We start from the raw sequence: 144179 nt of genomic DNA on the forward strand, positions 1-144179 counted from the left end.
CCCACAACTTAGATCTTTATACACACTGAAACACGTATGTAACATAGCAGCGATGGCGAGGCATTGTAGCATCTGTGACCAGAGAGTATGCGCTTGACCGCGCGAGTGTTGCGAGCGGTTCTCAGTCTGTCAGTCAGTCGTTGCGAGTCTGTCGAGTCTGTCGTTGCGAGTCTGTAGCTCGGTTTAGTTGCAGAGCAGTACGCTAGTAGTCGTCATGCAGAGCGGTCGGTCAGTAGTAGCAGCCCAGTGCGGTTGTGTGATGTAGGCGGTCGGCAACACTGGTCAAGATGCTGAATGAGGTATACTGTTAATTAATATAATCATTAGATAATGTAAAAATTTGTTTATTGTAATTATTCTCCAATAAGTGCCCCAATAATAATTTTTAATTTCAAAAGCATTTTTTCAAAATTTTATTTTTTATTGAACTAAAGATTTCGTTGCACTTCCCATTTCATTCCACTTCTTTTAAAGAAAATTTTCAGTAAAATTACAGAAAAAAGGAATATTATTATTTGCAATGCAGTTCCTCCAAGCCGTGCGCAAAGATAAGAGCAGAAATTTGACATCCAGTTATTCTGAGGTAAGACTTTAATTCTGATTGATTTACACAGAGCCAAAGACCGATGTTTCGGTTTAATTGAATTTTCTTATCACTGAATAGACTTTAATTTTTTGTGAAGAATTTATATTTGAGTCAGATTGCGATTATCAGTTTTATTGTCATCAAATTTAAATGCAGGGAGGTTACGTTTGGACGTTTGGCTCCTATTCATTTAATATTTCTGTCTTTAAAATTTTTGTGGGGAGGTTACACTTGGCGACACCCAGTCCAGGATCGTATTTCGTTGAGAGTCTTTTGAGCGACAGTCAGATATCTGCTCTTATTTGCTTAGATAATTAGGATTTGGCGCAACGCTTTTAATAATATTGTGACTTTCTTTCTACAGGTCAACGGCAGTTTGCTGCTTTGTTGTATTTGTGTGTTGCTTTTGCATTGTGCTTATTTATTTTGTGAATAATTTTGACTATTGTTAAAATGCCGCGAAAGACTGTGAATAGTGTATCGCGAGGTATTATGAATGAAATTACCGACCCAAACAACTTTGCCGATAGGACATGCGACACGCAGTGTAATGATGACAATCCTGCGTTCACTGACAATCAATGCATTCCAACCACTAGTGATGACTTTTACCCTGATAATGAACAAACAAACTCAATTGTCTCGTCTGTTAATTTGACGACAATTGATGACGCAGAACGCTCTATTGTAATGAGCGCTGCCCAGCTTAACACACCCGATTCGGAAAACTCAAGTAATGTACAGACAAATCTGTCTAATGAAAATGAACAGATCACACAAAGTAAGACAGATGTATTTAATTCCGAAACAATGACTGATAGTATACATTTGACTGACAAACCTTTTTGTAAATTTCAAAATGACCAAATGGTTACAGAAAGTGAAACAATTCCAGATCCACTACTGAACAGTACAGATAATAGAAATGGTAATTTTGGCTCGGATCCAATTATGGCAATACTGCTACAACTTAGGGAAGATAATAAACAACAGAATAAAAAATTAGACAAACAGAGTGAAGATTTCAGACAACTTAGGGAAGATAACAAACAACAGAATGAAAACCTCAAGCAACTTAGTGAACAGGTCAGACAACAAAATGAAAAATTTGACGACAATTCGAGGCAGCTTAGTGAACAAATTAGTGCGGTTGCCGCGCAGTGCCATGACACTAAGGAACAGTTGCGCGCGGAAATTGAGGCGTGTTCACAAAAAAACAGCGAAGAAATTAAATCTGTTGCGCAAGAATTAAGAGAAATGCAAACAGTCGCAACAGAAACACTCAGAGACGAAATTAGCGGAGTCGCTAAACAATGCTCTGAAAAAGCTGCACAATTACGGGACGAGTTTAAAGCAATGACGGTAGAACTTTCGCGCACTATGGACGCAAAGATAGACGCGAAATTCGAACAGCAGAACACTCAGATTAACGAGCGCTTTAGTCAGCACATACAGAACAGTGATACGCGTTTCCGCAGATTTATTCAAGATCAAAACAAAGTAAAACGACAAGTCATGGAAACAATCACTGCACAAAGACAAGAGGACAAACGTAAAATGTTCGCGAAAGCAAAAACGTGTGTAGACAATAATATTACTACAGTGTCCGACAAAATTAATACCATAGAACAATTGAACGCGGAATTAAGGGATGAAATTTCTGATCTTAAATCAAAAACAGATACACACACAGTAAATATTCAAACAGTGACAGATAGATTCGAACAATTAGATCTAACACAGGATTGCGATGTCATCAAAGCTGATGTTAAAAAAATGAGCGAAACTACGCGCAAGTTGCAAAAACAGATTAATGCGTCCGATTCTAAAACCGATGATCAGGTTAAAATACTGACTGAAAGATGTGATGAATTGGCCAGTCGTATTGATGTTATCGAAAATGCTAATGACAATAAATCAGACGATACTGCACCGGTTTCATTTATCCAAACACCTGAATTTCAAAATTTACAGCAGACAATTAATGAGATCGATTCATCTCACAATACGTTACGTAAGAAGTTGTCAAATTTACAACAAGAAGTAACAGAGATGAAAAACGTTTCAGTTAATAACATACCGCAACAGACGCCACTTTATGAACATGTGTCAGACTCACGCAGCGCGTATAATTTGGGTAATCTACAGAGAGTACGGGACTTAGATTCTGATCAACCACAGTTCAATAGATTCTCTTACGATCCTGAACCTGTTCCATCACACAGAGATGATAATTTCGACTACAAACATTTTCTGTCAGTGAGAAAGTTTAAAGTTTTTAAAAACGATAGAACGCAGATTCACCGACTGGATTGGATTCAACAATTTAGCTTTGCTCTTCCACCGAATTGGCCTGTAACACACAAACTTGAATTTATTTGCAGTTTTTTGGAAGGCGAACCGGCAACTCGCATGAGACCGATCGCAAGGCAATGCTATTCAGTAGAGGAATTTCAGAATGCTTTTCTGTCAGCGTACTGGTCGAAGACGACACAGCGCGGAATTAAAGACCAACTAATTAGTTTGCCAAACTATGAAAACTCAAATTTTCCCAGTGTAACGCAATTTTTTGAGCACATGGTACAACAAAACCAGTACCTAAGTGAACCGTACAGTGAATCCGCACTTATACAACTATGCATCTCTAAATTACCACGGTCATTACGAGTGTCACTTCTAACGGGCCAGCAAAAAGAAAACATTTCAGCATTCAGAGATCTTTTACAGCTCTTGGAAGTACAGCAATCCGATTATTCTTTTGTAAACAAAAACTTTTCGAGTAACAACCAAGGTCAACAACAGTACTGCAATTATGATCAGGGACGTAATTTCAATCGGAAAGATAACAGACGCTTTAGGAACGACAACTACCAAAACTTTAATAACAGGCAAAATTCTAATTATCAATACCGTCAAAATTTTCAGCAACAGGAACAACACTTTAGTAACAATAGAGGTGTTTCACAACAACAACATCAAAACCAGCCGGTTAGCATACCTAACCAACAATGGAATACACAAGGTCAACCAGGCTTTAATGTTTCGCCGCGTGGACGCATAGTCCCTGGTCCAACAAATAGTAACGCACGGGAGCAGAGAAACAACTATGTACAAAGAAGACAGTATTTCAATTCCCATCGCAATACACCGTATAGGAATGACTATTACGACAGACGTAAGAACGACGAGCACAATTATCAGCGTACATATAATAACAGTCGGTCTCACCAACAGCAAAATTATTCACAAGAACATATTCTCATGAATGAACCCGACAGTAGATACCATCCAGAGCGTAACACGTCTGGAAGAAGTGATAGGACAGTTCAAATAGTCGAAATGCCACAGAATCCTCCTAATAATAATAACACGTCAGATAGAATCTGACTAGATAATGTACAGGACGCATCTTCCAATAATACAAGCACTACCTTAGACACGCAAAATGTTGTTCACGAAAATGTAATTACTTTTGACGACATCAGAGACACTCTTTTACAGGAAAGACCAGTTATTCAGAAAACCATTTCACATCCTGTTATCGAAATTAAAATTGGTTCATCGAAATTCTCAGCAGTAATTGATTCCGGCTGACCTATATCAGTAATAAACGAGGAGACTTTTAATGAGTGCAACAAAGAGAATACCTATCCGACACTACCTTTAGGCAAAACAAAAGTGAAAGGAGCAGTATCGAGTAAAGGTGTAGACGTTAAATTACAGACGCATTTATCATTTTGTATTGGAGGTCATACTTTCCACTCTAATTTTTGGATTGTTCCTTTATTGACAACAGACATTATTTTAGGCACGAATTTTCTGGTACAACACGACGCAGTTATCGACTTTCAGAATTCTTATTTAATGTTAAAGGATGAAAATGTACAATTGGCTTTAGAATTTCAGCACTCTTTATCTGCGGAAGAACAAACAATTAACCGCACAGAGGTCATTTCCGCAACACGTAACATAGACTGTAATCCCACATTGTTCACGGATACGTACGTACATAACTATAATACTCCAGACGAAGCTGACTACGACGTTATGCAGTTAATTTCTGATAAGGTTAAAGAGAGCAATGCAACTACAGACGACGAACGAACGCAATTACACAAAATTCTTTTACAGCAAGCTCCAGTTTTTGACAACATTCCTGGTACTATGTCCGGCTTTATGTATGAATTTCAAGTCAAACCGCACGACACATTTAAAGCAAAGCATTATCCCATTCCATATATTCACAGAGAACAAGTTAAAAAAGAATTGCAGGATATGCTCGACCAAGGAATTATTGAACCGGCAGTTAGTCCGTACATAAACCCGCTACATATTGTTAAGAAAAAAGATGGCTCACTTCGCCTTGTACTTGATTCACGTCACATTAATGACATTATTATTAATGAAACAGACCGACCACAGACATTAGAGGAACTTTTACAGAAATTTCACGGCACTGCTATTTATTCCACATTAGATTTGAAATCGGGATTTTGGCAAATTCAACTTCATCCGAATTGTAGAAAATATACAGCTTTTCTCTGTTTCGGCGACTGTTATCAATTTTGCAAACTACCGTTCGGCTTAACTATTTCTTCTGCAGCTTTTATTCGCGGTTTGAACACAATACTTCCGACAGAACTTAAGGACAGAATTACGACGTACGTAGACGATATTCTTATCGCAGAAGCTAACTGGTCTGAACACAATCTGATTCTTGAACAACTGTTACAAACTTTTCGTGCACAAGGACTTACAGTTAACCTCAGTAAATCGCACTTTGGTAAAACTTCTATAAAATTTCTTGGACACGTAATTTCAGCAGAAGGCATTGCACCTGATCCGGAAAAACTTCAAGCTCTACGTGACATTACTGTTCCTACAACAAAAAAGCAATTACGCAGTTTTTTGGGCTTAATTAACTTTTTTCGCAAATTTATTCATCACTCCGCTTTAGACACGCCTAGATTATGTCAATTAACAGGTAAAAACACTATTTGGTCTTGGGATAAGCAAGCACACTCTGAATTCATGAACCTGAAACATGCTTTGTTGAATGCACCACTATTATCGCACCCAGATCTTACTAGAAATTTTTCCATTGCCACCGACAGTTCCAACACCGCCTTAGGCGTACATATTTTCCAGGAAATTGAAGAAGATGGTTCAATAGTAATCAAAAACATCGCATTTGCAAGTCGCATTTTGTCACCTGCTGAGCGAAATTATTCTGTTACAGAACTTGAAACATTATGTGTTGTATGGGCTTTTATGAGATTTAGGCACTTTCTTTATGGCAGACATACCACAGTTTACACAGATCACAGAGCGATACAATTTTTACTTTCGGCCAAATTCACGCACGACAGATTAAGCAGATGGAAACTATATTTACAGGAATTTAATTTTACAATAGTTCACATTCCCGGTACACAAAATGTTATAGCAGACGCACTATCGCGTTCTCTCGGCAACAATCAGCAAGACGTAGCAACCAACTTCTGTAAAACAAATTTCAGTGTCATGTACATTCAGCAAGTTGCATTTGAAAATTTTATTTCATCGTCATTACAGGACATAGCACAAGAACAAAACAAAGTCAATGTCTGGAAAGAAATTAAACACCTTTGGCTAGATAAGAATAATGTTACGATTAGAAACCATTACACTGTACGCAATGACATTCTGTTTCGCCGCTCTCATCCTGACAGCAACAATTGGTTATTATGCATTCCTGACGAACTGGTCAACAAATTAATTTGGTACACTCATTTAAGCTACGCACATTACGGAGCACGAAAATGTTTTCTTATACTGAGACAGAACTGTTATTTTACTAACATGGAAAAACGTATACGACGAGTTTTAGCGTCTTGTAAAATTTGCCAGAAAGCTAAATCAGACACCACTTCACATATTCCTCCTTTATATCCCATTATACCTGTTAAATTAAGACATATGGCCGCTGTAGATATTTTTGGTCCGATTCCGAGAACTAACAGAGGTTTTTGCTACATTTTTGTCGCTGTTGAGCTCACTTCAAAATTTGTTACTTTCACTCCATTACGCAAAGCTACTGCTAAAACTGTTTCGAAAGCATTTGTAAAACATTTTCTATCTCATGTAGGGCATGTAATGAAAGTAATTTCTGACAATGGATCTCAATTTCGTAGTAGCGTATGGACACGCATGTTACGAGCCAGAAACATTTCTCCGATCTATATATCCAAGTACCACGCTTCTTCGAACCCTTGTGAAAGATTAATGAAAGAAATTGGTAAACTGTGCCGAATATACTGCCACAAAAGACATATTGATTGGGACACACACATATTCTCATTCCAAGATGTAATTAATTCCATTCCAAATGAATCCACTATGCTATCTCCGTCTGTTATACTGAAAAATACTGAACCACCTAACAAAATTAAAGAATTAATAACATTTCCTACATCTCGTCGATTACGACACCACGAAATAATTGACATTGCGCTGAACAACATCAAACGTGCCGCAGAGCGCCGGAGAAGACAGCAAAAACAGGTTTGTACACGCCGCGTCTTTCACGTTGGACAGAAGATACTAGTACGTACACACTATTTATCCAGCAAATTAAAAGGTAACTGCAGTAAATTTGAACTTCTATACGCAGGTCCATATCGGATTCGCAGCATCCCTCACCCCAATGTTGTACATGTCGAAACTTTGAGAACTAGAAAATCGAAAGGCAATCACCATATCTCAAACATTAAACCGTTTATTGAGTGAAACCACTGTATGATTCAACACACTATGATGTCATTTACTAATGCAATTAATTCACCTGACTAATTACTGATGATTATCGTATTTTTTCTTGGCAAGTGCCCGGCAAGGTAAGGTTAGCAGGTCGCTTTTCTTGTCGTTACACATCAGACCGTGCACATTTTCCACTTTTATGTGTATGTGATTGTACTCCAGTTTTGTTTGTATGTATTGTGAAATAGTTAAGTTATAACACACACCAGTCGACGTTGACATTTTTTTTGCCCTATGACATCTCAACATCGTGACTGTTTTACATTTTTTTTTTTTTGCTACTGCATTGTATTATTCTGTGTACATTTTTGCATCTGAACACTGTCAACGTCTTTAACATATTACGTTTTCTGTCATGTTATGCTGTATGGTTAATTGTGTCACCATAAACCAGTCATTATTTAGTGGGTATATGATTTAAATGCAAGACATTAATCTCTGTTCATCAATTTCAGAAAGAAATGATGCGTGTAAGAAATAAATTCAACAGAAATGGGAATTTCACCTACGGGATAAACGAAAGGAGATGCAATAACTTTATGAGGAAGAGTAAATGGATCAGGATTAACAAGCATTAACAAGACTATACTATACTCATCACAGAATAGCAGTCTTAACTAATTTTTTCTTTCAGAATACAAGGTGATTGATGCAGGCTGTCAGACTGAACTACACATCTTAGTTTTAGTGATGAAATATGCTAGAGATAAGGAATAGTTGTATAATGAGTAATGAAGTGATTTTTTTGCAGATGATAATGAATACTGATGAATAATGATGAAGGATATGGTATTATGAATAATGAAGTTTTTCTTTACAGGTGATGATAATAATGAAGTTATGATAATGTGGATAATGAAGTGATTGATAATGAAGTTTTTTCTTTACAGATGAGGATAATGTTGAAATTATGTATTTATGCTACGTAATTATTTAAGTATTTGTTGCAGTTTGTTTTGACAGCAGGTGTTATATTGCATAGTAGGATGACAGAAAGTTTTGGAAAGGACAGCTATGAAACACATTTTATACACATTTCACTACCTGTTAATTCGAAGTTCACTACTTTTCAGCATAGTGTGCGTTTCTTCTTTCAGGTTAATAATCCATTTTGTAATTTTTCCAGGAGAAGTTTTTCATGATACTTACTAAACCTGTTACTTATTATACCTGTTCTAGTACTTGCATTTTTTTTGTATTTTACCCATTTGTGTTTATCATTTATAAATGTGATCACATGTACTGCCTTGTTACATAACCTTGCTACAGCTGACTCATGACGAATGACGTTACTATCCTCATTTGCTGCAATAGGTCAAAAGCAAATAGTGTTATGCCTCACCAGTTAATTATCGATCCCAACGCAATGCATTGCTAACAAAAAAAAAAAATGTATTAACAGTCCCAAATAGTGATACCAGTTTGAGAAAATTCTGAATAATACTGATTAGCTCTGAATAGTATGTCGCTTGAGTAATGACTTCTTAATGAGACAAAAAAAAGTATATATTTAAAATAATGCTTTGTCACTAGCTAATAACTGCCACTGTTTATTGTAATGAGACTACTTATAATGCCTGTGATTATTAATGATTTGACTGTAATTAACTGATTTTAATAATGACTTTGTAATGATCTGAATACTACTGAAGGAGGAACACTGTTTATTGTAATGAGACTATTTATAATGCCCATGATTATTAATGCTATGACTGTAATTAACTGATATTTAATAATGACTTCATAATGATGTGAATAATACTGAATGATGAACTATGTTTTATTCTATTCAATACTTGCTGGCCACTGAGTGCCAATAATTAATGTCGCTCGATGAATTGTTATTAATTATGCCATTAATTAACTCTTGTTTTCAATGTTCATACTTTGTAGTTGGAAATGAATGTGACTGTTTAATAATGCTTTGTAATTAGGAGAAGACTAATGATTCTTACTATATTAGATTGACAAATGATTAATTAACGACAAATGATTAATTAACTGTAATTAGACAAATGATTAATTAACGACAAATGATTAATTAACTGTAATTAGACAAATGGTTAATTAACTATAATTAGACAAATGATTAATTAACGACAAATGATTAATCAACTGTAATTAGGAAAAGGCTAATGATTATTATTGGAATGACAAATGATTAATTAACTGTAATTAGGAGAAGGTTAATGATTCTTAATTATACTCTGTAACTGAAAAGAATGCGATTATTTCATAATATTTTGTAACCAGGAAAGAAGGCTACTGATCCTATGTAAAACAATTAATGAACATTTTTCTGTAATACTACATACTTGGTACAGAAATGTTCAATGACTGGGCTATGAATGCCACAAACTATTAATTAAGTCTGTAATTGTCAATATTATGTGACTTGATGTCCTTCACCTCATAAGCTGACTACCCTAAATTACTGCAATGTCCATTTGTCCTGTTTATCCTAGTGATCATGGAGCACTATATTTGGTTTTTGCACTAATTCTACGTTAGTGTGCCTTGTAAGAGCGTGGTGTTGACACGACATGCTGTCCACCACCGTGAGCAATGAAGACGTTATTATGGTCCCACTGTTTGGTGTACCTAATGTACTGCCAAAATGAAAACATGGAACATTACTACGACAGTTCAGTGTCTTGGCTACACTGATAAATTCTGATGGGAAAAGAACTTCAAGTTGTGTCACTTGGTGTTGTACTTCTGTGGAAAGATATGGACTTTCAGAGCAGCTGTGTGCAATCTAAAGTGCTACAACCATGATGCAATCCTTCCCTTTCCTATCCTGATTCTTGTCACAGAAAGAAAATCATTTTTTTGGTAACATCATTTATGTTCATAGGTTATACATTTTTTCGATTTGTTGAACTCCAGTGCGAGTACACTTATGGCACTGGTCGACATGATTTTTTTTTTGCCATTATGTTTATTTGTTGTGAAAATGCTAAAGACATTTCTTCAGTGCGTGTGCACTTTGGACATGATTTTTTGCTATTATGTTTATTTATTACCAAAATGCTAAAGACATTTTTTTTGATTTGTTCTGAAGTACAGTATATGTGCACTTTTGTCTTTTATATTGTATATACATTTTTTATTTTCTGAACTACAGTGCATGAGCACTTCTGTTAGGTGTTAATATGTTTTTTACTGAACTTCAGTGCCTGTGCATTTTTCTCATTTTTCAATATGATTTGTATAACTTTTATGATTTCCTGATATGTTCATTAAGTACACTCATGTCACTTGTCAACATAATATTTTTTGCCAGTCTGTTTATTTGTTCTGAATATGCTAAAGAATTTTTTTTTCAGTGCCTGTGCACTTTGTTATCTGTCAAATAATTTGTATATACATTTTTCTGATTTGCTACTACGTTTTGTACTCACATTTTGTCCTTGTCTGATATATTTTGTACTTAGTGCGTGTGCACAACATTTAAATATTCTGTAAGTTGTAGAATTTTGTTAATTAAAGAAAAATTTTGCCGCGCTTGGCAAGTCCAAATGACTCACCATCGCTGCCAAATTTTTGCCCCCCCAGTGGAGGGTTATGAAACACGTATGTAACATAGCAGCGATGGCGAGGCATTGTAGCATATGTGACCAGAGAGTATGCGCTTGACCGCGCGAGTGTTGCGAGCGGTTCTCAGTCTGTCAGTCAGTCGTTGCGAGTCTGTCGAGTCTGTCGTTGCGAGTCTGTAGCTCGGTTTAGTTGCAGAGCAGTACGCTAGTAGTCGTCATGCAGAGCGGTCGGTCAGTAGTAGCAGCCCAGTGCGGTTGTGTGATGTAGGCGGTCGGCAACACTGGTCAAGATGCTGAATGAGGTATACTGTTAATTAATATAATCATTAGATAATGTAAAAATTTGTTTATTGTAATTATTCTCCAATAAGTGCCCCAATAATAATTTTTAATTTCAAAAGCATTTTTTCAAAATTTTATTTTTTATTGAACTAAAGATTTCGTTGCACTTCCCATTTCATTCCACTTCTTTTAAAGAAAATTTTCAGTAAAATTACAGAAAAAAGGAATATTATTATTTGCAATGCAGTTCCTCCAAGCCGTGCGCAAAGATAAGAGCAGAAATTTGACATCCAGTTATTCTGAGGTAAGACTTTAATTCTGATTGATTTACACAGGGCCAAAGACCGATGTTTCGGTTTAATTGAATTTTCTTATCACTGAATAGACTTTAATTTTTTGTGAAGAATTTATATTTGAGTCAGATTGCGATTATCAGTTTTATTGTCATTAAATTTAATTGCAGGGAGGTTACGTTTGGACGTTTGGCTCCTATTCATTTAATATTTCTGTCTTTAAAATTTTTGTGGGGAGGTTACAACGTTGACTGTGAATATTGTATCACAGTCCATTTGATTATTCAGATATGTCACTAAACCCGCCCCACGATGTAAACAACCAAGCACGAGCAGATCCTCTTAGACGGAGGGGGTCCGACAGCCGATCAGTTCCAGTCATTCCACCAGGAAGGAAATACACTGCTCGTGTGGTCTGTAGTTCAACCGTGCCTAGACGGTCAATACAGCGGTTCGATCGCGTCCGCATTGTTACTTTGTGCCAGGAAGGGCTCTCAACAAGAGAAGTGTCCAGGCGTCTCGGGGTGAACAAAGCGATGTTGTTCGGACATGGAGGAGATACAGAGAGACAAGAACAGTCGAAAACATGCCTCGCTCAGGCCATCCAAGGGCTGCTACTGCAGTGGATGTCCGCTACCTACGGATTATGACTCGTAGGAACCCTGACAGCAACGCCACCTCTTGAATAATGCTTTTAGAGCAGCCACAAGACGTCGTGTTACGACTCAAACTGTGCGCAATAGGCTGCATGATACGCAACTTCACTCCCAACGTCCATGGCAAGGTCCATCTTTGCAACCACCACACCATGCAGAGCGGTACAGATGGGCCCAACAACATGCCGAATTGGCCGCTCAGGATTGGCATCTCGTTCTCTTCACCGATGAGTGTCGCATATGCCTTCAACTAGACAATCGTCGGAGACGTGTTTGGAGGCAACCCGGTCAGGCTGAAAGCCTTAGATACACTATCCAGCGATTGCAGCAAGGTGGAGATTCCCTGATGTTTTGAGGTGGCATAATGTGGGGTTGACGTACGCCGCTGGTGGTCATGGAAGGCGACGTAAGGGCTGTACGATATGTGATTGCCATCCTCTGACCGATAGTGCAACCATATCGGCAGCATATTGGTGAGGCATTTGTCTTCATGGACAACATTTCAAGCCCGAATCGTGCACGTCTTGTGAATGACTTCCTTCAGGATAATGACATCGCTCGACTAGAATGGCTAGCAAGTTTTCCAGACCTGAACCCTATCGAACATCCCTGGAATAGCTTGAATAGGGCCGTTTATGGACGACGTGACCCACCAAAAACTCTGAGGGATCTACGCCGTATCGCCGTTGGGGAGTGAGACAATCTGGACCAAGAGTGGCTTGGTGAACTTGTGGATAGTACGCCACGACGAATACAGGCATGCATCTATTCAAGAGGACATGGTACTGGGTATTAGACGTACCGGTGTGTTCGGCAATCTGGACCAGATGACGTGATACTCGGTATTAGAGGTACCGGTGTGTACCCCAATGTGGAGCACCAACTCTGAAGGTCTCGCTGTATGGTGGTACAACATGCTATGTATGGTTTTCATGAGCAATAAAAAGGGTAGTGTAATTAGGCTGTTTAGGTTCTTATATTGGTAACGCCACCGCCACGTAGCGCTCTGTATGAAAATCACTGGATGTGCTGTGTGCAGTCTGTGGCTGGGTGGCATTGTTGAAATTTGCTGTTGTAGTGTTGGGCAGTTGGCTGTTAACAGCGCGCAGCGTTGCGCAGTTGGAGGTGAGCCGCCAGCAGTGGTGGATGAGGGGAGACAGATGGCGGAGTTTTGAGAGCAAATGATCTGGACGTGTGTCCGTCACAGACAGTAAATTTGTAAGAATGGATGTCATGAACTGATACATATATATATATATATATATATATATATATATATATATATATATATATAATGACTTTTGAACACTATTAAGGTAATCGAAATCATTCATTTGCTAACTATGCCTATCAGTAGTTAGCGCCTTCAGTTGTTAGAATCTTTTATTTAGCTGGCAGTATTGGCGCTCACTGTATTGCAGTGGTTCAAGTAACGAAGATATTTGTGAGGTAAGTGATTCATGAAAGGTATAGGTTATTGTTAGTCAGGGCCATTCTTTTGTAGAGATTATTGAAAGACAGATTGCGCTGCGCCAAAAATATTGTGTATCAGCTGAAGCACAGTCATTTATAATTTTTCTAAGGGGACGTTTCATACATGCAATGTATGGTTTTCATGAGCGATGAAAAGGGTGGAAATGAGGTTTATGTTGATCTCTAGTCCAACTTTCTGTACAAGTTCAGAACTCTCGGAACCGAGTTGACTACTAAGCTTCCTTGATTGTGTGAAACCTTCTTAGTCTCCGGTTCTAGTTTTTCATTCGACTCAGAAGCACGGGGCTACTTCCAGTTGTCTGGACAATACGGCAAATTATGAGTTTTGTCGAAATTCCGTGAGAAAGTTTGGCCTTCTCAGCTTTCTCGGCAAATCGCTGGTATGGCCCAAGTATGACCTCCAAGTCCAGACGACAGGCACCCTTCATTCCAATGTAGATCAACGTCTGTTTGTGGCTACACTTCGACCCCTCAATTGCTGTAGGATCAGTCTCTTTAAAATGTTGAAGGATGATTCACGGCATTACAGACCGCGTGTACATGGTATAATTCCCAGCCCGTGCTGCGATTATTCACCGGACCTTTGAACTGCCAATGATAAAACACACCTGTTCCTCTGCGTTTGCCTCCCTCTGATATGGAACTCAGAACGGTTCATAAGAAGTGAGGTGTGTCTCTCTCTCTGACCTAGTTTCAGCTACAGGACTTGTTGACTATGGTGATGGGAGTCACACTATTGTGACGGACATTACCTCTCACAGCGTAATGTCATGCATTCACAAGGAAAAATTGTTATATGAGGCCAAATGTAACGTATGTTACAATTTTTTCCTTCCTGGGAAGAATGGTGTAAAGTGGACAGGGGAACAGAAGCACTGAGGCACTGGAAGCATTTGTTTTCTTTCTTATTTATTTTTAGTTCACAGACGAACAGAACGAAGAAGTTGAAGCGTACCATGGAAACATTGTTGAAATAAATCACCTAATTTTAAGAAGAAAGCCGAGATATGAAATTGTCAACGGAGAAGAGAAGGAGCAAGAAATAATATGCAAATGAGAAGGCCCAGGAACCTTAGATGCAAGAAGAAGATCTACACACAAAGACAAGAGGAGAATGAAAGCAAAATCAAGACGTCGGAAGGATCAGAAATGTACGTAGCCTTCATCATTAAACGTGAGTGTTTGGTGCTTTAGAGGAGATTTTGGCCGGCCGGTGTGGCCGAGCGGTTCTAGGCGCTACAGTTTGGAACCGCGCGACCGCTACGGTTGCAGGTTCGAATCCTGCCTCGGGCATGGATGTGTGTGACGTGCTTAGGTTAGTTAGGTTTAAATAGTTCTAAGTTCTAAGGGACTGATGACCTCAGATGTTAAGTCCCATAGTGCTCAGAGCCATTTGAACCATTTTTGAAAGAGATTTTGTATGAAGCAGATTAAAATTCGAAGTGAAAGGATATCAGTGTTAAGATTCGCCGATGGCATTGTTATCCTCAGGGAAAAAGAAGAGGATTTACAGACTCTAATGAATGGAATGAGCAGTCTAATGAGTAAAGTTTATGGACTGAGAGTAAATCGAAGAGAGACGCAAGTAATGAGAAGTAGCCGACATGAGAGCAGCGAGAAATTTAACACCATAACTGGTGATCAGGAAGTATATGAAGTTAAAGAGTTCTGCTACCTAAGCAGCAAAATGAACCATGACGGACGAGCAAGTAGGACATACAAAGCAGACTAGCACTGGCAAAAAGGACATTCTTGTCCACTATTATCAAACATGGGTCTTAATTTGAGGAAGGAGAAATATCTGAGAATGTACATTTTGAGCACAGCGTGAGACGTGGACTGAAACAGAACAGAGGAAAAGCATCTGAGATATGGTGCTACACAAGACTTGAAAATTAGGTTGAGTGATAAGGTAAGGAATCAGGAGGATCTCCACAGGATCGACGGGGAAAGGAATATATGGTAAACACTGACAGGAAGAAGAGACAGCATGATTGGATATATGTTGAGACATCAGGAAACAACCTCCATAGCACTAGAGGGAGCTGTAGATGGTAAAAACTGTAGAGGAAGGCGGAGATTTCAATGCATGCAGCAGATAATTGAGTACGTAGGTTTGTAATTGATTGATACGAAGAGGTTGACGCAGGAATGGAATTCGTGGCAGACAGCATAAGATCTGTCAAAAGACTGATGACTAAAGTAGAGGTGTGGTCTAGGTAAGTGAAGGTGTCTGTTTACCCCCTTTCGAGTTATGAGGAACTGGGCTGTAAACAAATTATCTGCTGTTGAATAATTTATTCTGAGAATCAAATCACACATTATTAATAGAGTAATAGTTGAAAAACAAATTTGGCCAGCAACAGCTAGATGCTTTATTGTAGAGGCGTGCACCATTGTACTTAAAACTGCGTTCGTGTATCTGACCACTAAATCGCATCCGAAGATACCTTTAAAGGAATTTAACGAAGTTTTGTCGACGGAACACTGAAAAGAAGCAGAGGTTTGAATTATTAGGATTCTAACAATAATAAAGTCGTTTACGAAATTGGCCATGGTCCTCTTACCAGCTTCCCACTAAATCGAAATCATTTGCCGAGGTGGAAGTGCTGGAGATTTGCCATCATCTGCAGTCAACGTCACTTCAGTCACAGGTGAGAAACAAACAGGAGCTCATACTTCTTCGGAGGCCGCCATTTTTTCCAGATGTCAGCAAATGTTAGCACCAGAATTTAACAACACAATATGGTAATTATTTAAACATGGATCACAGCAAAATATATTCAGACAGTGTCAGCTATTCCTAATTCTAATGAAACAAAATATATTCTATGCAGCAATGAAGATCAGACGGTTTTTCGCAATGGGTGTTTTTTGCAGTTCTCAAGTAGAAAAACCATGTCGTTTTGAAAGAGAAGTGTCAAATCAGTAATTATTGATTCCTGGGTGCTTGATTAAAAACAGACAGGAAACTGTGACAGAATATTAAACGTAGAAGACAGTGAACACGTATGTCTACAGAAACAACGATAATAATCTCGCAACAGCTGTATTACATGTACCGTCTGGTTAGATGTTATTACGCCCTGTTTGCTTAATGAAGTTGACAATATATACGCCAAAGGCAAGTATTCACAATTTCACGTATCGAGAATTCACGCTAGCTGTATTAATACGCAGTGTAACTGGGGATAACCTCTTTCGATGCTAGTCAGTTGTCAGGATGAGCATTAGTGCAAAAGGCATTTGATTCTAAAGCATTATTTCATGGTGAAAAACACTAAATAAATTACTTTTTCTTTCTTAACAACATGTGGGCAGATGAGTTCTTCCTTGGCTCAGGTATGAGGTAGAATGAAACAGCATTTTTACATAAGATAACTTTTATTGAAAGTTTTGGACAATGGTTTCCTTACTGGATTGTTCTGGCTGGGAGAGTGGCAGCTATGTCGTTTGCCAAGCCTTGCTGTGTGAGCGGCGGCGTCTGAATACGCCTGGCGGTGCGTATCTCGTGTCGCTGTTTCACCCAGTTGACTGGAGACGCGCATCGCGAGGTAGCCCGTTTAATTATTGAGAACGAAGCCATGAATCGGATGGTGACACCTTGGATGTGGCGTCCCAGTGTTTCTCTTCTCTATGCAGCCACGGGTGTTGTGCGTCGGCCAGCGGAGCAGTGCGCCGGGGGAAGGCCAGTGTCCCGGACTCGAACAACGGACTCCAGCTTGCCAGTCTTCGGCTGTCGGATCTTCATCACCAGCTCACAGGTGACTGCTGATGTGAGGCCGTCTCCTTCCCGTCCTCACAAGTCACCTGAGTGCGTAAAAATCAGTCTTGGAATACCTTCCAACTTCTGGCGGCGAGGCTGCTGCTTGCTATTCCATCACAGCGGCGGACTTGGTGCTTCTGTGTACGGTATAGTCTCTTCCTGCATGACGGTCTTCAGTACCGACTGAACCGTACTGGAACTGAACTGAAAACTACTGTCGGACCCACTGCGTCTCGCGTATTTATTTACTTCAGTTCACTGGAGGTGAACGACTTCACAGTCATTGCCTCTTTGTCACGTTGAAAAGCTTCTCGAAGAATTTTCTAAACGTCGGTCATTGGCTCTTGGAACGTAGGCGAGGGCCTTTGATCACATGTGACAATTGAGAAACACGTGAGCTGGTCGGGCGATGCCCCGACGGCTGAATCGACAGCGTCCGCTTATGTGGGGAGGGCGATTGCTTCTCCTGAATGTGCTAACTTCACGGTCATTGCCTCTTCTGCTCTGCCCACTGTTTGCCAGTGTGTAACTCTTCTAAACTAAACTAAGTTTTTCATTCATTTTCTAATTCCTACTTCACTTCACATTGATTTCACTAATTTATCTTATGTACCATTCAACAGCAGCATCGCGGTCTAAATAATAAAAAACTTATCTATGCATTTTTATATTATAACTTCATGTTTAGATCTGCTTGCTTTGGTGTGTCTGCTTGTGTGTGTATGGATGTAGGTCTATGTGTTATCTGTTAGGGCAGCAGTGGGATATAGGCCTCTACAAGTTCAGCGAAGGCATTTGTCCAGATCTGATTTATTTCAATAAAACAGTATCAGGTGTTGAGGTAGTAAGTCGAGTGTTGGATACTGACGGAGACAATTAGCAATCACTCATTCCCTCATACCGATATCAAAGGATGAAAAGTGTTCAAGCGTACTGGAGGGTACCCCAGTGTCATTGAGTCATAGAGGCGAAATACGACTGCTATTCATGAGTTCTCCACAGTTCCTGCGTCCTCTGTAGTAGTCCCCTACCCCACTCTCAGTTCAATGGACAAGTGGTGATAAATTCTGTACTTCATATGGAGAAGGTAGTATGCACAGGATAGCCTTTGACGTACCTTTAGCATCTGGCACGAGTCTCTCTGGAGCCTACCCAGTTCACTCATTCCCAGTAGCTTCCAATCCCTTGACTGCAGTCAGGATGGTTCCCGGTTGATTGCAAGCTGCACATAACTCTTTCTGTATGTGAAAGTGGCACTCACGCTGGGGCTGCGTTGAGTCCGGTGCATGATTTTTTTTTTTTGTTATCAGTCTTCTGACTGGTTTGATGCTGCCCGCCACGAATTCCTCTCCTGTGCTAACAGGAAACAAATAATTTGAAATTAAGCTTGCTGGTTTTCTTTTAATTTCTGTATCTGTAATGTAACAAGAATTACTACACTCCTGGAAATGGAAAAATGAACACATTGACACCGGTGTGTCAGACCCACCATACTTGCTCCGGACACTGCGAGAGGGCTGTTCAAGCAATGATCACACGCACGGCACAGCGGACACACCAGGAACCGCGGTGTTGGCCGTCGAATGGCGCTATCTGCGCAGCATTTGTGCACCGCCGCCGTCAGTGTCAGCCAGTTTGCCGTGGCATACGGAGCTCCATCGCAGTCTTTAACACTGGTAGCATGCCGCGACAGCGTGGACGTGAACCGTATGTGCAGTTGACGGACTTTGAGCGAGGGCGTATAGTGGGCATGCGGGAGGCCGGGTGGACGTACCGCCGAATTGCTCAACACGTGGGGCGTGAGGTCTCCACAGTACATCGATGAGGTCGCCAGTGGTCGGCGGAAGGTGCACGTGCCCGTCGACCTGGGACCGGACCGCAGCGACGCACGGATGCACGCCAAGACCGTAGGATCCTACGCAGTGCCGTAGGGGACCGCACCGCCACTTCCCAGCAAATTAGGGACACTGTTGCTCCTGGGGTATCGGCGAGGACCATTCGCAACCGTCTCCATGAAGCTGGGCTACGGTCCCGCACACCGTTAGGCCGTCTTCCGCTCACGCCCCAACATCGTGCAGCCCGTCTCCGGTGGTGTCGCGACAGGCGTGAATGGAGGGACGAATGGAGACGTGTCGTCTTCAGCGATGAGAGTCGCTTCTGCCTTGGTGCCAATGATGGTCGTATGCGTGTTTGGCGCCGTGCAGGTGAGCGCCACAATCAGGACTGCATACGACCGAGGCACACAGGGCCAACACCCGGCATCATGGTGTGGGGAGCGATCTCCTATACTGGCCGTACACCACTGGTGATCGTCGAGGGGACACTGAATAGTGCACGGTACATCCAAACCGTCATCGAACCCATCGTTCTACCATTCCTAGACCGGCAAGGGAACTTGCTGTTCCAACAGGACAATGCACGTCCGCATGTATCCCGTGCCACCCAACGTGCTCTAGAAGGTGTAAGTCAACTACCCTGGCCAACAAGATCTCCGGATCTGTCCCCCATTGAGCATGTTTGGGACTGGATGAAGCGTCGTCTCACGCGGTCTGCACGTCCAGCACGAACGCTGGTCCAACTGAGGCGCCAGGTGGAAATGGCATGGCAAGCCGTTCCACAGGACTACATCCAGCATCTCTACGATCGTCTCCATGGGAGAATAGCAGCCTGCATTGCTGCGAAAGGTGGATATACACTGTACTAGTGCCGACATTGTGCATGCTCTGTTGCCTTGTCTATGTGCCTGTGGTTCTGTCAGTGTGATCATGTGATGTATCTGACCCCAGGAATGTGTCAATAAAGTTTCCCCTTCCTGGGACAATGAATTCACGGTGTTCTTATTTCAATTTCCAGGAGTGTAGTTCACTTTAAGAACTGAACCGATTAATGCACGATAAAGCAATTTTTATTACGACAAGAGAAGGTACTTGGAAAAACTTAGGTGATTTTCTGAGGCTGCATTGACCCTTTGTCCTCGAACTTTTGCTTTTTCGAGATTGAGGTCATCAACAAATTTATGTAACAACCTCAGACACTGCTGTTGAAAGGGGAAAGTAAGAGCAACACGATATGACAGTCGTAGTAGACACAAAAATATAATATCAAAGTGAATCATTCTACTTTAAAAAATCATAACTTTTACTTTATTTGGGATAGTGCGTGAATAACCTATTGATGGAAAGAGCAAACTCTTGAGTTTTACTTGGTACGTCAAAAAAGAATCATTCGATTTAAAAAATCATAAGTATTACGCTAGCTCAGATAATGTATATGCCGAGAGCGCTTTTACAGGAGGCATATATCTCGATATACTTGAGAATTTTCTTTTCCCAAAGCTGGAGACTGATTTGAAAGACTTCATTTACCAACGGGATGGGACACCGCCACACTGGCATCCGGAAGTGCGGGATTTTTAATTCAAGCGGTTACTCAACGGTGGATCGGCCGCACAGGACAAAATCATTCAGCCTTACGTTACTGGCCTCCCAGGTTACCGGACCTGACTGTATATGATTATTTCTTGTGGTGGTTTATAAAAGGCTCTGCATATGCGCCTCCGTCACCAACAACTATGGATGGACTCATACATCGCACAACAGCAGCTGTGGAAGCTGTAACTGAAGACATGCTCGCTGCAATGTGAGAACAACTTGAATACCGTATTGACAGAAGCCGTGCACCTCAAGAGGGTACGTGCCAAATCGGATGCTTCTTTTATTACATCCTATATTATGCCACTGCCATCGACTTCGTAAGAGCTGTGTGAACGCCACAATATTTTACTTTCAAATACGTCCTTACAACAAACAGGTTAAGCAGTAGAAAAGGAGTTGGAAACGTTTTACTGATTATACAATTAGCTATACGGCAGTCCAGGAGAAACGATTTTCCAAAACCACTTATCGTTTCGATTGTACCAAAAATTGGCATTCATTCTTCAACATATAACCAGAAATTAGGGTAAAATTTTATGAAGCCAAATGTAGATTATAACTAATAATTTACTAGGAAATATGTTCTTTGGAGCACTCAACGCTGGAAAAACACGGGGTGCACTTAGCCTCCTGATGCCAACGAGGAGCTACTTGACTGAGGGGTAGTGGCTGTAAGGTTAAGGAAGCCGATAACGGCCGAGGAGCGGTAAGCTTACCCTTCAACACAACAAAACTGTGCCTAACAATTATTTTGCGTTGTTGATTCTGTAACAATAATGTAACTGTGACGTAATTTCTGTCATATGAACCTTTTACTATTTTATTGTTGTCATCTAATAAAATGCCAAAGAATTAATTCAAACAAACTAACTAAAAGAGAGTATTGTAATTAAGTTGCAGTAGAAACACTGGTCTACTCAGGGACATTTGCTATTGTATAGGGCCAAAGAATATGCAAGGAACACTATCGCTGAGCTTATTTAATTTCGGTAACTAAGATAGAGGAGTCAAATTAACAAAACTAAAAACTATACACAACTGTCATTTAACATAAGTGAACTTCATTGCTTTTTAGAACAATTAGTTAAGGAATAATGCCTAAAGCATAATTTGAATAAATATTGACTAAATATTACTTCACAATAATAGATTTCATATGTTTTGTGTGCGTTGTGAACTCTGCTCAGTTTTGAAAAACACGTAACAGTGTATTATGACACTACTCATTCTTCGCTAAACGAAACATCATGAACTTTCCAGAAATTATTTGCTGTAACAGGAAATTAGTATTTATGAAACTGCGCATTTATAAAATCAGTAACAGTTAACATTACAGTGAGTAACGCAAAGCTGTTCTTTAAGAGAGCTGTTTTGCAAACAATTAACTTTCACGTGCATGTGTTCAATACAAATTATTGTGCTGGTTCTATGATTAATTTTAATTCACGGTGAAAACTGTGTTTGTAAGTCTGAGCTCGAGTCAGTGCCTTTGATTCCGTTCTCGCCTGATTACAGTTCAATAAATAGTTTGTAATCACGGTTTATAAACAATTAATAATCATACAATTCTTTTTGCTCACACGGTGAGCTGACGACGGTTCTTAAGTAATTAGCAATCTAAATTTGTAACAGATTCGATTTATTTATTAAAAATTTTACTAACTATTTCTTAGTTTTACCTGTTTCCAAAATTTGTTTGAATCGTTATGGTGCGAAAGTTGTCGCTCGATAAAGATTCGGTTATGACTGTATCTGCACTTATTCCCATATTCCCCAAAAAAACGAATATTAGGCGCATATGTCGTTTAAAAACCCTAATTATCTGGAAATGTAGGTCTCCACGCCCCTCCATACCACATCCGATGACGCCACTGACAGAGGATGACACGGCGGTCGGTCAGTCCCAATGGATCCAACAGATGCAGAACGTGAAGCTTTGCTGTTTTGTTTTTATGACTCAAATTTAATCTAATTTTAACTTACTGCTGATGGCCGATGACTTGAATGATACAGTATACGTAGATGACAATCGGAATCCCTCACAAATTGAGTTTTGTATAAGTGAAAACTACAGTTACAGTATATTGATTGAACTAGTTCGCAATACATACAGAAACAAAAGTAACTAGCACAATACCAAAATCAAAATGAAACGAAATGTTACTGGGACGCATTTCGAACAATTCCATGTGGTCACAGGATTACGAAATTGAAACTGGATTTTATCCAACCAAGTGTTATGAATTTTCTCTATTGTTGTTTCAATTACTTAATAATTAATAAAATGTCCGTGTAAAAGAATCGAGCAATTATGACACTGTGCTTACCTTAGATTGAAACACATTACGGCCTTCCGGTAAAGTGTCAATGTAACATGAGCAGTGCTCCCATCGAGCTTTGCTGTATTAGTTCATAGAAGTGATCTCCCACAAAAACTATTATGACAAAATGAATAAGATAGGATTCTGACATCTAATTCGTATTGGTAGAGCTTGAAAGACTGTAAGTACTTTGGGATCACCTTTCTTGAACTTATTCAGTTCATAAAGACATATGCAATTAGGGTACTCCTGTGGAGTTATGGAAAGGGTACCCGTGGTCTAGGGGTAGCGTCTTTGATTCATAATCAAAAACGTTTTCGGTCCCGCGTTGGATCCCCGCCACTGCCAAAATTTTGGTAAATAATCAACATTGGCGGCTGAAGACTTCCAGCATAAGAAGTCAGCCTCATTCTGCCAACGGCATTGTCAAAGAGGGCGGAGGAGCGGATAGAGGTTCAGGTCACTCTCTTGTCCTAGGGGTGGGAAATTGCCCCTAACGGTGGAAGAATCAGCAATGATCAACGACATGAGGATGCAGAAAGCAATGGAAACCACTGCATTAAAGACACGTAACGTGTATCCACAGGACATGTGGCCTGTAATTGAAGAAGTGTCATGATGATCTCTCCATTGGCAAAAGATTCCGGAATAGTCCTCCATTCGGATCTCCGGGAGGGGACTGCCAAGGGGGAGGTTACCATGAGATGAAGATTGAATAATCAACGAAAGGATAACGTTCTACGAGTCGGGGCGTGGAATGTCAGAAGCTTGAACGTTGTAGGGAATCTAGAAAATCTGAAAAGGGAAATGCAAAGGCTCAATCTAGATATAGTAGGGGTCAGTGAATTGAAGTGGAAGGAAGACAAGGATTTCTGGTCAGATGAGTATCGGGTAATATCAACAGCAGCAGAAAATGGTATAACAGGTGTAGGATTCGTTATGAATAGGAAGGTAGGGCAGAGGGTGTGTTACTGTGAACAGTTCAGTGACCGGGTTGTTCTAATCAGAATCGACGGCAGACCAACACCGACAACGATAGTTCAGGTATACATGCCGACGTCGCAAGCTGAAGATGAACAGATAGAGAAAGTGTATGAGGATATTGAAAGCGTAATGCAGTATGTAAAGAGGGACGATAATCTAATAGTCATGGGCGACTGGAATGCAGTTGTAGGAGAAGGAGTAGAAGAAATGTTTGCAGGAGAATATGGGCTTGGGACAAGTAATGAAAGACGAGAAAGACTAATTGGGCTCTGTAACAAGTTTCAGCCAGTATTAGCGAATACCCTGTTCAAGAATCACAAGAGGAGGAGGTATACTTGGAAAAGGCCGGGAGATACGGGACGATTTCAATTAGATTACATCATGGTCAGACAGAGATTCCGAAATCAAATACTGGATTGTAAGGCATACCCAGGAGCAGATATAGACTCAGATCACAATATAGTAGTGGTGAAGAGTAGGCTGAAGTTCAAGACATTAGTCAGGAAGAATCAATACGCAAAGATGTGGGATACGGAAGGACTAAGGAATGACGAGATACGTCTGAAGTTCTCTAACGCTATAGATACAGCAATAAGGAATAGCGCAGTAGGCAGTACAGTTGAAGAGGAATGGACATCTCTAAAAAAGGCCATCATAGAAGTTGGGAAGGAAAACATAGGTACAAAGAAGGTAGCTGCGAAGAAACCATGGGTAACAGAAGAAATACTTCAGTTGTTTGATGAATGGAGGAAGTACAAACATGTTCCGGGAAAATCAGGAATACAGAAATACAAGTCACTGAGGAATGAAATAAATAGGAAGTGCAGGGAAGCTAAGACGAAATGGCTGCAGGAGAAATGTGAAGACATCGAAAAAGATATGATTGTCGGAAGGACAGACTCAGCATACAGGAAAGTCAAAACAACCTTTGGTGACATTAAAAGCAACGGTGGTAACATTAAGAGTGCAACGGGAATTCCACTGTTAAATGCAGAGGAGAGTGCAGATAGGTGGAAAGAATGCATTGAAAGCTTCTATGAGGGTGAAGATTTGTCTGATGTGATAGAAGAAGAAACACGAGTCGATTTAGAAGAGATAGGGGATCCAGTATTAGAATCGGAATTTAAAAGAGCTTTGGAGGACTTACGGTCAAATAAGGCAGAAGGGATAGATAACATTCCATCAGAGATTTCTAAAATTATTGGGGGAAGTGGCAACAAAACGACTATTCACGTTGGTGTGTAGAATATATGAGTCTGGCGATATACCATCGGACTTTCGGAAAAGCATCATCCACACAATTCCGAAGACGGCAAGAGCTGACAAGTGCGAGAATTATCGCACAATCAGCTTAACAGTTCATGCATCGAAGCTGCTTACAAGAATAATATACAGAAGAACGGAAAAGAAAATTGAGAATGCGCTAGGTGACGATCAGTTTGGCTTCAGGAAAAGTAGAGAGAGGCAATTCTGACGTTACGGCTAATAATGGAAGCAAGGCTAAAGAAAAATCAAGACACTTTCATAGGATTTGTCGACCTGGAAAAAGCGTTCGACAATAGAAAATGGTGCAAGCTGTTCGAGATTCTGAAAAAAGTAGGGGTAAGCCATAGGGAGAGACGGGTCAAATACAATATGTACAACAACCAAGAGGGAATAATAAGAGTGGACGATCTAGAACGATGTGCTCGTATTAAGAAGGGTGTAAGACAAGGCTGTAGCCTTTCGTCCCTACTCTTCAATCTGTACATCGAGGAAGCAATGATGGAAATAAAAGAAAGGTTCAGAGGTGGAATTAAAATACAAGGTGAAAGGATATCAATGATACGATTCGCTGATGCCATTGCTATCCTGAGTGAAAGTGAAGAAGAATTAAATGATCTGCTGAACGGAATGAACAGTCTAACGAGTACACAGTATGGCTTGAGAGTAAATCGGAGAAAGACGAAGGTAATGAGAAGTAGTAGAAATGAGAACAGCGAGAAACTTAACATCAGGATTGATGGTCACGAAGTCAGTGAAGTTAAGGAATTCTGCTACCTAGGCAGTAAAATAACCAATGACGGACGGAGCAAGGAGGACATCAAAAGCAGACTCGCTATGGCAAAAAAGGCATTTCTGGCCAAGAGAAGTCTACTAATATCAAATACCGGCCTTAATTTGAGGAAGAAATTTCTGAGGATGTACGTCTGGAGTACGGTAGTGAAACATGGACTGTGGGAAAACCGAAACAGAGGAGAATAGAAGCATTTGAGATGTGGTGCTATAGACGAATGTTGAAAATTAGGTGGGCTGATAGGGTAAGGAATGAGGAGGTTCTACGTAGAATCGGAGAGGAAAGGAATATGTGGAAAGCACTGATAAGGAGAAGGGGCAGGATGATAGGACATCTGCTAAGACATGAGGGAATGACTTCCATGGTACTAGAGGGAGCTGTAGAGGGCAAAAACTGTAGAGGAAGAAAGAGATTGGAATACGTCAAGCAAATAATAGAGGACGTAGGTTGCAAGTGCTACTCTGAGATGAAGAGGTTAGCACAGGAAAGGAATTTGTGGCGGGCCGCATCAAACCAGTCAGTAGACTGATGACAAAAAAAAGGTGTTTTGATGACCTGTGATCGATATAATGCTTATCTAGGAGGGCTGTCAGTGTTTATGTGCTATGTTCATTAGTAGTTTATATGCAGAGGGTAATTAGATGTGATAGGATATGTTTACGTGGACAATTATGGCTGCGGTTAGGCGAAGAAAAGTTTACTGCGTGTATATGGCGAAAATCGAAGCTGTATTGAAGTCATTTCGTGGAACAAGGATGGCACGGACGCAGGTACGTCGGATGGGATTGCCGCTTTCAGGCAGTACAACTCATGCTGGCGGCCACGGGCCGTGCAGCCTCAGGGAAGTGCTCTTAGGGGACCACAAAGTGTGCAATGTCCCAGAGGCTCTAAGCCTTTTTCAGCTGAGCTGAAGTAGCGCAGCCCATTGGTTCCTGGCCGGTCAGAGAGCATTCTTTTGAACCTCCATGTATCCGCCTGATCATTCTTGTGGGTCTTCCTGCGGAGATCCGTATCCACTAGGATCAGCAAATTTATTTCTCCATAGTGGCTGAAATGGACCGACGTGGCAGGACGCCCGCCACAGTGTCACCAAGACCGCTTTCCCGTTTTTAGAGTCAAGCAGCTACCCTCGTGAAACTGCTCCCCGCACGAGCAGAGAAACAGTTTCTTGATTGAGACGACGACTATGACGCCAGAGGACGTGCCAGTGGTGGCCTGTCACTCGTCATGTACGGTGAAAGGATTGGAGGACGAGAATTTGTCTGTCTTCTAGAGGAAGACTGAATGAGAGTGGGAACCTTGGAAATTTGTGGTAAGGTCTTATGGGACCAAGGTCATCGGCCCTTAAGCCTACACACTACTTAATGTAACTTAAGCAATGGACAACACAGACACCCATGCGCGAGGGAGGACTCGAACCTCCGACGGGGCGAGCTGCATGGACCGTGACAAGGCGCTCCAGACCTCGCGGATACCCCACGTGGCGGGAAACTTGGCCATTGGTTTATTGGTCGTTTTACAGTGAAGAGCCAAAGAAACACCACGTGACAAAGACTCGACTAATGACTGAAGTAGTGCTGGAGGGAATTGACACCTTGAATCTTGCAGGACTGTCCATAAATCCGTATGAATAAGAGGGGGTGAAGATATTTTCTGAACAGCACGATGCAAGGCATCCCAGGTATGCTCAATAGTGTTCATGTCTGGCGAGTTTGATGGCCAGCAGAAGTGTTTAAACTCAGAAGAGCCATTCTGTACCAATTACGGAGGTGCGGGGTGTCGCATTGTCTTGCTGGAATAGCCCAAGTTCTTCGGGGTGCACAATAGACATGAATGGATGCAGGTTGGTTCAAATGGCTCTGAGCACTATGGGACTTAACATCTGAGGTCAACAGTCCCCTAGAACTAAAAACTACTTAAACCTAACGGACCTGAGGACATCACACACATCCATGCCCGAGGCAGGATTCGAACCTGCGACCGCGGCGGTCGCGCGGTTCCAGGCTGAAGCCCCTAGAACCGCTCGGCCACACCGGCTGGCTTGGATGCAAGTAATCGGACGGAATGCTTAATTACGTGTCACCTGCCAGAGTCATATATAGGCATATCAGGGGTCCCATATCACTCCAACTGCACACGCCTCACACCCTTACAGAGCCTCCACCAGCTTGAACAGTCCCCTGCTGACATGCAGGGTCCGTGGATTCATGAGGCTAAGCCCGTACATATCCATCCTCTCGATACTCGATACAATTTGAAACGAGACTCGTCCGACGAGGTAACGTATTTCCAGTTATCAACAGCCCAACGTCAGTATTGACGGGCCCCGGCGAGGCGTAAAGCTTTGTGTCGTGCAGTAATCAATGGTACACGAGTGGTTCAAGCCCGTATCGATGATGTTTCGTTGAATGTTTCGCACGCTGACATTGTTGATGGCCCAACATTGAAATCTGCAGCAATTTGCCGAAGGTTTGCACCTCTGTCATGTTGACAAGTTCTCTTCAGTCGTCGTCGGTCTCGTTTTTGCAGGATGTTTTTCCAGCCTTAGCGGTGTCGAAGATATGATGTTTTACCGGATTCCTGGTATTTACGGTACACTCGTGAAATGGTCGTAAGGGAAAATCTACATTTCATCGGTACCTCACCGGCCGGTGTGTCCGAGCGGTTCTAGGTGTTACAGTCTGAACCCGCGCGACCGCTACGGTCGCAGGTTCGGTTCCTGCTTCGAGCATGGATGTGTGTGATGTCCTTAGGTTAGTTAGGTTTAAGTCTTTCTAGGGGACTGATGACCTCAGAAGTTAAGTCCTATAGTGCTCAGAGCCATTTGAACCATTTTTATTTCGATACGTCAGAGGTGCTGTGTGCCATCGCTCGTCTGCCGACTATAGCGACGCAATTAAACTCACTTAAATCTTGATAATCTGCCATTGTAGCAGCAGTAACCGTTATAACAACTGCGCTAGACACTTGTTGTCGTATACTAGCGTTGCCGACCGTAGCGCCGTATTCTGCCTGTTTACATATCTCTGTATTTGAATTCACATGCCATTACCAGCTTCTTCGGCACTTCAGTGTACGTTTGTGAGGGTACTCAAAGTGTTAGAAAATCATAATGAGGGGCGGGTCATTCAGATGGAAGCAATGGTACGATTAAGATTCAGGCCTCTGCCACGGAAGGTTTTGTACAGATTTGTTGGCTAAGGGCCATAATGGGCGTTAGAGCAAAGTTTCGGGACTTCGAGACGGAGAACAAGACGGAGTTCCGCCGTTCGAATCGACGCAGAGGTGCGCTGTTCTCCACATTGCTGACTTCAGCTGCTGTATTGTGAGCATACCGCAGCTTCGGCACGTTAGGAACTTTTAAGGTGAATCTCCATCATTCATGACGAGAACTTTCGAACAGCAACAGTGTCCTTTTTGTGTTCCGTGGTAGCTTGCAGCTTTGCAGTTCACAATCGCTCCCAATGAGGTAGTTTCAATCAGATCGCATTATCATAGTTACGTGAATAGGACTTAAATTTTCACGCACCCCCGAGCTTTGTCGCAAAATTCATTTGTTTATACAAGAACATGGATGGAACAATGTTGTTTATGTCAACTCATGATCAATTTCATTCTCTGTGGGTGTAATAATCTTATAGTTAATTGAAATCACATCTGTTATTTCAGAAGATGTTTTAACCGTATTCATTTATTCATGTCATTCATTCAGGAGAGACTTGATAGGATTTGTTTTGGAATATTAAGCTTCGAGTCAACTTCTGCCTCACAATTCAGGGCCAGTTTCAATCAATTGCATGTAAATTTTCCGTTGTCTTACGTTCCGCAGTAGCGTAACTGAAGGGTGGTTCTGTCCCGTAGGATATTCTGGCACAGAAGTGCAGTAGAGGTACAGCAACATACATTCCACCAGAACAAACGCATTGTGCGCTGGTTGTAATTTCTAAGGGAGGTAAGAGGCACTAAGGCTCGAACCACATAAAGAAAGCTGATAAAGTAAATGCACGTAAACATATCAATATTTTCAAACAATTTTAGGGACTTGGCGAAAAAGTATGTTATGTTACACCACAACCTGTTTCTTATATACAAAAGTTTAAATCATACATTGCAAACAAGATAGCATCTAAAGCAATGGATTATGTGATATAAAGGGATTGAAAAGAGCTACGTTTAGAAAATTTTAGAGTGTTTAGATGAGATAAAAAGAAATACTTTTTCTTCCCTCTGGGGCCCGAGGAAGTTTTTGACTCTAGTGATGCTCCGAGACAGTTTTCAGACTATCGTGCCAAGAATATTGATTCACACATTTTCCTGACAGTAGTGTACGTTAACATTAATGAACAACCTACCTCTGCTTGCAAACGATTGCCTAACAATCTCTAACCAACCAAATAATAACTTCTCCAATTTCAGTAGCACGAGCAGCCAGCCCTTCTGTAGTGTCTGTCGGTGTCGCATACAGCAAACTCTTCATCTGTTCTTAGAAAAGGAAATGCATTCGAAGTTAGCAAAATGTTAACAACAACAGCCATCACACGTCAATTATAACACCGTCTCTGAACATCACTAGTGCCAGGTTCCCCTAGCAGGGAAACCGTGCACATGCTACATATTTGTTGTATAAAAAAAATATTACTTTTTATTTTCTCGTCACCGAGAAGCTTATGTTCACGAATCATCATGGTTTTACAAACTATCGCTCGGGCGGAACTCTTCTTGCCCTTTTGTGACATGATATACCGCGAGCCATGAATGAAGGGCAGCAGACACATTCAGTATTTCTAGGTGTCCGAAAAGCATTCGACACGTTGCTCAACTAGAGACTGTTAGCGAACGTACAAGCGTAAGGATCTGATTTCCAGATATGTAGGTTCCTCGAAGACTTCTTAAGTGATAGAATCCAGTACGTCGTCCTTGACACGATTGTTCATCAGAGACAGGGGTATCGTCAGGAGTGGTCCAGAAAAGTGTGTTAAGATCGCTACCATTTTCTGTATACAGAGACTATCTGGCTGGCACGGTAAGCAGCAATTTACGGCTGTGTGCTGATGACGCTGTGGTATACGAGAGGGGTCGATGTTGAGTGATTTTAGGAGGATATAACGTGACTTAGACAAAATTTCTGGTTTGTGTCATGAATGAAAGCTCGCTCTAGATGCAGAAAATTGTAAGTTAAAGCGGATGAGTATGAGAAACAAACCCGTAATATTCGGATCCGGCATTAGTAATGTCTTATCTTTCAGATGGGACGAACATGTGAGGATCGTTGTAGGGGCAGTGAATTGTCGACTTCGGTTAACTGGGAAAATTTTGGGAAAGTGTAGTTCATCTTTAAAGGAGATCACGTCACACATCTAGGACGCTAGTGCGACCTATTTTTGAGTACTGTTCGAGTGTCTGTGATACGCACCAGGTCGGATTAAAGGAAGACATCGAACTAATTCAAAGGCGGGCTGTTATATTTGTTACAGGTAGGTTCGACCAACACGCTAGTATTAGGAAGATGCTTCAGCAATTAAGACAGGAATCCCTTTGGGAGCAGGTGACGTTCTTTTCGAAGAACACTGCTGCTGAAAATTTAGAGAAACGGCATTTGAAGCAGAATGTAGAACGAGTCTACTGCGGCCATCATACATTTCGTGTGAGGATCACGAACAGACGTCAAATTAAGGCGCATACGGTGGCATATAGAGAGACGTTTACCCCTAGCTCTGTTTGCGAGTGGAACAGAAAAGGAAATGACTAGCCATGGGGTAGGGTACCCTCCGCCACGCACCACACGTTGGCTTGAAGAGTATTTAGGTAGAAGTAGATGTAAACATTGGAATTTTGTGTACAGGATGGTCCATTGATAGTGACCGGGCCAAATATTTCAAGAAATAAGCATCAAACGAAAAAACTACGAAGAACGAAACTCGCCAGAGGGAAACCAGATGGCGCTATGGTTGGCCCGTTAGGTGGTGCTGCCATAGGTCAAACGGATATAAACTGCGTGTTTCTAAGTAGGAACCACCAGTTTTTATAACATATTCGTGTAGTACGTAAAGGAATATGAATGTTTTAGTTGGACCACTTTTTTCGCTTTGTGATAGATAACGCTGTAATAGTCACAAACGTATAAGTACGTGGTATCACGTAACATTCTGCCATTGCGGACGGTATTTGCTCGTGATACATTACCCGTGTTAAATTGGACCGTTTGACCTATGGCAGCACCTTCTAGCGGGCCAACCAAAGCCCCACCTGATTTCCCACTTCAAGCTAGACAAGTTTCGTTCTTTGTAGTTTTTTTCGTTTGACGCTTATTTCGTGTGATATTTGGCCTGGTCGCGATTAATGGACCACGCCGTATACATTTTTTATTTTTTTTTCAGTTTGAGGCGAGTTCCATATAAACACGTGACAATGTCCGCTACACTCTTTACTGCGTGCCACTAGACGTGGCAGTCACGTGCCCAACACATCGGACATATCTCCCTCTTGCCGCCCACGCGCTCCGCCCCGGTGTTTGCCGGCCGCAGACGGGTGCGCTACTTTGTGGTTCCGCGGGGCTGCCGCCGCCGCCGCCGTCCGTCTGGCGCCACCTGCTTGCTGGCCCTTCATTACGGCCTCCTCAGACTGGCGCCACGGCGGCACGCCCTTATCGGAAACCGATCGCCGCTCCCGCAGCAGCCGTCGCTGTCGGCGTCCGAGTCGCCCCCGCTTCGGGCTGGCCCGGCAGTAAACAATACTCTGCGAGGCGCGCGCCCGCTGCGACCCCTATTTCCGAGTCGTATGGCCGCACTGCGGCGGCGCCGGCGTCGTTCGCCGCGTCCGCACGACCCCTTTGTCATTCCGCTTAAGAGCCGCTGTTGCGTGTTCCTGTTCCGCCTCCTCCCAGCCGCTGGGAGTCCCCACTGGAACCTGCTTCGCCTGTATATCTCTTACTGCGACAGCTCGTTAACAGACCGCGGCCTACGCCGAGTACACGGGTACACACCCTTCTAGAAATTTTGGACACATCCACATCTACATCTACATGGATACTCTGCAAATCACATTTAAGTGCCTCGCAGAGGGTTCATCGAACTACCTTCGAAATAATTCTCTATTATCCCAGTCTCGAATAGCGCGCCTGAAAAACGAAAACCTATATGTTTCCGGGTGAGCTCTAACTTCCCTATTTTATTATGATGATCGTTTCTCCCTGTGTCCCCCCCCCCCCCCCCCCCCGCGGTAGCTGAGTCGTCAGCGTGACAGAATGTCAATCCTAAGGGTCCGGGTTCGATTCCCGGCTGGGTTGGAGATTTTCTCCGCTCAGGGACTGGGTGTTGTGTTGTCCTCATCAACATCATCATTTCATCCTCATCGACGCGCAAGTCGCCGAAGTGGCGACAAATCGAAAGACTTGCACCCGGCGACCGGTCTACCCGACGGGAGGCCCTAGTCACCCGGCATTTATTTATTTGTTTCTCCCTGTGTAGGTCGGCGCCGATTAACATTTTCGCATTCGAATAAGAAATCTGGTGATTGAAATTTCGTGGGAATATTCCGTCGCAACGAAAAAGGCCTTTGTTTTAATGATTTCCAACCCAACTCCGTATCAAGTCAGTGACGCTCTCTCCTCTGTTTCACGATAACACAAAGTGCACTGTTCTTCTTTGAAGTTTCTCTATGTACACCATTAATCCTATCTGGTTCAAATGGCTCTGAGCACTTAACATCTGAGGTCATCAGTCCCCTAGAACTTCAAACTACTTAAACCTAACTAAACTAAGGATATCACACACATCCATGCCCGAGGCAGGATTCGAACCTGCTACCGTGGCAGTAGTGCGGTTTCGGACTGAAGCGCCTAGAACCGCTCAGCCACCGCGGCCGGCAATCCTATCTGGTAACGAACTCGGAAGGCGCAGTAGTATTCCAAAAGAGGACGGACAAGCGCTGCATAAGAAATCTCTTTAGCAGTTCCGTTACCTTTTCTATCAACAAAATGCAATCTTCGTTTTGCGTTCACCACATCACTTTCTATGTGTTCTTTCCAATTTAAGTTTGTCGTTATTGTAATTTTTAGGTATGTAGTTGAATTTACAGCCTTTCGATTTAACTGATTCATCGTGTAACCGAAGTTCGGCACTCATATGGATAACCTCATGCTTTTCATTGTTTAGGGGCAATTGACAATATTCATGCCATAAAGATATCTTTTCTAAATTGTTTTGTTATTTGGTTTGACCTTCTGATGAGTTTTCTAGACGATAAAGGACAGCAAACAAGCTAAGACGGCTGCTCAGATTGTCTCCTAAATCATTTGCATAGATAAGGAACAGCAGAGTCCCCATAACACTACCTTGGGGAACGCCATAAATCACTTCCGTTTTACTCGATAACGTTCTGTCAATTGCTACGACCTGTGACCTCTTTGACAGGATATCACGACCAGTGAGCGAATGTTGCCAGCTTTGGGGCTCCGCAGCGAACACCTGAGACAATAACTGAGACAATATTCAATGAGCACACAATTCCACTATTAGCCGCTTGTGTGGTACAGTGTCAAAAGCCTTCTGGATGTCTATAACTACGTAATCAATTTGGAATCCCTTGTCAGTAGCACTCAACACTTCATGTGGATAAAGAGCTAGTTGTGTTTCACAACAACGATATTTTCTAAATCCGTGTTCAGTGTGTTTCAATACAGCGTTCCCTTCGAGGTAATTCACAAAGTTGGAACATATTATATGTTTAAAATCCTGCTGTATATCGACTTTAATGATATGGGCCTGCAATCCTACTACCTTTCTAATCCTTCTACCTTTCTTGAACATTAGTCTGACATGTGTAGCTTTCCAGTCTTTGGGTACGGATCTTTCGTTGAGCGAACGGATGTATATGGTTATTAGGTATAATGCTATTGCATCAGCATATTCTGAAAGGAACCTAATTTATATAGGTCTGGACCAGAAGACTTGCTTTTAAGTGATTGATTTGTTTCATTACTCACATATGTTAAGGAAGCGATTAATTCTCCTCTAAAGGAATTTTGTACAACTATTCGTGAAGTATCTGCCTCCGTAAACGAAGAATATATTTATTCAGAGTTGTATCTTCACAGTGCCTTATTGTATTCTTTACCTGAGATATGTCAGCCACATAATTTATCATAGTGCCTAAGGCTGTTTCCACGGTTTAGCCATATTGACGTAACCACCGTTTATGTTCGACGTCAACTTACAATCACAACTCACAGACAGCAGGTGGTGGCACTAGCAGTAGAGGGTACACAAAGCGTGTCGTGAAATGCCGAAAACAATGCACTGTCGTTATGCAGAAACAGAGCAATTTATCTGGCTTCCAGAAGTGCATGATTACTGGGTTTCGGGCCAGGGGTGGAACCATTTGCGAAACGGCTAAGTCTGTAAACTGTTCACGTGCTGCTGCAGTTAAAGTACACCATAGGTAGCAAAATTGCGCTACTCAAAACCGGCTCTAAGGCAACTGTGGTGCAGCACTAGTCATAGATGACAGCGGTCAACAACGGCTGTGGAGACGTGCACGGGCCAATAGACTGGAAATGTTTAGCAAATGACCGACCATATCAACCAAGTGGCTACAAGCAGTGTCTCCTGAACGACCACTGAGCGAATGTTGCTAGCTTTGAGCCTCCGCAGCGAGCATCCGGTTCATCCACTCAAGCTGACTGCCGTTCTTCGGCGATAAAGTCTCGGATCTCCATGCCAATACTACTGAGTGGCGACAGGTGGGGCCTTTCCAAATTACTCGCGTTTCATGCTCCGTCGGACAGATGGCGGTTCGTATGAACAGCGTGAAATGTGCTATGATCTGGGAAATGTTACTGTGGCATTCCCTGGGTGAACTCGCCTTTCCAGAAGGCACAATGGAACAACATAATTATACATCTGTCCTTGCGGGTCACGTCCATCCCCACCTGCAGATTGTTTTTACTCGGAACAATGGCATCTACCAGTAGGAAAATGCAACGTGTCACACAGCTGTTCGTGTACTAACTGGTTCGAAGAGCACCAGGGTGAGTTTACCACACTCCCCTGAGCACCAGACTCCCCAAATTGAAAAACAGTCGAGAGTCTTTTTGCACCACTTCGAGCGAGGTGAAGGGTCATAGATCCTCAACCGAGAAACCTAGCGAAGCTGTCCACGACACTGGTGCTGGCAGGGCTGCACATCCCTGTCGGTATATTCCTGAACCTCATTGACCATTTGCCTGCACGTCTCGCAGCGGCCCATGCTGAAAAAGTTGATCATTCAGGCTTTTGACGGGGTGTCTCATTAGTGTGACTTGACAGAGTATTTATGTCACTGCGTTTGTTCATTCAGTAATACGTTTTTGTCTTGCATGAATAATGATTATATGTGTCCAAACTGCATATCAGTGGGCTATTTTAAGTACGACTGACTACATAGTCACTGTACTTTACAGCCTTCTACCACGTAAGCTGGTAGGAACCATCACGGCATCGCACTGGAGTGTGATTTGGGGAAATTACGGAAAACCTAAATCTGGAGAGCCGAACGCGGTTTTGGATCGTCGTCCTCCCAAATGCGAGTCAATTTTGTTAAGCCTGTGTTTTTTTTCCCGTATATACCAAGTAAATTCGATGCTTTCTCGAGATGTGTATCGGAAAGAAGCAATGACAAACCCAAACAATGTGAGTTCACGAGATGTGTGTCGTTGCTGGCTAGCAAACAAAGGAATTTTGCTATATTAGCAATAGCTATGTAGACTATTTTCAAAAGAAAGCGGGGAACGTGAGCTAAATGCTATGTATAAAGCCCTTTTCGACGTAAACTGATAATGTTCCAAAAACTGCGACGTTTGACCAACGAAGAGAAATATTTCTCAAAGCATTGTTTTTACTCATAAGACGTGCTGTGAACTAAAAGTGTGACTTTATATAAGTGCTTCTGGTCACAAGAGTTCCAGAAAATGTTATAAAAGCTACAGAGTGCTTACTAAGCGCAGTGCAGTTGCCGAAAAGTACATTATCTGTGCATTGGAATTAAAGGTACTTCCCACTTCAAACTACGGAAATGAATGCGTAGTGACATTTATCAGATTAATCAAAACTACACCCTAGATTCAGAAATGTAATAACATATATTTGAAATTTAGCTTAAAGACTGAATATTATTCCACAGAAACAATCGCGATCTAGAGTTCATACACTATCGTTAACAGGTACTTCTTAGAATTCTTACTTAACCAAATGAAAAATATTTAACTCTTACACCACATTACTTCAATAACCTCATAAAAAGAAAAGGAAGCAACATAGTCGCCTCAGTTTCACAATGCTTAAGCATTTTTGGGGCAGATGTTTCACACAGATGCTCAGCTCATATGCTACTAACTGGTCCCCTATGTAAATGTATGAGACAAATAATGGTTTAAATGGCTCTGAGTACTATGCGACTTAACTTCTGAGGTCATCAGTCGCCTACAACTTAGAACTAATTAAACCTAACTAACCTAAGGACATCACACACATCCATGCCCGAGGCAGGATTCGAACCTGCGACCGTAGCAGTCCCGCGGTTCCGGACTGAGCGCCTAGAACCTCTAGACCACCGCGGCCGGCAAGACAAATAATGCTTCAGATGATGATGATCATATTTGGTCTATGGGGCGCTCAACTGCGCGGCCATCAGCGCCCGTACAAAGTCCCAGTTTTTACGCAGTCCAATTTTTTACACAATCTAATCCATCCATTGTTTTGAATGATGATGATGATAATGAAGTGATGAGGACAACACAAATACCCAGTTCCCGGGCAGAGAAAATCCCCAACCTGGCTGGGAATCGAAACCCGGAACCTTGTGATATAATACTTCAGAGGGCACACTTCCTTCATTATTAAGAAACCAAACGAAAAGAAACATAGAATAATAAGTTTCAGTAACTCAACTCATTAACGTAATTTGTGATCGCCAGGATGGTGCTGCTTGTAGAATTCCAGAGCAATGCCTCCGCGGGAGTCGTTTCCAGCCTTTTCTTGGAGCTCAGTACTCGTAAATCTACCGACAGCCGTTGTGTTTCACTCAAAATTCGAACCAGCGATATTGCTGCCTTTCCTATCTCGATGATCCAGACCGAGAACCAACATTCATCTGCTGCAGCGATATCCGCCGCTTGCCAACTGGCTGCGTACGAGACCCCTTCTGCCCAAACACGCTACAGAAGAACCAGTGCTCCGACTGATTTGTACAGGCACACTATACATAAACCACTCTCCCATTCAGCCGTTCAGGAGAAATGTACATCCACTGTGTCAATCTCCTATTACAACTTTGATTTGCAGCATATTCACATTGCACATCTGTCCCCCAGTCTTACTCAGCGAAACAAGGCACACACGCATATACACCATTAACTCAGTGAAAATAAGTAGGCAGTCACGATATCTTGTCCTGGCACATGAATAGTTCAGAGCAAATCTCTACTGTTTTATTTATTTATTTATTTACATGTCAAGTTCCGTTGGACCAAATTGAGGAGCAAACCTCCAAGGTCATGGAACGTGTCAGTACATGAACTGACAACATAAAAGTAATAACAGATAAAAATAAATGTTCATGAACCTGAAAGAAAATCAGTCCATAAGTTTAAGCAAACGCTATCAGCAATACAATGAGAATCAGCTTAATTTTTCAAGGAACTCCTGGACAGAATAGAAGGAGTAACCCATGAGGAAACTCTTCAGTTTCGATTTGAATTCTCGTGGATTACAGCTAAGATTTTTAAATTCGAGTGGCAGCTTATTGAAAATGGATGCAGCAGTATACTGCACACCTTTTTGCACAAGATTAAGGAAGTCCGATCCAAATGGAGGTTTGATTTCTGCAGAGTATTAACCGAGTGAAAGCTGCTTATTGTTGGAAATAAACTAATATTGGTAACAAGAAACGACAATAAGGAATGCACATATTGAGAAGCCATTGTCAAAATACCCAGACTCGTGAACAGAGGTTGACAAGAGGTTCGTAAACTCACACCAATTATTGCCCGAACCGCCCGTTTCTGAGCCAAAAATATCCTTCTAGAATGGGAAGAGTTACCCCAACACATAATACCATACGACATAAGTGAATGAAAATAAGCAAAGTAGACTAATTTACGTGTCGCAATATCACTCACTTTCGATACCGTTAGAATAGTGAAAATCGCAGTATTAAGTCTCTGAACAAGATCCTGAACGTGGGCTTTCCACGACAGCTTACTATCTATCTGAACACCTAGGAATTTGAACTTTTCAGTTTCACCAATCATATGCCCGTTCTGTGAGATTAAAACGTCAGGTTTTGTTGAATTCTGTGTTAGAAACTGTAAAAACTGAGTCTTACTGCGATTTAATGTCAGTTTATTTTCTACAAGCCATGAACTGAGGTCATGTACTGCACTACTTGAAACCGAGTAAATGTTGCACACAACATCCTTTACTGTCAAGCTAGTGTCATCAGCAAACAGAAATATTTTAGAGTTACCCATAATACTAGAGGGCATATCATGTATATAAATAAGGAACAGGAGCGGCCCCAACACTGATCCCTGGGGCACCCCCCACTTGACAGTACCCCACTCAGATCCCACATTACAGCCGTTATCAACATTGTGAATAATGACCTTTTGCTGTCTGTTGCTAAAGTAAGAGGTGAACCAATTGTGAGCTACTCCCCTTATTCCGTAATGGTCCAACTGCTGGAGCAGTATTGTGAGATCAACACAGTCAAATGCCTTTGTTAAATCAAAAAATACGCCAAGCGTTCGAAACTTTTTGTGTAGCCCATCCAGTACCTCACAGAGAAAAGAGAATATAACATTTTCAGTTGACAAACGACTTCTAAAGCCGAACTGTACATTTGATAGCAAATCGTGTGATATAAAATGATCAATTAACCTTACATACACAGCCTTTTCGATAACTTTTGCAAACACTGATGACATAGAAATAGGTCTAAAATTATCTACATTATCCCTTTCTTCCTTTTTATAAAGCGGCTTTACTACTGAGTACTTTAATCGCTCAGGAAACTGACCATTCATAAAGGAAAAAATTACAAATATGGCTAAATACAGGGCTAACATGTGCAGCACAGTACTTTAATATTCTGCTAGACACTCCATCATAACCATGAGAGTCCTTAGTCATCAGTGATTTAATTATTGACTCAATCTCCCTCTTGTCTGTATCACAGAGGGGTATTTCAGACATCAATCTCGGAAAGGCATTTGCTAAGAAATTTATATGATTTCCTGTAGACACTAAATTTTTATTTAATTCACCAGCAATGCTCAGAAAATGGTTGTTAAATACTGTACATATATCTGATTTATCAGTAACAGAAATATTATTACTGCAAACTGACTTTATATCATCAACCTTGTGCTGCTGACCAGACACTTCCTTCACAACTGGCCATATGGCTTTAATTTTATCCTGTGAATTAGCTATTCTATTTGCATACCACATACCTTTTGACTTGCTGAAAACATTTTTAAGCACCTTACAATACTGTTTGTAATGGGCTACTGTAGCTTGATGGTGACTACTTCTAACATTTTGATATAATTCCCACTTTGTTCTACATGATATCCTTATCCCACTAGTCAGCCAACCGGGCTATCCATTACTGCTAGTACCCCGTTTAGAATGTTCTAATGGAAAGCAACTCTCAAAGAGCATGAGAAATGTGTTATGGAAAGCATTGTATTTATCATCTATATTATCGGCTCTATAAACATCTTGCCACTCTTGTTCCTTGACAAATTTTGAAAAACTCTCTACTGCTGTTGGATTAACTTTCCTACGTAGTTTGTAATTAAATACGACATTGGTTTGAGTACAAAAACCTTTTAGTGTTAAAATTTGTGCATCATGGTCTGAAAGGCCATTCACCCTTTTACTAACAGAATGCCCATCTAGTAATGAAGTATGAATAAAAATATTGTCTATGACTGTGCTACTGTTCCCCTGCACCCTAGTGGGAAAAAACACAGTTTGCATCAGTTCATATGAATTTAGGAGATCTACCAACATCCTTTTTCTTGTACAATCATGTACAAAATTAATATTGAAGTTACCACATATAACTACTTTCTGATACTTCCTACAAAGTGAATCAAGAACCCTCTCTAGTTTAAGCAAAAACGCTCTGAAGTCGGAGTTAGGGGACCTATAAACAACAGCAATTAGAAGTTTAATTTCACTAAATTCAACTAATGCTGCGCAACTTTCAAATATCTGGTAAGTGCAGTGTCGTGATACGTCATTGGACCCAAATGAAATACTGTTTTTTTTTTTTACGTACAGAGATCCCCCCCCCACCCACCCCGCAAGGAACTCCTTGAGAAACAGCCAGCTAATCTGTAGCCTGGTAAAGGAAGCCTCTGAATTATCATATTATTTAAGTCGTGCTCTGATATACCAATAATTTCAGAGTTAACATCTATTAGCTCGTACGTGACAATAATGGTGAACTAGCATCCTCAGAATTACCGTGCTAGGGAACACATCTTTGCCACACCTTCAAATCGGCCCAGCAATACTAGTTCAGAATACAAGTTCATTTACACACCACATATTTTCCTTAAATGTCCACATACCACGGATATCCACGCTATATTCCCTTCGCTTCTTCGTAGGAAGCAGTGGACAAAGAATTCCTCAAGTAGTTCCAAAACAGCGAACGTTGCAGGCTTCTCACGTAATGAATGGGCCTCCTGTCTGCCGTTGCAGCTCAGACCTCGGCACACACGTCCTTTGCTTTTGTCACTAAGTGGTCCCTCATCCAACAGTCGCTCTAGCAGTCGACTCTCAAAGCTAATCGATTCATACTATCGATTAGCAAACTCACGCCAGCCGGCACGGTTCTACATGTTCGATCGTCAATAACATATTTTCTAAAGCACCTTGATGAAAGTGACATTCCAAGAGAGCAACTGCGGTTGCATTTTTTACACAGACTACGCCAGTGGACGGGTTACCAGCCAACATGAAATAACGGCACGCCGTTTTCAACAGCTATATATTTTACTTCGTTTTGTATTGGATTCTCTTAATGTTAGAAAATTTTACCTTCGTGATCTATCTGGAAAAATGAAGAAGTGAAGTTCATTCCATAAACTTAAATTTACCTGTTCTCATTGCGGTTACCTCTCTCCCATAACTTTGTTTCCAGAGCACTTAAATCGCCTGTAATATTTTCAAACCCATTACAGATCAGCAAGTAACTTTACTGTGGAAAACTTGTTCACTGAAGATGTCAATTGTAACTCGTCATATGTAATTCTTCGTTCAGTGCAATTGAGAGCGGGTCAGGCACAGTAATATAAAATTTATTTGTGAACGCTTAGTTTTTAATATTGAATTCATTCTTCTGGGACTGCCGTGTGTCACACATTCTTGGACTCTCTGCAGTGTTACGATTTACAGTTCATGTTTTATATTGCTTACTTCCAATTATGAATGTATATTTACAAAAAATGGCTCTGAGCACTATACGACTTAACTTCTGAGGTCATCAGTCGCCTAGAACTTAGAACTAATTAAACCTAACTAACCTAAGGACATCACACACATCCATGCCCGAGGCAGGATTCGAAGCTGCGACCGTAGTGGTCGCTCGATTCCAGACTGTAGCGCCTAGAGCCGCACGGCCATTCCGCTTTGCGTAAATTTACAGTTATTATGCGTTACTCTGCTATTTTTGTGTCGATGAAACGTTCATGCCGATATTTTAGATATTTTGTGGAAAATGTTCGCGAAATAAACTTGTCAAATAGAATCCGTCATTAGATCAACTGGATTCGAGCAATCAAGAGACAATAGGTGGATTTTGATTAGTGAAGATTATAGACAGGGAGAAAATTTTACTTTTGATTAATAAATATTACCTGCAGAAATCGTTATAGTTTTTTGAATTCGCAGTACTGCAGTATTCAGAAAGTCACTGTGGGAATTTTTGACTTTCTTTGTTCAGTACAAGTAATAATGTCTGTCAGTATGAGTGTAGTATTTCGTGAATTCTGGGAACAGATCTATGTTTTATTTTACAATTGTTGTCCTTTTATTCATAGCTACCGGGTAGAGTGCCATGCCGGATTTTTCCTCTTTTCAGTCCTTCCGGACGGCCCCAGGATCACTCGGTCTACGAGTACCGAAGGTGTTTGTGGGGGGTAAAAGGTTCCTGGGGCTATGAGTACGTCATTCTTTCCCTCCAACTGCCGCGGCGAAGAAAGGCTGCATAGTCACGGGATTGAGTCAGAGATTTAAACTTTATCCCAAGATAGTGTATCAGCAATGCGTCAGGTTTTTCTTGTGGAGTGAGAGCACGTAACTCTGTTGATGGCGATCCGTCCGTAAGAGGGACGTTAAGCTTGGTGAAGTCCTTATAAGTAAGCCACCATATCGGAAAAGGCTATAAATTTCTCTCTCCTCTGATCATCATGAAACACTAGTCCAACGTCAAACTATAAAAACACATTTTAGTAGAGAAAGAGATTTGTACCTCTCATGTCTAATATTCTTCTTCAACAACATTAGATTATTCGATTGACAATGCACAAAAATCGGAAGTCCTGATGTTCATGTCGACGCTCTTCAAATGATGACAGAATAGACCTAGCGAAAAGTAACAAGAGTTTTCAGGAGGTAGTGTTTCTTCGGCGCTGAATTCATTAGACACGGAGAACAAGATCGAACTGGAAAATGATTCAAAATGGGAGTTGGCCGTTTCCTTTTGAAACAAACGGTCTTGACAGTCGATCTCTTCTGTTAGTTACATTTTTAACCAAAGGGAAATTTGTATCACTTATCTGCTTTGGGCAGTGAAATAATTCAACAGGTACATTTGAAAAATTTTCCACAAAGTGACGAACGTTGGTATGCATCCACACTGAAATACTGTGAAATGAACGCCGAGGCATATCTACACAATTACGTGTGTGGTACCTGCTCTCTTGGACACGCGGGAATACAGTGGGGCTGTGAACAACAGGGCAATCGAATGGGGTCACAACATAACTGGTTCGCAACATTTGGGAATTTGAGTCGGATGTGAAGCGTGTCCGGATGACCCAGGATGTGAGGGCGACCGTTCGCGATAAGTCGGTTTCGAGACCCGGTTTGGTCGCACATTTTCAAATGCTGCTGTTGAAATATTTCATCGCCCAAAGCAGCTACACTATGTTATCAAAAGTATCTGCACAACCCCAAAATATATGTTTTTCATATTAGGTCCACTGTCCTGCCACCTACTGCCAAGTACTCCGTATCCCGACCTCAGTAGTCGTTAGCCATCGTGAGAGAGCAGAATGGAGCGCTCCACGGAACTCACGGACTTCGAACGTGGTCGGGTGATTGGGTGTCACTTGTGTCACACGTTTGTACGTGAGATTTACACCCTCCTAAACATCCCCAGTTCCATTGTTTCCGACATGATAGTGAAGTGGAAACATGATACGACACGTACAGCACAAAAGCGTACAGGCCGACCCCATGTTTTGACCGAATGAGACTGCCGACAGTTGAAGTGGGTCGTAAACGTGTAATAGGCAGACATCTACAAAGACCATCACACAGAAATTCCTAACTGCATCACGATCCACTGCAAGTACTATGACAGTTAGAAGGTAGGTGAGAACACTTGAATTTCATGGTCGATCTGCTGCCCATGAGCAACACATCACGTCGGTGAATGCCAAACGACGCCTCACTTAGTGTAAGGAACGTAAACAATGGAGAATTCAACAGTGGCAATCCGATGGCAGGGTGTGGGTATGGCGAATGCCCGGTGAACATCATCTGTCAGCGAGTGTAGTGCCAACAGTAAAATTTGGAGGTGGTCGTGTTATCGTGTGGTCGTGTTTTTCATGAAGGGGGCTTGCACCCATTGTTGTTTTGCGTGGCACTATCACAGCACAGGCCTACGTGTAAATACCTTCTTCCCACTGTTGAAGAGCAATTCGGGGATCTGTATCTTTCGACACGATCGAGCACCTGTTCATAATGCACGGCCTGTGGCGTAGTGGTTACTGTAATGGACTGGTCTGCGCAGAATCCTTACCTGAATGGTATAGAACACCTTTGGGATGTTTTGGAACGCCGAGTTCGTGCCAGGACACACCGACCGATGTCGATACCTCTCGTCAGTGCAGCACTCCGTGAAGAATGGGCTGCCATTCCCCAAGAAACCTTCCAGCACCTGACTGAACGTATGCCTGCAAGAGTGGAAGCTGTCATCAAGGCTAAGGATGGGCTACCGCCATACTGAATTCGAGAATTACCGCTGGAGGGCGCCACGAACTTGTAAGTCTTTTTCAGCCGGATGTCTGGATACTTTTGATCACATAGTATGTCATACAAATTTATCTTTAGATTTTCTCTCTCACTGACTCCGTGCAGGGCGTCTTCACTTTTTAATTAAGCGTTCTCATATCTAACATGTTTGCGTAACAACAGATTTCGAACGCTTCTAACCGTGTCATTCCTGTCTTCGCTATGCACACTCATGCACAGGCCGTGCAGTTCTAGACTTAACATCTGAGGTCATCAGTCCCCTAGAACTTAGAACTAGTTAGACCTAATTAACCTGAGGACATCACACACATCCATGCCCGAGGCAGGATTCGGACCGGCGACCGTAGCGGTTATGCGGTTCCAGACTGAAGCGCCTACAACCGCTCGGCCACACCGAACGACCCTGGTCTTTCGCTTAATCGCTGCAATTATGATCTGGCTTGTAACGCTCCAAATATATTGCCGTACATCAGCTTTTTATCCTAAGGTGAAACGTAGGATTACTTAGAAATATTTTCTGCGTGGTTATGTAATGGCCGCAAATGGGGGATAATCATGATATTAATTGGGTAACAAGGCAATTGGATTAACTGCTTGTCAAGGATAAGACTTTTTGATGAAATTACAATCCTCAATAAAAGTGAAGAAGAACTAAATAATCTCTTGCATGCAATGAACAATATAGAACACGGATTGATAGTAAATCGAAGAAAGGCAAATAAGAACAGCGAGTAACTTAACATAATAAGTGGTAGTTTAGGGGTAGATTCAACTACCTAGGCAGCTGACTAAGTCATGACGGAGGGGGCAAGGTGGATATGAAAAGCTGACTAGTAGTGACAAAACGGTCATTGCTGCCCAGAGAAGCCTACCAGTGACATACACAGGCCTTAATTTGAGAAAGAATTTCCGAGAATGTACGTTCGTAGCACAGCACTGTATGGCAGTGAAAAATGGACTATGGGAAAATCGGAACAGAAGAGATGTAGTGCTACAGAAGAATATTAAAAATTAGGTGGACTGATACGGTAAGGAAAGATGTGGCTATTCGCAGATTCTGCGACGAAAAGGAAGTGTGACAATACTGGCAAGAAGAAGGAACGAGATAATACGACATCAGCTAGATCATCAGGGAATATCTTCCATGGTACTAGTGGGAGCAGTAGAGGGCGGAAACTGTAGAGAAAGACAGAGATTTCAATACATTCAGGGGGTAGTTGAGAAAGTTGGTTGCATGTGCTAGTCTGAGATGAAAGGGTGGGCACAGGAGAGGAATTTGTAGCGGGCCGTGCCAAACATGTCAAAAGACTGATGCAACAAAAAAAGTGTTTTACAAAATATGTTAATATTTTCGACGACTAAGAGCTACTGTGAACCTAATCAGCTACATCCACCAGGGGCAGAGTAACTGGATGGAGAAGGAATGAATGGTGACGGCAACATGACTATGACGAGGACACCACAGAACATACATACGCAGTTACCGAGCACAAAGAAGATTTGAGATACTAGTAAATAGGAAAGTATCCATCTTTGTCTCGTATCCATTACACACGGACGTTAACTCTTGGTGCGCGCCAGGCTACTATGATACTGAATTTCATTTGAGGACAGGTAGTTAGACATTACAAGGACCTAGTAATTGTAAATATATTTTTAGAATATACCTATTTAGTTTGTAGCTATTCACTATTTCCCTTTGCAATGGAGTGAGGATTTGAGTGATAGTGTGGTGATGTAAAAATTAATTTATTAAACGACAGTGCAGCTTTTCTCTTTATTTAATGAATATTTACTTTTTAGGAGAGAGGTATTTAATCTTTGATTTTCTTGGATTACTGTTGGCATTTTTAAATGTCCGGAGTGGTGGAACTTTTGTTATTCTAGGATGTAAGAGAATTCTGAGTCAGATCCAAATTTAGAACCTCGGTAAGACTTTGTTTTGGGTTCGTTCCTATAATGGGAAATTTTTTTGTGTAGGTCCCTTTTCATGGACTGTTCGCATGAGAAAGATTGACAGAACTGATATTATCTTGAAGTGAGCCCTCTAGAACGTGTTGTTGAACTTCTGTCAGCCAAACTCAATCTCCGGGACTAATTAACAAGAAGCAGCGCGGCACGCTGTGATAAAAATTAAACGTAGCTTAAGTAGATGCACTGTATAGAGCCTAAATTTGCTGATGAAAGACGCTAATTTAATCAATTAACGCGACAGTACTTGAACGTTTGGGAAGACTTGCCTAAATACGAGTACTTTAACTTTTACAGTTTATTAGGCAGATTTCCAGTACTCGATCAACAAACGAAAATAACACAATAGGTACTGAAATATTTAAGACGGCTGTATCCTTCCTCTTCTGCCATATACTGTACATTGGTTTTGGAAATACACGGGATGAAAACAATTAACTGTTTACAACGTGCCATAGTGGTATAGACAAATTCGAGACGAACAGTTTGGTATAGAATACTTGTAGTCCATCAAGTCTGGAAACTACCTCAAACTGGCGTAAGAAAACCAACTGAGCTACAGATTTTCAATATTCTGTCGCACTCTTAGTGCAGACTGTTACCTCTATAGAAAAAATGAACAGCATTTTTTAATTTGTTGTTCGTGACATTCCCTACTACCAATAGACGAAAGTTTAATACTACACGAGTTATTACCCCTATGTAACCTGTGTTGGTTTTCACTGGTAGGACTTTTAGGCCACAAGCTTGGTATCGAACTTACAAAATTGCAGAACTAACGCATGTGTAAATTTTATCCCTCAGTAATTTGAATTTTAACAGCATAAACTTAACCTTTGTGCCGTCTGGCAGTCTGGCGTTCGTATTACGAAACTATTGTGCTTGCAAGCGTTAGAGTAAGATGAAATTGTGAACGTAATAAGTTTTGTGTAATGTTTCCGGAAGTCTCTTTGCTTTCGTTGACTAAGACGGTAGCATAAGAGACCACTTGGTGAAGGATAAAAAAGACAGAATACGAGAAATAATTCATGCAGTCGCAAGTTCTTGTACAGTGGTGGAGGGAGTGCCAGGAACAACGTATTAAATATCTTGTTCATATTTCTGTCGGACTGATAAATTGCAAAAAGAGAGCTAGAGAATAATGAAAATCCTTAGTTCAGTGGTTTTATACCCCAATTTAAGGTACTTTCTGGGCTTGACAGGCCACAAGTGACCTGTATCAAATTGTTTGAGGCGACTTCCACACACCACTGTAGTTCGTTGTAAACAGCTACCCTTTACACACTGTATACGAGTATGTTGATGTAGAGGGATTGTGTGATGGTCCGCTGTAAATTTAGTTGTTAGTAGGAAGAACAGCTTGTACTACTCATGTATGAGTCAGAAAAATATTTGCACACAATTATCTCAAATAGTTTACCTGCAGTTTTTGTGAGTTTAATAAAAAACGATTTTTAAACTTATTTATTGTTGGGTACGTAAATCCGATGTCTTGGATTCAACATTGAGCTCAAGTGTCTTACTTTAATCGATTAAAAAGTGCAAGACGGCGCTTTTACTTTAAGTCACTTTTATCAACATCGACACTTGGGTGCAGCCTTCTCCTTCCAACCTGCACTGCAGCAACCCTGACACGGATGTGAACGGGAGATATTCATGCTAGTTACCATACAATTTTCCAAAAACGTATAATTGGCCTGCTTTATTGATGCAAAGTGCTGCGATTTTACAATACTTTGTTACTTGCTGTGTTTGTTTTACTGTATTGCTCACGTAGCTTCGACAGAAAGCAGCCATTAATAACAGAGCGTCCGACAGACTATACATATCAAAGGTTTCCATACTGAAATTCTGCATTCCACCGATATGATTTCATCTTCCACAAAGGGTTTAATTAAAATACATTCTCGTTTGAACGGATCACTCGACAACACAATTCGGCACCTGCCATCAGTTGATCTTTGTGTGCAAACGGCAAACAATTTCCAACTAGAAATATGAAATTCGCACGGACAGCGCGCGCGTCGATTACAGACACAAGCAAAATTAAAATGTAAATGTTTAATTATTTTTGTACAAGAGCCACTTACATACTTTGAACGTCGAATGCTATTGTCAGCATTACTGGCGCGTCGATTCACAGGTACCGTTATGTATAATTGTTTCGCTCCAACGGAAGTAAATCATTCCGAACGATTTGTCAACAAGGAATGGTCCATCTTCGTGAGATGAAGTCTCATATGGAGTATTCTTACAACGTCAACAGTAAAGAAATAGTAAGTTACATTTACTTCGAGGATCATGAGCAATTCTTTTTGTTTCTTTTTTATTAGCTGTTTTTGTTCCGTCACTTGCAGAGTACTGCTGCGGTTAAACACTACTTAATTTAATGACAGTAATTTTATCCGTTTTCCGTCGTTCCTTACTTGCTTCAAAAGTCATGGATGCGTATTCCGTCTTTCAAACTAAATGAAAGACCGTTTGCTTTTTGTCATACGCGTTTCATTTCTTTTATTTGTGAAGCATCTTCAGTGTCCCGTAATACATGTTTCTTTTATGTGTGTTGTTAATGCGTTATATAATACAAATATCTTAGTATATTACGTTTTCTCTTGATGTTCTTTTGTTCTTCAGGTTCGTGAGGTTAAATTAATACTAAATGATAATTACCTCCAAGAAACGTGTGCTGCAAAAGATTTTTTCTAATCCGAAAAGTAAGTGAACAGCAAGAGAAGGCCTAATACAGTACCATATTTGTAATTACTATATAAAGAATTGCTGAATATATAAAACAAATATGTACTGGAAGCCATTGAAGATGCTTTACAAAAAAAAGAAAAAAAAAGTGAAACGTGTATGGCGAAAAAGAAACTGCGTTTCACATAATTGCAAAGATGGAGTACATCTCCAAGAACAAGTGAACGACTACCTGAAAAATGAGAGGTAGGGTAAAAATTCTCGTTGTTGATTATGGCGTATGTATTTCAACGAGGATGAGAAATATATAGATTTTGGAACTAAAATAAAATACATTGGCGCAAAAATGTATTGTCAGTTGTGATGTGCACGTAAAGACACTGAAAACGAACGCTGTCATGCTTACTGACTCTTTTCAATGCCCTTGGATGCAGAATAGTTGTACTGGGGACTAATTTCGCAAAAAATTTACATACTTTTCCAAACACAGAAAAGAATACAGAAATAATAGGTCAAAATAGTGATTAGCCTGTCTGTAAAACTTATAGGAGATACTTTTAGAACCAGCAGTATTACATAAGTCTTAGTAATTATTACAGTAACATGTCTATCAGTGAATGAAACACTAAAAGAAGTTTATGGCGGCGAAAAGATAACTTCCTAGTGATAGTTGTACTAGAGATGTAACGAAACGTGCTACTCGAAAAGTTCTTTAAGAGCGGAATTGACATGCATGTTTAGTGGATGTAAACTACCATTAAAGCTATTCCTGAGAGATCAAATTATTTCAGCAGAATCTGACTCAACAACCTCGTGTAAACATAGTGACAAAACATAAACAACAACGCTAGTTCCCGGAATGTACGAGGGGCGTTTAGTAACAATGCAAAAAATTTCCTTTTCTTGCAAAATTTCTGTTGAAAAGAATTCTGAATTTGCTGTGGGAGTGCGTGGAATATTTCCACTTCGGGCCCTATAGTTTCACAAAGTTGTCATTACAATAAAGTTGCTCAAACCAACGTGCCGGCCCGCCACACACAGCTCTGATTACTGCAGCGTTGGAACGTGAGGCCAATCATATTCGAGGCGATCGACGGATCACACAGTCAAACACCACACAGCTGAACTGGACGTCTCTGGAGTGCTGACACATTCGCCCACCAATTGGTGCACTCAAAGCTTTGTACCCCCTGGGATCCACCGTACAGCCCAGATCTCAAACGCTCCGACTTCCATCTGTTTAGCCCAATCAAGGATGCACTCCGTGGGAAGCAGCGCGTGGATGATGTGGGGGGTTATTGGTGCAACAAGACTTTGGCTCTGACATTGACCAGTAGAGTGGCATCATGCAGTCATACAGGCCCTATCTTTAAGTGTAGCACGGCCGTTGCATTGAACGGAGATTATGTTGTTAAATGTCGGTTTGTAGCCAAAACACGGGAGGATAACATAGTGTACTAGAATCCTGAATAAAATCAACCGGCTTTTAGAAAAAAAAATGTGTTGCAATACTTATGGAACATCCCTCTTACTTTCAGTCTGTAACAGACTCCAGACTGGGACCTTTGCCTTTCGCTGATAAGTTGTCACAGCTTTACTTTCGGCAGTATATCATCTCCTACCTTCCATACACCACAAAATTTATCCTGCGCACCTTGCGAACTGGAACAAAGGATATTACGGGAACTTGACTTTCCCACAGTCTCGGGAACTGTTGCTAGAATGAATTTTCACTCTGCAGTGGAATGTGGTGGATTAAAACTGTATGCCGAACCAGAACGTTCACCAGAAATGACTATGACACTCATTTCCCAACTTAACTACCTGCTCAGGCACCTGCCCTTGTAATGAAGTTCAACCTGCCGGCCTTCAGTTTCAGGACAGAGGAAAGATACAGGTGCACAAACATCAGAGCAAATATTGAGAATAAAACGACTCACTTCCTTCTGAGGGACTTGCAACATTCGAAACAGGTGACGAGTGGCAATGCAAAACAGTAACGTCCTACAACTGCCGAAATATGCAAGTGCTGGTTCTGTCAGTTGTAACTTGTCCTACTTGTTGTTGCTGTAAAGAAACTGGTTTCCTGTTCTTAAACTTTAGTGTATTTATTTGTTGACTATGAAACTGGCCAGTCCAAGTGGTGTGCTTACGTCAAAGCAATCTGATAAAAAGAATACCCAAAACTATCTGAAACTGTATAATTGTATTACAGTTAACTTTCACCAAAATAATTAGACAATGTAAAACTGTAGTTTGGAGGAAGTGTCCTGTGGAATTCTCTGTCATATAGTGCAGAGAACAGTGCTACAATGCTTGACGTCACAGTACATGACTTGAAGTTCCAATGGAAATATGTTAACAAAATAAAAATTCTTTATGAAATATCAAATCAAATTTAGAAAAAACGCATATCCAAAGTGCTTCACTTAAAATGTCCTGTAACTATATGTACAAAAACTTACAAAATAAGGTTCCAAACATTAAAGGATGAACAAGCAAATGTAGCACTGTTCTGTAAGAATGATACTGCCTGCTTAAGAAATAAAGTCTGATCTAAATTTTCTGGCCCTAACAAATTTTCAGGAATTACATGTGGCAAACTTGGTACTGCTCAGAAATGAAACATTTAAATACAGTGCATCAGAAAATTAGGTAAAAAAAGGGAACCATGCGCAAGTGCAGTCTAACAAGTGCAAGTTTAACATTCAGACCTATACTATGAATCTCATTTCTAAGAAATTACAACTGTCGTCTTCTGGCCTGCGACCTAAATCGCTATATCGATTACAAGTAATGCGTTTAGGGTGGATAACGAGTGCATGCAACGTGTGTTTCATATTCCAGTACCAAAGAAGGAGTTAAAAATTATAGTGTTCCCCACCAGATCTTCGTTAAGTAGGTAAGCAATGAGATGCCTCTCAGGAAACGATGGGGTATGAATCTCTCCACTTGCTGTAATAGATGCTTACTGCTCTTACTTTGCCCTGCAGATAAGAACCACAAATATTTTCCTTAGTTATTAGTTCTCTGATAAACGATTGCAGTGTATGTTTCACATATCTATAAAAAAAAAGACGTATTTTGATGGCAATCATCGGTACAATGACTTGTGAAGCATTAATTTGTACCACACATCAGTTTCCAAATCTTGAAAAGGCTGTTCATCGAATTGGTGGGGACTTTAAGAACTTCAATGTCGATTGTTCACCGATGGTTCATGAGGAAAGCTAATAATTTCAACATCAACGTCTCCATCATGCACACAGGGTAACAGCCAATTTCAATACTGACGTCCAAGAGTATATGTGAAGTGGTCGGTCGTTATGCTACTGTTATTTCCTAATGTTTGAGACTCATTGCGTGCACAACTTTGTGAGCTACTGCCACACCAGTATAAAGCACTAAACTGCGTGACGAATCTGTCGGACTTCTTTTTAAGGTCACTCTTATTTCCCTTGCTTTAGCTGAAGCCGAAACGATAAACCCCAAAATTTCAGAAACGGGTCAGAGCATAAGTGGCGACTGGAAGGTGTTGGCATGGTATAGGTTCCCGCGCAGTGCCGCACACAGGACTTGTGGCTGTATGAAATAACCTGTGTCTTGTCCCCTGGCTGTGTGCTGTAATACGCTACATGCTCGGTGTACATGCTAAAAAAATGGGGGGGGGGGGGATTGGCTGTAATAGTGAAGTGGTGACAGTCGAAGACGGCACAGAGGACAAGAAATTTGCGACGGTCGCAGAAAATTGGGCTGTACTTTATTACGAGGGTTATTCGGAAAGTAAGGAACGATCAGTCGCGAAATGGAAAATATAGTGAAACTCTGATGAAGCTTTGAACGGATGCGTTGGCACCGTGTCTAGTATGCCCAACGTTTCAGTTCTGAGCTCATGTTGAGAACGTAAAGACGGCTAGAAATTAGCTTCTCGCGCCAAGTATGAAGGCATGACGAAAGATTTCGCCTGAAGCTATGCAATCCACATAACATAACTGTAATGCGGTTCGTTCTACATGACAATTCTCGGCCGCACTCTGCAGGGGCAATGAAGATGCTCCTGCAGCGTTTGCGATGGAAACAGTCCGTAATTGGCTATCCCTGAGGTTCATCTCTGCTCAATTGAACCTCTGGCTATGGAGACAATATTTTGACGCAGACAACGAGTTGCAGTCCAGAGTAGAAAATTGTCAAAAAGCATTGGCGGCTGTTTCTATAACGAGGGTATTGAAAAGTTGGTACAACGCTACGACAGATGTCTAAGTCTGAGCGTCGACTGTTTGGAGAAGTAGCTGGAAGGTGTAGCTAACCGTTGCAAATAAAACGGTTTTTTATTTTCACTGTGGTTTCCATTTCGCGACCTATCGTTCCTTACCTTCCGAATAGCCCTCGTACATCCTTTCGTTATGGAATTTGTAAAAATCGTTTCCTGATTGACGTACCTTCGTGCGCTGATGCATTTATTGTGTGCTCCCCGCAGAACGACGAAGTACAAAGAATGCATATTCGTAGGAATACAACCGAAATACACTCCCGGAAATGGAAAAAAGAACACATTGACACCGGTGTGTCAGACCCACCATAGTTGCTCCGGACACTGCGAGAGGGCTGTACAAGCAATGATCGCACGCACGGCACAGCGGACACACCAGGAACCGCGGTGTTGGCCGTCGAATGGCGCTAGCTGCGCAGCATTTGTGCACCGCCGCCGTCAGTGTCAGCCAGTTTGCCGTGGCATACGGAGCTCCATCGCAGTCTTTAACACTGGTAGCATGCCGTGACAGCGTGGACGTGAACCATATGTGCAGTTGACGGACTTTGAGCGAGGGCGTATAGTGGGCATGCGGGAGGCCGGGTGGACGTACCGCCGAATTGCTCAACACGTGGGGCGTGAGGTCTCCACAGTACATCGATGTTGTCGCCAGTGGTCGGCGGAAGGTGCACGTGCCCGTCGACCTGGGACCGGACCTCAGCGACGCACGGATGCACGCCAAGACCGTAGGATCCTACGCAGTGCCGTAGGGGACCGCACCGCCACTTCCCAGCAAATTAGGGACACTGTTGCTCCTGGGGTATCGGCGAGGACCATTCGCAACCGTCTCCATGAAGCTGGGCTACGGTCCCGCACACCGTTAGGCCGTCTTCCGCTCACGCCCCAACATCGTGCAGCTCGCCTCCAGTGGTGTCGCGACAGGCGTGAATGGAGGGACGAATGGAGACGTGTCATCTTCAGCGATGAGAGTCGTTTCTGCCTTGGTGCCAATGATGGTCGTATGCGTGTTTGGCGCCATGCAGGTGAGCGCCACAGTCAGGACTGCATACGACCGAGGCACACAGGGCCAACACCCGGCATCATGGTGTGGGGAGCGATCTCCTACACTGGCCGTACACCACTGGTGATCGTCGAGGGGACACTGAATAGTGCACGGTACATCCAAACCGTCATCGAACCCATCGTTCTACCATTCCTAGACCGGCAAGGGAACTTGCTGTTCCAACAGGACAATGCACGTCCGCATGTATCCCGTGCCACCCAACGTGCTCTAGAAGGTGTAAGTCAACTACCCTGGCCAGCAAGATCTCCGGATCTGTCCCCAATTGAGCATGTTTGGGACTGGATGAAGCGTCGTCTCACGCGGTCTGCACGTCCAGCACGAACGCTGGTCCTACTGAGGAGCCAGGTGGAAATGGCATGGCAAGCCGTTCCACAGGACTACATCCAGCATCTCTACGATCGTCTCCATGGGAGAATAGCAGCCTGCATTGCTGCGAAAGGTGGATATACACTGTACTAGTGCCGACATTGTGCATGCTCTGTTGCCTGTGTCTATGTGCGTGTCGTTCTGTCAGTGTGATCATGTGATGTATCTGACCCCAGGAATGTGTCAATAAAGTTTCCCCTTCCTGGGACAATGAATTCACGGTGTTCTTATTTCAATTTCCAGGAGTGTATTTCCGACAATTTCAGCATCAACTGCACACATACACGCTAATGGTATATATGTTTATATATACCATCTCCTAATCACACCAAACAAGTACCATATTTCACACACACATACACACACGAACAGGTCACAGATATCACAAAAACACATTCAGTAGTTGCGTGTAACATTCGATCGTTTGGGATAAGACTCGACAGTTCGCAACACCAGCCAAAACATAACATCAAGCAAGTGTTCTGTTCCTAGTGATGTGGATTCTAAAAACAAGATTTCAGATTGTGATTATAACAAGAATAACAGCGCTAGCAATGGAACAGAACCACAACATGTAGAACAACATCCACGAAACCTGTACGTAGAACTTTAATATGTTACTACTACATACGAAAGCAGGCTGCCAGAAGTCTTTATAGCCTACTTACATGGCGTATCACCCACAACTTGCATCGCAAATATTGCTGGAATGGAAATTGCTATTGATGTGTAGTTTCACAAATGGATTGGTAATCATGGGCTCGTATTTTTAGCGAATCAACAGATAGTAACAGTACCTTTCGTATTCTTAGCGAATCAACAGATAGTAACACTACCTAGAAAGTGCATTTTTTGTCGAAAAGTACACTTCTGTAAGTGGAACAATGCCTATTGACATTAACGAACTAAAAATAGCGTAAATTAGAATGTCAGCGGTGTACGTTGCAGGATTTTATTGCGAGACTTTTACGAGATACAATGTTTTGGAAAGTTCTCATGTCGACACTTGTGCGATACCTGTGGTAGCACATACTAAAGAACAACATAAGTGCATGTATCAGTTATGTGGAGTCTGAGGAGCAACGAGACAATTGACATCACAGATTATGTTTCAAATGACTATCAGCAACGGCAATGTATACATCCAATAATATAGAACGACTTCTGCACACGTGCTTGCATTTCAGCGGAGATGTCAGAGCAGGCTGCAGTAAAACGTCTTTGCGTATCATCGAATGTAATTGGTATGTCCTTGTAGGCAGCGTCTTTCATCTTTCGCAACAGAAAAAGGTCTACAGGCGTCAAATCCGTGGAATGGTCCGCCCAAGGCACAGATCCTCTGCGTTCAATCATTCGTGAATATATGTTGTAGTCCTTCGTCCACTATTGGTTGGACAGCCATCATGTTGGTACCACAGGTTCCTCCTTGTTTGCAAAAGAACGTTTCCCAGCATCCGTGAAAGATGGTACGGATGGGCAAAAAATATCGATATATCAGAATACTGATATTTCGTCAAATTAATATCGATTTATTTCGGAGAGATGAAATGGTCGATACATCAGTTAATCGATATTTGACACTGAATATCGGAAGCGATATTTTTATGGTCTGTTGATTCGTAAGCACTACAGTTCTCATCACAAGATTTCTTGTCCATTCCAACCACTACCAATTTTTGCAATCTGATTTTAAATGTCTTAAAACGGGCTTAACTTAATTTCATTTGAATATGAAAGTATCGGTACCACATATTTGTGAAAACTAGTTACTTCTGTGTGTCATTACTACCACTGCAAATGATAGGTACAAGGTGAAAAATGCACACATTTGGTGACAGCACTGTAAGAGAATGGTGGGAGTTACTACTCCCTGCTCCCAACTATGAGGTAGAACATTCGGTTCTCTTATCCCCTAACTGCCTGGTTCAAGCAAAGATAGACGTACTGGAAAAGTAACGTACATTCGGCAGAAAAATCACACATATTACTGGACAGGTATTTAATTTAAAATGGACTCTGTTGTCTGAAATGTTTAGTCATCATTTCAAATCTGTTTTGTCAGAAACTGCTCAAAAATACCTAATGTAGCGAGCCTATTCTACTGCAGAAGAGTAGCTTCCTTAGTAAACTTGGCTATGCTAGATAACAAAAGCAGAATGGGAGAGGAACATACTAAACAAAGAATTCTATTAGTGTCTATCGTTGATGATTATTGGTTTCGTTTATTAGTTTCCTTGTAAATAAGTGATTTTATAGTACATTGTGTGTGATTTATTGGTCAACGTTGGATATAACGGAGTATTTGCCAATTTTTAAATGTTTGTTAATCATTTCTGTGCTGTAGGGAAGCAGCCTACTCACGCCGTATAAAATTCTCATCAGCCTTTCCACTGTGTGCCAGCCTAGTCCGCTGTAACTAGCTCTGACGTCATAAATGTTGCGCAATACTTTAAAAATCAAGTCAATAACCTGAAACGTTTCTAGTATGTCAGGAGTAATATCAAATAAATATATGTTGAATGTCAGTTCAATAACTTTAACCATTTTCGAAATTTGGACGTTTTTCTGTAAAAATCATTGGCGCAACAGAAAAGAGCTGGAGACTTAAAATTTTATATTTTGATTCCTTTTTCATAATAATTTAGTTGAAACAGTCTTCTGGATCTCACAAATTAAGATTTTAGTTGACATTCATGATTTTCTGGTTTTTGTCTTAAAATTAAGGAAGCAAGATAGATTAAGTAGGCTAATAAATAAGGCTAGGATGTTTAAATTTAAGTAGAATGGAGATCCGCTATAATTATAAAGATGTGAGAAGTTTCAATTGAATAACTATAGCGATAGTGTATCTCCAAAGGGCAACTTCAGAGCTCGTCTACTGCGTGTAGTGTAATAAAATTAATTCTCTCGCCCAAAATATTTTACTTAGCCACGTCAGACTTTTATTATGATTACTTACCTGTGTGCTGAATGCACATTTAAATTGAGAGCTACATCGGCCATCAGCAAAGGAATTCAATAACTTAATGTGGGGCATTACTAGCCCAGCGGCTAGTCGGGAGAGCCGATTTTATCAGGCGTTCCCTTAGCCGTCCGCACCGCGGCTTTATATATAAGAACGCTGCGCGAGAGAGGAAGGCCCCAGTTCTCTCCAGACGCTGAATAGCACACCACCTGTGTCGGGAGTCGCGTCGCGTCGGTATCATTGCTATAAACAGTTTCGGTTGCCGTACTAAGTTACTCGGGATAGGCGTAACCATGAAATCATTTTCGAGTGAAGTGTTAATTCTGGGATGACTTTAATAATATACCTTCAGTTTGCGTATGTCGTATTTTCACGTGCCGCCGAGGGACAAACATTCTACCATTATTTAGCGTGGCGTTTGATGAACCTAATCGTCAAATTATGGCGAGCATTCACTTAAACATTTAATTTGGACAGTTATAGTTGCATCAGCGCATTAGACTCTGAACTGCTCTGGTAGTTGGATTATGTGGTATCTTTTTTTTTTTTTTTTCATCTGTGACTTTCAGAATATAGCGAACGTTTTTGATTATGAATCCCAGAAAATCTCCTAATTCCTCAGAGCTATAAGCTGTAGCTATAAGTGTATTTCTCAGATGAAGTGGGCACTAGGAATTCTAATTACAGGCTTCACGTTTTGCTAATCACTTTCTGGTTGCCAATATTGTAGTTAGAGAGCCAGTGTTGAGAACGGCAAAAGACAGCATAAATAATAGGAACATTTATATAACAATTAATTCCACCCGCTGCCCCACATATGGTTAAACCGCAGGGAAATGCATCTTTTCTGCAGTTACATTACAATTCTACATTTATATAATAAACAATAAATTCCACCAGCCGCCCCACAGTGCCTACGATCGTTTTATTTTAATTCCTGTAAATTACGAAAGTATCGACTGATGTATCAAATTATCGTTATTTTTGTCTCGATAATATCTAAATCTTTCGTATATATCGGTACAATGTGTATCGATGTTTATAGAAATTGGTCCATCCCTAGACGACGGTCTGTTAAGGAACTGCGATACTTGTGCTCGTTCAGTGCTCCGTCTAAGAAAAATGGGGCTATGAGCTGATGGTTCACTAACCTACACCACACGTTTACACGCCATGGACTCTGACGTTCCACCTTACGAAGCCAGCGGGGATTGTTACGATACCAATAGTGCCTGTTTCGGTTGCTTATCTGACTATGATTGGTGAATGGGTTTCAACACTAAACAAGATACATGATACATCTTAAGTATCCTGTCTTAATGCCCACGTACGAAAGTTAACTCGATTCTCATAATCCTTTCCATGCAACTCTTCATGGAAACATAAGTACAGGCATGGAACCTGTGTCGATGGAGAAAGTGTAGGACACTTGCCTGACTCATGCCACTTCCTCGTTCGATTGCACGGGAGCTAACGTGCGGATCGACTGCAGCTGCACCAAGAACATTAATTTTCCGCTCTTCTGTCGTCATTTGTTTCCTTCTGTTTCCTTGACTATGTGTTACACTACCGTGTTACACTACCACTTTCACGTAATTAGGAGAAGTTGATAAATAACTGCCAAGATGTTTGATGTCTATTGGGATATCTTGCCGCATACACAGTAGAAGAACGAAATGTATTTTTCCTATACTCCCAGCATGTTACGGGCATATCAGCTTTTTCTGCAATGGTAAATTCCGTCGTCGCTCATTACGTTACTGTCACATACTAAGTGACTAACAAGTCGCAATACGTTCAAGGAAAATACAAGCGCACTATAAGGAAAAATAACATCGTACCTTACAGTTACGCAGGTTGAATGGCACAAACAAGTGTCGATGTGGAAACTTCTCAAAATACTATATCGCATAAACTACTCGCAGTAGAATCCTGCAGCAAACACCACTGACGTTCTAATTTACCCTACATTCAATCTGTCAATGTCAATAGGTATTGTTCCATTTAAATAAGTATATGAGTTTACGTCTGCACAAAAAGTACACTTTCTAAATATTATCACACTCTGTTTATTGTCTAAAAGTAAGAACCACTAACGACAAATCCGTTCTGTGAAAACCGTACATCAACAAAACAGTCCATATCCTCAATACATTTGCGGTGAAAGTTTTAGGTGAGTCATTCTGTACACAACGTCATAAATGTAAACTAAATAATATAAACAAAAATACGTACATACCCCAGGCCTCTGAAGATGCCTTGCAAAGAATAAAGGCGAAACACGTGTGGCACAAAAATTGTGTTTCATTCAGTTCTAATTAGACGGTCCAAAAGTAGAAGTTATCAACACACCATAATTCCCGATAATCAATAACTAACTTAGTTTTAGTTAGCACTTATTGCATGATGGTGAAATAGATGAACCATGGTTACATATCCTCAGCACACTCTTCATGAAACAAGGATCTCGTGGCCGCATTCGCACGGGACCTTCCTTGAAGACGAATATGGAAGTTGAGTACTTAATAGTTTTCATTGTTTTACCCTACATGACATTTTACTCGATTACAGAATGTTGTCGTTTTTTTCTTATTTTGCTGTCAATAACTCTGTTTCTTAGAGAAATGTGCTTCAGACCTACTTAGTGTGTTGCACAAATCCGCGACCTGATATTTTCACAGCCTTCCACCCCACCCCATCTACGTGACAAATGTTGCTCTTCGGAGTTAAGCGTTTTCGAACTGCTATATTAAGACAATAATAGAGAATTTAATGTTAAATTGTGTGAATTACAACGTGTCAGCCTCATGAGATGGACGACAGAGAGGAACGGGGCAGGTAGAAATTAGGTTTGACTAAGAACCTGAGTTTTCAGTAACAAGACATATTAAAAGTCTGAAACAAACCTCAGAGTTCCGAATAAGTCGATTAAATACACCCTAGATCGAGAAACATCCTCTTTCAGAAACCATTGATGAACAGAACGTTGAATGCTTTTTTCAAACCGTATTGACTTCGTTCACAAATAATTTGAACTGACGTCTCCATCTCACGATGTGTCGGCGCTGTTAGTGATGAAACGATCATAACAACAATCCTACTTCTACATCAGACTTTTTCTCCTCTCCTAACTTTTGTTCTGATACAAAGCATTCAGTAGCACCGAATTCACATTTTCTTGCTGGAAAGTAAGACTCAGCGTTGGATCTTCCATCCTTACTAGCCAGATATATCTGATGAAATTTCTTCCTTCTGAAATTTAAAACGAACCTGAACCGCTCAAGATCGATTCACAAGCCTATGACAAATTCAAGACAGTGTGATAGAAGTCTTCTCAGAGTCCATGAGATAAATAAAACTCGTGGTGAGCAGTATGTCGCATCACATCGATAATACCTTGAGTGAATAAACAACTAAAACCTACGCAATCTGAATTTTAAATGTTTTATTGCCGTTGTTTGAAGAACGTATGGACTCAGCAATGTCTGAGAAGCATTTTGCTGAATATGTACTGAGTAAAAGTCACAACTACGAGTCGAGGTCCCACTTCACAAAAGTCTTTCTTTCTGCCTCATTCTCTAGATGTAATACCTTTTCAAGCTATTCCCCATTATTTTGTCCTCTCCTTACTTTATTTTGATTTAAATTGTTAATTTAAACTAATTCACACACACACACACACACACACACACACAGACACGCACACACACACACGGGTTGGAACTTAAATAGTGGCAACTATTTATTCACAACCGATGCAAAAGAGTTATATGTTTTCACCTGTTATTCTCCTTCAAAGTAGTCACCAGCGTTGTGTAGAACCCGGTCCCAGCGATGTGGAAGGCGTAGTATACCGTTATCAGATCCTGTTGTGTCGATGGTGCGAATGGAGCGGTGTACTGCATGTCGAATCTCTGTAACACTTCTGAAGTGAACGCCACGAAGTGGTTCCTTCATCTTCGGAATCAAATCAAAGTCACAAGGACTTACGTCCTGGGAGTATGGTGATGGTATAGCCCTTTGAGGTCCCATCGATCGAACAAAGCAGCCACAGCTTGCGCTGTATGCGCCCGCGCATTGTCGTGCAAAATGATGGGTAGATTGCGCAGAAAGTGCCGCCGCTTCTTTCGCAAAGCTGGTCGCAGGTAATGCTCCAAAAACGAGCAGTAATACTGTGCATTGACGGTCTGCCGTGGAGGAACGCAATGCGTTAGGATAACACCATCAGAGTCGTACACTATTACATTAGACCGTTCGCTCAAAAGTGACTGTGTTTCCCTCAAGTGTGTGCACACCGGTGACGTGGGACGGGAGAGTACATATGATTTCACAGAACAAACAGTTAATGAAACAAACCAGAGTTTTGGTGAGGTAAAAAAGAATTGGAATTGTGAACAAGATAGCAATTTGTAACTTATACCCAATGATATCGTTTTCTGTTTTCGGTGAATGGGTCATACTACACACTTGACATGACGGAGAACTGTAGAAATAATTATGATACAAGAAAAAAGTTGTGCATGTATAGTGTATCTATAATGTTACTTGACGCAGAATCATTATTTTTGGGAAAAATAATCCCTGATTTAACATTAAGCTTAAGTTTTCATATAAATCATTTAGATTCCAGACAGAACGGATTTCAAAAGGACATTTTAATGGATTCGTCTTTCATGTGAAGAAAATGAGGTCTGAAAAGCTTCTGCACAAATTACTTAATTTAGACTGACCACTTTGAATATTAGTTGAAGCACCAAATTAAAAAGATACCTTTGATAATAAAAACAGTGAAAACTGCTAAACTTCTAAAATAATTCATTGGAATAATCTCATAATACAAAAAGTGCGGTTCTCCGTAACTTGAAGTTATGGAAGAGCGCACCTTTTATATTATGACATAAAACAGCTGGATCAAAACTGTAATAGGATGACCAGAGCGAGTGACGTGGTCGGGGTTGTAGGGCGTGGCTGGGCAGAAGAAGGTGGCTGTTTTTCGCAATCTTCCTCTTTATTGTTGGTTCTTCCAATACATTTTCCGGTGGCTCAGCCCCAAAGCTCGTGTCATCGTGGAGACGCGCTGATGTGCGCAGTCCGGGGAACACGACGCCGCGCTCGGTCAGCGGCTGCGCAGGTGGTAGGAGGTTAGGGGCTCGAGGCCCTACCCAGCGCACCTCCTGCAGATGCGGCGGCTCATGACGACGCCAGGAGTCGCCGGTGCAGCAGTGGGCAATGACCTCTGCCGGCCGGTTCTCGGTGACAGTGTCACTGATGGTAATGATGTAAGAGCGACCGATCGCCCAATCGGTCGAACCGAATGCCGACACCCACCTCTGATGCCCTTAAATAGTGCAGGCCGCTGCTGAATCCGCCGGTTACGCGGCGGCGAGTTTATTAGAACGTTCTCGATAAGTTGGCTAATGCAACCGCGCCACACGCGGCCCGCGCCAGGGTAATTCTGCTAATGCTGCGTTCTGATAGCTGCGGCGCATGTACACACATACCGACGCTCGTTGCAAAACTGTGTCACCTACATAACCTGCTGGCCGGCCTTCGTCCGCCGCTTGCCGTCAGACAGGCGCATCGCGCACTGAAACACATGAAATCACAATTTCGCACCATATTTCATAAAAATAACCCTTTGTCCTCTACAATTCCTCCCTCGTACGAAAAGAATTCGTCCCCGAATTCAACCAAAATGTCAAAACAACTACAGTTCGCTTCACAAACACCACAAAATGCGATTGATTCACTATTTACACTGCGTTCATTCACTTCTATCCTCAGTATAATCTTTGTCCATAAACGTTACTCAGTGTTCTGCTGCAATGCCTCACAACTGTTCAGTGATTTTGTCTGGAGCCTTAGATTAAAGGCTGGAAGGGGCAGGATTTGGGCTACCTTCCTCTTGAGCTGATAGTACACTAATCCTACGACAAAGATAAAAATACAGGTGGCGGTGGTTGACGATCCAATAATTAGTAAGCGTTGCTTATGCTCATTGCGGTACTCATGCACTCGTTGAAAAAGATGTTCCATAGTTATATGTCCATCTTGATCTGCTAGCATCCGGTCCAAAGAGGCGAGCAAAGTCGGGTCTAATGTGCTATTCAAAAGAGTGAGATTTTCTTTCGTGATGAATTGCACCAGTTGATTGGGTACATAGATCAATGTGTGTGTTATGTTCATGATTGTAGCTCCAGTAATCATGGCTGGTAAACGGAAAGTTGGCCCTGAAATGTCACACTGTGTGCTGTTAATTAACAGTCCCTGCCCCTGCTATTCTATTCTTTGTGTACTCCCTTGCTTGCACTGCTCGTAACAAATGCAAATAACGACTGTGTTTTCCATTACTGAAAATACCCATTGTGGACCCATTTGCTGAAAGAGCTGGACCGTGCCTGCTATAATTTCCTTAGGGCACTCCGCGACTGGATCTTGAGAGTGGAATAGAGAATACTCACATGATTTGGGAACAGTGTGCAACAATTTCGCGGGGCAGATGGTAACTGGACCTGTTCAACAACGCAGTAAGTCTTGTACAGTGAGGAATGCATGAGCTCTTTTGTTACGTGCCATGAACAGTATTTCCCGTATGGTTAATTGTAAGAATTTCTGCAAAGTTTCCCACTTCACTGGTTACATATGCAAGGCGTAACATTCAAATTTACAATCCTTACATGTTAATGGCATTATGATATGAACTCTCAGCAGGGTACTCGTCCGCGTACTGGTAACAGTGGTCATTTTGTAGTACAGAGATAAGTGTTCGTCTGTTAATGTCGTCAGTAGCTCCAGGGATGCGGGTATTTCCGATTGAACATTCCGTAATCCTTCCCGAAGTTGTCCTGAAGGTAACAGTTCCGGGGTTAGGTGGCCCACACATTGCGTGCAACAAAGCCTCCTGTAGTTCCGTGGCTTCTATGCGTGCTTCCGTTATACTATCAGCAGAAAACGGAGCAGCTTAGCGATTATCAGCTGTGAATCGATGTTATCCAACCGGTACTTGATTATACCAAAGTCTTGATTGGTTGGCCGGCCGCGGTGGTCTAGTGGTTCTAGGCGCGCAGTCCGGAACCGCGGGACTGCTACGGTCGCAGGTTCGAATCCTGCCTCGGGCATGGATGTGTGTGATGTCCTTAGGTTAGTTAGGTTTAAGTAGTTCTAAGTTCTAGGGGACTGATGACCACAGATGTTAAGTCCCATAGTGCTCAGAGCCATTTGAACCTTGATTGGTTGTGTCGGCTGTGGCCTTAATGTGGGACATCAAAGTCGCGCCCAAAGCTCGCAATTGGCGCGTATTATTAACTACATCTTTCTCCAAACACTCTAATTGGGTTGTGTGAAGATCTAGCATTCTCTGGTTGCTATTCACATTATCCTGTACCTGCTTTAGTTTCATTAATACTTTAATATCTTCCGCGTCAGCTGTCCCAAACACAGTTTTTAGGATACAGCCACCTGCGTCTAACCATCCTCTTTTCCTATGGACATGCGGGATTAACCCTGCAGTTTGCCACAACTGAGTTTGTAAGTGTGCAAAAGCCGATCGTAGTATCTGATATTCCTCCTGTGTATCATTAAACCTTGACTGATTAGCCACCATAGATTGAAGTTCATTAAATGTATCCTCTAATTTACAGATTTCGTCTTCAACCGCCCACATATTACAGTCCACCCTTACGGTCCATTGATGTCTGGACATCATTATGTCTGCTTGTCGCGAGAACAAAACACCACTTGATATACAGGGTGTTTCAAAAATGACCGGTATATTTGAAACGGCAATAAAAACTAAACGAGCAGCGATAGAAATACACCGTTTGTTGCAATATGCTTGGGACAACAGTACATTTTCAGGCGGACAAACTTTCGAAATTACAGTAGTTACAATTTTCAACAACAGATGGCGCTGCAAGTGATGTGAAAGATATAGAAGACAACGCAGTCTGTGGGTGCGCCATTCTGTACGTCGTCTTTCTGCTGTAAGCGTGTGCTGTTCACAACGTGCAAGTGTGCTGTGGACAACATGGTTTATTCCTTAGAACAGAGGATTTTTCTGGTGTTGGAATTCCACCGCCTAGAACACAGTGTTGTTGCAACAAGACGAAGTTTTCAACGGAGGTTTAATGTAACCAAAGGACCGAAAAGCGATACAATAAAGGATCTGTTTGAAAAATTTCAACGGACTGGGAACGTGACGGATGAACGTGCTGGAAAGGTAGGGCGACCGCGTACGGCAACCACAGAGAGCAACGCGCAGCTAGTGCAGCAGGTGATCCAACAGCGGCCTCGGGTTTTCGTTCGCCGTGTTGCAGCTGCGGTCCAAATGACGCCAACGTCCACGTATCGTCTCATGCGCCAGAGTTTACACCTCTATCCATACAAAATTCAAACGCGGCAACCCCTCAGCGCCGCTACCATTGCTGCACGAGAGACATTCGCTAACGATATAGTGCACAGGATTGATGACGGCGAGATGCATGTGGGCAGCATTTGGTTTACTGACGAAGCTTATTTTTACCTGGACGGCTTCGTCAATAAACAGAACTGGCGCATATGGGGAACCGAAAAGCCCCTTGTTGCAGTCCCATCGTCCCTGCATCCTCAAAAAGGAATCATTGGCCCATTTTTCAGATCCGAAACGATTACTGCATCACGCTATCTGGACATTCTTCGTGAATGTGGCGGTACAAACTGCCTTAGACGACACTGCGAACACCTCGTGGTTTATGCAAGATGGTGCCCGGCCACATCGCACGGCCGACATCTTTAATTTCCTGAATGAATATTTCGATGATCGTGTGATTGCTTTGGGCTATCCGAAACATACAGGAGGTGGCGTGGATTGGCCTCCCTATTCGCCAGACATGAACCCCTGTGACTTCTTTCTGTGGGGACACTTGAAAGACCAGGTGTACCGCCAGAATCCAGAAACAATTGAACAGCTGAAGCAGTACATCTCATCTGCATGTGAAGCCATTCCGCCAGACACGTTGTCAAAGGTTTCGGGTAATTTCATTCAGAGACTACGCCATATTATTGCTACGCATGGTGGATATGTGGAAAATATCGCACTATTGAGTTTCCCAGACCGCAGCGCCATCCGTTGTTGACAATTGTAACTACTGTAATTTCGAAAGTTTGTCAGCCTGAAAATGTACTGTTGTCCCAAGCATATTGCAACAAACGGTGTATTTCTATCGCTGCTCGTTTAGTTTTTATTGCAGTTTCAAATATACCGGTCATTTTTGAAACACCCTGTAGGACATACCTTCAAGGCTTCAGCTAAGTTGCAACAGCAAAACAGAATAACTATGCTGAGAGAGTCGCAACCCATGACGCCGGAGCTGCTGCTCTTTCCAGAACGTCACACCTCCTGAGAAACAACTCACATTAGCTCTTCCTTTTTACGCGTGGCGTAAGAGCATAATAGCATGTCTGATCGCTTCCACAATTAACTTGGTTGTCTTGTTTATCTTCGCCTTTCTTATTCTTTTTCTTAGATTCATCTTTCTCTCCACTAGAAGTTACTGCAAACAATGAATGAAGTTCCTCAAAATTCCCCCTGAAAGGACTAATTCAGCTCACAGGCATAATAGTAGGGCGAGTTGGAACCTGTAATTTCACATTCACCGGCAATGTCATCTCGATCACCTTGAAAGGACCTTGATAACGGGATAAAAATTGTTTAGTTTTGTCTTTTGGCACATATGGATTAGTCATCATCACCCCTGTCCTACATGATATTTGGGTAAAGCTGTCTTTCTATTGTGAACTTTGTCCTGTCTCTCTAACGCTTTAGTGTTCATTTTTTTCACCTGCCACCAGATTGTTTTCAACTTTGTGGATAAATCCTTAACAGCCGAAATATCGGTTAATGGTGGGGTCTTGAGCAATTCAAACAGAGATGGCATCTTCTGACCTAACAGTACTTCATATGGAGACAATCCTGTACTTTCATGCACGTTTGAGTTATGCGCCGCGGTTAAAAACGCCAATAGGGTGTCCCAATTGTTTTGTTGAGAAATTACATAATAACTTAACATCTTAGCTATTGGACGATGAACTCTCTCGGTCCAACCAGTAGCCTGTGGGTGTAACGCGCTCGTTCTATATTTCTTTACATACAACAACTTGCGTAACTGTTTCATCAAATCGGACATAAAGTTTTACCCTTGATCTGTAATTATAGTTTCAGGTGTTCCGAATTTCAATATCCATTGATGTACCATGGCATGAGCCACTGTTTCAGCTCGCTGGTCCGGAAAAGCTGTCATAGGTACATGATCTATTATTGTTGAAACATAACTATTACCCACTGGTGTTTGCAGAAACGGTCCCAATATGTCTACGCCAAGTAACTGGAGAGGTCTATCCGCTTCCGGTAGTCGTTGCAACACATATTTCTGATGACTCAATTCCACCTGTTGAGCACACGGAATGCAATTCTTTATGTACTGATCAACATCTTACCTACGCGTTGACCACCAATAGCTCTGTGCTACCCTCATTTCCGTTGCTCTTCGACCTGAATGACCAGAAAACATTGAATCATGTGCTTGCCTTAAAATTTCGCTTCGCAGTTTTTCTGGTACGGCTATGGGTGGACCGTTCCTAGTTTTACGGTACAATATCCCGTCTTCCATGACGAACTGTCACTGTGAGGTAAATCTTTGACATTCTGTGTCGTCGGTTTGTGCCTCCACCCATTCGTTCTCATTTATTCCTGTGCATTCCATGGCGCATACTTTACGACTCAGACCATTTGCGTTTCCATGCGATTTACCTGATTGTTGTTGTTGTTGTTGTTGTGGTCTTCAGTCCTGAGACTGGTTTGATGCGGCTTTCCATGCCAGTAAAGCTGCATGTCCTCAGGAAAAATTACGGCTGTAGTTTCCCCTTGCTTTCAGCCGTTCGCAGTACCAGCACAGCAAGGCCGTTTTGGTTAATGTTACAAGGCCAGATCAGTCAATCATCCAGACTGTTGCCCCTGCAACTACTGAAAAGGCTGCTGCCCCTCTTCAGGAACCACATGTTTGTCTGGCCTCTCAACAGATACCCCTCCGTTGTGGTTGCACCTACGGTACGGCCATCTGTATCGCTGAGGCACGCAAGCCTCCCCACCAACGGCAAGGTCCATGGTTCATGGGGGGGGGGGGGGGGGGGGGGGTTGATAAATCACTTCCAAATCGTACTCACTAAGACTCAAAGCCCAATTAATTAATCTACTCGTTGGGTCTTTAAGCCCTAACAACCACTTAAGTGCTGTATGGTCAGTAATCACCTTCAAACGTCGTCCATACAAATAACACCGGAAATAGGTTATTCCGAAAATTAATTGCAATAACTCCTTCTTGGTTGTTGAGTAATTTTTTTCTGCATTGTTTAGCTGTCTAGGAGCATATGACATCGGGTGTTCCTGCCCATCTAACTCCTGAGATAATACAATACCCCAAGCAAAATTGCTAGAGTCACAAGATAATATAAACTGTTTACTAAAATCTGGTAAAGCCAAAACCGGACTGGATGTTAACAAATTTTTTAACTTTTGGAAAGCCTCTTCGCATTCTGATGAACAGTGAAATTTTGCTCCATTCTTCAACAACTGCGTGAGGGGCCTTGCAATTTCCGCAAATTTTGGAATATACCTCCTGTAAAAATTGGCGACACCTAAATAAGACTGCAACTCTTGTAGGCGTTGGAAAATTTATTACCGCCTCTAAAAGTTTTGGATCCATGCAGACACCGTCCTGTCCTATAATATGACCTAAATAACGGACTTCTTGAAACAAAAAATGACATTTTTCCATATGAAAAGTTAACCGCGCTGCTTTCAGACGATCGAAAACTTCGCGCAAACGGCGCACTGTTCTTGCACGTCCTTTGAGAAAACAATTATGTCGTCCAAATATACCATACATTGATTAGGTTTCAGCCCTCGTAACACGCTATCTAGTAACCATTGGAAAGTTGCCGGAGCATTTCTGATTCCGAAAGGCATTCGCCAATACTGAAAATGACCTGTAGGTCTTGAAAAATCTGTCTCTGGTCGGTCTTCTGGGGGCGACCTCCAACTGGTGGTACCCGCTAAGAAGATTCAAGGTCGTAAAGTACCGACACTGACTCAAATTATCCAGTGTTTCAGTGAAATTAGGCATTGGGTATGCATCTGATACAGTTTTTTTGATTCAGGAAACGATAATCACAACAAAAACGATATGCCTTGCCCCCATCAGGCGATATTTTTACCCACTATTATGACAGGAGCGGACCAGGAACTACTACTGGTTTCTATTATCCCATCCCTAAGCTGTTGATTAATAAATTCTTCCATGACAGGCTGTAAACTTTTTGGAACACGATATGGACGTTTATACACCGGTGCTTCATTCCCAGTGGGGATGTAACGCTGAACTAACGGTGCAGCGGGCAGTGGACCATGAGAATTAAATAACTCTTTGTATTCCATCAAAAGGTTCTCCATAACTTCTCTGGCTTGCCCTTCTAAAGGTGCTACTTTACTCCTCAGTGCGGACAACCTCAGAGACTCTCCTGGCATTGTGTAATCTGCTGCGAAATCCTTATCGAGTTCATCTTCCCCTATTATCTCCAGATTCGCTATTACGGTACCCCGTGCTAACTGCACCTCTTCAAGGACAAAATTATCAATACTGACAGGCACAACCTTCTTTCCTTCTATCTCCCGCACGTAGGACACGCCACGGCGCGTAAAACACTTCATTTTATCCAGCGGCTCATTCTCAGAAAAAGGTTCAACGACACACGACGAATTTACTGGCACGCTAGCTCCAACATCTGCCCAGATTATTTTCCCTGTACCCTTCGGTATAGTATACTGTGAGTTAACCCTAAGGGACCTTGTATGCAGTTTAGGTGGCCTACCCGACGCCTGGGCGGTTCCTTGCGACAGTAATGATTTTTTGCAGCAGAACCTAGGCGAAATTGTATTCCGCCCAGTTCAACTGTACGCCGTTCCAGGTTAACTTTTGCGTGATGCGCAACCAGGAAATCCAATCCGAGTATGACATCATAGCTGCTGCCAACAACTAGAAGAACTTCTACCTTTACCTGGAAGTTTCTCATTTCCATTCGGAAGTTCTACACTGCTGATCTGAGTGACTTCACCTGTCCCCACCCACGCCACTTATCGCCCAGTGTGGTGGTTTTTACTCTACTTTACCGAGTACATTTCTTCTCGCCATGGATACCTGAGACCCGGTATCCAATAAAAATTTGACGGTCTGCTCCTCACCAAGCAAGTCAGAAAAATGTCAGCCACTGATTCTGCACTAGCGTTAATCCTTATAGGAGGTGTTGGACAGTGGACACACCAAACCCTGCACCGTTTAACAGAGGGGGTGAGGCCCACCTTGCGGTTTCCTGTCATGTTTCTGCCATGACCCATTGCAGTTACACTCCCGATGACCCCAACGTCTACTTTTCCTGCACTACACTTCCTTGCAATCGCGTCTCATGTGTCCCATCCGACCACATCTGAAACATTTTAGTTCTGCATTTAACACTGCTTTCAAGTCCCGCATCTTTGTTACTGCTTCAACTTTATCTAACGCCACAGCGATTCCGACTGCCTCATTGAGAGTCTTAGGGAATTCCATCCTAATCTTGTGGTAGGTTTTTGGTTGTATTCCCTGAAAAAAATGCGTCTAGTGCCCTCTGCTCAGCTCCCTGTAGATTGGCTTCATTAACCCTATCTGAATCCGTTAGCTCATAGGTATTAACATTAATTTTTCGAATTCGATCTACAAAAGCTTCTATTGATTTCCCATTCCTTTGATACATTCTATTCAATTGTTCCCGATACCTTTCCAGCAACCCTTTTTTGAATATTTCAAATGTCCGAGCATCCCTTAATACTTCATGGCATCTAACGTACACTCCGGCATCCTCAGTTACTTTCAACTTAGCCACATGCAAAAGTGTTGCTCCACCCCCATTTCCCAATTTAGCAGCCATGTTAAGGTTCTCAAAAACCTCATAACATCCTCCGCAGCTTTTCCCGAGAAAGGGGTGACCAAATACGCAGCGTTTGTGTCAAGAATTACTGCATCAACAGGAACCCATTCTTTGCTCGCTTCTTTAGACCAAACAAGCTCTATCTCTAATTCATACACTCACTCAATTAGCTGCTGATAGCCACGTCGGCTGACACAGACTGCTCCATCACTACCAGATATCGAATCAAGACTACAGTAAGCCCAGAAAGAAGAACAGGAAGGGAAGACGTACTATGCTACAGGTTCAGACAAACCACCAATTGGAAAATTGGCACTTACTTGCCATGTTGCAGGAGTTGTTGATCCTTTGTTGTCCTTCTCAAATGCCACATATCCTCATCGATTACCAGCCACAATTTCCTCCAAATCCAGGAAGAAGACCACTACTGTAACCAAATATAACAGGAATGTGTGACGCACAGGTTGCCTGACTGACACCACTTGTAATAAGATTACCAGAGCGGTCGACGTGGTCGGGGTTGTAGGGTGTGGCTGGGTGGAAGAAGGTGGCTGTTTTTGGCAATCTTCCTCTTTATTGTTGGTTCTTCGAATACATTTTCCGGTGGTTCAGCCCCACAGCTTGTGTCGTGGTGGAGACGCGCTGAGGCGCGCTGTCTGGAGAACACGACACCGCGCTCGGTCAGCGGCTGCGCAGGTGGCAGGAGGTTAGCGGAACTAGGCCTGGCCCAGTGCGCTTCCTGCAGACGCGGCAGCTCGTGACGATGCCGGGAGCCACCGGTGCAGCAGCGGGCAATGCCCTCTGCCGGCCGGTCCTCGGGGACAGCGTCACTGATGACAACGACGTAACAGTGACCGAGCGCCCAGTCGGTCGTACCGAATGCCGACACCCACCTCTGATGCCCTTAAATAGTGTAGGCCGCTGCTGAATCTGCCAGATATGCGGCGGCATGTTTATTAGAAGGTTCTCGATGATTTGGATAACGCAACCACGCCACAAGCGGCCCGTGCCTGCGTAATTCTGCTAATGCCGTGTTCTGATGGCTGCCGCGCATGTACACACATACCGACGCTCTTTGCAAAACTGTCACCTGCATAATGCGCTGGCTGGCTTTCGTCTGCCGTTTGCCGTGAGGCTGGTGCATCGCGCAGTGAAACAAATGAAATCACAATTTCGCACCGTATTTCTAAAAAATAACCCCTTGTCCTCTGCAAAATAAAGAACTTGTATTACAGTGAATGATATCGAAGGAGTGGGAGATTTTGTTTACATGTGCCGGCATAATAAAACTTCAAGGAAAGTGTAGACATAGTTGAAATAAGTAGAGGAGAAGAGGAAGAAAAAGCAGCGTTCCAGCTCTAGAAATCATTAATGCAATAAGGTGCTCTTTTCAGCATTCTCCAAAGAGACACTGGAAAACATGTTAGAGTACTTCAATTATCTGATTTGAGTGTGCGGTGAATTTAGAAGCAAGATTTGCGATTTCATCCATATAAGATGGTCATCGTTTGCAATTGTTTGAACTTGATTGCGAAAATTTATTGATGTCATGTGCAAACATCCTTGAAAATGTGCTTGAAGGTATTATGGTCGTTAGCAGTGGTAAACCACGTAATCCCTTTCCGGAATGCGTTAATCATCAAAATTTCCGATACTTGAGTTGGAAGAAGCCTCGTGAACTTCATGAAAAGCAACTACAATACGACCGTGTTAATACAAGGTGCAGGGCTGGAGGAGTTGGTAAAATTAGTCCTTACTTTTTCGAAGAGGATGGTGCTATTGTGACAGTAAATTCTCAACGAGACACTCACGCGATAAACTTTTTCACCAAGACTCCGAATGCTGAAGATTGAACAAGTAATATTTCCGCAGGAAGGAGCCAACGCTCACACATCTTAGATTTCTCTCCATGTGTTGAGACAGATGTTTCGTATATGATGACTTTCTTCACAGTTCTAAGTCCACTGGTAAGCACAATCAGTTGACCTTCCTTACACCTTGAGATTTTTTGCTATGTCGGCATCTTAAGGCTGAGGCGTTAAAAAATAAGCCGTGTGGTGCCAGCCCCGAATATCCCAATACCTGGTAGAAATTGTTCTTAGTCATCAAGAAATGATCGTTAGAATGAGACAGAATTTTTGATATCGCTTTCAGCAATGTACTGTTAGCGAGGTCAGCAATTGTGTGACATATTTCATAAGAATGAAAAATTCCCACTATGCGAATATCATCTACATCAATACAGTTTCTTTATTTCTACTCATCTGTTTTTGTTTGAACTTTAAATTAGGGAGGAAATTTTGCAGCAACCCGTTAGGTTCTAACGGAGATTTACATACGTCTGAAGGTTTAGGAAAGTAAAAAGAGCAACCAGGTAGACAGAAGAAAGATGCAGAGAAGTCATACAGTGGTAATAATCCTCACAGGAACTACAGAGGCAACCAGCAAACTACCCAAAGGAATTTTAAGTTTGTTTTTGCAACTAGGACAGGGACTAATAGTAGTGCAGATATTAGCTGTTACATGTAGAAACAACTCTGGAAAATTGAAGAAGAGGTCAGAAATCCTCAAGGTTTAAGACACCTTTCTATGGCAATGATCACAGCTAAGTCACTGACGAAGAATCTATGGTAAGTGAATTTGTGTAGTCTGACAAGGAACCCCTTGAGTCCGAAGTAAGGCTCATTTGAAAGTGTTCTGTTAGCAGTTATGACAGGAAAAGTATTAGCTGGTAATGACTCATCATGTGCATCAGGAGGACGACAGAAAAGAGTGTGCTGGAGGCGCGGAGATCAACCTTCTATGCGATGTATGAATTACACTTCACAAAATGGACATTCCACAAAATGTACATAGTCGACATTCAAGGAATGTTCGAAACAAACTGTTAACGTACGCCATGAACACCGAATGAAAAGTGGCGCACCACAGTGATCATAAGATTCGCACTATCAAAATCAAAGCGAACTACTTGGAAGGTACAAACCGTGCGGAACATTCAGCTAGGTATACACTCTTAAAGAATGCATAGAGAATCATAGTAGTCTAACTGGCTGTTGAGAAATGATAGAATGTGATGGTATGCAACCGAATATGAAACAGACTGTACTGGAAATGGCTATTCTATAAGGCGTAGCTGGAGATAGTACGACAATATGGTTTTGGGAATGGGAAAAAACATACACCCAGAGACTTGATTTGTCCAGTGGTTCCATGTGGTATGAACTACAGTATAGTTTGCTCTAAAGGAGTAAGATTTTTGTACACAGACCAGGAATCAAGCAAAAGCAAGTTATTTTGACCGCCTATTGGCCAAAATCAATGCTCATGCTATAGCTGTAGTTCTCTTAATTCCATTTTCAGATTCTTGCATGCTGAGACATAAATATTACTTACAGGCCGTGCCCCATTACGCACACGAGAATGGGTCGTAGGGGGCAGAGTACCCCCAGCTTCTCGCAGCACAGCTCATTTACAATCTAGATTGACAGTCGGAATTATTGTATACTAGTGCGTTAAGGCATTGATGTTAGTTGATTTCTATAGAAATCTCTTGGTACCTCTTTACCAGGCTTCCTTTCATATGCATTTCCTCTTCTAATACCGCTCGGCCGGAGTTGAAAACAAATTCCTTACTAAACGATGGGATAAATTTGTTTATCTCATCAACAGGTTTTCCAGCTGGTTCTGCAGTTTGCTGTGCATTGTCAGATTGACACTATGTTTGAAATCTCGCTACCGTACGTCTTCCAATTCTGTATCACTGTTAGAAGCTATGCAGCCATTCACTTCTTCTATTGAAATCACTGTAATCTATGTCGTGCTCAATTTGAAACTCGTAGTAGGTCACTATCACGCTCATCAAGTAAATTGTATTGAGCATCCATGAAATGAGGGAACACCAGTTTTTGTAACAAGTGCGTTTTGCTCTGTGTTGAATATCCGTAGTTTTTGCTTTATGCTACATGGGCATAATGCTGCGGACTTATTCTAAATTTGTTCATAATTGTGTTTCACTATGCTGCAGATGATCTTACATGTATGTAATTATGTTTAGTACACGCTCCTTAGACCGTGAGTGTCCTTTACCATGTTTATAGCTTAGCCCTATTTTTCTCAGAATTTCCAACATCTTGCACCATTTTGCGTTGCGAACGCTTTTTCTGGATTGACAAATGCTGTGAACGTATCTTGTTCTCTCTTTAGTCTTTCTTATATTATTAACGCAAGGTCAGAATGTACTCTCTGGTGCCTTTATTCTTTCCTGAACCTGAACTGGTCATCATCTAACACATAATTTTCTTTTCCAATCTTCGGTACATTGTTCTTGTCAGCAACTTGGATGCATGAGCTGTTAAGCTGATTGTCCTATAATTCCAACAATTGTCAGCTATTGTAATCTTCGGAATTGTGTGCATTATATTTTTCCGGAAATCAGACATCATATTGGCAGACATACATTGCACACACCAACGTGCATAGTCGTTTCGTTGCCACTTCCCCTAATGACTTTAGATTTTTTTTTCTTTATTGAGTTTCGATTCCCCCCGAAGGGGCGGGCTGGCAACAGCTTAGTACGCCGCTCTTCAGTCTACAGAATTTGTATTAAAAAGATGAAGATAATAAATAATAAAAGCAGGCGATAAAATCAGCGACTTAAATGGTAAAAATGGCGGAAAAATCGTGGAACTTAAAACATAGAACAAAGGGTTGATGATGCTAATAAAATACATATGACGCAGACAGGTAAAAGAACAGACAGACAATTAAAAAAACACAGCAACAGTCTGGTTTCTGTTCGCAAGAGATATAAAATTTACACCCAGCGACAGCATGGTTTCTGTTTGCAACACTTTGGAAAGACGAACAACACTGAACATTCACTTGAACAGTGCACTAAAAAATTGGCACAAATAAATATGACGGAAAGGAAAGTGTGGGGGGGGGGGGGAAGGACAGGAAAAAACGAAGTGGCTGGAAGGGGGAAAGGAGACGATGGAGGACGAGGACCCATAAGAGGGGGGGCAGGTGCTGGGCAGACGCGACAGGGAGTGGGTAAAGGCAGAGGAGGGGTATACTGAAGGACTCGGGAGGGGGGGGGGGGAGGAGAGGCAAAGAGAGGTTAGGTGGGGAGAAAACGGGATGGAAGGGGGGGAAGAGAGAGCCTGAGGAAAGGACAGAGGGAAGGAGGGGGGATGAGAATCAGAGTTGATAGGAGGGATAAATGGAGGGACAGAGGGCATAATCTAGGAGGGGGAGTTGACGGAAGCCACCTTGGGAAAGGAGATGAAGGGTGTAGAGATGGAAGGTATGGGAGACACAAAAGTGAAGGTGTGGCAGGGCGGGGACAGGAGAGGAGAGGAACAAACAGGGGGTGAAGGGGATCAAGGCAGTGGGATGTATAGAGTAAGCGGAGATGTTCGAGGAATATGAGCAGATGGGGGAAAGGAATTAGGTCATAGAGGATCTGCGTGGGGGACAAGAGGCATATACAGAAGGCGAAGCGGAGTGCATGATGCTCAAGGATCTGGAGGGACTTATAGAATTTGGGGGGAGGGGCAGATATCCAGGTGGGACTGCCATAATAGAGGATGGGACAGATTAAGGATTTGTAGATGTGGAGGATGGTAGAGGGTTGCAACCCCCATGCCCGGCGAGAGAGGAGTTTGAGGACTCAGAGGCGGTTGTGGGGTTTGGATTGGATGGAGCGGAGATGAGGGATCCAGGTGAGGTGACGGTCAATGGTGAGGCCAAGGTAGGTGAGGGTGGGGGAGATGTGGACAGGGCGGGAACAGATGGTAAGCGAGAAATCCAGGAACTGGAAGGAGCGAGTGGTATGACCTACAATGATTGCTTGGGTCTTGGAAGGATTGATTTTCAGGAGCCACTGGTTGCACCATGCGGCAAAAAGGTCAAGGTGATTCTGGAGAAGGCTTTGGGACGAGGGTGGGAGCGAGGGCAAGGAATGCGGTGTCATCGGCGTACTGTAGGAGGTGTTGACTTTAGAAATTCAGATGGAATGTTATCTATCCCTTCTTCCTTACTTGATCTCAAGTCCTCCAACCCCCGTAGCTTTTCTGTAGTGTAGTACAATCGCCTTTTGCAACCAAGCAAGTCCGCTATTGCCAAGCACTGAGAGTACAAGAAAACTATGATTCTGATCTCGGCAACATATTTTTGGGCCTCTATTATTATAGCATGAGGGGGAATAGGCCTGGCGGCGAGCGTTTATGCAGAAGACAGTTGAGTTCCGCGGTTCAACTAGAGAGGAAGTGTGGCCCGTCTGTCAACCTGGTTTTGACGCATGCGCGGAATACAAGCAGCGCTCTATGTGGTGCGGAACGGAGTAAGTCTTACTCACTTGCCGTCTCCATGACTTCTACCTATCCAATTACGACCGTTCCTTCCAGATAACTCACTAAAATACCTTGGACTAACCTTCGAACAGCAACTAACGTGGAACTATCACCTACTACTAACCATCCAACAGAAAACCCAAAACAGACTAAAAGTACTAACTGGCTGAACATGGGGGATTACATCCCTCCACTATCCTTCCCACGTACAAATCCTTGAATATTCTACCATTTGCTGCGCGAATCTTGCATGGATATTCACCTCTCTGTTCTGTGAGTCCCTCCAGAACCCGAACGCCATGCTCTTCTCATAGCTTATCGCATCCGCTTATTCTCCCTCTGCTCATCAAAATCCCACCGCTTCTCATTAACACTGAAAATCTCTGAATAACATACACCATCCGTAAACACAACTCCAAAAATTCTGTTGTTACCCATCTCCTTTCAAACCTAGTGTGCTGCCACGCCTCTATCTACACATCACACTAACTTTTCACCTGGATGCCCTCCAAGCTCTCTCCTAAAGAAATTTCAACTGATTCCCTCTCCTGTACTACGGACTCTGCCCCGACACATACCCGTCCTACCAGTGCTGAATCTACCCTTAACCTATCCCCCCCCCCCAAAGGGCTCCCTCCTTCTTCTCTCCCCAATCACATCTCCTCCTTTTCCCGTTCCCTATCCCCCCCCCTCCCCTGTCCACCACCTTTTCCTCTCGAATCTGTAGATCCCAATACCATCTATCCCTCTCTCCTTATCCTGAAAGCCACCCACGTCTCGCCACTGCCTCTTAAGTCGTCAGTCCCCAGCACTACCACTCTTTATCTCCCTCCATATCCACCATCCTTTTCATCTGCAACTCACCATCCGAGAGCAGATCCTTTTCCAGTTTTAGTGAAAGTGCAGAGTGTTCTGTCTTTAGAGGTCAGTGTATCTCATGTCGAGTTGAATGCTTTTTCAAGTGTTCCTTTTTTCAATTGTTAAGTGCTCTTCCAATTTTTTTAAGTGGTTCATATTTCTCCCATTCACGTCACCCTTCCAAACTTCTTTAACTTCATGTTACATATGTCTCCTTGTTGTGTTGTTTTAGCGCCTAATTTAGCGCTGGGTTCTGCTGGCTGAAGACTGGGTTATTTGTAACCGCTGCCAGCCCTCACGCACCCCCCCCCCCCCACACGGGGCTAGGGAGGATGAATTAACAAATGAAGGAAAAGGCCTTCCTCAATCATCGTCAAGGACTCATCTGATGATAATTGTCAGGGCCCAGTGGAAACATCATGAGATGTATTAACCGACGACATCCTGTAAGCCCGAAATTTGTTTGAATGTACTGTAGTACCTATTTCTATGTTTCTTCGAGTCACGTTACTTGGCAGTGACGCATGCGAATATTAATTTCGTCCTTAAGTTTTGCACCCCAATGTAGAGTAGAGGAAGCTACTGCACTAACGAAAGTATCTACGCTCTACCGTAAGTTGAATCAGTGGGTTATTTCTCAAGTTTTGTTTGTAATGAATATTTTCAAAACTTTAGAATGTCTTTGCAAAGTGGCAGCTCACACACATTGCTCTGTTTTGTAACATTGTTCACGACCTGGAAATATTTTCTGTGTTTTACCCGCCTTTTCCTATCACCACACCTGGAAAATTCTTACAGATGTGATTCGCTGTAGCTCGCGAAATTTCATTATTATCGCAGAAAGTTACGTTTCTGATCTGTGTTTTGGACTATATAAAGATCGAACGACATCTACAGATCTCGTACAGTTTTCTATATTTCGTTAAAAGCATTAAACTTATTGAACATCTTCAAAGCCTCACTTGAAGGAAGATCAATACCACAACTATAGTGCTAACGCATTTACTGTCGGCATAGCACATGGTGGAAAAAGGAAAATTCAGAATACAGATAAGTAAAGATCCAGGTTCTACTAAGTCAGTCATTTGTATCAAGGAGCCCATAAAGTTTGGTTCTACCACAGTGTCGACTCTTGTTGTCGTGGCACTGTGGGATACAATTCTAATTAGCGCGTGGCACCATGAGGGACATAATTAAAATTAAGTGGTTTCAGGTGCATTTTTATATTAAACTAATTATGCAAAGTAATTAATTGACCAATTGATTCCCTTCCCCCAAGATGACATCATGGGTTTTCCTGGCTGGAACGTGCACCTTCCTTCCTCCACCATCCCTTTGGGAAGTCCCTAGACCTGCCCTCCACCCTCCCGCACCCCAGAAAATATGGCGGGAAATTCAAATTTTCTTGGGAAAATATGGAAATTGGGCTGCTCACCCCTACGATGTCACCCAGCACCGACCACCCCACTGCCCCTATAAATGAAGGAAAACGGTTAGTCTCCGTCCAACTGCAGGAGAGGACCGTTAGGTTAGTGTACTTTATTTGTTTTTGATTGGAATCTGAAGTAAAGGCTGGCCCTAGTTACATAATTAATCATAAAGATCTGTCTTAACTACACATCTATACACATAGTGCTACACAACGAGCTAACACATAACACAGTTCAAAATTGAAGATTTCACACACAATTGGTGTTATCCCACTGATCACAGTACCATCTGAAACCACTAGCAAGCGGATTCAAAATACATAGTAACTCTACATAGAGCACTCCCTTCACCAACGATTCGAAATAAATAAATAAATATTTCTGTAACTCTAGACAGAACGCTCACTTCACCTACATGTCGACATAAATAAAACTCAAAATAGGATTAGTTAATTTTTGCTCCTGGAGTCAGGAGTTGTTACGGCAATTATTTTTTTCCCTCACTTTTCAAAGCATAGTTCCACAATGAGAAGCTCACACTGGTGTCCCCAACACAGGAAAATAAGAGCAATTACGTATCTAAAAATCATGACATATTTCGATAGCCACAGTGGAGTGCGAAAAAAAGCAGACGAAAGAAAAAAACACACAGTTGTAGGAATGTGTCTAGAAGATTCTTGTAGAATTCGAGACACAGTCCTACAGACGAGAAAAATGGCTGGAATTTTCAATGTCCTACAACTGCTGATCTGGAGATGCTCGAAAGCTGCAACGGCGAATTGGGGGAAAGTATCACACCTGTTCGAAGTAGAGGAGGCTGGTCTGTCAGGACTTGTTTCTGAACACTCTGACAAAGAAGACATCATGTGACACTCTGACGTCGCGGAAGTAGTTTTGCCCTTGTCTTGTTCTAACTAATCGGTAGAGACTCCTGGGTACCACAGAAAAAAGTCATGGAACTTCCTGTGAATGGAGTATTCTGATTGGTTCTTCTGAATTTAGCCAACAAAATGCTACTGCGAGTATGAGATCACATTCCGCCACTTTCTACAGATGGACAAATTACAAGAATTTCAACGGAAAAACCATTTTTTGCACATCGAAGAAAAGAAACAGAAAAATACAGCAGTCATATTGCACTGACCCTGGAAAAGTGGTCTACAGGACGTGAAATACGGAAAATATTGCCAAACAAACTTAGTTAATTACACTACTGTGCTACTGGCGATAATAGCTTGAATTTTTCGATCTGGGACCGATCTCTAACCAGGCTACATCACCAAAAGCGATTCTACCACCATCCCATATCGCGACGTCGCTATAGAAAACACAATTCGTATCCCGCACCATATGAAATCATCACTTTTGCTTTCTGCATACATTTATCGACCGCCAGACACTGCTAGACGCGAAGACACACAGCTCCCAAAAACGGAAGCGCATGCGTCGTATATTGCCGCAGCACTAGATATTCCCCACGACGAAAGCACCTCACCGGCAAGTTGGTCGGTCATCTACCGTGACCAACGGTCACGAGGCAACTGCCCCAGTACGTGGCTGGACGGATGCGCTATCGGGGAGCCCTCTGCAGTCAATGCTCCATCTCTGAACTGGTGTAAAAAAGGCTAGGCTGGATCCTCCTACACAAAGACGTCCTCCAACAGTATTGTCTCCGGCCAAGCCTGCTTGCTGCCGTGATTTCTGCAATAAGTTACGACGATTTCCAGACTCGAGGATTACAAGAATATATACCTTCTGAGCTCTGTCGATGATAAACTGCTGCGTCAATCACGAACAATCTACCGATATCAGCTGCAAAATGTAATTTTAAAAGCCGAAAATCGAAGATATTTGTTACACTTTTATACTAAAATCATCGAATAACATACAAAAATTTCTTGAGTTTTGTGTATTCTAACATGGTTTGCTGGAATATCACACCATTTACGCGACTGTTCTCGATATCAACCACATAACAGTACAGTACGCTACCGATCGTTTGCTCAGTATAGTTCCGAAGATGAAGAGTGGAAAATGTATTTCCAAGGGACCAAAACGTTTTCGAAGTCATTACGTGGGATGTGCTGGAAAGTATTAAGTAACTACGAACTCCCAGCAACCTATCAGCAAAGAAAACTCGGAAAATAGATCAAACTGGTAGTTCCATTCATATTTTGTAACGAATAAAGATATCGATGACGTAACACGTTCCATGTCATCCTTGTAATTTTCCAAGTCAAATAAGGTTTTAATACACATAATCGTATGTGTTTCTCACGTCTAGAGATCTAGCAAATATACCTTCCACCGGTGCTTTACCATACCGATGCAAACAACATTTCACCATCGATGTTAATGAAGACGGGAAATTATAGAATGACAGAATATCTCACAGTTGAGCGAGAGGCTTCTGGAGCTCTTGACCTGCCGGATCGGTGACACAAACAGGGAGAGAATTCTGACGTCTCACTACAGCCATCGCAGAGAAGTGTGGCGTCACTAACGACACCACCTCACCGATGAACAAGAGCCTTCTGGAATCCTCGGACCTGCAGGACCAGCGACACACAGTGAGAGCCTTGCAAAAACTTGTCTCACTACAGTCTCCAGCCCCGAAAAAGAAGTGTGAGGTAACAGACACCCACTTCACAGTCGAACAAGGGTTTCTGGAACTTTCATTCAAAGTTTGAATCTCAATTCTGTACTCTTCACACGCCGGTCGTACCGGACGTTCAGAGGACAGAGGACAGAGAGACTGTCACCATGACCATCACGTTGTCAACCGAACAATTTACATGATGGGTGGGCAGGGGCAGGGGGGGGGGGGGCTAATCGTCCAGCACAACTCGCCGTATTGAATCTTATCAAATTTCCACGTAAAAATCAGAGAATAATTGCAACACACGCGATCGCGAACACAGCCTCAGTATTAGTTCGCTATTCTCCTGCACTGACAGCGACATTGTTCCAGCCACTGGCTACGTCCGCTACGTACCCAGACACTAAGCAGAAACTTTCTACGCAACCAGTCACATATTTATCAGTGTAACTGCTATCTAGTGACGTTTGACGATGAACGAAGTATCGGGATTACCTTTTCCTGGCTACTGTGCATCTGGAAATATCAATTTCCCACGTAAATGTATACCAACTTATGACTGGACGCAATCAGAAGTAAATCTTTCATATGTGCTTCAGGCTATCGATGCTTTGAAACCGCGGTTTCCCAAACGCCACCTATACCTCCATTATGACCGAATAGAGTCCCACCTACGGCATATTCTTTGCAAATCTCGCCGCATGGAGTTCTAAAATGGCTCTGAGCACTATGGGACTTAACTTCTGTGGTCATCAGTCCCCTAGAACTGAGAACCACTTAAACCTAACTAACCTAAAGACATGACACACATCCATGCCCGAGGCAGGATTGGATACTGCGACCGTAGCGGTCGCGCGGTTCCAGACTGTAGCGCCTAGAACCGCTCGGCCATCCCGGCTGGCGCCGCGTGGAGTGGCCACGCGGTCAAAGGCGCCAGTCACTAATCGTTCGGCGCCTCACGCGGAGGTTCGAGTCCTCCCTCGTGCATGGGTGTGTGTGTTGTTCTTAGCGTAAGTTTGTTTAAATAGCGTGTAACTCTAGGGACCGATGACCTCAGCAGCTTGGTCTCTTAGGAATTCACAAACATTTGAATTTTTTTTTTTTTTTCAAAATCTCGCAACACTGAACACTTTACACTCCAACACATATACATTCCAGACAAGCAGTGGAATTATCGTTTATATGTGTACAGCAACCGAAAAAACCATGGCCTGTCCACACTCACCGGGTAAGTACCTCTCGGCTCTAGGATATTATTTGACATTTAGGTCTTCCATCCAATAAGATTCGGCGATAGACTGCAGGTATTTTCAACAGCGCTTCTGGAAGGTGCAGCAACGAGTCAAGACTTTCTCAATCAAGTGTCGTAAACCACAGGGGTCCGGCACTGTGTGATAATCAACGGCGCTCCCGCGAACGGAAAGGTTGGAAAGATATCACTGATCTACGTTAGTGCACTGTAATAAACACCACAGTGGATAATGTAACAGGTAAGTGTGATATGCTTAGGGGAGCCGATGACAGGACGTTCCGCGTATCCATGACGGTACAGCCGTAGTACCTGCTGTGTTTGTACACAATAGCAGATCCGGTCGAACCCCTGAATTGGTATTTTGTGCCGGTGTTTAAAAAATTAACTTGTCCCCACTTACGGTCGGATACACTGGTCAGAGCATTGAAATGACAATTCTTTACGTCAAATCTATCCTCTCTTTGCGCATAGATACACCTAATTTTTTACAGGAATAGTAGTCTGATCACTTCCCGCACATTTCTGATGGAAATGTCGTGTGGCTAGGGCCTCCCGTCGGGTAGACCGTTCGCCTGGTGCAGGTCTTTCGATTTGACGCCACTTCGGCGACCTGCGCGTCGATGGGGATGAAATGATGATGATTAGGACAACACAACACCCAGTCCCTGAGCGGAGAAAATCTCCGACCCAGCCGGGAATCGAACCCGGGCCCTTAGGATTGACAGTCTGTCACGCTGACCACTCAGCTACCGGGGCGGACTACATTTCTGATGATGTTTCGGAACACTATCTACAGTAACTTTACGTACAAACTGAGTAATGTTCGAGACAAGTAGCGTCATCATCATTTATAGGTGTACAGCATCCACTCACACCAGCTGGTTGTCGTTTCGCAGGGCCTACCATATCTTCCTAGTAGCAAAAACCTCTCGCCGTATTGTCGTTATCGCATACTTATCGAGGAATAAAGGACACAAATATAATTAATAAGCTCTCGGGTCTTTCCTTACGTTATTTACGTTCTTGCACGATAGTCGTCATGTGCCAGAGCAGGAAGAACTGACACACTTAATGTAGAAAACACATGGCCTCAGTTCTCAACCCCCTCCCCCCCCCCCCCTCCCTCTACCCTCAGACGTCTCATCGCACCCCACGAGATGTCTCGATTTGGACACTTCAACGATATGATTTAACATACAGGTGTTCCAGCCAACCAGAATCGAGAACCGGCTAAAGAACTCTGCTCTTGAGACGTCGTAAATAAATGGATTGGTCTTCAGAGTGCACAATGAGCGCTGTGTCACCATACACTGATGGGATAGATAGTGTGTATTGGTGTGTTGCTATCCACACTCTGTCCTTACGGTATCGCTGGAATGATGGCGCTAAAATCGAGTGGAATACTGACCTGTGCCATGCTGCACTAGGTACACTGCCGTTACTCATAGCCACCACAACAGAGAGTGGAATGGAATGGAATGGAATTATTTTCATATGCCAAAAGAACTAGTAACTACTCAGTCATCCACATTTTTTGTAATTTTCCTCAATTTTAAGTTTTTTTTCCATCAGTTTCGCAATTTTACCAGGTTTTCCCATAATTTCATCACATTTTACTCAATTACTCAATTTCAAAATCACTGTGTCGACGACTTCTCATGTCAACAAAAGGTCTCATCGTTTCGATCTCGTGATGCTATCAAGCAGTGACATTGCAATGTAGTTCCAGTTTCTGTATCACTGCTAAATCACCACCTAGACTACTTTGCAAGTGCTGTGTACATATGGACATATCGTGCCCACATAATGCGACACGAAGGCCATTTTGTAGAGTGGGAAATAGCGAGCTGCAGAGAGGAGGTGCAAAAACTACGTTCCTTAACCGTAGCACTTTTGTGGGCGGGAGTCACAAATTATTCTCACATTCGTAGGACAACGTCAGAGATTGAAAGATCTCACCGATGATTACCACCCCAAGAAACGAATCATAACAGCACTCTGTCCTCTGTTTGTAATCGAGCTGCCCCTACGTTGGACCTGTCGACTAATGATCCAGTGCAAAACTCTGGATCGCCGGTCTCTATGTGTCTGTATGCGTCTCTGTCTTTAAACAGCCCTCCCTGCAAAACATTCTCCATTTGACGACTCTTGAAGGAACAAAACGAGATGAGTTCCACGTAATCAATTCATTTCGATACCTTGCTTTCGGAAAGAGCATAACACTGTTCCAAACTTGTACAACCGACCTGCACTAGCGATACAGACCGGTATTGTCTTTCCAATGCTGTAACTACAGTCCTGCGAAGACTGTTGCACAGCAATCTTACTCATATCACCCATCCACTTACATGCGACCTCTATAGATGCAAGCATGCTGAGAAGGTTAGCACTCCTTATTTGCGCATAGCAGATACGGGCCTGATACATTTCAGGGTATTGTGGTGATATAACAGACGATGGAGAAGAAGAAGAACCGTATGATTTATCTATGATGGAGCTCCATACAGAAACGGTTTGAAACATTTCAAGTAAATCACTTGTACTGTTAATTCTGTAGTGTTGTTGTAGTGTTTGGATTCCATACCAGGCAGATGTTGGAAAGAGAGAAATGATTGTTGAAAATAAACACACACTCCTAAGGCTACGCGATTCTGCACTTAAACATGCTATAATGTTAAAGCAGTGCGGTTTCCGATACATCAGTTGTGTGGAATGAAACTCCAATAAAGGGATAAAATTTCCAGGCCCTGCCATACGTTCACCCTCCAAGTCTTATATCCCAATCACTATGGTAAGAAACCAAAAAAAAAAAAAAAGAAGGCTCTGACCACTATGGGACTTAACATCTGGCGTCATCAGTCCCCTAGACTCAGAACTACTGAAACCTAACTAACCTAAGGACATCACATACATCCATGCCCGAAGCAGGATTCGAACCTGCGACCGTAGCGGTCGCACGGTTCCAGACTGTAGTGCCTAGAACGGCTCGGCCACTCAGGACGGCAAGAAACCAAGATAAGAAACCTACTACCTTCTACAAAAAAGGAAGAAACGGAGATTCTTTGTGGTACATGCATTGTACAGCTTTTCTGAGATGTATAGCGCTTGCTGTTTGGAAATAATGCCATGTAATCCTATAAAATGATCGTCGGCAACGGAAAATGCTTGAAACAACGACATCTTATAAGGAAATAGATAAATGCGAAGCAGCGGTGTTTGACATCTGAAATTACACGCGATTCTGCACTAACTCTGTGAACAGAAAAAATTCTCTTCCACACACATCTATCAAGCAAATGCATGCAGAGGGATTGCAGTACCTCACAAACACCTGTCACTGACTAAAAACCACTGCAGTTACAAAACTGAAGATTCTATTTATGTCTGAGATGTGGCTGAGAACTGGAGTATTTTGTATCTTTCATCGTTCGGCTACAGAAGGGGCCGAAATATGTTTTCCATCGGTTTGGTGGACTGATTCATCGCAGATGCGTTGGAGGTCCTCTGCTGACTGTGGTATGGAGAGGTTTGCTGTTAACGACTGCAGGTAGATAGCGTTGTAAGTCACACACAGAACACGCAATTGTATGCGAGTAGAACCCAGGTTATACCACACAACTGATGCAGCCCGAGAGAACAACGGAAAAATTGGTTAAATATGCGATAAATGACCTGCCACAACAACTCTCTCTCTCTCTACAATGTATCATCGGTCTACCATTAAATCACACCTCGTTATAACCAAGCTCTACCGATTACTCCATCTACTTACTATCAACCATTAACGAAGATCCATGTCAGTTTAGAGGCAAATAGTTCTCTTTTCTAGGAAAACATCCAAGGCAGCAGTCAGCTTGCTCGTATTCCTATTATCTTAGTAGACATACAGCAGAATGTTGTAAGAAACCATGCAGCAACTGCTCTCAAACTGCATGTTTGTGATTGGTAGAGAGTACAGCAAAGCGCATTCTAAATACTGTTTGTTACAGTTGAAAACACGTAAACAGTCTTGTACAGAGTCAAACACAGGATCTATTCTGTAGTTGTATACTGCAGTCCCCAAGCTGAGAATACAATGCTCCTTAGCTAAGGAGAACATAACGTTTATCGTAGTCACACGTCTGGACACTTTATAAAAATCTATAAGGTGGCTGCGGACAAATTTCGGGCTCACCTGGACTTGTATAATTATTACTCTACGTTTGGTGGTCATCCACTTTGAGCAGTCTGCTCCAGCCGTCTTCTCGCTGTCCACTAAAATTTGCTCTTTCCCTGATTTCCATTGCTTCCACGTCGACTTTTCTCGTATTACTCTTCCTTTCACACTCTCGTTCCCATCTAAAAGAATTTCTTGCACATGCAAGTTCTCCCTCATGAATTTATGACCAACAGTCAACAGTCACAACATCCACAGTCAAATTAAACTTCCTAATCTCCACTTTTTGTTTCAGGATGATAACCACTCATTCAGATGAGATGTCAAAAGCGTGAGAGATACTGTGCATTGTCACTTTATCGTATTCCGTTGTTTCATCATGTACTTTATTTTTAACCGCTATTGTGATATTACCCATGCAATCGGAAAGATTTTCGTATTCACTGTTTCTACGGCTCATTAATTCACAAGTAAATAATAATTTAGGTTAACTAAATTTTAGCCGCACGGGGTAGCCGAACGGTCTTGGGCGCCTTGCACGGTTCGCGCGGCTCAACCCGTCGGAGGTTCGAGTCCTCTCTCGGGCAAGGGTGTGGGTGTTGTCCGAGGCGTAAGTTAGTGTAAGTTAGACAGCGTAGTGTGTCACCCTAGTGACCGATGACCTCAGCAGTTTGGTCCCATAGGAACTTACCACAGATTAAAAAAAATGAACAAAATTTTAATCAATCCAGCAGTCTAACTCTTCTAACACCTTTTCCTTAATATTTATTGCTGGCCACTGACATTGCAATACCACGAACGCGAAATGCAGTAAACATCAAATTGATATGAAGTGAACTGCATTTTTGAAAATGGAACTGATCAGTAATTTCATGGCAACGGCACAAAGGAAGTAAGAATAAAGAAAGATACGTCGTCGTGAATAAAGAACGCTGATTCGGTTCCTCATTCACGTATTGCAGTATCGTATTGGTTGATTCTGAGAAGACCGTATTATGTCTAGTGTACGAAGAAGAAATGTATATCAACAAGTACCGGCAATCGTGCTGGATCCTTGCTTACCAAAACAGCGAATAACCATTCAGCGATGTTGCTGTCGTGTTGCTCGGGATACTGCGAATGTCATGCGAATATACACGACATGGTTGCATTAATTTAACCTATACTCGACGTCAACTTGAAATAAACTCACAGATGGCAGTCTGCAGTACTAGCAATGGAGGATATACAGGATGTTCGGAGATTCCTGTTACAAATTTATAGGACATTTGAGTACATAGTACACTACTAGCCATTAAAATTACTGCACCAAAAATAAATGCAGATTATAAACGGGTATTCATTGGACAAATGTATTATACTAGAGCTGACATGTGATTACATTCTCACGCAGATTGGGTGCACTTTTTTTTTTTTTTTGTCATCAGTCTACTGACTGGTTTGAATGCGGCCCGCCACGAATTCCTTTCCTGCGCTAACCTCTTCATCTCAGAGTAGCACTTGCAACCTACGTCCTCAATTATTTGCTTGACGTATTCCAATCTCTGTCTTCCTCTACAGTTTTTGCCCTCTACAGCTCCCTCTAGTACGATGGAAGTCATTCCCTCATGTCTTAGCAGATGTCCTATCATCCAGTCCCTTCTCCTTATCAGTGTTTTCCACATATTCCTTTCCTCTCCGATTCTGCGTAGAACCTCCTCATTCCTTACCTTACCAGTCTACCTAATTTTCAACATTCGTCTATAGCACCACATCTCAAATGCTTCGATTCTCTTCTGTCCCGTTTTTCCCACAGTCCATGTTTCACTACCATACAATGCTGTACTCCAGACGTACATGCTCAGAAATGTCTTCCTCAAATTAAGGCCGGTATTTGATATTAGTAGACTTCTCTTGGCGAGAAATGCCTTTTTTGCCATAGTGAGTCTGCTTTTGATGTCCTCCTTGCTCCGTCCGTCATTTGTTATTTTACTACCTAAGTAGCAGAATTCATTAACTTCATTGACTTCGTGACCATCAATCCTGATGTTAAGTTTCTCGCTGTTCTCGTTTCTACCACTTCTCATTACCTTCGTCTGTCACCGATTTACTCTCAACCCATATTGTGTGCTCATTAGACTGTTCATTCCGTTCAGCAGATCATTTAATCCTCCTTCACTTTCACTCAGGATAGTAATGTCATCAGCGTATCGTATCATTGATATCCTTTCACCTTGTATTTTAATTCCACTCCTGAACCTTTCTTTTATTTCCGTCATTGCTTCCTCGATGTACAGATTGAAGAGTAGGGGCGAAAGGCTACAGCCTTGTCTTACACCCCTCTTAATACGAGCACTTCGTTCTTATTATTTCCGCTTGGTTGTAGTACATATTGTATATGACCCGTCTCTCCCTATAGCTTACCCCTACATTTTTCAGAATCTCGAACAGCTTGCACCATTTTATATTATTGAACGCTTTTTCCAGGTCTACAAATCCTATGAAAGTGTCTTGATTTTTCTTTAGCCTTGCTTCCATTACTAGCCGTAACGTCAGAATTGCCTCTCTCGTCCCTTTATTTTTCCTAAAGCCAAACTGATCGTCACCCAGCCCATTCTCAATTTTCTTTTCCATTCTTCTGTATATTATTCTTGTAAGCAGCTTCGATGCATGAGCTGTTAAGCTGATTGTGCGATAATTCTCGCACTTGTCAGCTCTTGCCGTCTTCGGAATTGTGTGGATGATGCTTTTCCGAAAGTCAGATGGTATATCGCCAGACTCATATATTCTACACACCAACGTGAATAGCCGTTTTGTTGCCACTTCCCCCAATGATTTTAGAAATTCTAATGGAATATTATCTATCCCTTCTGCCTTATTTGACCGTAAGTGCTCCAAAGCTCTTTTAAATTCTGATTCTAATACTGGATCCCCTATCTCTTATAAATCGACTCCTGTTTCTTCTTCTAACACATCAGACAAATCTTCACCCTCATAGAGGCTTTCAATGTATTCTTTCCATCTATCTGCTCTCTCCTCTGCATTTAACAGTGGAATTCCCGTTGCACTCTTAATGTTACCACCGTTGCTTTTAATGCCACCAAAGGTTGTTTTGACTTTCCTGTATACTGAGTCTGTCCTTCCGACAATCATATCTTTTTCGATGTCTTCACATTTTTCCTGCAGCCATTTCGTCTTAGCTTCCCTGCACTTCCTATTTATTTCATTCCCCAGCGACTTGTATTTCTGTATTCCTGATTTTCCCGGAACATGTTTGTACTTCCTCCTTTCATCAATCAACTGAAGTATTTCTTCTGTTACCCATGGTTTCTTCGCAGCTACCTTCTTTGTACCTACGTTTTCCTTCCCAACTTCTGTGATGGCCCTTTTTAGAGATGTCCATTCCTCATCAACTGTACTGCCCACTGCGCTATTCCTTATTGCTGTATCTATAGCGTTAGAGAACTTCAAACGTATCTCGTCATTCCTTAGTACTTCCGTATCCCACTTCTTTGCGTATTGATTCTTCCTGACTAATGTCTTGAACTTCAGCCTAGTCTTCATCACTACTATATTGTGATCTGAGTCTATATCTGCTCCTGGGTATGCCTTACAATCGAGTATCTCATTTCGGAATCTCTGTCTGACCATGATGTAATCTAATTGAAATCTTCCCGTATCTCCTGGCCTTTTCCAAGTATACCTCCTCGTCTTGTGATTCTTGAACAGGGTATTCGCTATTACGAGCTGAAACTTGTTACAGAACTCAAGTAGTCTTTCTCCTCTTTCATTCCTCGTCCCAAGCCCATATTCTCCTGCAACCTTTTCTTCTACTCCTTCCCCTACCACTGCATTCCAGTCGCGCATGACTATTAGATTTTCGTCCCCCTTAACATACTGCATTACCCTTTCAATATCCTCATACACTTTCTCTATCTGGTCATCTTCAGCTTGCGACGTCGGCATGTATACCCGAACTATCGTTGTCGGTGTTGGTCTGCAGTCGATTCTGATCAGAACAACCCGGTCACTGAACTGTTCAGAGTAACACACCCTCTGCCCTACCTTCCTATTCATAACGAATCCTACACCTGTTATACCATTTTCTGCTGCTGTTGATCTTATCCGATACTCATCTAACCAGAAATCCTTTGCATTTCCCTTTTCAGATTTTCTAGTTTCCCTACCACGTTCAAGCTTCTGACATTCCACGCTCCGACTCGTAGAACGTTATCCTTTCGTTGATTATTCAAACTTTTTCTCGTGGTAACCTCCCCCTTGGCAGTTCCCTCCCGGAGATTCGAATGGGGGACTATTCCGGAATCTTTTGCCACTGGAGAGATCATCATAACACTTCTTCAATTACAGGCCACATGCCCTGTGGATACACGTTACGTGTCTTTAATGCAGTGGTTTCTATTGCCTTCTGCATCCTCATGTCGTTGATCATTGCTGATTCTTCTGCCTGTAGGGGCAATTTCACACCCCTAGGACAAGAGAGTGCCCTATACCTCTATCCGCTCCTCCGCCCTCTTTGACAAAGCCGTTGGCAGAATGAGGCTGACTTCTTATGCCGGAAGTCTTCGGCCGCCAATGCTGATTATTTATCAAAATTTAAGCAGTGGCGGAGATCGAACTCGGGACTGAAGAGTTTTGATTATGAATCAAAGACGCTACCCCCTTTTTTTCTTTTTTTTTTTGTTTTCTAAGTTAAATGAAAGTGAAAATAAAAATTCGTTTTCCAAGCGGATTCTTTTTATCTTGTTTTTGGGAGCAGGAAGGCAGGGTAAACATACAATCTTTATTCGTACAATTGTACTATCTTAGGGATAAGAAAAGGATCGAGACAGCAAAACCAAAGCAAAAACAATTTGGAAACCAGAAAATCAACGTAAAGGCCACCCTTTTTTTTGTGTAACATGAAGAAAGTAAATGACAATCCTAGTCACGGGCGGGAGTGAAAATGAAGTTATCATCAGCATCACAATCCCTGCAGCACGCGGTGTCGCATCATAAATCTGGCAGACAGCCATTTCTGCCTTTGTGGGCGGCATATATTCATGTATTTCTCCTGCGTCAACCATGTAGGGGCCCGTTTTCTTCTCAGTGTGCTGTATGCCAATATAACTGAACCGCGCACTGTTGTCTCTAGTCGTTCTGCTGCAGGAGTCTTCTCAGTTCTGGGACACCCCAGCTGTCGGGCGGATTGTGAAAAACACTTCCTAAAAAATTGGTAAAGTAAGTCCTGTATTTCGTATGACTCCGTATGAGCTCGTGTTGTTCTTGTAAATACATCCAATAATCCATCACGGACTTAATATCGTAGGAATACAAATATTTCGTCGCATGTCCAGCGATCCAATTGACCGCATACGTCTTTTGTTTGGGAAAAAAGGTCTTGTCCGGTAGAAAAAGTACATCCGATGTGATTTCTGTGTAGTTAGTGCGCCGAAGGAAGGCCAATATTCGACGCGTCAGCATCCAGACGTTCCTCGCTGCGCCACACACTTAACCATGTTCTTCCGTTGCTAACAGGCCACAGTTTGTGCAAAGAGGAGAATCGACCATATGAATTGTATGTAATCGACTCCTGGTCACAAGTTTACGGTTTATAAGAATGTACCAAATCGATCTCGCTGCTGTTGACAGTAATGGAGTATGCACTGCACACCAAATGTGGTTCCACGTTCTCGACGGGTATTTGAATTCCATGACGTTGCGAGCATGGTGATCCATCAAGCACCTATAAATCTCCCGAGTCGTGGGTATTCTCGTCGAAGGTACTTTCAGACGAACATAACTGTAATCAACAAGAAATGAGGCAATGTGTGCAAGAGAAGGCGAAATATTGCCCACCGCAATAGGGGGTTCGTACGAAGGCGGAACAAGTGCTTCTATCAGAGCTGACGTTATGGTGTGCTTTCGTTGTTGCCAATTTCGTATCATCGCTCGCATGTAAAGCGCCAGAGCTTTGTTTCGCATGTTTGTGAGGTTGAGGCCACCGTTCCGGAATTGTAACGTTAACGTGTCATATGTGATCTTAAACAACATCCCAGTACTAACATAGTAACCAAAGGCAGCCATAAGGCGGTCTGCAATACCCTTCGGTATTGGTAGGATCTGCGCTAAATGGGGCAGTCGTGACGCTATGTGAACGTTAGTGTATGCCACACGCTGGATCATGTCAAAGGCTCTCAGTGAGTTGTTCCGTATCGCCAGACGAACATTTTGCAGAAGCCGCCGAGAACTCGCCGCCGCTGACCGCCGTAGTGAACGGGTAAATGTGATTTCCAGACATCTCAGCGATTCCACCGTCTGAAACGGTCCCGGTATGTCTTCCAGACCCCGTCCAATGTGCATAATTTTGGATTTCGTCATGTTAATGACACTGCCTGCTGCCGTCCCGTAAGAGTCTAGATATTCAACAGCCTGATGCACTTCATGACCTCATCTGACAAGAAGGATCAGGTCGTCCGCATATGCGCGACAAACGAAAGAGTTCCCATTAAGCGCTATCCCAGTAAGTGAGCGCCTCATAACACACATCAGCGGCTCAAGCGCTATCGCAAACAGCATCATGGAGAGTGGGCACCCTTGTCGGACGGAGCTGTTAATAGGAACCGAGCCCGCTTCCCGACCGTTTACAATCACCTTCGATGTAGCCCCTCGTATTAGCCTCATAATGATGGAGATGAAAACAGGTGGAATCTCCATTCGGCTCATGACTGACGCCAAGAAGGCATGGTTTATCCTGTCGAACGCACGATCGAAGTCCACAGATATCATCGCTGCGCGCATTTTACAAGTTTCCGCAAGGGCGATAACGTCACGGTATTCACTTAACGCCGAGGAGATGTTGCTTCGCACCCCTAGGCAAGCCTGATCAGGGGATATTGTCCTGGATATCGCCAGCTTGAGACGAGACGCTAGTAGCCGTGCAAAAATTTTATAATCGGTGTTTAGCATAGTGAGAGGCCGCTATTGATTAACACTGCGACTCCCCGCCATCTTCGGGATGGGAAGAAGAAAGCCCGTCACAAAATCCGACGGTAGGCGCATATTCGGACTCATCGCCTCATTGTACATCGACACCAACTGTGGCATCATCATGTCCGCGAATTCTCGATAAAACTCTAGCGTAATCCCATCTGGCCCCGGTGATTTATAGGCCGCTCCTTTTGCGAGTGCCACCTTTATATCGTCTTCTGTGAGTGGCTCCATAAGCGCTGCCTTATCCGTCTCTGTCGGTGTCGTTTGCAGATGTTGCAGTATCTCTTCCCCTACCTGACGGTCCGTCGGTGTACCGGCATAGAGATGGCGGAAATGCTCTAAAAATTCATTTGCAATGTCCTGTTGTGTTGTCAGTTGACGGCCATCTAAACCGTGGAGCACTGTTACCAATGCCCGGCGGTAACGCTTATGTTCCCGTGACACATGGTGCATCGAGGTACGTTCCCCAGTGATGGTGTCAAGACATCTTGCCCGTATTGGGATGCCACCCAGTCGTCGTCGCGTGATCGATAGGATTTGTGCCTTGACACGATGAACTTCCGCATGATGTTCTGCAGACGGCACCTGGAAGGACAGCTCACGAAGCATGGTGTAATAATAATCAAGAGTGTCTCTCTGCCATCTCGCCTTATCCCGACCATACTGTATTAGAGCTCTTCTAATTGCCGGCTTAGTGCACTCGAGCCACCATTGAAGCACGGAGGTATACGTTGGTAGACGGCGTTGACATGTGGCCCATACCTTCTTGACTCTCTGACGACATTCGGGGTCCGCCAAAAGGGACGAATTGAGCTCCCATGTCCCGCGGCTTCTCCACACACTTTGCCTAGGGAGTGACATGGTACAAATGTAAGCCAGATGATCAGTAAATGCCGCAGGCCATCGTTCCGCGTCGACCACCTTGTCCTGTAGGCCAACCGAAACATATATTCGATCGAGTCTGCTCGCAGAGTGACTGGTAAAAAAAGTATATCCCTCACGGTTCCTATGAATCATGTCCCAGGTGTCGCTTAACTCCAGATCCCGGCATAGCACATGCAATTCACGACAGGTATTGTAATGTGGTGTCTGGTCTTTTTGGGCTAAAACACAATTGAAGTCACCACCTATAATGAAATGATCGAATCTGCCGGTAAATAAGGGCACAATCTCTTCCGAATAATATCTCGCACGCGCCCGTCTGTTGTCTGTGCCGGAAGGGGCATAAACATTGAGAATGCGAATTCCATTAACAGTTATCGCCAGTCCTCGTGCCGAAGGTAGATAAGCCAGGTCTCGGACCGGAATCCCGTCCCGGACCAATATCGCCGTTCCACTGTCGTTGTTCGAGTGCGGCGAGGTGTAGGAGATGTATCCATGTACTTCCTGGAACTCAGGAATGTAAATTTCCTGCACCATCAGTATATCCACATCCGATGCGCATATCATGTCCCTAAACAACTGCTGTTTCACAGGTGATCTAATGGTATTTACATTCACTGTCCCTATTCTGTATGCCTGGGGTCGAGTAGCTGTCATCTCCACATGATGTTAAAATGACAAAGTTTCACCGTATCGATAGTCCCTTTGCACATCCGCCGAGGGTCGCCCGAGAAACGTGTCCCTGCGGCATTAGGTTTCTTGAGATGCGGACGGATGCAAATCCCCACCAATAGAATGGTCCGCATCGGTGATGTCGTCGTCCTGCTCATACCAGCTGATACTATTGGTGTGCTCCAAATTTTCCTGTGCGGCATTGATGTGTGACATCTGTCGTTCTTTCGCAGCTGTAGACTTCACCGCCGAAGGGGTAGCAGGCCCCTGAGCGGATGCGTCGTCTGAACGATATGACATCATTTCACTGTCCGAATTCATATGATCTGCGACATCCGAAGCTTGTGGTTCCATGTCAGACAGGTCCATAGTGTTAGACTCGTCTGGGCTCCCTAGATGAAAAGGGAGCGTCTCCGCAGAGTTTAGTCGGCGCTTCTTGCGGCGCTTTGGAGAGCGTTGTTTGCGGGCCCTAACCTCGGCCTCTGGTGTTGGCGCATCTTGCATCTCCTGCGTTCCCGCCGCCGCCACAATGCCCTGGGGCCGTTCCACTTCAGCTTCCATGCCTATTGTGATGCTCTCATCCTCTTTCTGCGCCACCTGTAGTGTCTGAGATTGGAGGTTGGTCGGAGCCATTCCTTCATCAGTGGCGTCCGTAGGCGCCTCAATCAACTGCGGCGTCGGTTCGATGGTGCGCTCCGACCTCGGCGTCACCTCCACGCGAAGTGCCGTCACGTAAGTCATCGGCAGTGACGTTGGTGTAGTCGGATGCTGGAAGTCTCCGCTGGGGAGTTGCACGAGTCTCCTCTGCATACACGCTGATCGAAGATGTCCTTCACCACCACACCCAGAGCATGTCCGGGGCTGTCCATCATAGATGACAATAGCTCTACAGCCGCCGATGTTTATGTACGATGGCACATGTTTCGTAAGGGCAATTCGCACCTGTCGCACACCATTGAGCACTGGATACGTGCTAAAACTTGCCCATCGTTCGGCCGTATGACTAATAACTCTGCCATATGGCTGGAGTGATTCAGTGACCAATGATTCGGGAACCTCGAAAGGCAGCTCGAAGATTCGAATCGTACGCACGCCCAGGCCCGAATGAGCGACTAAAACTTCGCCAATATGACCATCGGAGTGTCGGAACTGGAATCCTCGTTTGGCGGCTTCAATGACCCTATCACATGCTGCGTCGTCAATCATCTTTACGTAAAGAGTGCTGCTCACGATTGATAAATGAATTCCAATATTCTCCGTGTAATTAAGATGCACTTCGTCCCTCAAGAAACGTTCGATTTCGAAAGCCTTCGGTCTTGCATACTCGTTACAGAACGTGAACTGTATCGTGGTTTTTCGAAAATTGTGTGCCATGGCGTTCGATTCAAACAGTAACACACGCGAGTGACGACGGTGTAAACACCGGTTCTTCCGCGACCGTTCGCAGCCGAGACGTAAACAAGTCCGAGCTGCTCCGCGGCGAAAGGCGGACTGTCCCCCTAGACCACGAGTGCATAGATCCTGAGAAATCTGTACCCATAATAACCACCTCTGGGCGTAATAACGGCCTTGATACGCCTGGGCATTGAGTCAAACAGAGCTTGGATGACGTGTACAGGTACAGGTACAGCTGCCCATGCAGCTTCAACACGATACCACAGTTCATCAGTAGTAGTAACTGGCGTATAGTGACGAGCCAGTTGTTCGGCCACCATTTACCAGACGTTTTCAGTTGGTAAGAGGTCTGGAGAATGTGCTGGCCAGGGCAGCAGTAGAAGATTTTCTGTATCCAGAAAGACGCGTACAGGACTTGCAACATGCGGAAGTGCATTATCGTGGTGAAATGTAGAGTTTCACAGGGATCGAATGAAGGGTAGAGCCACGGGTCGTAACACATCTGAAATGTAACGTCCACTGTTCAAAGTACCGTCAATGCGAACAAGAGGTGACCGAGACGTGTAACCAATGGCACCCCGTACCATCACGCCGGGTGATAACGCCAGTATGGCGATGACGAATACACGCTTCCAATGTGCGTTGACCGTGATGTCGCCAAACACGGATGCGACCATCATGATGCTGTAAACAGAACCTGCTGGATTCATCCGAAAAAATGACGTTTTGCCATTCGTGCATCCAGGTTACTCGTTGAGCACACCATCGCGGCCGCTCCTGTCTGTGATGCAGCGTCAAGGGTAACCGCAGTCATGGTCCCCGAGCTGATAGTCCATGCTGCTGCAAACGTTGTCGAACTGTTCGTGCAGATGGTTGTTGTCTTTCAGACGTCCCCATCTGTTGACTCAGGGATCGAGACGTGGCTGCACGATCCATTACAGCCATGCGGATGAGATGCCTGTCTTCTCGTCTGCTAGTGATACGAGGCCGTTGGGATCCAGCACGGCGTTCCGTATTACGCTCCTGAACCCACAGATTCCATATTCTGCTAACAGTCATTGGATCTCTACCAACGCAATCGCGATAGGCTACAATCCGACCTTTATCAAAGTCGGAAACGTGATGGTACGCATTTCTCCTCATTACACGAGGCATCACAACAACATTTCAGCAGCGAACGCTGTCAACTGCTGTTTGTGTATGAGAAATCGGTTGGAAACTTTCCTCATGTCAGCACGTTGTAGGTGTCGCCACCGGCGACAACCTTTTGTGAATGCTCTGAAAAGCTAGTCATTTGCAAATCACAGCATCTTCTTCCTGACGGTTAAATTTCGCGTCTGTAGCACGTCATCTTCGTGGTGTAGCAATTTTAATGGCCAGTAGTTTATTTTAAAAACGTGTAGGTAGGTTTGCAACAGGTAGTCATGCTAGAGGTTTGGTATGTCGGATCGGCTGATGTTATTTGACGTCTGTCTTACCTCTCTGACCTCGTTCGAGCCTCAGTCTAGTGTCTGTGCGTATTAGAGCAACGAAGTTGAGTACACGTAAGCAGAATACACTGTCGTGGTCCTTCTGATTGGTGAAAATCACGGTAGTGTAGGAGTTACTCGTAGCCTTTATCAAGATCGTTCACCACAACGTCCGACTCCGACTCCAGTGCATACCATTTTCGCCACAATTTTTCATCGGCTTCGAGAAAATGTACCCCTTCACCGTCAACCCTCACATTCTTTTATTTTTTTCTGGATCATCAGTCTTCTGACAGGTTTGATGCGGCCCGCCACGAATTCCCCTTCTGGCGAACCACTTCATCCCAGAGGAGCAATCACAACCAATTATTTTCTAATCTCAGTCTTCCTCTACAGTTTTTACCTCCTTCAGCTCTCTCCAGTCTCATGGAAGTTACTCCCTGATGTCTCAAGAGATGGTCTACCATCCTACCCATCCATATATTCGTTTGCTCGCCGATTCTCGGGAGAACCTTTTCAATCCGTATCTAATCAGTCAACCTAGTAGTCAAAATTCTTCAGTAACATCATATCTCAAATGCTTCGATTCTCTTCTTCTCTGGATTTCCAACAGCCATGTTTCACATCTATACAGTGCTGTGCTCCAAACGTACATTTTCAGAAATATCTTCCTCAAATTAAGGCCTGTGTTTGATAGTAGCAGATTTCTTTTTGCCGCGAATGCCCTTTTCCCCATTACTAGTCTGCGTCTCATGACCTCCTTTCCTCGAACGTCGTGAGTTATTTGGCTGCTAGGTAGCAAAAATCCTTAATTCTATCTATTTCATGATTAACAATCCTGATTTTAAACTTCTAGATAATTTGGTTTCTGCTATTTCTCATTACTTTCGTCTCTCTTATATTTACTGTCAGTCCATATTCTGCATTCATTAGATCGTTATTCCATTCAGCAGATCCTGTAATTCTCTTACATTTCCACTGAGTATAGCAATGTCACCAGCGAATCTTATCATTGATATCCTTTCATCTTGAATTTTTTATTCCACTCTTGAACCTTTCTTTTCTTTCCATAATTGCTTCTTCAATGTATAGATTGAACAGTAGGGACGAAAGACAACATCCCTGTCTTAGACCCTTTCCAATCCTAGCACTTCGTTTTTCGTCTTCCTCCATTGTTATACCCTCTTGGTTCTTGTACATACTGTACACTGAAGCGTCAAAGAAACTGGTATAGGTATGCGTATTCAAATACGGAGAAACGTAAACATGTAGAATATGGCGCTGCAATTCGGCAACGCCTAAATAAAAGAGGTGTCCGGCGCAGTTGTTAGATCGGGTACTGCTGCTACAATGTCGGGTTTATCAAGATTTCAGTGAGTTTTAACGTAATGTTATAGCCGGAGCACAAGCGATGGGACACAGCGTCTCCGAGGTAGCGATGACCTGGGAATTTTCCCGTACGAACACTTCACGAGTGTACCGTGAATATCAGGAATATGGTAAAACATTAAATCTCCGACATCGCTGCGGCCTGAAAATGATCCTGCAAGAACGGGACCAACGACGACTGAAGAGAATCGTTGAACGTGAAGGAACTGCAACCCTTCCGTAAATTGCTGCAGATTTCACTGCTGAGCCGACAACAAGAGTCAGCGTGCGAACCATTCAATGATACATGTGATAGGACTGACGGAGCACATCGAAAAAGTTCAAAGAAAGCAGCACCTTTTGCATTATTGCGAAACATGGGAGAAATGGTTCAAATAGCTCTGAGCACTATGGGACTTAACTTCTGAGGTCATCAGTCCCCTAGAACTTAGAACAACGTAAACCTAACTAACCTAAGAACATCACACACATCCATGCTCGAGGCAGGATTCGAACCTGCGACCGTAGCGGTCACGCGGTTCCAGACCGAAGCGCCTTGAATCGCACGGCCACACCGGCCGGCCAACATGGGAGAGAGTGTTACAGAAATGATACAGGATTCTGGCTGGAGATCACTAAAAGAATGGCGTTTCTCGTTGCGACGGAATCTTCTGACGAAATTCCAATCACCAACTTTCTTCTCCGAATGCGAAAATAATTTGTCGACACCGACCTACATAGGGAGAAACGATCACCACGATAAAATAAGGGAAATCAGAGCTCGTACGGAAAGATATAGGTCTTCACTCTTTCCACGCACTATACGAGATTGGAATAAAGAGAATTGTGAAGATGGTTCGATGAACTCTCTGCCAGGCACTGAAATGAGATTTGCAGAGTATCCATGTAGATGCAGATACAGATCGTCTATATGGGCTTTCGGAGCCGAAGGCTCACTTGTGTACCCTTGATAACTGCACGACACTAAGCTTTACGCCTCGTCTGGGCCCGTTGAAACCGACATTGAACATTTAATGACTGGAAACATGTTTCATGGTCGGACGAATTTCGTTTCACATTGTATCGAACGGATGGCCGTGTACGTGTATGGAGACAGCCTCATGAATCCACGGACCATGCATGTCAGCAGGGGACTGTTCAAGCTGGTGGAGGCTTTGTAATGGTATGGGGCGTATGCAGTTGGAGTGATACGTCTAGATACGACTGTGACAGGTGACATGATCATAAGCATCCTTTCTAATCACATTCATCCACTCATGTCTATTGTGCATTCTGACGAACTTGGACAATTCCAGCAGGACAATGCGACACCCCACACGTCAGAATTGCTACAGAGTGGCTCCAGGAACACTCCTCTGAGTTTAAACACTTCCGCTCGCCACCACACTCCACATATATGAATATTATTGGACATATCTGGGATGTCTTGCAACGTGCTGTTCCAAAGAGATCTTCACTCACTTGTAGTCTTACGGATTTATGGACAGCCCTGCAGGAATCATGATGTCAATTCCCTGCAGCACTACTTCTGACAGTAGTCGAGTCCATGCCATGTCGTCCTGTGGCACTTCCGCGTCCTCGCGGGGCCCTACACGACTTTAGGCAGGTTTACTGGTTTCTTTGGCTCTTCTGTGTATATTATCCATCTTTCCTCATAGCTTATCCCTGTTTTCTGAAAAGTTCGAACATGGTGCGTCATTTTAATTTTCTATAGCTTTTTTTTAGATAGACAAATGTGTTGAATGTTTCTTGACTTTTCTTCAGTCTTACTTCAATTATCAACGGAAACGAGATAATTGTATCTCTGATGCCTTCACCTTTCATAACTCAAACTGATGATCATCTAAAACATCCTCAATTTTCTTTTTTAGTCTTCTGTGGATTTTTCTGGTCAGCAACGTGGAATGAGTGAGCTTTGTAGATGATTCTGCATACTTACCGTTTCTTGCTGTGTTTAGAATAGTGTGGATGATGTTTTTCTGAAAGTAAGATGGTATATCGCCAGACTCATACATTCCACACAGCAACGCGAGTAGTCGCTTTATTCCTTCTCCCCTCCACGATTTTAGAAGTTCTGATAGAATGTTGTCCATTCTAATTGTGGATCCCCTTATCTCCTTTATATCGTCTCCCGTTTCTTCTGACATAACGTCATAAGACAGTCTCTTATAAAGGCTTTCACCTTCCACCTATCTGCTCTCTGCTCTGCATTTAGCAGTGGAATCTCCATTCCATTCTTGATGTTACCACCCTTGCTTTCAATTTCACCCAAGAGTCTTTTGACTTTTTCATATGCTGAGGTAGTGTTTCCGACAATCATTTCATATTCAATTACTTCACATTTCCCCTGCTGCCATTTCGCCTTAGCTTCACCGCACTTCTTGTTTATTTCATTTCTAAGCGACTTGGATTTCTGTACTCCTGAATTTCCCCGCATATTTTTGTATTCCTTTCCGCCATCTATCAACTGATGTATTTCCTGTGTCACCCATGGTTTCCTCGCAGCTATCTTCTTTGTACTTATGCTTTTCTCTCCAACTTACGCGGTTGCCCTTTTGAGAGATATCCATTCCCATTCAACAGATCTGTCTACTGAGGTATTACTTCCCGCAGTATCTATAGCCTCAGAGAACTTCAAGCGTATCTGCTCATTCCTTAGTACTTCCACATCACACTTCTATGTGGATTGAATTTTCCTGACTAATGTCTTAACTTTAACCTGTTCTACACTACTAAATTGTGATCTTAGTCTATGTCTTATCCTGTGTACGCCTTACAATCCCATTTCTGATTTCGGAATCTCTGCCTAGTCATGATGTGAGCTAACTGAAATCTTACTGTATTTCCCGGCTTTTCCAGCTATACCTCCTCCTCTTGTGATTCTTGACTAGAGTATTCGCTATTATTAGTTGACATTTATTTCAGAACTCAATAAATTCGTCTTTCTCCTAGCTCATTCCTTGAACGAACCCCATATTCTCACGCAGTCCTTTCTTTTCTCCATCCCCTACAAACACATTCCAGTCCTCCATCACTAATAGATTTTCATCTCCGTTTACATACTGAATTACCCGTTCAGTTTTCTTCCGTGCTTTCTCCGTCCATCTTCGGCTTGCGTCGTTGGCGTAAATCCCAACTATTGCTGTCGATGTAAGTTTGCTGTCGATTCTGTTAAGAACAGACATATCATTGAACTGTTCACAGCAACTCACTCTCTGTCCTACCTTCCTATTCATAACGAATTTTACTTCCGTTGTGCCATTTGCTGCTGCTGTTCATATTACCGTACACCCATCTGACCAAAAATCCTTGTATTCTTTTCATTTCATTCCACTGACTCATCCTGTATCTAGTTTGAGCCTTAGCATTCCCCTTTTCAGAATTTCTAGTTTCCATAGCACATTCAAACTTCTGACACTTAACTGAATGATCTGGACGGAATGAACAAAAAATGGTAGGTCAAACATTCTGTTTTGTAGTCATAAAAATGGTTCAAATGGCTCTGAGCACTATGGGACTTAACATCTGAGGTCATCAGTCCCCTAGAACTTAGAACTACTTAAACCTAACTAACCTAAGGACATCACACATATCCATGCCCAAGGCAGGATTCGAACCTGCGACCGTAGCGGTCGCGCGGTTCCAGACTGTAGCGCCTAGAACCGCTCAGCCACTACGGCCTTTGTTTGTTTTTTCAGCCTTCTTCTGATGGTCACATACTCCTTTGCAGTTCCTTCCTAGAAATCCGAAAGGGGGACTAGTCTGGAATCTTTTGCCAACTGAGAGATCATTACGACCCTTTCAAATTGCAGGCCCCATGTCCTGTGGTAGCGTTGGTTTTTACTGCCTTCAGTATCCTCTTACAGTTGATCATTGCTGATTCTTTCGTTCTTATGGAGAGTTTCCCATCCCAATATTTCGGATGATATTCACTTACAAATGATAATTACGTTAATTTTCGGGAAAGTTACGCTCTTGGAACGTTAAGTTACTGTGGATAGTATTTCAATACATCACCAGATGTTTGTGGGAAGTGATTAGGTTACTATTCCTGTAAAAAAAATTTATATCTCTAGCCATAAGAGAGTACACATTTAATGTGTGGAACGGTGGTTTCAACGCATTGACAAGTATATCCGACCGTAAGAGGTGATAAATTCATTTTGTAAACACACGCACAAAAATACCATGCAAGCGTTCAACTATATCTGCCATAGTGTACAAACAGGTCAGGCAATATGGCTGTAACATCATGGATATGTCGAACGTCTTCTCTTCAGGCCTCCTAAATAGATCTTCACACGTTCATTGTTGTAATTTTGACTCTGATATTTGTTGGAGTATACCAAGCCATAGCAGTGATGTCTTTCGAATCCTTTCATCCATAGGTGCGCTGTTGATCATCGCATAGTGACGGGTGTCTGCCCTTCACAACACTTGTTTCAGAAAGTCTTGGTGGGATTCAGCACTTTCCGGATGAGCTGTTGAAAATACCTGCAGTCTATAGTCGAATCTGACTGGCTGGAAGACGTAGATGTCAAATAATTTCCTAGAGCTGAGGAGAATCCAGACATCTACTCAGTGTGAGTGTCGACGTATCACAATTTTTTCGGCTGCTATACACATATGAACGATAACTGCGCTGCTTTTCTGGAATATACGTGTTGGAGTGTAAAGTTACTGTGGTCAGTGTTCAGACTTGTGCAAAGAAAGCGATGTGGATGGGACTATGTTCGGTCATAAGGGAGATAGAGGTTTCACATGGGAAACTGCATTTTCAATGCACCGTAGCTGTAACGGATATGAAAGATTTTGCGTGGAAAATTATGTCACCATGTTGTTGTGCTACAGTCGTAATATTTAATTATCATTACACTGATTAATATGTGCCCCGTTCCCTAGGACGACTCTGCTTAATGTTTGGGTGCGAGGCAGAGGTAGCCGGTGGTCAGGTTAACTGGACGTCTCTGGCTTAAGGCGTAAGCCGCCAGTGATCCACTCGAACTGGTCAGGCGGATTATGAAGGTGCAGATGTCTTGTCATCCTCTGGGATGCTGAATGGCAAACTAGTACTCATTATTGGTTGAGCAACCTTTGCGATCACGTATGCTGCGAGAATTCACCGATTTTTATGTGGAAATTTGGGAAGATTCACCAATACGGCGAGTGTTTGTGCTGCACGATGGTCCCCGCCCCCCCCCCTGCCCATGTAAACTGACCGGTTGTGAGGTGATGTGATCTCTTATCTCACACTTCTTTCGTGGGGCTGGAAACTTTAGCGAGACAAGCAATTACAAGTCTGTCTCTCTCTTTGTGTGTCGCCAGTCGAGCAGGTCTGAGAGTTCCATAAGCCTAATGTTCAACTATGAGGCTTAGGGCCATTCCACGTATTTCTCATCTTTATTTGGTTGTGAGAACACTGATGTTTCTTTGCATTGAGATGGTGAAACACCGGTGGAAGAGGCATTTGCTGGTTCTATACACACGAGAAACACATACGATTATGACTATTAATACTTTAGTTCACTTTGTAAAGTACAAGGATGATCTGGAATCCGTTATATCATTGAAATCCATATTCACTAAAAATGCTAGTGAGACTAGCAGTTTCCTCTATTTTCGAGTTTTATAGTAAAAATCTACACAAATAACATAGGTTCCTGGATATTCTTAGTAACTTAATGGTTTGCAGCCTGTCCCACATCATGACCTCGCTAAAGTTTCGGCTCTCTAAAGATATAATTTCTACTCTTTGTCTTCGGAATTATAATGTGCAAGTGATTGGTAGCATACTGCGACAAGGTTCGAGTACAGCGTTCTAAATGGTAATTCCGGCAAACCATGCGAAAATACGCATAGGATTTCAGCATAAAAGTACTCGTATAAGAAATATTGTCGTTTCTTAGCGAGTAAAATTGGATAATGCATCTGATATTGATTTCGAGTGGAGCAACTTACTTCGCGATTACGAATCATTTCTCATCGACAGGGAAAACAAATATTCTTGTAATCCCAGAGTCTGGAGATGGTCGCAACTCGTTGCAAATGGCTTTGAGCACTATGGGACTTAACTTCTGAGGTCATCAGTCCCCTAGAACTCAGAACTACTTAAACCTAACTAACCTAAGGACATCACACACATCCATGCTCACGGCAGGATTCAAACCTGCGACCGTAGCGGTCACGCAGTTCCAGACTGTAGCGCCTAGAACTGCTCGGCCACCCCAGCCGGCAACTCGTTGCAGAAACCAAGGCAGCAAGCTGGCCCGGCAGGAAACAGTAGCATTAGCGGACTTCTTTCCGGAGGTACGGGCCCAAACTTGTTATAGTGTGGGGGCAGTTGCCTCATGATCGTTCGCCACAATGGATGACCGACCAACTCTCTAGTTGAAATGCATTCATTGGTGGAGAATATCTAGTGTTGCAGCAATACACGGTGCATGAGCTTTTGTGTTTGTTCGCGGTATATGTAGCAGTGTCTGGCAGCCGATAGATGTATGCAGGACGCAGAAGTGATGATTTTTTATGGTGCAGGATAAGAACTGTGTTTTATACAGCAACGCAGCAATACAGGATGGTGGTAAATCGCTTGTGGTGATATAGCCTGGCTTGAGATCGGTTTGACGCCGAAAAATTCAAGCCTGCCTCGACAGTAGTAGATCAATATAATTATTTAAGCCTCTTTGGCGATAGCTTCCGTATAGCATGATCAGCAGAAAACTTTTGCGAGTTTGAACTGTCAGTGTAATACGACTGCTGTATTTTTTCGATCTGAACGTAAGAGTTCTAGAAATTCTCGTACTTGGTCAATCTGTAGAAAGTAGTGGAATGTGTTCCCATGCCAGCAGCAGCATTTTGGCAGGTAAATTCAGTATGAACCGATTAGGATGCTTCATTCACAGGGAGTTCCATGACGCCACAGAGTTACAAGACATCCGTTGGGGGGAACATACGAGTTTCTACAGACCAGTTCAAACAAGACGGGGGTAGGATAAGGTACCTACGAAAGTCCAGTGACATCAGAGAGTGATGTGATTTCTTCTTTGTTCGACTGTTCAGATACAAGTCCAGGCAGAGCCTCTGGCTCAGATAGGTGGGATGCTGTCCCCACTTGTCATTGTGGCTTTAGAGCATCTCCAGGTCAGCAGTAGTAGGGCATCGAAAATTCACCTAAAATTCCAGCCATTTTTCTCGTCTGTAGGACAGTGCTTCGAATTGTAGGAGAATCGTTTAGACATCTGATCATCTGTACGTGTGTGTGTGTGTGTGTGTGTGTGTGTGTGTGTGTGTGTGTGTGTGTGTGTGTGTGTTTTTTCCTGTGATCTGTTGTGGGGTTCTAAATACATTATGAACTATTAGATATATAATTGTCCTCATTTTCCAGTCTGCGCTTCAACACCAGCGTGGGTTTCCGTTGTATAACGGAGCTTCTAAAAGTGGGAAAATAAAAAATAAGTACCTTTGCATCCCTGATTCCAACACTCAGAAATAAAGTAAACCAACTCAGAATTTCAGAAGAGTGATGATAACCACGGTAGCTATATGATAAAATTTTTCTCTGTCTGGGTTTGCCTCCAGACAAACAGCTGAAACTCGAAAAGTTCTGGAGGTGGGGTTGTGGTGTAACACAGGACAAGTGGTCTGTTGCATACACCATCTATCGCCCATGGCCTAGCACAAATTCTAAGTAAATGATAAAATTGAGTTGCGGGTTAGGATTTGTTAGTTATGTGCGGAAGTATTTGGTTTTTATATGTGCAGATAATTCAAACACCGAGCCAGCAACCGGCACGTACTTTCGTTGACGCGGCAAGTAGCAGGCTGCCACGGAGCAAACACAGTGAGGCTGATGACGTTGCTCCATGGAGGTCCAGAGTCGCGGCGGCGGGATGCTCCGAGGTGGTTGTTGGACGACGGAGGAAAAAAAACGAAGAATGTATAATGAGGAACTTTGTGTATAACAGCGAAAGTAGGAGGAAGCTATTTAACGGATTGTAGCGCAAATTTTGAGCTTGCCTCATTGATATAAAACAATGCCGTCCGACAGCTAATGTTTTTGATTCATTCGTGCCATGTGCGGTGTCACCGCCAGACACCACACTTGCTAGGTGGTAGTCTTTAAATTGGCCGCGGTCCGGTAGTATACGTCGGACCCGCGTGTCGCCACTGTCAGTGATTGCAGACCGAGCGCCTCCACACGGCAGGTCTAGAGAGACTTCCTAACACTCGCCCCAGTTGTACAGCCGACTTTGCTAGCAATGGTTCACTGACGAAGTACGCTCTCAATTGCCGAGACGATAGTTAACACAGCCTTCAGCTACGTCATTTGCTACGACCTAGCAAGGCGCCATTATCAATTGCTATTTATCTTGTGATGCATGTACCGTCAGACCGATGTTCACCAATTATGGATTAAAGTTAAGTATTCCAACAGCTACGTACTTTATTTGCTAGACTCAAATCCTATAACTGTTCCAGACCTCACGCCAGCCTGCGTGAGCCTAAACGCGTGCCTTTCGGCATCACCTCGTAGTGGCTTGGCTGTCTTGCCAAGTCACAACACACTGAGCGAGATGGCGCAGTGGTTAGCACACTGGACTCGTATATTGATTTACTTGTGTAATGGCTTCACCACAATCTCCAGATGTACTGTCCGAATTTTATCGCTTGCAGTATCAGCAGGCGCAGGACTTATTGGATGCCCTTGGACAGCTCGTCCAGGGTCAACGTGCAATGCAAAACGATGCGGCAGCCGCCGCTCCACCGCTCCCGCAGTCCCAACACGCAGTTACACCACCTTTTCGTCCTTTTGATGCGGCACTGGAAAGCTGGACGGAGTGGTCACGCCAATTTGGATTCCATCTCGCCACCTACAGAATTCAAGGTAATGAGCGGCAGCCTTTTCTCCTTTCCGCCGTAGGCGTCCAGACATACCGTGTGATAGTGAAATTATTTCCCCGACACGATGTAGCAACTCTGTCCTATGAAGAAATTTTGTCGGCATTAGATGCATATTTCAAAGAATCAGTCAATGTAGTTGCCAAAAGGTATACCTTCTTTCGTACAAAACGTACGGCAGGTCAGACTAACAGGGAGTGGGTTGCAACTTTGCAAGGCCTTACTAGGGATTGTGCTTTTGAGTGTGAATGTGGACTCCCTTATTCAGATACTATGGTATGTGATGCAATTGCACAGAACGTTTCTGATGTTCGTATAAGAGAACAGATTTTGAGACTAGTCAATCCCTCTCTTCAACAAGTGATAGACATCTTGGATCGGCAGGACACACTTGACTTTGCTCAGGAATCATTTGAAACTTTGCCAGCAGTGTGTCAGGTTAACCGGCCCGCCGGGCTAGCTATACGGAATGGTAAACAGCCCTCGCTCCCGTCCGCGCAGCTGCCACCAGGCTCTCCGCCACGTGTGCCGCGCAAGCATGCAGATGCAGTGCTAAAATCATGCCCTTGGTGTGCTACTAGACATTCACGTGAGAACTGCCCGTCACGCCAGGTTATTTGCTTTTTCTGTAATAAACGAGGACATGTTCAGAGTGTTTGCCAGAAAAAGCTCAGAATGGACACTCACACCCATTCCAGGCCCTTTGCTTCGCGCCGGAATCCGAATCGAACCAAGAATACTCAGGCTAGTGAACCTTCGCCCATGGAAATTCATGTAGTTCATTCCACTCCACCCCGTGCCACTCTCTCTAACAGTGACTGTGTTTGTCCCACAACTAGTGTGCGTCGACATCGACGGAAATCCCGCAAGTCGCAAGTGATTCCATACCCGTGTCAGTTCACGTTGCACAAGACAGTCACTCTTGTCGTCAGCAGGACAATAAACTTTTCCTAGACTTGGACATAAATGGCAACGTGATACCATTCCAGCTCGATGCCAGAGCTGCAGTTTCACTGATCAATCACGACACATACAAACAGCTGGGCACACCTCCGTTGCGTGCTGCAAATGTTCAGCTCACTAGTTATTCAGGACAGCATATCCCTGTGTTAGGACAGTGCAGCCTTCTTGCAACATACAAGGGACAAAAAAAACTTGTGTCATTGTACGTCCTTCGTTCTTCTTCTGCAGAGAACTTGTTTGGTTTAGATTTATTTCAGTTGTTTAACTTGCCTGTAGTATATCAGGTCCTATCAGTGAACCAGACTGTGCCTTCAGCCAGTGTTTCTCGTCTATGTGAAGAATTTGCAGACATTTTTTGCACTGGGCCTTGGTTGCGCTAAGAACTATAAAGCACTTTTGGAACTGAAAGTAAACGTGCAAACGAAATTTTTCAGAGCGCGCAATGTTCCCCATGCATTGCGTAATGAGGTCGCAAGAACATTAAACGATTTGGAATCACAAGGTGTAATTGAACGTGCGCAGGCTTCTCTCTGGGCATCACCCTTAGTAATTTTGCAAAAGCCTTCCGGAAAATTGAGACTTTGTGTGGACTTTAAGGCAACAGTGAATCCCCAACTAGTGATAGCAACTTTTCCTTTACCCCACCCGGAAGATCTTTTGACAAACTGTGCCCGGGTAAATATTTTTCGAAGTTGGACCTCGCAGATGCGTACTTGCAAATACCAGTGGACGAAGAATCCCAGCGCGTTTTGGTGGTTGACAATCATCTTGGATTTTACCGATTCAAACGACTGCCATTCGGGTGTGCATCTGCCCCTGCATTGTTTCAGCAATATCTACAAACTGTTTGTGCGTCGGTCCCTACTGCAGCAAACTATCTGGACGATATTGTGATCTCCGGAAAGACGGAAGGAGAACATCTAGCCAATCTCAGAACGTTATTTCAGGTCTTGCGACAAAATGGTCTTCGCTTGCGGAAGGACAAATGTGTGTTTTTTGCTCGGGACTAACCCTACCTGGGCCATGTAATCAATGCCCAAGGCATAGATCCCAGTCCAGAGCACCTCCGTTCCATACAAGACTTGCCTTTGCCGCAGAATTTGAAGCAGCTCCAGTGTGCTGGGAAAAATCAATTACTACCATAAATATGTGAGCCACGCCTCTTCCATTTCAGCTCCGTTTCATCGCTTACGCCGTAAAGGTGTTCCGTTCGTCTGGACGACGGAATGCGAACGCGCCTTTCGCCAGTTGAAATCGGCGTTGCTTTCCAATATTTGCCTTACGCAATTCGATCCCCAGAGACCCCTTTTGTTGATGGTGGATGCATCGGATTTCGGGATCGGTGCTGTGCTTGCGCACAAAGATGGATCGCACGATCGCCCTATTGCCTTTGCATCCAAATTGCTCTCGTCTGCGCAAAGAAATTATTCACAGATCGAGAAAGAAGCATTGGCTCTCGTATTTGGTGTTACAAAGTTTCATTATTTCTTGTATGGTCGTCACTTTACCATCATCACAGACCACAAACCTTTGACATCGCTTTTTCATCCGACCAAGCCTGTACCTCCACGTACAGCGCAGAAATTCATTCGCTGGTCTACTTTCCTCTCGCAGTACCGCTACGATATCTTGTATCGGTCCACTGCTAAGCACGGAAACGCCGATGCGTTGTCCCGTTTGCCTGTTGCTGAGGATAGAGCATTCGATTCTGCCGAACTTGCTTGCATGTTCATTGATTCGGAAACCGATGACGTGGTCGATTCGTTTCCGATTGATTTTCGTCGTGTAGCTACAGCCACAGCTGCTGACCCTGTCCTTGCTACCGTTCTGCTTTTTGTTGCTACGCAAGGGCCCTTGTCAAAGTCACGGATCGAGGATCCGTTGGTTCGCCGATTTTTTGCTCACAAGGAGAGGCTTTTTGTTCGACATGGTGTTTTACTGTTGCGTTCTGATAATGATCAGTCCCGGGTCGTGGTCCCACGTTCGTTACAGTTCTCTGTCTTACGGCTTCTCCACCAAGGACATTGGGGTGTAGTGAGATCGAAATAACTTGCTCGTCAGCACTGTACTTGGTTCGGAATCGATGCCGCGATTACGAATATAAGCTCTTCTTGCATGACGTGTGCCGAACAACAATCCGCACCACCGCGGAAATTCTTTGCATGGCCAAAAGCCACCTCCCCTTGGCAACGCTTACACATCGATTTTGCTGGTCTGTTCAGGAATGCTCGATGGTTGGTTGCTGTCGATTCCTTCAGTAATTTTCCTTTTGTTGTCTGGATGTCTTCCACAATGTCATCTGCCACCATCCAAGCGTAATCCGATATCTTTTGTATTGAAGGTCTTCCACAGACTATTGTTTCCGACAATGGCGCACAATTCATGTCCGCAGAATTTCAGTCATTCTGCAAGGCCAATGGAATTCAACATCTGACGTCGGCGCCGTTTTTGCCACAGTCAAACGGTGCCGCTGTACGATTGGTCCGGACTTTCAAGTCACAGATGTTGAAGTTGAAAGAGTGGCATTCTCGGGAGGACGCGTTATTGCTCTTTTTGTCCTCGTATCGCTCTCAGCCCCGATATGGTCGCTCGCCGGCTGAGTTGCTTCACAGTCGCCCTCATCAAACCTTGATGTCTTTGCTACATCCGCCGCCTCAGGTTCCTGTGCAGGGGCAGACACCTGGTTTTGCCCCAGGCGACGTTGTCTACTAATCGAGGTTCACGGCGTTGGCTCGCAGGGCGCATTCTTCGCTGCCTCGGCCGCGCTATGTATCTGGTTTTGGGGGCCTCTGGGGTTCAGCCGCTCCCCGTCTGCTTTCAGCGACGGTGCCGTCCGGTCAGCGCCCTGGGGACCCATCTACTGGCTCGCCTCATCCCCAGGTGTTACCGCCGATTCCTTCCATTTGGCCCCATGGTGACGCGCCGCCGCCGCCGCCTGTTCTCCCGCCGGCGACACCCGCAGTGGACGCTTCGTTGCAGCCGCCGGGCGCCTCCCTGGGTCACGCGCCGCCGATCGCTTCCCGTGACCCGTTGTCCTCCGCCATGGATTTCTTGCCCGCTCCGGACCACATGGCGTCTTCGCCCGTCAGGTGCCCCGACCCGATGGAGGTCGACCCTTCGGCCCCCCCTGTCTCTTTACGGGCGCATACACCGCATGTTGGCGTGCACCCTGGACTAGGTTTTCAGGCGTTTCCTAGCTCCCCTCGGACCGAATGGCCGGGTGCGGGTGGCACAGCCCCGCCTGTTGTTAGGCTCCCCACCTCGTCGCATAAGTCACCACGGGGTCCTCCCCACGGCGGACGGAAGCCTTATAACACAACCGTGCGCCGATTTTCGGGGGAGGAATGTGGTGTCACCGCCAGACACCACACTTGCTAGGTGGTAGCCTTTAAATCGGCCGCGGTCCGTTAGTATACGTCGGTCCCGCGTGTCGCCTCTGTCAGTGATTGCAGACCGAGCGCCGCCACACGGCAGGTCTAGGGAGACGTCCTAGCACTCGCCCCAGTTGTACAGCCGACTTTGCTAGCGATGGTTCACCGACAAAGTACGCTCTCAATTGCCGAGACGATAGTTAGCATAGCCTTCAGCTACGTCATTTGCTACGACCTAGCAAGGCTCCATTATCAATTGCTATTTATCTTGTGATGCATGTACCGTCAGACCGATGTTCACCAATTATGGATTAAAGTTAAGTATTCCAACAGCCACGTACTTTATTTGCTAGACTCAAATCCTTTAACTGTTCCAGACCTCACGCCAGCCTGCGTGAGCTTAAACGCGTGCCTTTCGGCTTCACCTCGTAGTGGCTTGGCTGTCTTGCCAAGTCACAACACCATGATTCATAGCGGCCGCAATTTCACAGTGGTGTCTGTTCTTTCAGACATGTCCCAAAGAGCAGAGACCACATGTATACATTTAATGGAAGGTGCGCCGAACAAAGTAGAGGAAGGTTAGCAGTGGCATAACTTTGAGTGGTACCGTGAAGTAGAGCGGCTATGCGGTGTGCTGTGATAGCTACAGCTTAAACTTGTACAATATTCATACCGTTAGCTGTAATAAGTCTGTCATCTGCATTGTAAATATACCTCATCTTAAAACACTTAACTGAAATACATTTTGCATCTGCATTGTAAATGTACTCCTCGTCCGTCACTACAGCAATTCCGTTCCTTAATAAAAGATTATTCACCTTCTTAGACGATAGTATCAATTTCTTCATATCTTTTACTGCGTTCGTCATTAACAGCTATGGCTAATGTAGTGGAAAACAACAGCTGAAGGTGGCACTGCTTGTGGTATCCAACATTTGTTTCTTGAATGGTTCGTTAGTTAGTCCTAGATTCAATAACACACTTGTATAAAAACATTTGTTCTCTGCTAATTTTTTCCGAAAACTTAACTCACCGTCTCCTTCTAAGGAGTGCAAAAGTTTCTTATTTTAACTGAAAAGGAGAACATAATGCTATCCTAAACATCTGGTGTTAACAATGAGAGATATTTGAGGAATAACATTATGCAGTAAGGTGCAATGACATCTCATTAACACAAGTTTCGATTTAGACTGATCATCAACTGGACGGGAAAGCATTGCGACATCATTTACTTACGTGAGTAGCCTCGTGACAACCAGGCTATAGTCACGAACAATTAAAAAATATAATGAACGGATATCTAATTGTACATATACATTCAAAAATACATAGGTATTCTTGGTAATGCTATTTTCCAAACATCTCCGTAATAGCAGATGTTCCGTATTTTTCTGATGTTTCACGATCATAATCTGAATGTCACGAGGTGGATTAATAAGGAAATACCATCGCAGTATCTCTATCATCCATATGAAAACTACTATTGAAATTAATTGTCGTAAGAAAGAAGTACTTACGCAGCAGCTCATTGTGTTCTCAGAATGACATTCTTTTTCTATAAAAGTATGCAGCAGGAACAGTATGTGGTACGGATGCAAGAGCCTCAGGATAATATGAATTTTAATGTTCTGAGGGTGTGACATTATTAAAGGTAGAGGAAAATTTTATATTTTTTAAAATTTTGTCCGTCACAGTATCATGCAAAGGTTACCCGTTTCAGGCGACTCGCCCATTCACGAACCACATGCCTTGTCAGCTGTACTAGATACAGAAAATGGTGCCGAAAGGTACGAATAGCACTGTATAGGGAAGTCAAATGGTGAGCATCAAGCACTCTCATTGATAAGATATCCTATGTGTTCACTACGACACAAAACACAGACCACTCTGCAACGGAATCGAACATTTTCACTCTGTAACTGTTCATACGCTATTCCCTCCAAATTATCCTCAATAATATACAGTTTCGGACCTAATGTCCCGAAGCAGCACGCCTAGAATCAGCAAGGTAGAGGAAGGCTAACAGTGGTATCAGGTATTCTGAAAGAACAATAGAAAAATCTCTTGTTTATTGAAGTCCGCATTGTTTTCGATACTTGAAGCTACGAACCTCTGCATGTATTTTGCGGATTCATATTCAATCGACCTTTATTACAGATACATTTCCTACCGAATGCACGGCGATTTGGATTTTTAAAAAGTTATCCATGTTGTTTTCAGCCTTCTCCCTGGTTCAAATCACTCACCTCTTTATTGAATTCCATGTTTCGCTTTATGTCTTTGGTAGCGCAACGGCTGATCAGGACGAATACAGATTCAAATAATCATTTAGGAATACCTTAGTGTTTCACTTCTTTCTCTGCTGTTTTCTTTCTCCCAGTTCTTTTCTCGAATATCACCTTGTAGTTTTGTTGTGCCTGATGACATGATCTGCCGCATTCACCTGCGTTATAACTCATGTGTGTGTCTCTGTGTGTGTGTGTGTGTGTGTGAGAGAGAGAGAGAGAGAGAGAGAGAGAGAGAGGTTGAATATTCTTCTGCTTAAGCGATGAGGTTCAGCTAAGGTCCTTCGGTATTTCCTCCAGTTTTCCGTTAATACCTTCCGGTATCCTCGTGAGCCACCGCCGTGCTGAAATTGTCCAGCACTAAGTTTTTCTGGTTTCCAAGCTCTCTTGTCTTCCTTCAGCGAAACATAACGAGGTAGCTCAGTGCTTAGTACACCGGATTCACGTTCGGAAGGACGACGTACAAATCCGCATCCGATTATCCAGATTTAGCATCTCCGTAATTTCCCTAAATAGCTCCAGGCAGGGATGATTTCATTTAAAGGGAATTGTCAATTTCTTTCGCCATCCCTGAAACCTTCCGAGCTTCGGCTCCACTTGGCGTAGTGTTACCACTGATTAACAGTGTTTACATTTCGGCGTAAATGGCACCAATGGCCATACTGGTGTCCGCTCCAAGCCAAACAAGCGACAACAATTTCTGAATGGTAGGAATGCTAATTTGAAATGAATGCAGGAGAATTTCTGTGATGCTTGTAAATACAAATACGGACGAAAACAGGGGTGTGAGTTGGTATCATGAACAAAATGCAATCCTCGCAAATGGCAAGGTTCTGGGTTCGAGTCCCGGTCCATCAAACAGTTTTCAGCCGGCCGAAGTGGCCGTGCGGTTAAAGGCGCTGCAGTCTGGAACCGCAAGACCGCTACGGTCGCAGGTTCGAATCCTGCCTCGGGCATGGATGTTTGTGATGTCCTTAGGTTAGTTAGGTTTAACTAGTTCTAAGTTCTAGGGGACTAATGACCTCAGCAGTTGGGTCCCATAGTGCTCAGAGCTATTTGAACCAAACAGTTTTCAACTGTGAGAAAGATTCAAAATAGAGAATGCTTCACAGCAGAATAGAAAATTTTCGCTTAGGAAATGTTCATACGATATTCCCTATCAAAAAAAAAAAAAAAAAAAAAAAAGACTGAATCGGGTTATATTATTTCCGGCATGAGCACGCTTTCATTTAGTCTGCATTTAACGAATACACGCAGAATAACGTCCAGCGTAAATGTCGTGATTATGGAAAGTCATTCCACCAGTCCATTAAATCTCTTAGTTTCTCACTTCGTTCTTCACAATGAACATTTTCTTATCATCTACGAACCATTCATGCCATTGTTGTTTCTGTATCTTAGATTAACTCCTTTGCGTTTCTCTTCCATGCTACTTTGTTTCTTCTTCCTCCCTTTAGCGCTAATAACAAATCCAACATCTACATCTATCTACGTCTACATCTATACTCTGCAAACCACTGGGAAGTGCGTGGCAGAGGGTATATCCCATTGTATCAGTTATAAAGGGTTTTCCCTGTTCCATTCACCTTTGAAGACCGGAAAGACTGACTGTTTAAATGTCTCTGTGCTTATTTTAATTAATCTGTTCTTGTCCCCATGATCCCTACGGGGGTTGCAGTGCATTCCTAGAGTCATCATTTAAAGCTGGTCCTTGAAACTTTGTAAGAAGTTTGTTTCGGAACAGCTTACGTCTATCTTCCAGTGCGTGCACTTCAGTTTTTTTAAACATCTCTGATGGATTCTCCCGCAGATCAAATAAATCTTCACGACCAAAAATCCTACCCCTCTCTGTATGCATTCAGTATCCAAAGCGATATTTGAAGAGAGTTCTACATACGTGAGGTTTACTTTTTAGGCTGATTGCATTTTTCGGGTCTTCTCCCCGTAAATCGAGATCTGCAATTTGCCCTGCCCAGGGCTGGGTCTATGTGAACGCTCCATTTCATGTTCCTACAAAATGTTACACGCTGGCATTTGTATGAATTCACCAATTTCAGCTGTGACACGCAGATATTGTGTTTATAAGATATTATGTTTCTTTCGTTTCGTGGGGTGCACAGGTTTACGTGTCTGAACTTTTACAGCAATTAGCCTATCTGTGAATCACTTCGAATTCTTATCAAGATCTGATTGAAAATTTTTGCCCTTCTTTCTGAGTGTATTTCATTACAGATAACAGCATCATCTGCGAGAAATCTAAGGTTGTTTTAAGATTGTCCGCAAAGTCATAAACATATGACATGACGGACTCAGCACACTCCTCATGGGTACACCGGAAGCTACGTCGACATCTGTCGATGACTCTCCATCCTTGATAATTAACTGCGACCTCTATACCAAGAATTTATCAATCTAGTTACAAATTTCGCTTAGTACCCCATACGATAGTACTTTGATAATAAGTGTAGGTGTAGTACTGACTCAATTGCTTCCTAGAAACCGAGAAATTCTGCATTTACCTGACCGTCTTCATCCATATCTTTCAGTATGTCATGTGATAAAACTTGGAGGTCGGTTTCACGTGATCGATGTTTTCGAATCCATGCTCGATGGCGTGGGCGAAGGCATTCTGTTTGAGACGCCTCATTATGTTTGAACTCAGGATACGTTCTAAGATTCTAGGACAAATGGATATGGATGTCAAGGATATTGGACGGTAGTTCTGTGGATCACATCTGCTACCCCTCTTATAGATGAATGCGACCTGTCAATTTTATTTCTTTTTTTTTAATAAAAAAAAGCTGCTGGGCACGACTTCTGTTCGAGGGATAGTTAACTGAGGGGCTAACTCAGCCGCAAATCGGGTATAGAACCCCGATATGGATGCAATCCTCCTTTTGGGCTTTGGTTAATTTTATCTCGCTGATCTTTCCAGCGGTAAGAGAATTAAATTGGGACAATATACCTTGGTTTTCCTGTGTGAAGGAACTTTTGAGACCGGGCTTATGCATTTCTGCTTTTGATGTCTACTTTCAGTTTCAGTTACTCTCGGAGGAGAGAGACTGGACAGCAACTTTAGTACCATTAACAGCTTTTACATACTACAGAATACCTTTGGCTTTTGTGAAAGATCATTCTACTGTATTCTGATATTGGTGTTAGCGAAGGCTTCAAGCATTGCTGCCGTCATAGACTGTGTGGCTGATCCCGGCGGAGGTTCGAGGCCTTCCTCGGGCATGGATCTGTGTGTTTGTCCTTAGGATAATTTAGGTTAAGTAGTGTGCAAGCATAGGGACTGATGACCTTAGCAGTTAAGTCCCATAAGACTTCACACACATTTGAACATTTTTTTTCAATCATTGCTCTCTTGACGTCCAGTACCCTCCTGTCTATAGCCCTATGCTTTGTTTTATACATACTATGCAGTAGTCTGTAAGGTAACGCGCTAGCTTTGTGCTATTACTCAGTAGCAGCTTGACCATAGCTATATCTCCGTCTTCACTGCGATTTTGGTTAAGGGGGTAGGACGTCAAACAGGCCGACTTGGAGCAGGAGAGGCGCCACAGGACATTTTAATTTCCACTGTCTATACTTTTACAAATAAATTCATAAAACTTTGTCAGCATGACCAGGAAGAATTCAGAATTCACATGAGTGTGAATCCTGAATCCTTCCTGGTCTTGCTGACAAAGTTTTATAATTTAAAATGTCCTATGGTGCTTCTCGTACTCCAAGTCGGCCCGTTTGACGTCCTACCCTCCCTTAACTACACTTTGTCCAACTATCATCTCAAATATTACAGTTATTCCCAAGCCTTTATACTGAAGTACAAGGTTAAATGAGATCTTGTGGGTAAGTCAACACAAACAATAATGACAGAAGATGATATTTCGGAGCATTTGCGTTGTTTCTAGATTTGGTAGAAACCACTTAACAAAAGAAAAAGGAATAGCAAATGGAAGCTTACGAGTGCGGCCTTTCTGAAAGTACAATTTTTCTTTGAGACTCCTTTTTACAGAAACATGAATAGAGAACTTTCAGTCAGAGTTGCATCACAGACACTTATTTTCCATTCTTAAGGACGCCGCGTACCTCTTGTAACATTAAGGACTACGATCTTACAGGTGACGGGGTCAAAGGAAGTCTCCCCAAGTACATGACGTGATTTATTACCTTCAGGTGTTCATGCTATCACGTTATTGGCATTTATGATATATGGCCGCAAGAAGTGTGTAGGCGGCGTGTCGATAGCGATACATGTGATGCCTGAGGCAGCTAACCTTTCAGATATTTCGTCTATTCAAAGGTAATTTTCTCAGAACGTAGTCTTCCGGCTGAAATCATTAGGCGCTAGTTATGTTTTATGTTTCATTTTATCTCTCTGTTGAGATGTGCGAGTGGTGACGATACCTCCTACACTAAACACTTCAAATATATCATAAATAGACTATTTGCATTATATTCGCTCCTACAATCAAGATACGACGGGTCCTGAAACGCCGTAAGATGTGGCCAAATTGCAATTGTATCTCTTGTATAACGATGATATTACTTCAACGGTTTATAGCTTCCGATGACCCACTCTTATAACGTACGTTCACCTGGAATTTACATTGTACTGAAGTGAGACTCATCTAGCCAGTAGAAGTACAATCTTTTTAGGGAATGTGTCCATAATTTCTGAGAGAAGTTATCCACAAAAAATTGATAGTAATGTTAAGCACTTTTAAGTTACTTGTGAATGCATTTAAAGCTGTTTCATATTTCGCACTCACTTTTAGATTATTTAAGTCAAAGGTAAAATACGTCAAACGTTTTTCACAGATATTTAATTGATTCTTCAGTGACATATTCTCCTCCTTATTTCCTCTTGCTCATCCTCTTACACACCTTTCGTTTGTTTCTTCTGCGTCGGTTCTCTCTTCACGTCTTCCCTCAAGGAAAAAACTTTTCTGTGGCTCATCCATCCTGATGTGCAATGCAAAAAATGTGTTTTCGGTTTCACCTGAGTTATTACCGTAGATCTAACTTTTAACTCGAACATGTGCCAGAAGCAGGTGTTTTTATCGGTCTTTAGATTCCGAGCTGTCATATTACAAATCAAATTTTTGAGAGTGGAATCAACTTTTCCTCACAAACAATGTCAAAGATAGAATAATAGTATTAACGTAATAAGCTTTTCCAACGGATGGTGTGTTTCACAAGAGGTCTCACGCAAAAGAAAATTGGGAAACCGTATATAGATTCTCTACAGAACGTAGCCTCTGCTTCATTATGAATGGAATATTTTTGCTTTTTTTGTTGTTTTTGCGGCCTTCAGTCCTGAGACTGGTTTGATGCAGCTCTCGATGCTACTCTATCCTGTGCAAGCCTCTTCATCTCCGAATAACTACTGCAACCCGTATTCATCTCTTGGTTTCCGTCTACGACTTTTACCCCCCCCCCCCCCCCCCATACTCCCCTCCAGTACTAAATTGGTGAACCCTTGATGTTTCAAAATGTGTCGTATCAACCAATACATACCTTTGGTCGAGTTGTGCCACAAATTTGTATCCCAAGTTCTGTAGCTGTTAGTCATGTGATCTATCCATCTACTCGTCAAGATTTTTCTGTAACACAACGTTTCGAAAGCTTCAATTCTCTTCTTGTCTACACTGTTTGTCGTCCATGTTTCACTTCCATACATGGCTACACTCCATACAAATACCTTCAGAAAATACTTGCTGACACTTAAACCTTTATTCGATGTTAAATTTCACTTCTTCAGAAATTCTTTTCTTGCCATGGCCAGTCTACATTCCATATCCTCTCTACTTCTACCATTAGTTATTTTGCCGCTCAAGTAGCCAAACTCATCTACTACGTACGTCAAGCGTCTCGTTTCCTACACTAATTCCCTTTGAATCACCTGATTTAATTCAACTACATTCCATTGTCCTTGTTTTGCTTTTGTTGATGTTCACATTACATTCTTCTTTCAAGACAATGCCCATTCCGTTCAACTGCTCTTCGAAGTCCTTTACTATCTCTGACGTTACAATGTCATCGGAAATCCTCAAAATTTCTGTTTCTTTTCCCTAAACTTTAATTCCTACTCCGAATTTTTCGTTGGTTTGCTTTACTGCTTGCTTAGTGTACAGATTGAATAATATCGTTGGTACGCTACAACCCTGTCTCACTCAATTCTCAACCACTACTTTTCATGCCCTCAACCCTTATAACTGACGTCTGGCTTCTCTACAACTTGTTAATAGCCTTTCGCTCCCTGTTTTTACTATTTCCAGCTTCAGAATTTCGAAGAGAGTATTCCAGTCAACGTTTTCAAAAGATTTCTTTAAGTTTACAAGTGCTATAAACGCACGTTTGCCTTTCCTTAACGTATCTTCTAAGACAAGTAGTAGGGCCAGTATTGCCTCGCGCGTTCCTACATTTCTCCGGAATGCAAACTGATCTTCCTCGAGGTCGGCTTTTACCATTCTTCTGTAAAGAATTGCCGTTAATATTTGGCAACCATGACTTTGTAAACTGATAATTCGGTAATTTTCACACCTGTCAGCACCTGCTTTCTTTGGAATCGGAATTACTACATTCTTCTTAAAGTCTGAGGGTATTTCACCTGTCTTATACATCTTCCCCACCAGGTGGAAGAGTTTCACTATGGATCGCTGTCCCAAGGTTATCAGCAGTTCTGATGGCTTTCGTATACTCCTGGGGCCTTGTTTCGACTCAGATCTTCCAGGGCTCTGTCAAATTCTTCTTGCAGTATGATACCTCCCACCTCAACATCATCTACGTCCACTTCCCTTTCTATAACATTCCTTCAAATTTATGTCCCTTGTGCAGAGCCCGTAGGGCTTCAGCTCTCTTTTCTTTTGTTAGTACTGATTTCCCATGTGAGCTCTTGATTTTCATATAGCTGCTTTTATTTTCCCCAAAGCTTCTTTAATCTTCCTGTAGGAGTTATCTGTCTTCCCCATAGTGGACTATGCTTCTAAATTCTTACATTTGTCCTCTAACCACTCTTGCTTAGCCATTTTACACTTCCTGTCAACCTCATTTTTTATACATTTGTATTCCCTTTCGCCTCCTTCATTTGGTGCATTTTTATGTTTTCTCCTTTCATAAATTAAATTCAGTATCTCTTGTGTTGAGCAAGGATTTCTAATAGTCCTTGTATTTTTACCTATCTATCCTCTGCTGCCTTCTCTATTTCATCTTTTAAAGCTACCGATTAGTTTTCTATTGTATTCCTTTCCCCTGTTCTAGTCAACCGTTGTCTACTGCTCCCTCTGAAATTCTCAACTAATCCAGATCCCATCTACTCAATTTCTCGCGTATTTCCAATTGGTTCCGTTCTGATCTGGTTTCTTTTATCTTATCATGTATTTCTTCAATCTCTTCGTAATTTGTGGAGGTAGTTGGCATACAAACTTGTACCACTGTGATAGGCGTGGGCTTGATGTCTATCTCGCCAACTATCATGTTTTCATTATGCTTTCCATAGTAGCGTACCCGCATTCCTATATTCTTATTCATTATTAAACCTATACTACCTTACGTCTATTTGATTTTGTATTTATAGCCGTGTGTTCGCCTGACCAGATTTTCCGTTACTCATGCAACCGAACTTCACAATTCCCACTGTACCTAACTTTAACCTATCCATTTCCCTTTCTATATTTTCTAACCTACCCGCTCCGATCGGTAGAACGTATGTGATGTGTTTCTTCTTCTATCACGTCATCAGAGAAGCCTTCTCCCTCGCAGAGGCCTTTAATGTACTCTTTCCACCTATCCGCTCTCTCCTCTGCATTTAAAGGTCCTATCTGAAGACTGGTAACACATCTCGCTGGGTTACTAGCAGCCGAAGTTAGTCACCGCGAAAATCACGTTGGTAACTCGCAGAATTTTGTTGAGACACTGAAGTAAATGAAGGTAGGCCGAAATCACTTAGTGGCTAGATTTTTTTTTTTTTTTTTTTTTTTTTTTTTTTTGCATGTAGTAATTCTATGGAGACATCTTGATCACTAATTATTTTATTTGTGAAGAGTGTCGGGTAGTCATCATCAGCTAGTATGTTTAGGAAAGCTCATAAAGTGAACAATACAAGAAAAATATACACTATCTTAGGCAACTGCTGTTAAGCGTATATTCAAAAGACGTTTCTTTGAGACGTTGAGACGTGGCATGCGATGTCTCAAAGTAACCAGCGAAGGGCCCCTAGTGAAACGGGCGAAGAGGCCAAGTCGCTGGTATTCGGTTCCATAATGTGGGGCAACGAACAGCAATTAAGGACGTTTGGGACAGAGACTAGGATTGAGCCCACAGTTCTGGCCCGCCGCCAAGATACAAGATACGTTACACACCATTAAAGACGGCAAAATATTTCAAGCGACCAGTGAGTCTCGTGTCTCCTGTAATTGCGACAGCTCCTGAACAGTTTAGACTAGACACATTGGAGCTTAATGTTGGGCTGAGCACGTGTATATTAAACGAAGGGAGCTTGAGAAGTCGGCTGTAGCTGAGCGTTGCCTGGAAAACGGACGTAACATACAATTTCGAGAGACGAGAGTTCTGGATAATAGCACATGATATTGGGATTCTGTTATAAGGATGTGGCCAAGATTAGAATAAATCACAAAATTTTAACAGAGGCCAGTGGTGCACGCTTAGCAGGGCTTAAACCCTGGCACTGAATATCGAGCGAAAGCTGAGACGGTTGCTTGATGCTTGCTGATAGGCACGACCGACAGTTTCAAACGTGTCATCAAACTCCTTGATGTCAATGGTCCCGCGGCGGACCGGAGCTTCTACGGGCTGCCCACCTTGCATGTGTGACTGTCGCCCTCAGTGGAAGATTTCAGATGCTGCTGTCACGTCTATATTAACGAAACATCGTGCTACACCTGGCAGTTAGTGGTTTCTATTCCAGATGACAATGGCGGAAACAGCCGTTGAAAGGGTGAATATTTCATTACAAGTGACATGGCTTGTGAAACAATTTATTCGGGGATGACGCCGCCAAAACCTCTTACTGTTGCCCGTAAACACTTCATTCTCTTCGTTATCGAAATTTTGTTACTTGTTCCCTTGTGCCGCAAGAGCTGTAATTTATTATACCAAGTAGAAATATTGTGTAGATCATTCCGCATTTGTTTTCGATTATCCATTGCGGATGCTATCGTGAAGGCAACAGCAACATCAGTGAACAATCTGTTAATGCAGCTGAACTTTTCTCACAAAGCTCTTGGTGAATGTTGAGACAGTCAGCTGTCTATCAAGCTTCCATAGCGAATCCTCGCTGTTACTTTCGTTTATGATGAATATTCGGCGTGTATAGTGTTGTGGTTTCCATTAGTCAAACATTGGTCAAGCCCATCACATATTTGTGAAGATGGTATGGTAACTTGGCTACCACTAGAGATAGAGATGCAGTGTCTAACATCTGACATATAGGACGACAAAATATGCGTGTTCATCCGTTCTGTTGTTTGCAAGACGTATCTCTGAATAGAGTGAGTTGTTTTCTACCTGAGTTGTATTTCCGAAATGGAACTTGTTCTTTTAGAAAAACCTCTATCCTTCAGTAAAATCGTAACACCTAGTCGTAATAAAAGCTGTGTAAGTGGGCTGTTTCTGTGTTGGCAGCGCTGTCTAGCGCTTTGCATTGGATCTCTGACTGTGCTTTCATTGTAAGTGACTCTGTGGCTGGTTGGACTCGTTGTTGGAAGTTAATCGACAGGAGTGTTGGGCAGTTGGAAGTTAGTCGCCAGCAGTGAGGAAAGTACTGTTGGGCAGTTGGAGGTGAACAGCCAGTAGTGATGGATGTTAGATGTGAGAAGTTAGCATTAATAAAGGGTAGAGGTCAGAAGTGTTAGCGTAGGTTAACGATCTTTACATGTTCCACTTGTAGATTGAATATTATTCATGACTATATACCTTTGTACTAGATGTCAGTGACGATCTATATTCATGTTTGAATTGGATGTCACATTATTAAGGCGAAAAAATACTTTATTTGATTTGCCACAAAATATTTCCTTTGCTAACCACATGCCTATTAGTAGTTAGTGGCTTTAGTAGTTAGAATTTTTAATTTAGCTGGCAGTATTGACGCTCGCTGTAATGCAGTAGTTCACGTAATGATGATTTTTATGAGGTAAGTGCCTAATGAAATGTATAGGTTATTGTTGAGATTTCTTTTTAGTTAGGGCCATTCTTTTGATTTAATTATTTGAAGTCTGTGAGTCACGTGACCCCTACGCTACACGAAACTCCATCTGCAGCCAACCACATTTGGTTGCAATCATTTTTATTTAACATTTAAATCGTATTCATTAAAATTATTTATTACAAAATTTAAAATGTTTTTAAATTCGTAACTATTATAAAATTGACTTTTATTGCTTTTAGATTGTTACACCGCCAGAATCTACGTCCACTAGTCAAGAGTCTTAATATACTTGCAGCTTCAATTTCGAAACAGCTTTATTCAAATTCTTCTTTTTTTTTCAATATCAATTTTAGCGTCTTATTCAAAGCACAGTCAAATCTTACGTGGATTAAAGCAGAACTGTTAATTGTGGATGAATGGTCTTGGCACTTTTTTAAATAAATTTTCTCTTTTGTCGGAAAATCCTAGGCAAAATTTCCCACAGTACACATGGTCCAGCATATGGTGCCACAGCTGTGATATGTATTATGTTGCGACACAGCCCCCTGGTATCCTACATCACGTATGATGACCAAATAACATACCTGAAAAAATAAACACATAGTAGAGACTCTACTTTTGAGACTACGGGAATGATACAGGTTACAATTCTGTTACTATTATTATACATTCTCCCTTTGGGGCCACTCTCACCAGCTCACAATGCCAGCGGCCGAGGTGAGAATAGAGCCGGACCGCCTACGGAGAGCTCCCGAGATGCAGATATTGGAGCCATTCGTCAAACACACAGGGGCTAGCCGAGGGGTCGTCCTTGCCTCTTTAAAGGATGAGTACCTTGTGAAAAGCCTGGTGGACAATGACAAACGTGCCAGAAACTAATGGACCCCTGCAGACACTGAGACAAAGCGTCAAGTATGTACACCCGGAAGCGTCTGAATCTTTTGGCTTACGGCAGCCGTTCTACCTGCCTTAAAAAGCAAGAACGTGTCGACAATCCCAGGATCCTTACAGAAACAAAAACGACAAAGAATTCGCACGGAGAGGCGTGTGGAGCTAAAGAATAGCGAAAGAAGTCAACCTGCTTACAATGATGTTTTCTGGAAAGGACGTTCCTTATAAATCACGAAAGCCGGCAGATTCTGCGACGAAGCACAAACATGGGAATATCTAGGCCTGCGGCAGGGAGATCAATTGCTTTCACAAGCACTTGGTATGCAGAGAAGCGTTGTAATAATGTGCCATCAACGCTGGGGGCGGCCTTAACAGTGAAATTATGAGTCACTCACCAGCTCATGTCAGAAAGAGAATTTCCATTCTGCGCTGGGAGCCGTGATCGTGAAACGGTGATCAGTCATTGGGCGGGACTGCAAATTTAGTCCGCCAATACAATTTCGAGAGGAGGAAAATTTCGAAAAATCGTTGACTTCGAGGATGGATGAGGAATGAAGGGCGGAGTCGGTGAGGCAGCGTGGAAGCAAGAGAACATGGGGGCTCTTCAATCCATAGCGAACGTCCTCCTTCCTGCATCGTGATAGCTTCGGCCACGCAACCCGCAACGAGCAGACAACCCGGAGATCGCACCTGAGCCTCGTCGTAAGGCGACGAGTCGCCGATGAGAGCTAGCGACTGGGGCCGCACAGATCCGGAGCGACGCGCCTTCCGACGCAGCGCTACTGCCGACAACACAGGAAGGTGAATGATCACGGAGAGTGGTGAGATGAATCATAACATGTCTGCCTGCTCGTCGTCAAAACTGGGGTGTCTAGGAAATCAGCTTACTAGGACAGCTAGACAACATTCAACAAATCGTATTAACCAGTTAATTACAAAATGAAAAGAGGCATAGATGTGTCGCAAGCAAAGGGCGACATAGAAAATAAGCAGTCTTATTCAGACAAAGACAATCATAAGTGCCGGCCGGTGTGGAACCGCGTGACCGCGACGGTCGCAGGTTCGAATCCTGCCTCGGGCATGGATGTGTGTGATGTCCTTAGGTTAGTTAGGTTTAAGTAGTTCTAAGTTCTAGGGGACTGATGACCACAGATGTTAAGTCCCATAGTGCTCAGAGCCAATCATAAGTCGCTGCTATACAAGTGTGTAATCTTGAAGCAGTTATTCGACTGGGTTGTCGTCAGACGGTCTCTGCGCTTATGTCCTGTTCACATGGGGGCCGCTGCTGTCGCGTTGTCGTCCTGGAAAGGGGTCGGTCAGTGTGCGATTGGCTGACGTTTTCTCACAGCCATCTCTTGTCTATCGTTCCCGATTGGCATCCCGCCGTAACAAATCATTCCCTCCATCTTCCATTTAATATTTGAGTCTTGGACACGCCCAGTGAAATGGACCCTGAGTTTTATAATTCCTGTTTTGCTTTGTGTGAAAAACTAATTGAAAGAAATGTAGTCATTTCATGTTTTATCTATATATATGAAGACAGTGACCGTTCTCGAAAGAACAGAATACTATTGATGACAGTGCAGCTTTTCCCTGGAATAAATGATGACTATCTGAAACCCTAAGCTGCCGACAGGTGTTATCCCTTGCACGCCTCCCGTGAGACTCACATTCCAAACTGTCCACAATTCTACATATGTAATGTACCTTATAGACAATTGTCCACTTCAAGGTATATGAACAACACCTGTCGGCAGATGAGGGTTTCAGATAGTCATCATTTATTCCAGGGAAAAGCTGCACGGTCATCAACAGTATTCTGTTCTTTCGAGGTCACTGTCTTCATATATATAGTTAAAAGGCTACCCAGCCATTGACCTTCGTCTGTGCGAATGCGCACAGGTTGCCCAAACTCTTACGGGAATCGCGAGTAATGAGTGAATGGACAAATGTCTATAAGGTACATTACATATGTATAATTGTGGACAGTTTGGAATGTGTCACGGGAGGCGTGCAAGGAATAAGTCTCTGCAGTCGTGCTATTCATCTGTGTCTTCGCTGGCTCAGATGGACAGAGCGTCTGCCACGTAAGCAGGAGATCCCGGGTTCGAGTCCCGGTCGGGGCACACATTTTCAGCTGTCCACATCAAGTTATATCAACAACACCTGTCGGTAGCTGAAGGTTTCAGTTAGTCATCATTTATTTCATGTTTTATTCATCAAAACCGTTCCATTCGTTTAGCAGTCCCTCAATCTCACAACATTAGGTGTTTATTTCATTTGATTATTGATGTCACTTTATTTTGGCACCCAACTTGGCATAACGTCATGCAATATCACAAATAATCTTCTATTAACTTCATTATGGAAGTCCATTTATCGTCCGTTGAAAACAAGAGAAACGCAAGGGTATATCTTACTTACGAGGGGACTTTCCGGTATTGAAAATTCTGTTCGCAATTAGACTTCGCAGGTTTGTTGTGTACCTCAAGGGTGCCCACTCATAGAAGTCTTACAGTGCTCTTTCCAAAAAATTCCGAAAAAAAGGCTTCTACAATTTTAAACGTAGCTCTACACACGTAACATTCGGGTCATATGTAGTAAGGCAGTACGTAAGTGAAGTAGCTCAGTCGGTAATGCGCTTGTGTGTCATGTGGCAGATTTTGGTTCGAACCCACCCGCTGCTATGGTTATATTATGTTTTCAGTTGTTTTAAAAATTATAACAATGTTAAATTACGTTCCACCAGCTGCGACATTCTCGCGAATATGAACAGTAATCCAATAACGTAAAATTTTTTTTATTCCAGTTTTTGATCACAACATAAATTCATTTTACGATGACTGGTTTCAGTCAGTAATGATCATCTTCAGATCTGTTTTACACCATGTCCTAATGTGATAAAGCCCTGATGGCATCGTCAAAAACATTTATACACTCAGCAAAGTGACGATGCTTTGCTGAGGGTGTAAACGTGTTAACGATGTCATTACGGCGTTATCACTTTAGGACATGGCGTAGAACAGATCAGAAGATTGTCATTACTGTCTGAAACCGGTCATCGTCAAAAGAAACTATGTTGTGATCAAAGACTGGAATAAAAAAAACTTTTAAAAACATTTAAATTAAGTTAATCACCTAAAGTATTACCAGTTAAATCATAAATACTTTTATTTTGTTTATGAAGCAGCTGTCACAGCTACTTAAAATGTGACTTACACTCATCAGTATTTTCATTTTAACAAGTTGAATAATTTCGAGTCCATTTTACTAGGGGTAAATTAATTACTGTTGTCACAAAATTCTGCGTGCAGTTTCAACTATATAAATTTTTTTACAATATCATGTTAATTATTTAATTTTGTATGTTATGTGCAACCTCCAGAAAGATAATTGTCATAAAAACATTCAAAACAAAAAATATTTTGTTCCATAAAATTTCAGGCGTGCAGCCCCATAAATTTCACTTCTTCTTCTGTTTCTGCTGTATATCGTCTAGCCATCTTCAGAGTGAGCCGAGGTGACTGTTACCTCGGCTCACTCGGAAAATAGCGGGACAATATACAGCCGAAATATTAGAAGAAGAAGTGAAATCTATGCTGTTGCACGCCCGAAATTTTATGGAACCATCATTGCGCCGCAAAAATATGAAGATGCACAAAAATATTTTGGCGTCTTTCACAATTCTTGAAGGACGATTGGTTACAGGAACAAAGTTTTTTAAAAGATCTGTTGAGAATCATACTTCAATGACATTCCTGAAAACTTCTCTTTCATCCGAAAGCCTGGAAGCATACCAGGCATATCGGATCATTTCCTTGAAAATTGGCGATGACAGCTGATGATGGACTATTTACTGTATTTTGGTACAGCCTTTGTGAGAATTTACTTCTTTGATATTTTCAACAAGAAAGGCGCAATTTTGTACACTCTTTATCAAATTTCTTACTTGTCTGAAAACAGACGTCACATGGTTGAACAAGTGGAATGCATTTCGGAGGAATCACTTCAATTGATTATTTCTCGTCGTCCTAAAGGTTTCGTCATACAATTCAGGCTTTGCTTGTCCACCCGAAGAGTCAGTAATTAACGGAAACCTTTCTTGGCCCACATAAGACTTCAAACATCGCTTGAGAAAGTCAGTATACATTTCCGTCGTTAGCTTTCCTTTTTCTGAAGACGTTATTATAACGTATTTATCATTTTGCTTATGTCCTTTTACTGTTTGTTGAACTCGGGGAGCAAAGTTACCGGCTGCCCCTTGTAAACATGTAAGGTGGCAACTGTCTTGCCCCTTACATGAGTCCATTGAACGTGACTATAATTACTTTGCGAGCACTTTAGGCCAATAAATACGACTGACAGCTTCGCATTCGCCTTGTAGATAACTAGTTGCTGTTTGTTGGAGTAATACTCTCGATTACAGTGTAAGAAATGTCTGTGGAAACGCATCGGCAAGCTGACTATGTAATACAGGGAGCATTACGCGATTTTGTAATTATCGGTTTTTGCGTCAATGCATTAAATGCGAGGCACTAGGGGCAGCGCTCTGCCAGCAGCCTGACAGCACATCTCCAGGTGTGTAACCTCAAGTGTTTACAAAACAGACCAGTGGCTTGCTGGGTGTGCTCTCGCCTAAGTTCCACTAATTTTATGCCTTCGAGTACTTGAAGTGGGGCAGGCCAGGACTCCCTTAGGAATTAAAAATTCCAGGAAAATTGTTGTTGCCCGCAGCTGTGGATCTTCCCAGGTGGCTTGGGTGGAGTTGACTGGTCAAATTTGGTAGATAGGGAAGAGTTGTGGAAAATAGTTCCATTTCCTGACGGTACATTGGTCGGCACTGGGAAACTGTGTATTTTGAGCGTTTCCAGGGATGTGATTCGCTCGGTAAAGTTTTGGTGGGGAAAACAGAGGGGAAGAGCTATCTTGCTTGACTCTCTGTCGAGGTCTTCCGTCTTGGTCTTTCGTTCTGAGAGGACGTGAGCCATATCAGCTCTTTGTTGATGGGAAGATCGTCGCGATATGAAAAGTTAACGGACAGCAGTCTGTTGTCCAAGTATTGTAAGAGTGTAATTTCCGAGGCGCCACACCCGCATTCCACGGCCGCACCGTCGCGTGCCGGAGACAGCAGCCACAGCAGCAGTAGTACGGTGAGATCGCGCCCGCTTCGTCCTGCGTTAGGGGTAGCGTTAGATAGCTGCATCGCGTGCAATTGCTGTTTCCACTGAGATTTCACAATACTTTGGGGTGTAGTGATTCTTCTTCTTTCTCGTTTTGTGTCGATGTCAGTCGGCCAGCCAGTTTACGAGAGATGCGTTTTGTACCGATTTTGACACAATTCACTGCCAATCCCAGCTAGGAGGGTAATTTGTAAATGGTTCATTTGTGTTTTTATTCAGCATTGTTCTGAAGTTGATAGTAAATTTATTGATTCAGTAGAGCTTTTACTTTTGTGGACTTGCAAGACAGCCAATCCACAAGGACGGGAGGCCGAAGGGCACGCGTTAAGCTCACGCAGGCTGGCGTGAGGTCTGGAACAGGTCAAGGTCTTATAATAGCAAAAATAGTACGTAGCTTCTGGACTATTTAACTTTAATCCATAATTGGTGAACATCGGTCTGACGGTACATGCATCACAAGATAAATAGCAATTGATAATGGCGCCTTGCTAGGTCGTAGCAAATGACGTAGCTGAAGGCTATGCTAACTATCGTCTCGGCAAATGAGAGCGTATTTTGTCAGTGAACCATCGCTAGCAAAGTCGGCTGTACAACTGGGGCGAGTGCTAGGAAGTCTCTCTAGACCTGCCGTGTGGCGGCGCTCGGTCTGCAATCACTGACAGTGGCGACACGCGGGTCCGACGTATACTACCGGACCGCGGCCGATTTAAAGGCTACCACCTAGCAAGTGTGGTGTCTGGCGGTGACACCACATTTACTTTCAGTAGTTTGATCCTGAATTCACCCTTTGCTTTATTTTACTTCTGTCTAATTGTCTGATATGATTGAACCCGTAAGTGTTCGTTGTGGTTCATGTTGAGAATTCAAAATAGCTGTGATTTATCGTCAACACTACCACAGCAGGTTAATTAGGGGTGACAGGGCTACATTTAAATCTAGTGTTATCCATTCTTGCGTACATTTCCACTCCCGATTTCTCTGTAAGTTGTTTGACAGGGTTGAACACACGCAAAATCCAGACAAGCAACCGATGGGGTGTTACAAACAAATGAACAAACACTTGAGATAGGATGTTTCCAGATAGAGTGAGGGCATATTGAGTGGTATGTGTATGCGTCACATTATTCATTCGTGTGTTTTGACGGAAATAGTTTTGCTTCCTTTGACAAGGAGAGTCATGATGTACACGGACTGATACTGATATCTTGAAAAGAAAGAACAACCGAAATTGATTTTGTCAGAGAATCGTAAAAATAGGGCGCAAAATTTTAAATACCCTTCAATAAATATCTGTCTATACAGTGTTAATACCAAAATCTTAGTTGAAAATCGGTATCAATTTTTACGTCTGGGTTCGGAGCGTGTCTGAAGCAGCCAAGGTTACTTTGATCGTCGCTGTTCCTTTTCTTGAAACAGCGAATTCCATGCTTCATTTTGAATTTATAGACCCAGCTGTCAGAAGCTTTAAATTTAAAATCTTTAAACTGTTGTACTGCTGCTAAAACCCACTGTTGTAAATTGCTTGAAGTCACTTGCTGGTAATTCTCTCGGGCTTCAAAAGAACGATCATACGTCCAGGAACTGATTGCTGCGTACTTATCAAATTGATTGCCTCATTTTTTTTTTTACTTCTTCTTTCCATTGGAATTAATATTCCTTCTTTCTCAACCGGCTGCATACTCTTTTCTCTTTTCTGCCAAAGTTTGTAGTTTCCACGTGGATTGAGCCTTTGCGATATTAACAACTTCAATTTTGTAATCCAAAGAAAGACGGTCTTCTTATCATACCTTCTTTTCTTCTGGTTCATATTCATCCAATGATTTGTGGCCTTCGTACTTTTCGAAAAAGTTCACCTTCACAGTTTCCATTTTCGTGAGCACGTTCATCAGTCACAAGTATTTTTCCAGTGTCCATCGTATATCCGTCTGTAAATTTTTTTGATTCATCAACATTGTTTCATGCGAAATTATCGTTGAAGATTCCGATGCGGTAAAATTATTTGCAGCAAGCAAGCTTTCGTAATTAACAAACGCATCTCTTAGCATCACCTTCGACATTTCACTGTGTAATGAATCTGCAGCTGATACTTTCGCGATGTCTTCACTGACAGACATTTTTAATTCCAAAATTGTATAAATTCCGATTATACAGTACGGAGTGCTCCAGTCTCTGCGAAAGTCAGGCACTGCAGCAGGTAAGGCCCATTTATAAAATGACTTTTATCTTAATAATATGAATACTTATATATGTGTTTGGAGAGAGAGAGAGAGAGACTGATTTTAGTTGAGATTTTTACTTTAAGTCGTAACTGGTACCTGAATTTTGGTTTCTTCCTCCTTGAATGAACAGCCTCTGCACCAAATGGTGACGTATTATAATTTGGAGGAAGTTATTGTTCTTTAATGTTTAAAATACGACTCTGTTAGTTACTTGGCCGTATTGAGGATAGCTTTGAGCCCAAGTTTTCGTAGCTTTTCATACCTAAGGGACCACTGTTGTTAGTAAGTAAGATCAAACAGCATTCTGCTTTTCGTGAGATAGGGAGACTGCTTAGCACACAAAATTCCTTCAAACTACACGTCCTGCTGCATCAAAATTGGTCAGTGGAGTTCAGCGCATTACTATTATGCAGTAACATAATCCAATTACTGCAGCTAAGAAATTATGAGTGATTGTTACGCATTGAATGAAAACTATACAGAATGCATTTCCTTTCCTAAATTTTATTGAACTTTGTACACTTACAGTTCTGTCGATTGATAGCCGGCGACGACAATTAAGTTCACCTCCTTTCCCCGAAAAAACAAGATATATCTGTTCTTCACTTCCTGAAAATTTGTGTACATATACAGGGTGTTACAAAAACGTACGGCCAAACTTTCAGGAAACATTACTCACACACAAAGAAAGAAAATATATTATGTGGACATGTGTCCGGAAACGCTTACTTTCCATGTTAGAGCTCATTTTATTACTTCTCTTCAAATCACATTAATCATGGAATGGAAACACACAGCAACAGAACGTACAAGCGTGACTTCAAACACTTTGCTACAGGAAATGTTCAAAATGTTCTCCGTTAGCGAGGACACATGCCTCCACTCTCCGTCGCATGGAATCCCTGATGCGCTGATGCAGCCCTGGATAATGGCGTATTGTGTCACAGCCGTCCACAATACGAGCACGAAGAGTCTCTACATTTGGTACCGGGGTTGCGTAGACAAGATCTATCAAATGCCCCCATAAATGAAAGTCAAGAGGGTTGAGGTCAGGAGAGCGTGGAGACCATGGAATTGGTTCGCCTCTACCAGTCCATCGGTCACCGAATCTGTTGTTGAGAAGCGTACGAACACTTCGAGTGAAATGTGCAGGAGCTCCATCGTGCATGAACCACATGTTGTGTCGTACTTGTAAAGGCACATGTTCTAGCAGCACAGGTAGAGTATCCCGTATGAAATCATGATAACGTGCTCCATTGAGCGTACATACTGACGAAACTAAAATGAGCTTTAACATGGAAATTAAGCGTTTCCGGAAACACGTGCACATAACATCTTTTCTTTATTTGTGTGTGAGGAATGTTTCCTGAAAGTTTGGCCGTACCTTTTTGTAACACCCTGTATGTTGGGTAACTATTACACATACTTTACTCGGTTTTATCACTGAAATAGCAGTTTTCATTAAATGTAACAAAACGTTCTGAGCGACGGCCTAGCAACACGTCCTCTTTGCACAAGATACAGATTAACAGTCCTCTTTCTTTTTAAAAAAAGCAATTTTTTTTTTTAGAGTCTATACTCAAAGATTCACAACTACTGTCGTTGCGGGGATTGCGCGCTAAAGAGTTTCTTGCTGTCCAGTTGCCCTTCACTTCACTTCAAGTACTTTTTGAATCAAATTTACATTTACGGTATTTGCATACATTACTGAGCTTCTCAAAATAAAATAAAGCACAAATTAGTTTAAAAAAAGGGGCGGTGAGGTTCACATAACATTACACATTGCTCGATAAGTTTCGAGCGGGCTTCGACTCTCCTGACTGTCTGCTTGTTTGTATACACAGTAGGGCAACAGCACTTTTCCCCGAAGACACCGATTTCTCAAATTTACATCGAATATTTATAGCTTTCTCAAAGATTGTAATATCGCCCAATTTTATAATAACGTTTAATGACAGTAATTAACGCTTTAATTTACCTCCATTAAAAACGCATTTGAGAAGCTTTTTAAAAAGGAAGTATTGACGAGCATAGATCACATTTGAAGTAGCCTATGACAGACATTTCATAAACAAAATAAAATTATTTATGATTTAATTGATAATACTTTAGGTCATTAACTTTATAAAAGTTGTTACAATTTTTAAAACAGTTAATAAAACAATATAACATCGAGGTTACAGGTAGGATCGACGTCGGATCGGCCATTCGACGTTTCTGCACGCTACTGACTCAGTTATATTACTGTGTGGTGAGCCTTTCCTTCTGACCATACATGAGATGTATATGAGCTTTAGGTCATTAACTTTATAAAAGTTTTATAATTTTTAAAACAGTTAAGAAAACTATATAACATCGAGGTTACAGGTAGGATCAACGTTGGATCGGCCATTCGACGTTTCTGCACGCTACTGACTCAGTTATATTTCTGTCTGGTGAGCCGTTCCTTCTGACCATACATGAGATGTATATGAGCTGTGCGTAAAACTGTAGAGCCCTGTTTCTCTGAATTTTCAGGATAGAGAGCCTTAATTCTCCTATGATTGTACATGCTTGAGGTATACTATCAACCTGCAAAGTCTTATTCCGAATTGGTTTTCCGAAACCGGAAGGTCCCCCTGCTAGACAAACACATAGTACAGACATTAGTTTTAAAACTACATGAATGACACAGATTACATTTGTGTTACTAAGGATGTCGATTTATTGTCCACTGGAAATAAGAAAAACACGAGGATAAATCCTACTCAACTGGCTTCTTATTATCTGCACTTGAATTCATTTTATAGCCCTGAGCACTAGTTGCATTTACAGAGCACAGACACACACTGGGACTTCAGTTATTGGTACGCTAATGTTTCCGAGGAGGGAAGGGATTTGTACTGACGAAACTTGACTAAAGGTAGCAATGAGTGTTTACCAGGCACTGCCTCGCAGTTTGCTCCTACACAAGTGTGCTACTCAGTTGATATGTTCGTAGTCTTCGTCGCCGGAAAATAACTTCGGTTGCTTAAGCATGACATTTATTAACAGATAGCCCTCATTACAGACAATACCAGATCTACACTCATACTCATAAATTAAGGATAATAGCACAATGTGGTGCCACACAAAGCGCCACTACACAAAACTGGCGTTAAAATCATAGGCACATAGAGAACACACACGACACAAGCCTGTAAGTCCACGGTATTGCTGATAAGTTGAGAAAACCGTCCCGAAACACATGTGCTACAAAACACCACTGTTCCCTGTGCATGTACCCCGACATCGATATGGGATATGATCACCATGCACACGTACACAAGCCGCACAACGTGTTGGCATACTCTGGATCAGGTGGTGGAGCAGATGCTGGGGTATAGCGTCCCATTCTTGCACCAGTGCCTCTCGGAGCTCCTGAAGTGTCTTAGGGGTTTGAAGACGTGCAGTGATACGTCGACCGAGAGCATCCCAGACGTGCTCGATGGGGTTTAGGTCTGGAGAACAGGTAGGCCACTCCATTCGCCTGATATCTTCTGTTTCAAGATACTCCTCCACGATGGCAGCTCGGTGGGGGCCTGCGTTATTATCCATGAGGAGGAAGGTGGGACCCACTGCACCCTTGAAAATGCGGACACACTGGTGCAAAACGACGTCCCGATCACCTGACCTGCTACAGTTCCTCTGTCAAAGACATGGGGTGTACTTTCACCAATCATTATCACGTCCCACACCGTCAAACCACGATCTCCATACACGTCCCTTTCAAGGACATTAAGGGGTTGGTATCTGGATCCTGGTTCACTCCAGATGAAAACCCGGCGAGAATCACTGTTCAGACTATACCTGGACTCGTCCGTGAACATAACCTGGGACCACTGTTCCAATGACCATGTACTGTGTTCTTGATACCAGGCTTTACGGGCTCTCCTGTGACCATGGGTCAGTGGAATGCACCTTGCAGGTTTCCGAGCGAATATACCATGTCTGTTCAGTCGTCTGTAGACCTGTGTGTCTGGAGAAAACTGTTCCAGTGGCTGCGGTAAGGTCCCGAGCAAGGCTACCTGCAGTACTCCGTGGCCGTCTGCGGGCACTGATTGTGAGATATCGGTCTTCTTATGGTGTTTTACACTGTGGACGTCCCGTACTGTAGCGCCTTGACACGTTTCGTGTCTGCTGGAATCGTTGCCGTAATCGTGAGTTCACACTTTGGGGCATACGGAGGGCCCGTGCAATAACCTGTGTGTTTGACCAGCCTCCAGTCGCCCTAGTATTCTTCCCCTCATATCATCAATATGTGTTCTTTGAGCCATTTTCTAAACACAGTCACCATTAGCACGTCTGAAAACGTCTGCACATTTATTCGCTGCAACGTACTCTGACATGCATCCTACACCTATGCGTATGTGGACTGCTGCCAGCGCCACCGTGCGACAACCGCAGGTGAAATGTGCCGCATGGTGATACCCCGAGGTGATTTAAACCCGCAAACCACCCACCAGAACGTTGATTCACCATGTACCACCATTATCCTTAATTTATGAGCATGAGTGTAGTTTCTCTTAGGTGTGCATAGCAAAGGGAACTCGTTTTTGTCCCTGAGCGGAGTAACCTTGTCCCATTACAAGTGAAATGGTCAAAGCTCGTCTTAATGTGATCACTCATGCTACGCTACCTTCTGCCTCAGAAATGCAAGACGAATTGAGCTGTGTTTTATGGACCTGTTCACGCGTTTCAGCAAGAAAATAAAAGACTCGTGGAAATATAACGGGAACGGTACAATTATTTCTGATGGTTGGAAATGCAAAAAGTAAGAGCTGACTCCGTTCCTTCTCCGACAAGATGTTACAAATTTGACACACCTTACTAAGGCAGGTGGAGGGCTATTTACAGTTTCTTAGCTCTAATGCTCTTGTGACAGTAGTGTTGACAGTGTCACCTAAAAAGTCGCGCTGACAGCGGCCGTTGAGTTGAGCTGTCGGCGGCTGCGGTAACCCTCTTACTGCATAAGACCCATGGGAGACGGCTCACTCCAGACGCTGTGTTAAGAACTGTCAGGCTGTTGATAAAATGTCGATGTATCGATATGTTTTAAAAATTATTGATATACATAGGAGATGTGCTTTTCCCAAATATATCGATATTTCGTTACCAAAATAGCAATATCGAGTGCCGATATTTTTATATCATATTTTTTTCGCAATATTTACAATTGTTCTTTGGAAATTGTAGCAGAAATAATTTTACTTTCACTGTGCGAAGCCGTCTTAGTACTCTTTTAATTTTCTTCACGTCCAGTCCAGGCTGCGTGAAGCGAGTATAGGTGGCACGGAGAAGAAGTCTGGACTCTTGAGGTGGCGGTGAGAGTGGAATAACAAGATTTCCGACGTAAAGAAATAGCATGCCAGTTGCGTTAAACACCAATTTTTAATGCAAATAGTGCGCTATTTCTTCACACTGACATTCTTCGTCAACAGTTGCTCAAAATTACGATCAAAAATCTAAGTAACGAGGTTGGTCTTTGTGGTGGGTAGAGACGTGCGAGGGAAAATGCTGACGTAATCGGCGCTCGGCGCTACAGCAGAAACTGCAACGTTTAACTTTACCACGCAGTTTTGACACTCCAGCTACTAGGTAGTTGGCGTTCGCAGAAATGAGAAACAGGGAAGTCGACATGAAGTGTTCCGGGCAAATGCGGTATGTGACGAAACCGAAAAACGGACACATCGGACACCTTAATTATGGCACATAGATCCAGTTACCACTGTTAGCAAATTGATTAACACCAATCGTGAACGTGCATCGTTTCCCTCTCCCTTCCTGCTCTAAGAGTAATAAGCGGGCTGCTAACTTTTTGATGTACAAATCATCTAATACTACATCAATATTTACATATACAGCTCTAAAAACAACCGTATATTTACCATGTACAGCCGATATTTTTAAAGGCCGCTCTGTCAATATTGTTCTCGTCGATATATCGATATACAGATACATTTTTCGATATATTGAGGACAGATAACGATACCTTTGTAAATAGTTTTAGAAGTATCTACAGTCTCGGTAGCTAGGCCCATTCAGCAGGTGACCTGCAGTCTGCCACGCGCCTACCGCGCTACCTGCTGCACTCTGAGTGCAGGCCCCACTGACAACATGGGTTTCGCCGGCTGCGGCCTGTGTTCCGATATTTATCACAGTGGTTGGATCAATGCGCATTTCCCTTCCTGTGGGATTTTCTATGTAATCAATTTCCTCCGTCTGCCGGTCACGATACAGAAGAAGCGTCAACCGTTCAATTCTCTGTCTGCTCCTTCATGCTCAGTGTCTCTGTGCAGATCGACAAGAAATCTCTTACTTATCTATAGTACACCATAACACACCTATAGAAATACCTTGCGATATTCCTAAATAATGCAAACATTCTAAAATGGCCTAGTTTTAGAAATTTGGAATCATTTGGTCCAGGTTCAACATAGCAGGGAAAAAATTTAACAAGAAAAGACAAGAAAAATGAAAACATGATGTAATATACTAACTTCTTTCTTTTTTACAAGTCTGAGGTCACCAGGCACAGATTTCATCATTATGACTCAAAGAAATATGAAGAAAATCATATTAAGAAATACACAGGTGAAGGGTTAATTAATTTGTTTATTTTCTGTGCAGAGCCTGTACTTTTAATATCATACACAATCTAATATTCATGATACGTACAAAATTTCCAGCCTTATTTATCTTTATTATGTATTTTATGTCTGTTGGGCTTTTCTGTCAGTTGGGTAGCCAGTGGTTCAGGATGGGAATGCAGGCAGATTGCACCATTATCCACATTCTGTAGAACTAATCCATGCAACTATTTATTTCCGCCACCAGTGTTATGATGAATTGGTCTAGCTTAAATAATTAGCACCTTGATTTTTTCATAGATACGAAGATATCAACTGGTCTTCACCCTTACGTCTTCCTTACTCAAAAATATGTTTCACACACCATTCTTTCAGTTACATGGCCTCTTCTATTATGTACTTTGGCTGCAAAACTTCTTTTCCTCAATCATTCTCCGGAAACTTACTAAACACTCAAAAAATACATCGTTGAATGTGAAAAACACGTATCTTCCTCTACGTTAAAAGTGGTAGAGCACTTGCCTGCGAAAGGCAGAGGTCCTGAGTTCGAGTCTCGGTCCGACACACAGTTTTAACCTGCCAGGAAGATTCAATTTTTGGCTTATTGATTACCCTCTTGAGCTCAGATTTAACAGATTTTATATCCCGTTCAGCGTTAACGTTTAACCGAAGGAACTGCATGTCATGGTCTGAGAGGCCATTGACTATTGGTTTTGTAATACAATTTTGTTCATTGGACTTTTCGATAAAGATATTATCAATGGCTGTTTGTGAGCAAGTGGCTACCTTAGTGGGGAACTTTACAGTGGGAATTAAGTTGAATGATAGTGTTAGTAACTCAAATAAGTTCTTATTGAGAGAGTCTTTAAGGAAATCTACATTGAAATCACCAGCAACCACTATTTCTTTGTTTTTGGTTGTTAAATGGGCCCGTACAGCTTCAAGGTGGTTTACAAACAGATTAAAGTTACCTGCAGGTGCTCGATATACACTTAATATTATGAACGATTTTTTGTGAAATTCTAATTCTGTTGCACATACTTCTATTTGCCGTTCTAGGCAAACTATGAATGTCTATGTTATTAAATTGATGACAGTTCCTGATGAATGTTGCAACTCCTCCTTTCTCCATTTCTGATCTACAAAAGTGAGATGCTAATCTAAACCCTGTAACATTTAAAAGTTCTATACCAGTGGTCACATGATGTTCAGAGAGACAGATAATGTCAGCTGGGCTTGAAGACTCTAATTCATCTATGCAGATAGTTAATTCATTAATTTTATTTCTCAGTCCTCGAATATTTTGATGCAATG

The sequence above is a fragment of the Schistocerca piceifrons genome, chromosome 2 (genome assembly GCF_021461385.2).
Source record: "Schistocerca piceifrons isolate TAMUIC-IGC-003096 chromosome 2, iqSchPice1.1, whole genome shotgun sequence".
In the NCBI taxonomy this organism is placed as follows: Eukaryota; Metazoa; Arthropoda; class Insecta; order Orthoptera; family Acrididae; genus Schistocerca; species Schistocerca piceifrons.